We start from the raw sequence: 106629 nt of genomic DNA on the forward strand, positions 1-106629 counted from the left end.
GTTTAAGAAGAAATGTGCATGGATTAGAAATATTTTAATGTGTTCAAATGAAAAGAATAAATTGTACAGATGCTTTAAATCTGTAATTAAAAGCAGAAATGAGTTGTAAAGGAGGGTTTACACCCAGAATGCTAGCCTGCCCTTACTCTTTGTAGATGAGGACTGAACTGTTGCAGACATGGAGCGTTATCTGCCAGAAGTTACTGTTTGATGGGCATGCTTGGAGGTGATAGCAAAGGTAGTGGTTGCAACCTGAAGAAATACAACACAATGCCAGAAAAGGTTCAATGACCTCACAAGGGTAGCCAAGGTAAGACAAGGCTCTGCTACAATACACAACCTCTACGAGCAGGGCAAGCAACTCGGAGATGGGACATGTTTTTATTTTTATGAAAACATTTTTACTTATTTAATAAAAACTTCAGGAAACCTCATCCCGCTCGTGGATGAGGTTTCCTAAAAAAACACGAAGGCCGCTTGGGTTTTTCGCCTGCCCGTCAACCTTAAGGTTGGACGGGCAGAGTTACTAATTACAAGAATTGCTTTCTTAATGGCCTTAATAGGCCGTTCACATTTCAGCGGGTGCGCAGCCGAATCCAGTGCACGCCCGCCGAATGAAATATCGCGGGAGTGCGCGATGACATCAGGATGCATGCTCGACGTCATCGCGCGTCGTTTGACGCTTTGGCATGTCAGGCCCACGCCTACACGCCGACTGAAAAATTCTGCCCTATGAAACACAAAAAGTTAGCGTGCAGGCGCAGTTAGTAATTAAGGCGGCAAATGGAATTTTGGCCTGTATTGCTCGGGGGTTGGAGTTTAAAAATAAGGAGTCTTGTTACAACTGTACAGGGTGTTGGTGAGGCCCTAGCTGGGCTTTTGGTCCCCGTATTTAAGAAAGGATATACTGACCTTGGAGGCAGTTCAAAAAAGATTCACTAGGCTGATTCCTGGGATGAAGGGGTTGACTCATCAGGAGCTAAACAGGTTAGGCCTTTATTCATTAGAGTTTAGAAGAATGAAGGGTGATCTTATTAAAATGCACAAGATTCTGAGGGGGCTTGACAGGGTAGATGTTGAGAAGATGTTTCCATTAGCAGGGGAATCTCGAACTAGAGGGCATAGTTACAGAATAAGGGCAGACACATTTAAACTGAGATGCAAAGGAATTTCTTCTCTCAGAGGGTAGTGAATGTCTGTAATTCTTTGCCCAAGAAAATTGTGGAGGCTAGATCACTGAAAGTATTTAAAGAGGAGGTAGATAGATTTTTGAAATAACAGGGAGTTAGGGGCTATGAGGAGCTCATACGAAAGAGGAGTTGGGGCCTGGGGCAGATCAGCCATGATCTTACTGAATGGCGGGGCAGGCTTGAGAGGCAGAATGGCCTACTCCCGCTCCTATTTCTTATGTTCTTATGTACCACTCTTAAAGCTTTACTTACCCATCATAACTTTTTCTCTAAGTTCTGAAGAAGTGTCATATTTAAGTCAAAACATTAACTCTGTTTCCCGCTCCACAGATACTGCCAGACCTGCTGAGTATTTCCAGCACTTTCTGTATTTATTTCAGAATCCCAGCATCTGCAGCATTTTAGCTTTTATTTAAGTGCCTGAGTGTCAATCTCACTTCAGCACATGACAATCATTTCAAATAAACAATCATCGGCTTTACAAAAAACTATTTTTTCTGTCTGTCACAAGATCTTCTGTCAGACTTTGCTAATGAGGTAGTAGATTCATTGGTGTTAATTTTCCAAAATTCCCTCGATTCTGGAAGAGTTCCATCAGACTGGAAAGTAGCAAATATAACCCTTCTATTCAAGAAGGGAGGGAGGCAGAAAATAGGAAACTATAGGCCAGTTAGCTTGATGTCTGTCGTGGGGAAGATGTTAGAATTGATCATTAAGGAGGTTATAGCTGAGCATTACAGAAACTCAAGGTAATAGGGAAGAGTCAGCATGGTTTTGTGAAAGGGAAATCATGTTTAACCAATTTGTTGGAGGTCTTTGAAGGAGTAACATGTACTGTGAATAAAGGGGAGCCTGTAAACGTGCTGTACTTGGGCTTCCAGAAGGAATTTGATAAGGTGCCACATCAAAGTTTATTGTGGAAAATAAAAGCTCATGGCATAGATAGTAAAGTATTAGCATGGATAGAAGATTGGCTAGTTGGCAGAAAACAGAGAGTATGCATAAATTGGTCTTTTTCTGATTTGCAGGATGTGACCAGTGGAGTCCTGCAGAGGTTCATGCTGGTGCCTCAACTTTTTACAATTTATATCAATGACTTTGATGAGGGGAGTGGAGGCATAATAGCTAAATTTGCAAAATAACTCAAAAATAGGGAAGAAAGTCTGTTTTCAAAAGGACATAAGGAGGTTGCAGACAGATTTAGATAGGTTGAGTGAGTGGGCAAAAATCTGGCAGATGGAGTATAATATGGGAAAATGCAAAGTTGTTCACTTTGGCAAGTAGAATAAAAAAGCAGAGTTTTACTTAAATGAACAACAGCTGCAGAATTCTGAGCTGCAGAGGGATCTAGGTGTTCTAGTACATGAGTCACAAAAAGTTTGTATGCAGGTACAGCAAGTAAGTAAGAAGGCTAATTGAATGCTATCCTTTATTACAAGAGGAATTGAACATAAAAGTAAGGATGTTATGCTTCAGTTATACAGAGCATTGGGGAGACCACATCTCGAATACTGTGTGCAGTTTTGGTCTCGTTATTTAAGGATGTAAATGCATTGGAGGCAGTTCAGAGGAGGTTTACTAGATTGATACCTGGAATGGGCAGGTTGTTTTATGAGGAAATGTTAGACAGACTGGGCATCTTGCTTGAAGTATATAAGATTCTGGACAGTATTGACAAGGTGGACATGGAAAAGATGTTTCCTCTTGTGGGTGAATCCAGGACTAGGGGGCATTGTTTTAAAATTAAGGGTTGCCCTTTTAGGGCAGAGATGAGGAGAATTTTTTTCTCTTAGAGGGTTGTGTGACTTTGGAACTCTCTGCCTCAGAAGGTGGTGGAGGTGGGGTCATTGAATATTTTTAAGGCGGAGGTAGACAGATTCTTGTTAGACAAGTGAATCAAAGGTTATCAGGGGTAGATGGGAATGTGGAATTCAAAACAAAAACAGATCAGCCATGATCTTAATGGATGGTGGAACAGTCTCGAGGGGCCGAATGGCCTATTTCTGCTCCTATTCTGTATGTTCGTATGTCCTTCAAGAACACTTCTTTTCAAAGGACAAGTCAATTTGGCCTTGCATAGCATCCATATAATCTCCTTGACATCTACAGATCTTGATAACATCTCTTAATACCCTTTAAGAATGCATTTTACTCTGTTTACTAATGCAAATCTGCCACACGATAGGTGGCAATTCAAAGGCAAAATTGAGCCAATATGTCTCAACATCTCATCAGTAAGAATCAGATGCTTTTTTTTCACATTATCAGTGATTAAGTGTTAAAGTTAAGTTTCATGTTATTAATAGGAATCAATTCTTCTCTGAAAATAGATGCATCATGCACATTCATGTTTTGTACCATTATAAAATTCAACAGTGTTGCATTTTACTACAACTACAACACTGGCATGCTTGGCCTAAATAGCCAAGTGGTTATGGTACTGGGTTTGTAACCCCAAGACTCAAGAGTTCAAATCTCACAATGGCAAACTATGAAACAATATAACTTCATCTGAAACAGATGGAAACAGGTTTACTCAAAAAGAGTATCAAGAGTTCAAATCTCACCATGGCAAACTATGAAACTTCATCTGAAACAGATGGAAACGGGTTTGTACTCGAAAGAGTTACAACACTAGCATCTACCCGGCAATGTGGAAAATTGCCCAGGTATGTCCTACACACAAAAAACAGGACAAATCCAACCTGGCCAATTACTGCACCATCAATCTACTCCTGATCATCAGCAAAGTGATGGAAGCAGCTGAATATTATTGAAGTGGAGAAAGATTGCAGAAAGCTGCAGCACAGAGGGATTTGGGGGTCCTTGTGCATTAATCACAAAATCTAGCATACAAGTTCAGCAGGTAATAGGGAAGGCAAATGGAATGTTGACCTTTATTTCAAAAGGAATGGAGTATAAAAATAGGGAAGTCTTGCTAAAACTATACAAGGCATAGTTAGACCACACCTAGAATACTGTGAACAGTTTTGGTCCCCTTATCTAAGGAAAGATATACTGGCATTGGAGGCAGTCCAGAGAAGGCTTCACTAGGTTGATCTTGGGTATGGAGGGATTTTATTATGAGGAGAGGTTGAGTAGGTTGGGCCTGTACTCATTGGAGTTTAGAAGAATAAGAGGTGACCTTATTGAAACATATGGGGCAGGGTCTTTCGGTCAGCGAGTGGGGGCAGGGCCCGCTCATCGACATATAAAATGATGCGGGATGATGTCGGCTGTAACTCCCGACATCTCCCTGAGTCATTTCCATTTTCAGGTCAGCAGGGGTGCAGCTGAGTCAGCTGTGCGTCTGCCAACCTGTCAACAGCCTATTGAGACCATTGAAAAAATAATTAAAGTCATTAATGGACCTTGTTGGCGGGCAGGCTGGGAGCCCTGGCAGGCTTCAGAAAAAGCATGAAACCTCATCCATGGGCGGGATGAGGTTTCATGAGGGTATTTAAATTTTTAATAAAGGTTTCAATATGAGGGGATACATCATGGAAATTTTTCTATCATTTGTATTACAAATTTTAATTCAGAGTCGATCTCCCTGAGGCAGCACTTAGCCTCAGGGAGATCTGTGCACTCTTTTGTGCACATGTGTGAAAGAGCGCACTCCCAGCTGAGGGAATACCCCCCGCCTGCACAGGGAGCACATAGCGCTTCCTGGAGGATGTCATATTTGGCGGGCCCCTGTAAACTGGCAGCACGCCCCCGATCAGGGGTGCGCCCGCTCGTGCCCGCTCCTGCACTTTCGCCCCAACGCAGGGAAAATTTTTCCCATAAAATTCTTAGGGGGCTTGATAGGGTAGATGCTGAGAGGTTGTTTCCCCTTGCGGGAGAGTCTAGGATCAGAGGACATAATCTAAAAGGGGTTGCCCATTTAAGACAGAGATGAGGAGGAATTTCTTCTCTCAGAGGGTAATGAGTCTGTGGAATTCTTTACCACAGAGGGCTGTAGAGGCTGGGTCGTTAAGTACATTGAAGCCTGAGATAGACAGATTTTTAATCCGACATTTAATTTTGAATCAAGGGTTATGGGGAAAAGGCGGGAAAGTGGAGTTGAGGATTATCAGATCAGCCATGATCTCATTGAATGGTAGTCCAGATGCGATGGGCCAAATGACCTACTTCTGCTCTGACATCTTATGGTCTTATGGTATACAGTGCTATGAAACGGCATTTTAACCTGCTCACTGATGTCCGGTTTGGGTTCTGCCAGAGCATCTCAGCTCCTGACATTACAGCCTTGGTTCAAACATGGACAAAAGAACTGAACTCAAGAGGTGAGGTATAAGTGACTACCCCTGACCTCAAGGCACCATTTGACTGAGTGTGGCATCAAGGAGCCCTTGCAAAACTGAAGTCAATAGGAATCGGAGGGAAACTCTCCATTGGTTGGAGTCATACCTAGCACAGAGAAAGCTGGTTGTGGTTGTTGGAGGTCAATCATCTCAGTCCCGGGACATCATTGCAGGAGTTCCTTAGGATAGTGTCCTAGGCCCGGCCATCTTCAGGTGCTTTATCAATGACCTTCCTTCTGTCATAAGGTCAGAAGTGGGGATGTTTGCTGATGATTTCACGATGTTCAGCATCATTCACGACTCCTCAAAACCTGAAGCTCTCCGTGTCCATGTGCAGAAAAACCTGGGCAACATTCAGGCTTGGGCTGATAAGTAGCAATGAACATTCGTACCATACATGTGTCAGGCAATGACCATCTCCAATAAGAGTTTCTAACTATCGCTCCTTGATATTCAATGGCATTACCATTGCTGAATCCCCTGCTATCAATATCCTGGGGGTTACCATTGACCAGGAACTGAACTGGACCAGCCATATAACTATGGTGGCTACAAGAGCAAGTCAAAGGCTAGAAATTCTACAGTGAGTAACTCACCTCCTGACTCCCCAAAGTCTGTCCACCATCTACAAGGCGCAAGTCAGGAGTGTGATGGAATACTCTCCACTTGCCTGGATGAGTGCAGATCCAATAACACTCAAGAAGCTTCACTTTATCCAGGACAAAGCAGCCGGCTTGATTGGCACCTCATCCACCACCTTCCAAATCCACAAGCTCTTCCACTTCGAAGAACAAGGGCAGCAGATACATGGGAACACCACCATCTGCAGCTTCCCCTCCAAGCCACTCACTATCCCGACTTGGAAATATGTCGCCGTTCCTTCACTGTCGCTGGGTAAAAATCCTGGAACTCCCTCCCTAACAGCACTGTGGGTGTACCTACACCACATGGACTGCAGCAGTTCAAGAAGGTGGCTCATCCCCATCTCCTCAATGATAATTAGGGATGGGCAATAAATGCTGGCCTAGCCAACAATGCCCACATCCTGTGAAAGAATTTTTAAAAAGCAATTCCACAAAAGTTCTTCTACATTTACACCATTTCTCCATTTTTTCCCAGGATCTTCCACTAAAATTACAACAAATGATCAGAAGAACATTCATGGAAATTAAACTAGAGTGGCCATTAATAACCTACACAGAGTTAATGTTGACCTAATAGGGGTCTTTAAAACTATGAAAGGTTTTGAGAAAGTGGGTACAGAGAAAATGCTTCCTCTTGTGGGAAGAGCATAACTGGAGTCCGTCATTATACGATAGTCACCAAGAAATCCAATTGCAATTCAGAGGAAACTTCTTCACCCAAAGAGCGGTAGAATGTAGAACTCACTACCACAGGGAGTGGGTGAAGCAAATAGAATAAGTGCTCGCCCTACTCACACAGCACCCCCCCCCCCCCCCCCCGCCCCCCAACCACCCGCCTGCACAGGCAGCGCTGAGCGATGCCCCTCAAGTTTCATGCTGGGCCAGCCTTAATTGGCTCGCCAACATGAAATTGGCTCTGGCCTCGATCACAGGCGGTGGCCAGCTTCCTGACCGCCCCCGCTGAGCCCACCCGACAAGGGCAAAATTCTGCCCTTGGAAGACTGCCTGAGAAATGGTAAAATGCATGGAAAGACAGAACTGTTTTCAAGAGGTTACCTTTAATTCAGTGAAAAATTCCCATTATCTATATCCGTTACTGTAATATGAGGAGGAATGTATTTATTTGCGATCGAGGTGGGAGGTAGAACCTATTTAATTTCCCAGGATCTGGAGCGTGATTGTGGCCTGGATTTTGGGGTCAGTGATGAAGGATGGACATTTGCCACTGACCTTGAAGAAAGCTGCCCATAAAGATCTAGCAATCTCTGTGGCATGATTCTCCCCTTTCCCAAAGGCAGGTTAAATCTGGCACCAAGTCAAGGGGACATGTGCAGCAGCAATGATATAAGCAAGCAAGCAGCCAATCACATTGATGTACTCACACAGACAGCAAACCAGGAAGCTTAAATCGCTTAATATTCCTCACTTTAAATTTATATATTTCAAATAGCAAATTAAAGGATTAAGATTGGATTAAGATAGAAGCTAAAATAAAGATAAAGGGAATACTAAAAAAAAAGTTTTTGAAAATAGGTAGGACTTTTTATCATTAGGGACAAGTTCCACATTCCACAAATTTAACATTTTTCAGAGCAAGTAATGGTATTTAGCAGTAATTCTGAAGTTAGTATGCCATTAAAACCCCAGTTAGCCCTTATTCAACAAGGTATAACTTTTTAAAGGGTTTTTACAGCAAGACTAACAGCATTAGAATGGAAATTTTTGTTAATTCAATTAATTTTCATTTAATGCAGTCCGGAGGTGCCTCAACAGCACACCCTCTGGAGAAATTTAGAATCACCCACAGTAACTTCTGGATTTCTGGGTTATTCTGCATATGGCCAAACTCCCAAATTTGTGGTCCGTTTCAGTGGAGTAATGATTGGATTGTTGATAGCTTTCCCATCACAAACACCTCAAAATCTGGGCCAGTGATTTTTAACTACTAACTGAATCCGTCCCTTTAAGCCATTGCTCATTCTTCCCTGTGGGGGAAGAGGTCTAAATAGGTCCTGAGGTAAATTACAAGGATGGTCTTGCATTGCAGTGGATAGTGTCCCTACCTCTGACCCAAAGGCTCTGAGTTCAAATCCCACTCTAGTTCTGATTTGCAAACATAAAATCCCGCAACCACCCGACATTTAAAAAAAAAAATAATTAATGGGTAATTTAGTTTGTTAACATGCCAATTGACCCGAAAATTACCCTGCCCTTGCCATAATGCAGTTAACGTGGGCAGGCAGGCAGGAGTGGAGAGTCTGCTTTTTCAGCATCTGAAGTGAAAAAGCAGAAAGGAAGGGTGGGGGTTACATTCTTTGGGTAGTGATCATCGGGGGCAGAAGTCCCACTCCCTACTTGTTTAGGCCACCCGCAGGGTTTTATCGCTGCAGTGGGAGGGTTTGGTGGAGGGGTGGGGGGAGGAGTGCTTTTAGTAAAGATGACCAACTTTTGTAACAGGGCGGGGGAGGGTGAGCAATACGCACATCCCTCCCCACCACCACTTCCACCACCCATGAAATTCAGCCCCTAGGCTTGATGGCCACAGAAGCTACATTCATAACGTGACCAAAACAGATTGATTATCAGCCTGTAGTAAATCTTTCCCATTTGTCTATGGCAGGCAGTAAGAGTGGGAGGGTCTCCTGGTGAGCCATGCTTGATGTGGAGTGGTTACCCCTCAAGCTGGTGACAGGCTGGCAACCTGTCCCAAGAAGAAACAGTTACAGAAAGAGACATAAGCATGTGCTTTGACTGCCTCATGAACCATTAGATGTGGGAAGCTTCTAAGTCTAAATCACAAGCTTATTATTAGAAGATTTGCCTGACGAACATGTCTTCTAATTGCTATGCCAACAATGAATAGAAAAGAGCAGGCAATAACTGGCCTTTCTTCTTTCTTTGTATATACAGTTTTTAATATTTTCCAGTTGTGATCTATTTGATATTTTACACAAAATGCAATGGATAGGGATGGCCACTCTCAGCACTCGTGGATCGATCTAACATGGTTAAAAAGTGCAACAGCTCCACCTTTAGAGATTGTACAGTAACTTAAAAACATTCAACACTCTTCAATTCGGAAGTGTTCCAAAGACACATTGCAGTCTCAGTTATAGGCAGTGTCAGCACAGAAGTATACTCACTCAGATTGCACAACTACTGCAAAGCTGAAATAATGTTGGCTGTGGCACAGAATCAATTAAAGCAGCAGGGTGCGGAATTCAGTTGAACAGTAGCCACCAGCATTTGGTTGCTGCCTCAGTCTCATGAATATATGAAGCACTACTCTTTCCCACCAGTCAATTATATATGGAATTTGGAATGTGCAGCTCATCAAAAATATTCACATGAAGCTTACTCCTTTGGGGAAATCCCATTGTACTGTCTGAAGTACCTGTTACACCTGTCGGTGCTTCTGTGATGGGAGTTTTTGATGTTAAGGGTTTCATAACTTGCCTGATACAGGTTAATATATGTTTTTTTCTCAATTTGTTTTACTATTATCAAAATATTTTTGATGGGCTTAGCTTTAGCTGCTTAAATATTCATATATTAATTAGGGAAAAATTAGCCTTGAGGCATCAACACAGTAGTGAGGACTCGAAACGTCAACTCTTTTCTTCTCCGCCGATGCTGCCAGACCTGCTGAGTTTTTCCAGGTAATTCTGTTTTTGTTTTGGATTTCCAGCATCCACAGTTTTTTTGTTTTTATCACAGTAGTGAGTGCTTCAGAACTGTTTTTATTGGAACAGAAGTAGACCATTAGCCCTTGAAGCCTGTTCCACCATTCAAGTAGGTCATGGCTCCTCTGAATCTTACCTCCATCTTCCCACTTTGGTTCTGTAACCTCCATCTAATGAATATCTATCAACCTTAGCTTTGAAAGTTTCAATTGAACTCACCAATTGAGAGTGTGAAAACTATTTCCTGGCATCACCCTGAAATGGCTTAGATCTAATTTTAAGGTTATGTCCCCTTGTTCTGACTCCACGTAGTCTAGGGGAAGAGGAGGGATGGCCACAGTGGGGAAAAAGATGCCATCGTGCCCTGTTCCCATTCCTCATCCAAACCAGGGGAGGGGGGGGGGGGGGCTAGCAAGATGCCAATGGCGAAGCCCTCCCCTTCTCTTGGTTATTTCTACAAAGTGGAGTAGCACTCTCTTTAGGGGGTGTCCTTGGAGAATTTCCAGAATAAATATTGCCTGAACGTTGTTGAAGTTTTGACAAAGTGTCTCCGAAAGTTTCAGGGACCATGTTTGCAGTTCCAGCAGCAATGTCCAAGAAATAATGAGTATCCCTGTGGGTAGTGCTTGAAATTACCATTAACACTTTTTACACCCAAACAGTTGGTTGCCCTGAAGAGAAGCACTCGCCACCAAAATGTTGCGCAGCCTCTTTATCGAGTGCAAGCAGGCAACTTAAGTGGCAATCAGCTGTTTAATAAGCCTTCAGGAGACCAATTCTAGCACAAACTACAACTCCTTTACCAGGATATTCTCTTGTGTTAAACATGGGCTAACGTTTCTTCCTAAGACATCACCTTGGTCACCTCAGGGGCTCTTTAGCCTGTCTGGAGAGCTGGACCCCAGGCTGCTGGAAGACCACCTCCAGGCACCTGAACTATTTTAGCCACTTGCAAGAAAATCCCTGGCCAGAATTTTGCATTCTGAGGTTGGGCATGTGCCCGACCCGAACGTATGTAAAATAGCATTGAGAAGACAGCAGGTTTGCATCCCGACGTCATCACGCACGCATTGAATATTGAGGTCGGCTGGTGCGGGTGGCAGTTGGAGTAGTGCCCACTGACAATTATAGGGCCAATTAAGGCCATTAAAAATACAATTGTCAGTGATTTTATGTTGCCCGTGCAATTATTAACTCATTGCACGGGCAAAATGGGTGGGCAGAATTCACATTTATATCCTTACCTCATCCACAGGTGGGGTAAAGTCCACCCCCCCACCCCCCCCCCCCCCCACCCCCCCCGACCCGCCCAGAGCAGCAGCATTTGCTCTGTCATTACCAGTCCTTTGCTGTGTGAGTACAGAGTTGTCCCAGAGTTTCTTGGCAGTTTTTTGGCATCTCGTCTGATTGTCAAATCTGCCTTTCAGCATCTCATGTCCTCATCTAGGTCCCCCTGAGTATTGCAGCACAGTGCTTCTTCATTTTTAAGATACTGGTCCTCTGCATCCCTTCCAATGGGGATAGTGTATTTTGCCGGTGGAACCTCCTCTGAAGAGGAAGAGAGGGGCAGGAGGGAGAGGAGGTCAGGTGGGCACAAACAGTGACCCAGGATCAGACCTTTAAGAGAGGCATGGGCTTAGTTGGTGCAGGGCCAGCATGGAGGCCAAGGCAGGAGGGCACACCGAATATGTCACTACCCAGCATCCAGAGTGTCCAGGCAATGCTCCAGCCACCTCCAGAGGTCCAAGGTCCAGTGCTGCAGGAGCTCCGCTCCTCCAGGGGCACAGTGAGAGCGATATGTCACATGATAGGTCCAGAAATCTCCTCCAACTGCAAGGGCGGACACCCCATGCCAGTGGCCTTGAAGGTATCAGTGGCCTTCAACTTCTATGCCTCTGGTTCCTTTCAGGGCTCAGTGGGGGATCTGTGCAACGTTTCTCAATCAGCTGCACACAGTTGTGTCAAGCTCCTGACTGATGCTATCTTTAGACACATCCGCACATTCATCCATTTCTGGACAGACGAGGTGAGCCAGGCAGAGATAGCACAAGGCTTCGCTGAGATTGCTGGGTTCCTTCCGTGTCCAAGGGATAATAGACTGCACTCACATGGCCATCGAGGTGCCAACAGGTGAGCCTGGAGCTTTCATAAACAGAAAGGGGTTTCACTCAATGAATGTTCAGCTCATCTGTGACCACAGGGCACAGATTCTCCAAGTTTCTGCCCGTTACCCTGGGAGGTCACATGATGCTTATATCTTGTGGCACTCACAGGTGCCAAGGCTGTTTGTGGCTCCTACACAAGAGGATGGATGGCTCCTGGGTGACAAGAACCATCCCTTGAAGAGGTGGCTGATGGCCCCACTCTGTCACGCAAGAACTGAGGCCGAGGAAAGATACAACAGGAGTCATGCCTCCACAAGTGCAGTAATGAAGAGGACTATAGGGCTGCTGAAGATGCGCTTCAGATGCTTGGACCGATCAGGGGGATCATTGCAGTATCCTCCAGAGTGTGCCTCCCTCATAGTTGCCACATGCTGCGCTCTGCAGAGCCTGGCTCTGGCAAGCGGGCACCAACTGGAGGCTGAGGAAAATGAGGCAGCTCCATAGGCCACAGAGAATGACATAAGTGATGGCTCAGAGGAAGAGCCCGGTGAGGCGCAGGGTGAGGTGCTCGAGGCAGAGGACAGTTACCCTCATGGAGGCAGGGACACCAGGGATGCTTTGATTCAGCGAACCTTCTGCTAGGTATCCAAGGCATCAATGCTTCTTGAAGCCAATGGCACTATCTCCTTTGCTAGCAAGCAATAAATTAGAATGCAATACAACGTCAGCACCACACAACACCATATTCTTCCAAGCCGGTGCTGCATCTGGCACCTATTCAAACCATCCAAACAACTCAGCCCATTTAAGTAAAATAAATGTTTATAGTTCTTAGAATGAGCAAACAAAAAAAAAACAAAGCGTCCATCCCTAACGCAAGCATTAAAAAAAAGCAAAAAATGCCACCCAAGACACGCCATTGCTGTGCTCAAGGTGCCTTCAACTTACATCTGTGGGTGCTGTGTCTTGGTGCCCCCACCCCTCGCTGACAGCAGTGTTAGAGGCAGCCTGCTGACTCTGCTGTCCTGGTGGCCCTGATGGCCTCGTTGGTCATCCTCTGGCCGCCGGAGCCTGAGTTGGCTCCGCCTGGGAGGGTGCATCCGGCCCCATAGCTGGGCACACCTCAGTCATCACAGCATCATCAGATGCAGCGGACACTGGCAAAGGGGCGGAGAAGCTGGTGCTCTTGTCCAGAGCGCCCTGAGAGAAGCTCATAGAAATGACAGGCAGCTCGTCTGCTAATGTGAGGTGCACTTGCACCTCCCTGTTCACCGTTGATGGACAGGGACCTAGCAGTCTGCTCCTGAACTGCTCTCCATGAAAGTCGACACTCTCTCAATGGAGTAGGCTGTGCGCTCAGTGTTAAGGGTCAACGCAGAAGTTATGCTCCACATGGACTCCTCCATGGCCTGCAGACCCACATAGATCTCTGCCAGTTCTCCCCATGCATCCCGCTGGACACTCTACCACCTGATGGACGACTCCAGAAGTTCATCATCTGTCTCGGACGCAGCATGGTCCTGGTCTCCAGCTGTGCTCCCACTGTTGGCTCCCTAGGACCTCTCTGTCTCTACCAGCTCCTCAAGCGAGTGAGATGTGCCCTCACCGCTGTGCATTACCCAGAGAGCCGAATACCTAATGCCCACCGACATGTGAGTATCTGGGCTGGTGCCAGGTTCAGAGAGACAGTGTGATGCTGGTGCAGGTTGCTGTTGTCCCTGGAGTGCAATGAGAGGTCTTCAGGGTCACCAGCATTTCCTGCAGATGGCGCATCTGTGGGAGAAAAGCAAAAGATCAGTACATTCAATCATCATAGTCACTATGCATGCTAGGCGAGCTGAGGAGACACTGGTGACCTGCTGTATGGTGCCATCTGCATTAGAGCTTCAATGAGCTCTCTGGCTACGACAGTTCAGTTTCTGATGAGAGGAGCCCATTATGTTTCCAGTACCCACCGCTCACGCATCTGTCACCTGCACTCTTACCTTCATCCAAGACCCCCGCCTCACCACAACCAGACAAGCAAGCTGTCCGGGGCATCCATATTCCAGTGCGTCACACTCGTGTTTAGTGAGGAAGCACAGATTTGGCACTCTTCCACTCATTCTGCGCCGCTCCGTGGCATTATGACTCCTCTTCTCCTGAAAGGGAAAAATAGCCTCATTATTGCTCCATCTCCCTGAAGGTCCTTTCCTGGTTCCCACCCACCCTCTCACCCAGGCATTAGGCGGGCTGTGTCACTGTGGCACACCTCACCCTGAAATGCACTGAGGCCAGTCGTGCTGAGATCCCAGCCTTGGCAGGGCAGGCCTCTGTGCCAGCTGGCATACACACTCTTAAACCCCTAAACATTCCAAGAAACAGGCACCCGACTAAAGTTCTCTGCAGAGGTCCAAGCCATTTCTGCACATCCCCTTGCTGACTGCAGCAGATCATTGAACCTTTTGCGACACCGAAGCCATGTGCGGCGCACCACATCGTGCCCACTGACCTGGGTGGCGACCTCTGTCCAAGCCTTCTTGGTCAGGTGGGGCAGCCTTCTCTTGCAGTCCCTGGCATTAAAATGTCCTACCTGGCACTGGCCTCCTCCAGCAGCACTCCCAGGCACTCATCTGAGAAATGGGGTGGTGGGCGGGTGCAGTGTGCAGAGTGCCTGCCCAAGTTGCCCTCCCACCTTCCATGACCACCAGGTGCGGAGGTCATGACTATACACCAGGACACTTCTTGAACAGCTTCCAGACAGCTCCCTCAGCCTCCCCAACAATGCCTGGCAGCCTTCACAGGGCTGCCTCTTCCGTTTTTGAACACCCGGTGCCCGACACATTCCCATCCCCGGGGACAGAGAATGCGTGTGGCGTTCGCGTTTCATGCTGTGCGGGCCTTAAGTGGCCACCCAGCGTAAGGTCACATTCACAGCGCAATCTCGGCTGGGAGCAGGTTTTATATCCGCTTCCAACCGCGCTGACCTCGGGCACATCCTGAGGGTAAAATTCTGGTTCCTATCATGCCTTCTTTCATTGACTGCACTAAGCCTTTAGTTGGCTTCAATAGGTTTCTAACTGGCTATTCATTGGATGCCAGCAAATAGCCCTGCTGCACCCCTTCCCCCATCCCGCCTCTGCAAAAATAGCACAAGTGCAGAATGGATTCTGAGGGAACGAGCATGTCCACCGGTGGGGCTATATTTAGCACCTGCCTGCCTCCAATCTCAGCCCTGAGGGGAGCTGCAAATCCAGCCCACTGCTGGGCACCACACTTTAGGAAGGATATGAAAGGCTTTGTAGGGGGTATAGAAGAAATTTACTAGAATGGTTCCAAGAATGAGGAATTAAAATTATACATGCAGACTGGAGAGGCTGGGTTTTTCTCCTTCGAGCAGAGAAGGGGAAGAGATGGTTTAATAGAGGTTCTAAAATCATGAAGAGAAAATGGAAGGCAATACTGTTTCCAACATGGCTGTAGGGAAGATAGCCAAAGGATCAGGTGCTTGGCAAACATGAAGGAAAATGTTTTGTTAAACAATGATTAGATAGGATTTGGAATGCACTGCCTGATAGATTGGTGGAAAGGGATTCAATGGTAGCATTCAAAAGGAAATTCGATAAATACGTGAAGGAGAAATAATTACAGGGATATCGGAAAAAGATTAGAGGTGTGGGACCAGCTGGATTGCTCTTCAAAAGAGTTGCCGCCAACTCAATGGATTAAATAGCCTCCAGCTATGCTGTACTATTCTTTGATTCTATTCCACATTTCATTAGAAGGACAGCTTATGTCATATAGTGATCAGGGCTAATTCACCCTCTTTTTACTTCCTTCTCCCTCTCTCAGGCACCCCTGTTCCCTTCTCCTTCACTTTCTTTAATCCTCTCCTCCCCTTATTCTCCTCTCCCTTCCCTCTTCCTTTCTTCTTACTCTGTCTCATTTCTCCCTCCTTTTTTCACTCCTCACCTCCCTTCCTCTCTCCTTGGCCCTCATCCATCCCCCTCCCTTATCTCATTCGTCCCTCGGCCATCTCTCTCCATTCCTTTCTTTCTCCTAACCGCTCCAGCTTCGCTTTGTTTAGACTTATCACACATCTCTATGGCACTGCAGCTCCTTCCACTGGACTGTCACCCAACTCGTAACATTCTACAGTTTTCCTCCATTTTCTTTAACTGCTCCCCACACTGCCCTTAAGCCTCTAACTGTCTTCTAAGCTCTTGTAATGGCTTTGCTTTCCCTTCCTGCTATATCTCACTCCCAGAACCTGTCCCTTTCTCTGCTTCTTCCTCTTGTCCTCCAACCCTGCCCAACTTTCCCTCTCTCTGCCACCATGCCAGTAACCCTACACTACCATTTCTGCACCCTGTGCTCTCTAATCTGTCCTGCAATCTTTGGCTGTGCTCTTTCCCCACTGGGTTCAATTGTCTCCTGCCCTCCAAGTCTACTTGGCTTAAGAAGGCTAATTAGTCAGTAGAGATTAATCGGCATTGTATCAAACTTGATACATGAGGCAAGCTTTCCAGAAAGAAACACATTATAAATACCTGTAATGCCTATTACTCCTGCAGGTGATGCTGACATTGGCCTTTTTAAAGATGTCACCTTGTGTGGTACCCAATAACTGTAATATAGTGACAGCACTGTACAATCTGGTCACTGAGCTTCCACAAATGGCTCAAAATGCCTCCCAGTAATGATTCCAGCTACAAAATAAGAATTTAAACAATTATTATTTCACAATGACATGATTACTTTTATCCAACGAATTGTCTTTTATGTTGTGTAATGCTTTCATTAATGTTTTTAACGCGAATGACTCAGTCGCTCCCAAATGTCTGGGCTTTGAGATGATACTCTTTGCCTCATGCTGTGACTCTAAGCTGGATTTTGTATGGTTTGCTCCAAGTTCCTATGCTTCCTTGGAGTTGCCAGTGTCATTCAGTCACCTGTGATGGTGGGAGATTTTTCTTTATTTCCAGCGCTTTCTTCATTTCAATTTTGGAAAAACAAGTGGGCAAATTTTAAAGCTTTCGCTCAGATATATTAATATTGAGGGTTTTTTTTAAACAAATAAGATCAGAAGGTGGGGGAGAGAGAGCATGGGGAAGAAAGGAATGGAGTATTAAAGATGAGGCGAGTGAGACTGGAGCAAGAGAAAGGGAGGGATATGGCCATGGATTGGTTGATCAAAGAGGAAGAGGTGAAAATAGTAATAGGAATAAGGGGGTAGTATGAAGGCTGATAGGTAGTGGGAGGGTAAAGGGATAGAGAAATTGATAAGACTAAGAAGATTGGAGGAAGTGCAAGTGAGGCTGAGGGATGGAAAGGGAACTACTGAGGAGTACATTTTTGCCACAGCCCCTCCCAAATGCAGCTTGTACCAGCTTCTCCCACAAAAAAGGAAAGAAGAAAAAGATAGAGTAAGAAATAGAAATGGACAGAGAAGCTAAAAGGAGATTTAATGGGAGGGAGGCAGCAAAGAGAGACAAGCAGATAAGACGAAGCAACTTGACAATACCTTATTCTCCAACTTAAAAGGACATGGACTAGTTTATTATTAGATTCAAAACTCTGGTCTCCTCTGAAATACTGACCTGAACATTTCTTGATTTGTTTTATGACAACATCATTAATTTGAAATGTAGCATGCTGTGTTTTTGTGGAATAGCCTTATGAAACATTCATTAGTTTGTGATGTATTGCCTTTACTGTATCAGAGCAAACCATACGGTTGTTTGTAGCTGTTGTAAGCATTTTCTACAGTAACACCAGGGAATAAACCGTGGATATGGTTGCTCAGAGCACTTCCTATTCCTGCAAATATGTAGTCATTATTTCTAGTGCAAAAGAATTCATCCAATTCAGCAGTAAATTATGTCCTTCACTGATATTCCACTTATATTATGCATTGGCCTATAAATCCCAGAAAGTTATCAAAGGCACAAAAAATAGAAAATGCTGGAGAAACTCAGCAGGTCTAACAGCATCTGTGGGAGAGAGAAACCGAGTTAACATTTCGAGTCCTTATGACTCTTCTTCAGAGTTACTCAAAGTTATCAAAGGCTTTTCCATAATGAAACCAAAACTCTGCATCCATCAGAAGGCACACGGCAACACCCAAGTGAAATAGTTGCATACCCTGTTTCTTGGAACAAAGCACCACATGGTAAACAAGGCAATTTTTCACATTATGGCCCAGCATTGACACCCAATTGCCCAGCATTGACACCCAGTTGCCCCCCAATGCTCTAAACCTACCCTGCAACATAAAAAGGGTGAATTCAAAGCATTTGGAGTCAGCACATCTTTTTACTTGAGATATCTTGCAACACACATAGATTTGAAAGAAAATGCTAGCAATAAAGCCGAGAGTCACAATTGCTTCATTCTGATGGAAAATTATTCTCTTGTTCTATTTTAGAATCAGCTCCTAGAATAATTTCCTTCAAGTCACATAGGATACATTATGTTTGCAATTTTTATTTCATTTCTCCCTTCATAATAGCAGATCTCAAATGTGTTGATTTGCAGAAGGTAAATTTATTTACAACTAAATAATGTTAAAAGAAATGTAAAATCCGATCATCTGGGTGTAATTAACTGTCCTAACTCCCAGACGTCATGAATACTCAAGAGAAAGCATCTGAACCAATAATCTGAGAAAAATATCTTTCTCTTATTATTAATCAAATTTGGCTTCATTTTATCAATATGAATCACTGCCTCAGATTCTGTTGATGCTTCCTTTGAAAGTAGTTTTACCAATTCACAATGGACACAAATCAATATCATGGACTATTACAGATTTGCCACTGATTGAGTCTAATGAAGTGACCTTACCTTCAATAAGTATGTGGATAGAAAAAGTGATAAAGATCTATTTACTCTGATATCAAGAGCTGTTTTGCTATAATTCACTCCAACTACCAACTACAATGACATTAAACTGGCCTAAATCCACTTCCTGCTCTTGATGGCTGAGCAGAGTATACCTGATGTAAGGCTTGAGAACAGCAATCAAGGCTGACACTCCACTGCAATATTGAGGGAGTACTGGATTGTTGGAGGTGCCTTTTTTCAGGTAAGATGTTGAACTGTGATTCTGTCTGCCCACTCAGGTGGATGTTTAAGTTCCCATGGCACTATTATGACGAAGAGCAGGGCAGTTACCCTGGTGTCCAGACTTATATTTATCACCAAAAAGCATAAAAACAAATTATTTGGTCATTATCACATTGCTGTTTGTGGAAGCTTCCTGTGTGCAAATTGGCTGCTGTATTTCCTAAATCATCACAGTGACTACACTTAAAAAGTACTGGTCAGTCACTTCTGGGAGCCAAAATCTTGAAATCAAAATCATGGTTCAGAGATTAACTATATAAGTGCACAAACCATCAACTTTTATCTCTGTATTCCAACTCTGTGTTCTTCCCAAAAGCATCTTGATTTTAAATTGAAGTTAGAAATGATTTTCTTCAGTTAACCTTCTTTAGCCAAGATCAATATATGATAAACATATTGTTAACATTTGTTAACTTGTGTATAGCATGATTTACTGACTACTGCAATACTGATTCAGACGTTCCAGAGCTGATCAATCTGCCAGTCCCTGAGCAGATCTAAACAATAACAAATCACTAGCCTAATTATTAAGCACTGTGAATATAAATCCCCTTTAATAAATTTTAGTTACCAGTCACTTACTTACAGGCAAGTTTTAAGCTGGGTGAACAACAGCAACTCAGCAAGGTTACTTCAAAAATAACTCCCTCCCCTGCAACCTCTATCACTGAGAAGAACAAGAGGTGCAATGTTATGGGAACACCATCATTTCTAAGTTCCCTCCAAGTAACATCCTGAATCAGACTTGGATATATATCGCAGTTCTCTCATTATCATGGAATATAAAAGCATAAGGGACGACTTGAGTCTTTAGGATTTTCAAAGGAATTGGTCAGGTAGATAGAGAGAAACCTTTGCACTGGCGGGGAAGTCTGGGACAAGTGAACATCAGCTTAAAATCAGAACAAGGCCACTCAAGAGAGAAGTTTGGGAACACTTCTTCATTCAAAGGGTGTTAGAAATGTGCAACTCTCTCCCAGAGAAGAAACAGTAGATGCAAGCTCAATTAATTATTTTAAACACAAGGTCAATAGATTTCTGGCAGTCACAAAATGATGTGGAGCCAAGTTAGGTGGATGGTGTTAATATGCAGGTCAACCATGATCTCATTGAATAGCAGAGCAGCCTTGAGGAGCTGAATGGCTTGTCCTATGATACTATCACTGGATTAACAGCCTCAAATTCGCTACATAACACTATTATAGGAGCACCATCACCACAAAGATTACAGGTTCAAAAGGCCCACTAATACCATCTGGGGACACTAGCAATGGGTTATATGTAGGGCTTGCTACTGTTGATCAAATCCCGAGAACAAAAAAGAAAAAATTGAAAATTTCATGGCGCTGGTACTTTAGGTAAACTGCTGTACTTCAACCCTCGTCACTTATGCTTAATAATCAGTAAGAAATTGTAGGAGAAATATCTCAACTCTTAACCAAAGTTTATGTGCTCATTCCCAGGTCAAACCAACTTCCTTCAGTCTTCAGGTGGGTGTCGAAATGGACTCTCAAATGAAGACAAGTGAAGGATGAATGGCATCATCCAACTCCTCTTTGTGAAATCAAGTCTTCTGCTGGGATGCTGGGGAGTTCTGTAGAACAAATTTTGCCATCAACTGCCATTGGTGTGCTCGTAACTACTTCACCGGATTGACAAATCTGAAAAGTAATCAGCTAAGTATATTGAACAAAATGATTGCTTACCCTTACAGATTGCTGAGAAACAAGGGAACCAGTCATTACATTAATGGTCAGATTTTCTTTCTGAAAACGATTGGTCCTACATATCTGGCTGTATGCTTATGACAGATATCAAAAGACTCTAGAAGTAGTCAACGTTTGTTGGCATATTTTTTTTTTAATTGGCTTCTGTTTTGGATGATCCCTCTGATCTGTGACACTAGGCATGGTTCTTCGTTATTGGACAGACTGTAGTCATGATCTGGTACTTGCTTAACACTTGCTTATTAGTACTACATCTAAACAGGTTACAGAGTGGGCATGTAGTTCCTAGGTATGATTCCAATCTCACTCTCGAGAGAGTCTGACATGTGACTGACTGATGTCAGTGGTACATCATCATCTACCTCATACATTAGCATTTCCATTCCATTAATTCTTTATTCTACAGTTTCCAGCAGTTCCTTTTTATCAACTAATCTAGTCAGTTTCAGAAATGAATGATGCATCTATGAACAGAGCCACTGACAATAGTTATCACAAATGCATAGAATACAATACTGACTTTTGGAAGAGATGAATGGATTGTAAAGTAAAATAAATAGTACAACTAGACAAAATCCAGGTAAAAATAAATGTGTGGGGAATGTTTTCTGCGATTTAAAAAAAAAAATTGCTCTCACATTGATCAGGACAGAAAATGTAGCTCTGACACTTGGCATTCAAAGATTTTATTAGCTTCCATTAACTGTTTTTACATCTCAAAGCTCAAATTTGAAATGGATTAATGGCTGTCACAATAGCTGGATAACATGAGAGAGGTAAAAATTTAACAATTAGCTGGCTCAAGAATAAAGTTAGAGGAACTTTTGGATCAGCAGATGTAAGGGGAGACGAGATTATTCTATCAACTCTGGGTACCTGCTAGTGCTGGTTGAATTTTGAGGAAGTTGCAACATGAAAACTGGATTTTATACAGGAGATAGAGTTTCTTTTAATTCGACCACAGGATGTATAATCGCTAGCCAAAGTCAGCATTTATTGCCCATCCCTAATTGATCTTGATAGTTAGTTAGTGGTGATGAGCCACCGCCTTTAATACCACTGAGTGGCTTGCTAGGCTATTTCTGAGGGCAGTTAAAAATTAACCACATTGCTTTGAGTCTGGAGTCGCATGTGGGCCACATTAGGTAAGGGCAGCAGATTTCCTTCCCTAAAGGACATTAGTGAATCAGACCTTAGCGCAGCACAGTGTGGTAGAATAGATTCATATCCAGGGTTACGCACATCAGTTTCAGATCTCATTTGCAAAGGTGGGAGAAAGTTATAGCAGGACCTTAGTCAATCTCATCTCTAGCCTACAATTACAATGTCAATGGATACGCAGAAGCGAAAATAAAGTATAATAAAAGCAAAATACTGCAGATGCTGGAAACCTGAAATAAAAAGAGAAAATGATGGAAAAACTCAGCAGGTCTGGCAGCATCTGTGGAGAGAGAAACAGGGTTGAGAGGCAGAATTTTGCCCTCATCAGGCGGGCTCTGGAGGGGCAGGCGGGGGTGGTCAGGAAGCCGACCGCCACTCTTGATTGGAGCCGGAACGCGATTTCACGCTGGCGGGCCAATTAAGGCCCACCCAGCGTGAATCGCATGCTGGAGCTGCCTCAGGCAGATGAACAGTTTTCAAGATAAAAAATAAAGAATTTTAAGGTGCAAAAAAAGTCCCCTCTTGATGGATCGTGGATAAGCACCTGTCCATGGATGAGGTTTCACAAGAAATGCAAAGGCCGCCTGGCCTTTTCGCCTGCCCGCCAACCGTAAGGTTGGACGGGCAGTGAAAAATTTTGATCAGTTGGATTGTTAAAGGCCTTAATGGGCCTTTTCATTGTTGGCGGGTGCGCTGCCAACTCCCGCGGGCACCCGCCGACCAGAATATCGCGTGAGTGCACAATGACGTTGGGACGCTCGCCTGACATCAGCATGCGTCATTTTACGCTCGAGCGGGTTGGGTGCACGTCCCACCCGCTCAGCGAAAACTCCTGGCCAATATTTCAGGTCAAGGACCTTTTTATCAGAACTGTTTTTTTATGTGTGAATTTTGCTCGCAAGATGAGCTGTGTTAACATTGGGGAATGGGATAACAATTAAAGGCAGATCTAACTGCCTTAGCTCCACTGGTTAAAATCAGTTCCCCACAACTATATTGAAATGAAAGCCATCTATTCCTACTACCACAGAACTTTGAATAGAATCTGTGCTAACAGACAAATGATATTGATAATAATTCCCGTGTAACTGTACGATAAGTCAGACTTCATTTGGACGAACTACGCACTTTGAATTAAGCAACATAAATAGTACAGAAAGGTAGGAATTAAAGTGCAAAAAAAAATTGAATTATCAGCCAACAACTTTGACTTAAGAAAATAAGAGCAAAATACTGAGGATACTGAAGATCTGAAATAAAAGCTAAAAGTGCTAGAAAAACTCAGCAGATCCGGCAGCATCTGTGGAAAGAGAAAAAGAGAGTTAATGTTTTAAGTCCAAAATGACTCCTCTTTGGAACTTCAGTTATTGGTGCCCAGAAGAGAGCTCTTTTTCTTCTGGGCTCCACAAAGCCAAAGATAAAATAACCAGGCTTCCTCAGCTCTTTCGCTTGTAGAATCAGATGCAGTATTGTTTGCAAACATTCCAGCCAGATCCAACCTAAAATAGCAATTGCAATTTAAAAAGACACATTTAAAAGGGCTTATCACCCAAGGCAGGCAGGTGTTTCAGGCACCCAGCATTAGATCCCTCTTGTTAGCATTATTAAGGCACTAAGACTACCAAACCCATTTTGAGGCTGGGATGAAAGAAGTGCAAGTTGTGTCTACTGTTTGACAAATTTTATTGAACCACGTCTCAGATGAAAGCCCCTTGTGGGAGCAAAGCCCAACAAGCAGCAGTGCGATATATGGCCAGATTATCTGTTTTAGTGATGTTGGTTAAAGGATGAATGTTGGCCACAGCATTGGGCAGAACTCCCCTGCGCCTCTTCAAACATTGTGATCTTTTGCATCCACCTGAAAGAGAAGATAGTCGCATATGACCAGTGCGTAAAGAACACATCCGTCAAACATAATCTTCGGAATCTTCTGGTGCTGAGGTTAAGTCCCAATAGAAATGTACGTGTTGAAACCCCCACCATGTCAAGCTTGCCATATTGATCTTTTTTCTCCAACTGTTAGTCCTCTGAAGCTCTTATTCAATTATTCCCCACCACAGCAGATGTTTTCGATATGAAGACTTGTGGCACTTCCATGACTGCAAATTATCAGGCAGTCCACCAAATTTTAAAAAGGTGAACGATATAAATCATTACTTTACAGAAACCAATAGGTGGTCACCTATCTTTGTGCCGAAACAGAGCAACTTGAAAACTGATTTCTTTGTAAGGACACGAGATAACACAAACCAAGAAAAGGCCATTCATCTCATCAGGGTCCATTGATTAAATGGAGACCTGGGGCATTGCCTCTGCAAGGAAAGAGACATCAAAGGCCATCCTGTTGGTTACCCTTGGAACATCCTGTCTCCTCAACTGGGGAAGATAAGTAGCATGAACACACTTTTTGAGGAAAAGTGAAAGAAGGGAAAATAGTCAACCCCAGGACCTCTTTTTTTTTAAAGTTAATGTCATTACCCCTTCCCTATACACACCCAAGTCATAACAGTTTATTTTTTAATTCCCTAAGCAAATCTTGTCTTCAGCTTCTTGAATATCAACACATCTGGCTACAGCTTGAGGCTAAAAGCAGAATTCTATTCACATAAACAATAAATGACATTGGTGGAAAAACGCCGGATGTCACAATCTGAATTGTTCCATTATTTTAATAGAATTGACCATTTTTGTGTTCAATGCATTTTTTTTTTGCATTTTGCTAGCATCATTTCACATTGCTTTTCAATAATAATTTAATGGAACATTCTGGAGGAGTTTGAAAAGCTGGTACAATACCAGTCATTTAGGTGTACAGACAGGTTTGTGAGGCTGGCTATTTCAAAGTTGGGTGTGACACTTGGCAGCTAGTACATCCTGTACTGTGGTCCTGCTTTGTTCACTTGCTGCACCACATTTATTCCTTCAGATGTGAATGTTAGGGTGAAAGCAATCAGGCTTGCATCTTCTAAGTAATGCTTTAATGTTACATTACTCATCCTTTTATAATTCTGTACTTTCCTTCTTTTAAGAACTTTTGAAATTCAATTAAATATGTGGGCCTACAATTGAAATTAGATCGAGCTGCTCCTGTCTTGCAGATATAAAATAGGCAGCTAAGGGTCCAATATGTCAGGGTGAGGAGGGGAGGCATGTATTCATTGAACCGCAACAGCAATGATTTCCAACGCAGATTCTGTCATATTCCTTTTCTAAGGAACTCACAAGGAGTAGGAGTGTTTTAACTCCTTGTTGGTTCGTGTTTAAAGGAATGTGCTCCGGAGCAGGTTCTGCACCTGCTTATAAACCTTAAAGAAAAAATCTCCATAAAAACAAATGTAATTTCCGGGCAATCAGGCCGAGTTCCTGAGTTCCCTGTCCCTTTTAAGCCCATTGAGGCACACAGTAACATCTAGTTTTCGATGCAAGTGCGAACGCTGGAAGTTGCGGTGCGATTGCAGCTCTCAATAGCGCCTCTGAGCACAAGCTCCCACCTGCATTCCTGCGAAATAAAACATAGAGACTTCTGGCCTCTAACTGCTCTCTCTCTCTCCCAGATTCTGGCAGACTTCCTGTATCTCTGAGTTTTGGGCTTCCCCTCTCAAAGCCCATCTCCAAGGTAACATGAATCACATGGGCCTGGTATCCAGGTAGAAATGCTAAATAGCTATCCTTGCAACCCCAAGTGCTTTTTATCTTGTAAGTAAATAGATAGTTTGAAGCATAGTTGTTTACAGCCCAACATCCTCAACACCTCCCTGAGACTTTGGAGACTAGCAGTCTAACCACTGCAAATGCAGATGCTGTCATTGTCTCCTAATGTGAACACCTTACACTTTCTTTCCAGCAAACAACCCAGGCCTTCCGTTAATCTTTAACAATCGCATCACGCAGGCCCGTTGTCAGGCAGACTTCAGAACGGGTCACATAACCCTCTTCATTTCACCATAAATTAAAGATATAGTCCCAAGATATAACAATGTTATAAAGCCTCATATTTGTAACAAAAATAGTATTGTACTCAAGTTGTTACCATAGCTAACTAAAATACATTGAAATAAAAAGATTAGAACACAGAATTCAAACAATTTTATATGTTGCTTTTCCCAAATCTATAATATATAACTAAAACTTTAGAAATGTCACATTTATAGCAGATACCAAATTAATTATAATGTGAAACACTACATCAGTGTTGCAGAGTTTTTGCATAATGTTCTTTATTCTTGCAGAACCTCCAACTCGCTTTTATCCTACAAACTACTTTGTTATATTGGTTGGGACATTTTGTGAACTTGTATGGATTAAATGTGCTTTTGTTTGGATCCATCAATCAGGAAATGTCTGGTCTCCATCAGTGGGAACCATGAATGGTGTTACTGGGATTAAGCGCAATTTGGACTTTTTCCCTTCTGAGGCAAAGGCCTATAAGTCGCAGCCCTCTACAGTATTGAACTAAAAAGCCACTTTGGGCAAATATTTTATAAACTACCAATTTTTGAGTCTCTCAGCTTTTCTCGAATAGAAGTTTTATTAGTTTTAACATAATGCTGCATAAATCCAGTTTAGCTGTATTTTTCAGTGAACCTTAACTCTCTATTAGAACACATGAACTATAAATCTTCTTTACATAGTCATATTTTACCCGTGCTTTACGTTACTCTGCCCTGCCACATTGCAAAACAGGAGTATTCGATAATATCCAGTGCTCTCTTCATTTAACAGGGTTTTTAAGCTTTTGCTTCTTCTAAAATTTCCATGGCCTTCTTTCCTGTAAGTAAAAGTGCCACACCATATAAAGATTATTACCTTCAGGATTAAAAGGGAAATTATTGTCACATCAAGCCATTTGTTTCTTTAATTCGACCGGTGTTTTTTTCATTGCGCCTGATTTTAACAGTGTGCAAGTGGATGGTTTCAGATGGGTTAAAATCTCATTGCATTAACTTCTGTCAAGGGCCACACTTCCAAACAAGATCTTAACTCTCAGGAGTTACATCATGGCTATTTTGATTCATAAGTACCATAGGGTGAACTCTTTGTTTCAAATGTGTCGGCACGGATACTCACAACGTGGTGGCCATTCACTTTCCCCAGGACGGGAACAGCACGGACTGATAGTCCAAGGAAAGCTTCAGGTTCTATAGTTTGAGCCAAATGGATGCTGAAAAATTACCATTTGCTAATAGCCTTCCATTGTTCTCTTTCAATGCACAACAACGGGGCAGAGATCAACATGAATGACAGCCATGGCACATCCTGCAGCTGAGTGTACCAGTTGGAGGTCTAGAGATATATAGAACAACAGGTCTCCCATGAGTTATAGTTTCTGAGGAGAGAGGCTGCACATTACGTCAATTGTATCATGAGATCATGGGGCAGAATTAATGCCCTCCCTTTGGCGGGTTTGGTGGCAGGGGGGGCATTTAATCATGCAGGAGGCCCACCTCTGTCCTGATTAAGTCCATGGTGCCAATGGACCCCACCACTAATTTGAAGCCCTTAAGTGATGCGCACTTAAGGGCCTCATCCCACAATCATAGATGTTCACCCAGTGGCAGGAAGCCCTGGCATTTTGTGGGCTTCTGTGGGGGGAGAAGGGAGGGAGGGAGGGGGATCCCTCATTGTTAGGCACTGATTGAGGGACTTGACATCAGGAAGCCGGGGAAAGGGGGGTGGGATCATCGAGATCCACCTCCTCTAGCTGCCGACCACCCACCCCTGCCCCCCTCCAACGTGACCGCCCCCTCCAATCATCACTCACCATGGCGACCCTAGGCCTCGGGTGGGTGCATTACTGACAGCAGCCATCGCCTCTCCGGTGGTGCCACTGTGCAACGCACAGCTGCTGACCTCTGATTCTTCCTGGCTTTGCTCTTCCACAAGCTGCAACTTATCAACCTGGATTTTGTGTTAAGAATAATGGTGAAGCCATGAGTGCTCCTGTTATTTTGGAGTAAATTGGACAGCAACTTCTGGCGACAACCCACGCATAGTTCAATGTAGAAATCTGCCCCTCCAGAATGCTCCCGTGAAGCACGTTGGGAGTGTTATTTCATTGAAGGTGTGATGTAAATCCAAGTTGCTGTGGCTGAAGGAGGGGCCTGAGGTTCATTCAGGAGGGGGGTGATTGATGGGGAAAGGGGGGTGATTGATGGGGGGAGGGGGGTGATTGATGTTGGGGGGGGGTACAATTGAAGGGGAATATTGCCAGCCGGTGGGCGGGGGGGTTCAATCAGGTGGATTGTGGTCAATCAGGAAGAGGGAGGGTCAATCGGTGGGGAGGGGTGAGTTGGGGACTATATCAAACACGAGTCAGTGAACAGAAAGTTTTAGCCAGTAATGCTGTTATAATTGTCCATACGAAACATAACATAACTTCTCATTTAGGACAAGGCTACACCAATATTTCGTATTCATTCAATAGCAACAGTACATCTAGAATGGCAATGTTACTTGCAAATTATCCTTGACAATGAAATGGCAAACAGCACTAATGGTTCTATAAGCTTCATTTTACAGCAGCACTCTGACCTCTAGTGGATAGTGTGTCCTTTTGCAAAAAAAACTCGAATTATAAAGTGGAAAACAGTTGATGTTTCGAGTCCGTATGAACCTTCATCAGAACTAAGGAAATAGAGAAAATGAAGGGTGCGATGAAGGGTCATACCGATTCAAAACATCAGCTATGTTCCTCTTCGCAGATGCTGTCAGACCTGCTCAGTTTTTCCAGGTATTTTTGTTTTTGTTCTAGATTTCCAGCATCCGCAGTATCTTGCTTTTATTGAATTATAAAGAGCTCATTTCAATATTTATTGTTCTAATATAAACAAATTTCAATTGTTTTACTTTACCTAGTCTCCAGGATATAACAGCAACATTCTTATATTTTATATGTATTATGTATATAATTTTAGAAAAGTTTTAAAGTTTGAAAGGTTTTCTTAAACTGACAGGACTGAAACCATGGGCCCGGATCTCCCAAGCAGTGGCAATGATGAGTGGATTATTGCTACGCTCAAAAATTCCTCCGATTCAGCGCTGCTGTGCATTTCTTCCGGGCTCTTCCATTCCAGACTTTCACAGAAATGCACAGTCTCTCGGGGAACCCATTTGGAAAGGAGGAGATAAAAGCAAAATACTGTGGATGCTTGAAATCTGAAATAAAGTAGAAAGGAGTAGAGTTGGGGAAGGCAGGACACGTCCCCTTTTTTTTAAACAGTACTAGCTGCTGCAGGGTAAGTTTTTAAGGGTCCAGTCTTTGAATGTTAGTGAATGGATGAGCGGATGAATGGGTGTGAGTGGGTAGGCGTGTAGGGTGAGTGGGTGGGTGAGGGGGGTAGGTCAGCAGGTGGATGAATGGCTAGTCGGGTCGTGGAGAAAATCAGGTCAGGTCAGGTAGTTAGTCAGGTCAGGAGGGTAGTCGGATAGTCAGTCAGGTGGTTTGGAGGGTTACTCAGGTTGGGGGGGGTAGTCAGGTCTGGTCAGAGAAGGGGTGGTAGTTGGGTGGTCAGGTGGTCAGGGTGGGTGGTCAAGTCAGGAGCTGGTGGTTGGGGGCATTGGGGGGGTGGGGGGGTGGTGATGGGGTGGCGTGTAGCCAGATCTGGTTGAAGGACTGTTGGGTCTGGGTGGGTGGGTGGGGGGGAATTTGGTTGGTCGGTTGTAGTCAGGTGTGATCAGGAGGTAGTCAGGTGGCCTGGGATAGTTGGATCAGGTTGGGGCTTAATCTGGTTGTTAAGGGGGTAGCCAGATGGTCAGGGGGTGTTGTCAGATATTCGGGGAAGGGGGGTTGGTCAGGAGATAGTCAGATGGTAGTCAGGTCAGGTTGGGGGTTAGTTGGGTAGTCAGGAGGCTATCGATTGGTCTGGGGGGAGTTAGGTCGGGTTGGGAGTTGTTGGGTTGGAGTTGTGAGGTCAGGGCGTGATTGGCAGGGGTCAGTTGTGTAAATACTCAGGTGTTAGACTAGCTTTTAATCTGTCTAACATTTCTTGGGTAACTATTAAGAACCACAGAACTGTCTGAAGTCTCCTACTCTCTAACCCAGAATCGAAGAGATAAGATCATAGGAACAGGAGTAGGCCATTCAGCCCATTGATCCTGCACCACAATTCAATTAGGTCACAGCTGATCATCTACCTCAATGCCACTTTCCTGTACAATCTCCGCATCTCTTGATGTCATTGGTCCCCAGAAACCTATTGATTTCTGTCTTGAACATGCTCAATGATTGAGCTTCCACAGCAATTGGAAATGTAAACTTCTAGGGCAATTCTCACCTAGGTAGGTACATCAGGACTTCCACAAGGTCCCAGCGTGCATCTTCAATCATATGTCCAGTCTCTGACGATCCGAAGACCGGAAGGTTTGGCCATTGTCTTTGGTCCACGCCAAAAACTCCATGGCTGAGCCACGGGGTCCATCCCTTTCCATGGCCTCTGTCTGAAGCCTTCCTAATAAAGCCCGACTGAGCTTCCGACCCTATGTCTTCTCCATCAGCAAGGCTGCCACTTCCACTTTGTCAGCTTGTGCTACCAGCATAAAAAAATTCTGTTTATGCAGCATTGGCCTGGAGTCTCCAGGAGTTGAAAATTAATCTCCAGGCTGTCAGCAGTCAAATAATTGTTATTTCAATTTCTTGGTTCAGTTCAAACAGTTGGAAAAATATTGGAGATGGGGCAAAATTGGCTAACTCAACAATTTGGGTAATGGACAATCTATGGTCTTGGACTGGGAGGGCGGGAATGATAGGCCTTTTGGGCGACCAATGGTGGGAGAGTGTGAAGGGGAGGGCGAGGATGATTGATGTATTTACCGACCAATGGTGGCAGAGTGTGTGAGGGGAGTGTCATGATGATGGACGTTGCTTGGGCCAATGGTGAGAGTGAATGAGTGGAGAAATGGACATGTTGGGCGACCAATGGTGGGAGAGCATGTGAGGCGAGGGCGGGACATGATGTTCCATCACATCACAAACACTCCAGCAATAACCCTCATCTTCTGACTAGGCACTTTACAGCCTTCTGGACTGAATATTGAATTCAACAACTTTAGATCTTGAACTCCCTCCTCCATCCCCACCCCCTTTCTGTTTCTTCCCCCTTCCTTTTGTTTTTTCCAATAATTTATATAGATTTTGCTTTTCCAACCTATTTCCATTATTTTTAAATCTTTTATGCTCCCCCCACCCCCACTAGAGCTATACCTTGAGTGCCCTACCATCCATTCTTAATTAGCACATTTGTTTAGATAATATCACCACCTTCAACACCTGTGTTCTTTTGTCTGTGACATATTTTGATTATCTGCTCCTATCACTGCTTGCTTGGCCCTACAACCACACCCCACCCCCCACTTCTCTCCCCCCCCCCCACCCCCCCAACCCAGCTTATATTTCACCTCTCTCCTTATATTCGCTCAGTTCTGTTGAAGGGTCATGAGGACTCGAAACGTCAACTCTTTTCTTCTCCGCCGATGCTGCCAGGCCTGAGTTTTTCCAGGTAATTCTGTTTTTGTTTTGGATTTCCAGCATCCGCAGTTTTTTGTTTTTATCTATTTGTTTTTATCCAGCAATACGTGCTGCCCCCAGCGGCAGTGACAACGCTGGCCCCGCCCGCAACAGGGACGCGCGCTCACGCTGGCTTCCACGGAACCGTTACAGAGGCAAACCCCCACACCCACCCCGGGCAAGCCCTGCGCCTGCGCGCAGTGCCGCTCTCGCCCTACCCCCCCACCCCCCCCCCCCCAAACCCTCACCGGTGCGCGCAGGTGCTGGGAGCGCGAGGCGCAGCCGTTTGGTGGGGGCGGAGCCTGAGTGCGCGTGCGCCGAGTCAGGGCCCGGAGCCGGCCGATGGCGATCTAGAGCCCGCTGCCTGGGGGCTTCGGAAACAAAACACCCGCCCGCCCCCCTCCTCCCCCAACCCGGATCCACATATCCCTCCCTCCCTTCAAACCTCATCGCGCATAATCCCCAACCCCTCTCCCTCCATCTCTCCCTGTTACAGGCCGAGTCCCGGAGAGCAGGTCAGTTCGCGGGGAAGGAAAGTCGTTTGTTTCCGAGCCGGGGGGGAGGAGGAGGCGGAACCGCTTTAAGGCCGGAGCTTAGCCCCCAGTCTCTCTCCCCTCCCCACAGCCCCTGGATCCGGCTGGGCTGGAGGGAGAGACTGAACAGCCCGGCCCGGTGTTGGGGGTGGAGGGGAGACTGACAGCCGCTGGGGGAGTGGGAGGTGGAGAGGAGCCGGCTGTGTCCATTCGTGGACCAGGTTTTTAATTGGTTTAAGAGGCAAAGCTCCATGGAATAGGCAGCAAAATGCCAGCAACACCCGCAGCAGCGAATACATTTTTCTTTTGTTAATGGAGACAGCACCTTGGTGATGTTCAGTCAGCAGAGGTGTAGTAAGGAATGTCCCCCAGTCCAGGTGCAACTAAGGATCCACCTGTGTCAGTATGACCAACCCTTACATCTGGGGTGTGGAGGTGTTGGTCACTGTGAAAGGGTGAGTGTGGGTGGGGGAGGGGAGCGAGTATCTTGAGACTAGGGTGATCACCCAACCCGGATTTTCCGGCATCGCCGCAGAGTCCAAGGCTTCTGTCCCGCGTCCTGGGTCAGTCCTGCCCGGGATGCGTTCTGTCCCGGATTTCTGCTTCAACGCGTTTCTGCGCACACGTCGAGCCCCGAACGTTCTTTCCCCTGTTCCGTTTGTGTGTTGGAGCCAGCACTTCTGCTGTGTCTCTGCGCGCACCTCGGGCCAGGCAGATTGTTTTGACAATCAAGTGGACGTATCAGACTCTGTAGACACAGGTTTGAGTTTGGCACGTATGGCAGAACCCCATTCCAACCCCCCTTCAGTCTTACAGCTCCAGCATCACCTCTTCCACCCCACCCCCCTACAGCTTTGCCACTGACCCCCCACCGTACAGGCTCGCCACTGTGCCCAAATGTCCCTTAAATTTTATACTGGGAGTTGGTCACCCTATTTGATGCCATAATCGCCAGCAGGTGGGGGAGGTTAAAGTCGACTAAACCTTACAACTTATCTTGTTGAGTCGTGACATTATCATCTCCCTGCTGACCAGCTTACTTGTGTGCAGTCCTGCTGCAATCACTCAAACCTGCCCTGGCGACTCCAAGGATAAGTCCCACATAGACTCCCCTAGAGATATGGGACAAAATCCCTTAAGGAACATGGGGCAAGCAGTCAAAATAAGGGACAAACCTTATATGGGCCAGTTGGTGAGGCTGGACTGCATCTTTTAGAGAAATGGAGCTGGGCTAAACCTTTCAGCTGGCATCAACCCATGACTGTCACCATCTAGAAGGACAAGAGTAGCAGATAGATGGGTACACCAGCATATGTAAGTTCTCCTCCAAGCCATTCAACATCCTGACTTGAAAATATATCGCCGTTCCTTCACTATCGCTGGGTCAAAATCCTGGAACTCCCTCCCTACCTGCACAGTGGGTGTACTTACACCACAGAAACTGCAGTGGTTCAAGAAGGCAGCTCACCACCACTACCTCAAGGGCAATTAGGGATGGCAATAAATGCTGGCCCAGCCAGCGATGCCCACATCCCATAAATGCATTAAAAAAATAAATTCCCATCATGCGATTAAGAGAAAATACTTGAGATTAAAAGTCATAAGATGTTGGAATGTCAGCACCTAGCCTGGGAAGGACAGGTCAGTAAAGCCTGGGGTTAGTCACTCTGTTATAATAGCACTGTCGAAAGTGATCTCTTGATTTTTGTTAAAAATCATTCTTTTGGGTGTTGCTAGTAGGCTTGTACTTACTGTCTATTCCTTGTTCCCCTGTGTGTTTCCCCCTTAAAACCACTTGCATTATGCATTGTAGTGGGTTGATACAACTGTGGTATCTGTGGAGAGAGAAGTAATGTTAACGTTTTGGGATGTGACCTTTCATCTGAATGGACCTGAAACATGAACACACTTTCTCACTCCATAGATGTTGCCTGACCCGCTAAGTATTTTTAGCATTTTCGGTTTGTTATTGCTTTTGTAGTTGCAGTTGATATCAGTGAGTACCTTGCTAGAGCACAACACTGTTAAGCGTCACCATGTTCGTGTGGATTACATATAGGCCAGACCAAGTAGTGACAGAAGGTTTCTTTTCCTAATGGATAATTAGTGAACCGTTTGTTTTTTCTTTAAATGACAATCTGGCAGTCTTTTTTAACTGAATTTGTTAACTGAATTCAAATTCTCAAATTGTCATGATGGGATCTGAAGAGGCCTCTGATATCTGGTTCAATAACAAGTATTGCACTACTATACCTCTGTCACAGAAACTGACTGACTTACATATGAATTAGGAGCAGGAGTAGGCCATTTGGCCTCTCGAGCCTGTTCTGCCATTCAGTAAGATCATGGCTGATCTGGTTGTGGCCTCAACTCCACGTTCCTCCTACCTAACCTTTGATTCCCTTGTTAGTCGAGAATCTATCTACCTCTGCCTTAAAAATACTCATTGATCCTGCCTCCACCGCTTTCTGGGGAAGAGAATTCCAAAGATTAACAACCCTCTGAGAGAAAAAAATTCTTGTCATCTCTGTCTTAAATGGGTGACTTTATTTTTACACTGCCCCCTAGTTCTAGTTACTAGTGGATTTTGCTGTATATTTCCATGAATTTCTGTTTTTATTAAAAATAACTGTTAGTAGGAAGACAAAATTGCCATGCATCCCTAGCAGCAGTTTTTTCAGAAATTTGTGTAGGTGATGAGGGATTTACTGCTCTTTAGTTTTGCAAGTTTTTCATTCTTATGTCCATGTTCATAAGCTGAAGCTTGTTCCTTTGCAGAGACCAAAGTTACTTTAAATATTGGAGTGTTAGTTCTAAAAACCCAGGTGCATTTTTGCTGTATTGTTTTGACTGCCATCACTCAGCTCCCAGTAGCACCTGTGAGCTCAATAAACAGAAAGATGCAAACTAGATCCAAATAATAATGGTAATTAATTTGTAAAATCTTGCCTATAAAATCAAAACTCTTTACCAATGGTTAGTTTATAAAATTCTGATTTCATTTTTAGCATTAAATGTTCTTATTTATATTGATTAATTCAAATTATTGGATAAATCAATTTTGAGCACAGATCACTGAATATAGGAAGTATGTTAATTATTTTGACATTTTGCTTTTCTACCTGTTAAACCGATTCCATCCACAGTAAAAGTACATTCAGACTTAAAAACACAGTATTGTTTTATCTTTTAACATTTTTTTAATCTGATGAATGAGTCAACCAGGTTTTTGTTTTATTAACTTATTCTTACTAAAAAGGAACTAAAGTGCAGGACAGAGGAAAAGAGATGAGGTAAATTAGAAGTGATATTTAAGTTTAACCAAACTGAAATTTTAGAAGTACAAACAAAAATGAAAACTGCAAATCTGAAAATAAATTAAAAATGTTGGAGAAACATTTCAGTTAGCTCCTTTAAAGAGAAAAGAGATTATAATGTTCAAAGTGTGTATCAGCACAGGCTGAAAACATCTGGACCTCTTTACAGATGCTGACTGACCTTTTTCACGCACTTTCTCCTTTTTTGTAGTTTTAAAAACTTCTAAATCACAAAAGGAAAGACTGAAGAAGGGAGACAGGTTTCAGAGTTGTGAAACCAAGGAATGAATGCATTACGGTAGAAGAGTGCGCAATAAGCATTGTAGGGATACACAGTGTAGGGATAAAGAGGAGCATATGGAACAACACATTTACAACCTAGAAGGAAACTTCCAAGGAATCTAATCATAGTGGTTTCAGTGAAATAGGAAAATAACTTGTAGAGAAGAGAAAAGTAATGTTGGAGGCTAGAGATAAAGAGGGAGTCATCTTTCAGGCAGAAGCTTTTTCTCATTTCTGTCCTGTAGTGTGTGACGTAATAGGATCTCCCCAAGAATTTAGGAATTGAATAGGCTGAATTTAGTTATTGATGTAAAACCAAGGAAATTTGAGTTCCATTTGAAGTCTGAGGCAAGAGTTGCTGATAAGAGAAGAAAAAGTAAGGTTATAGCTATTAAATGTAGCAATGGATAGAGTGACATCAGAAGGTACCTTTTTGAAAAACCTGGAAAGATATTTTTGACCAGGGTCAAAGGGCATTGATCTTTTAAGGGTAGAATAGATAAACATTTGAAGTTGATAAAGCCACAGATTTATGGGGGATGACTAGGAAGTGGGGGTTACTTTCAGATTGCTCTAGCATAAATCCAGCACAGGCACAAAGGGCCAAATGACAGCCTGCTCCATTGTAAATCTCTGTAGTTCTATGCAGTGCTTCAGCTATTACACTGCAGTAGAAGAGTAGGTTGTGTGCAGTTAGGACTTGTAATATGAAGTAAGCTGATGATTAGCAAAATAATTTATAAGGTCAGATGCTAAATTTAGGAGGCCATTTGTATGGAGAAGAAACAGAATGGAAGAGGAGAGGCCTGGGAAATTTCTGAGTTAATGGAAAATTAATCTTGGAACATGCTACCAGTTACAGGACAGATGGACAGTAACGATCAGCAAAGTTATATTCACGATACATTGCCAGTTTTTGACACTACATTTTTAAACATTGTAAAAGGCAAAGACAAGACCTGCAGCTGGATCATGCCAAAATTTGAAGTCGTAAAAGGCAGTGATTGACAAGTATTGAAGACACTTCTAGGGCAGAAAATAAAAATCAAGCTGTTTCAAACTTTTTTTTAAAACTTGTCGGTTTTCATTGACATTGATACTGAGAACAAATGAATTAATGATTTTAGAATTTTTTAAAGCACAGAAAAAGAACCATTCAGAGATGGCATTGGCACCTCTGAAAGAACGCCTCAGTTACTGTGTTTTCATCTTTTTTTAGGCTACAGTTAAGTCCCTGTTGGCTTAATCTCCCTCCTTTCACCACACCCCATGCACATTTCTGTTGTTAGTGTGCCTTATTTTTTGAGTTACTGTCTGGAATTTCAGCGAGTCACCACTGGCTCTTTAACTGAGATAAATTGGTACACTTACCTTGACTTGGTGCCAACAATGTCAATTTGGCACTGAAACTTGTATGCATTGGCACCGAATACTTGGAAGGCAATTATACCATCAAAGTGCTGAAAATTATCAATAGAAAACTGATGGGGAGAGATCGTTTTTTGATTAAATTAGTGATGGGTTTTAGAAGTTTTTTTTTTAAGTTAGATATAATTTTGTCTCAATACTAAAAGGGTGGAGTGAGAGAAAACAGATTGGTCTTGTCTGTTGAGAGTCATTGCTTAAAAATTATAACCTGGGAGTTCTTTGCTTTATGCACTGTTTTCAATTATGTTGATACTTTTGTGAAATACTGTGGCCCACTGAGTATTAACAAGATTATGTGTATTTTGTCTCGGAGAGTGTTTTGATTTACTCCCTGATTGCTTCTGATTTAATCTGTTTGTTTGAAAAAGTGGGGTAAGTTTCTTCCAAAGGAACTGTTACCCCCTTTGGCAGCAACTTTGAGCATATATTGATGTGATAAAACTATAATATTTTCCTTTCATTATAATTTACAGCTGGCAATAACTATCCATAATTAAATTGTGCTTAATTAGAAATAAACTTCTTAGCAAGTTGCTTCAATTCACAATGAAGGTGACCAAAATAACTTGCAAAGAGAAGTTCCTTTCATTTTAAACAAATTCTAACTTTTAAAATGAAAATCAAAAGTGGCATATGTGTGGTACTAGATTGATACTTGTGTGCTCTCTAACCACTGATTTGTTATCTCAGTACTGCTGAATGATGCAATATCCAGCACTCGCCACAAATTGCTCACTGTTTTCAGTATACATAAGTAACAAAAGCAAACTTCAGAGATTTGTTGTTTGACTGATATGGAATTGGAGGGAAATCTGTTTCCCTACATGGCTACATCCCACTTGCATAAACTCAGAGAACATGGGAGCAAGTTGGCCCTGGCTTATGTTCTTTCTTTCATGGCCCCTTTTCAAAGAGGATGCTAAAAGATTGTTCAGAATTGCAGTGTTTGACCAAGACCCATTTTGCCAGCTCGGGTGAATGTAAATGATTCTGTGGCACTTTTTGAAGAGGAGTGGGGAGTTCTTGTCATGTCCTGAAAGTAGGCCATAGGAGGCGTGCAGCTCAGGGGCGCAATGTTTGTGTTCTCACTGGAGGACAATGTACTCCCAATTAAAAATAAAGAAATAATTTAATTGGTTGTAACTGCTTGCCTCTTCATGATGGAGCTTTGGTAAAATATACTAGTGTTCAACAAAATATGTGACTTAAAGGCAGGAATTTAGAAAATAAAAAAATGTTTAATTTTATGAATTTTAACCTGTAAAAGGTTGCTGAATCAAATTGAATTGAAGGTGGCACACAGTGATACAAGACTCCACTGCTATGCCCTTAGGAGAATCTTACCAGTTGCTGTAAGGAGGATAAACTTCAGCTTTATTAGAGGAGAAGATTCAAATAACTCATTTATACCTGGTAAGTTGATTTCCAGTGCATACATTGTACACTTATTAATCCAAGCAATTTAGACATATCATTTTATCTAAATTACTTATCATTTTATAGAATGTTAATCTGAAGTTTTAATGTTTATTGTAAACTTACATAAGAAATTTTTTATTCATAGGTTATTATTCAGATCAGAAAGGTTCACCAATCCTTTGATCAACATAAGTTCAGTATTTCAGCTTTCATATCTTCACAGATTGATTTCACATTACAATCTGGTGAGAAAACTTGCCTGTGCAAAGAAGAAAAGGGGCCAACGGCAAATCTAAAGTGCAAAACAATTAACATCTTTAGAGGAGTTAACATTCAGTACATTGGGAGGAAGACCTCTCCAAGGCAAGAATTTCTACAAATGAGGATGACGTATCAACCATGGGGGTCAGTGTTAAAGTCGATCCAACAATGCTGATCCATAACCAGATCCTGGAGCGTATTGAGACTCGGATGTCGTTACATAGGTAGCATTCTGAATGCTACTTTATGCAGCTGATTGAAACCAAATTCCAGTGCATCGCAAAGATGATCCAGTACCCAAACCATACAGATTTACTTTGCAGTCAGTCTGTTGACTCTGCATGTGTATGACCAACCATGACCTTCAGTGCCATGCAAGGTGATGACCAAACTTGTCAAACAAATAGCCAAGAGCACCACTATAAGTGATAATATCATTTTAATCTTGAGGCAGAGCCTGTGGACAGTCAGGCCATACAGAGAAAAAATTTATATTGTAACAAAAGAAGTCGTGTGTGATTTACTATTGCCAATTTAGCCAGTTATTAGCACACTTAAATTAAAAACGTTTATTGGATTCAAGCCCAATTACAGATCTGAGTGGGTAATTAGGCTGACGTTTTAGTGCTTTGCTGAGGAAGTACTGCAAACCTAGTCTACTGTGCCTGCTGAGCTGGATGTAAAAGTTCCCATGCCATATTGCCCCGATTGACTTCCTCCCTCAAACCAATAGATCAAAAATAGATTACTTTTTCATTCTTTTACCATCCAGAGGGCCTTGCTTAATGCAAGTTGGCTGCTGTATTTTCCTCAAAAAAAAGTCAATTGGTTGTAAAGCATTTTGGGATGCCCTGACAACATAAGAATTCCATTTCCTTCCTCCTTTCATGTAACCATGTGAGTTGTTTTGAATTTTACATTTGCTGAGTTATAAATAATTGTTTCATTAACTTTTGATGATTTTGCAGAATAAACCACTAAAGTTTATCATTCCAATGCTTCTCCAGTTTGTTTTTTCCTCAAATGTAGATAGTTAATTAAAATACATGAGGAATGCCTCTCTCTTCCAAACACACTTTCCTACCAACCACCTCTGTACATATTGTACTGCAACATAGTCTCTTGTCTTCTAGGTCCATGTTTTAAACCTTTTGCAACTTAGACATGAAAGAAGAAATATAAAACAAAATAAATTATTAATTTTGTAATTTATATCATTCGACTAGAAATACTATTAAACATTTATGGTGACGGTTTTACGTTAGTGCTGTATTTAAGTAAACAATTGACTCATTTGTGTTAGTGCTCGTGTGCTGAAGGAAAATGCTAATTTATGGAAGGGACATAGCATATAATGTATTGATCATCTCCCATTGGCATCCGTCAAGAGAATATAAACATTGCAATTATTGATCTCCCCTTCCCAACTCCAGCAATCCTTCACTCAGTTGTCCTCGTCCCCCAATCTCCAGATTGCCTCCAGTGTTCTCTCTAACTTTTCTCAGCTCATTTCAACACAGACTTGATTTCTCCAGCCTGATACCCCGGCCTCCCCGACAGCAGCAAAATAAAATTAGAACCACCTTGAAAGTTCTCCTAGAATAAACTGCAATCGCACTGGTATTTCTAGGTTTCACACCTGCATCACCTGATAAGCACCTGATGCAGACTTCACACACTCCAGCCCATTTGTTTGCCTCTAAAAACATCAGCTGAGTGTTTTCGGCTACTATTATTAGTGCCTATCACTTTGTGTGTCTTGGTTCATGAGCTTTCTGGAAATCATATATCTGCTGCAACTTTAATCAGAACAGTGTCACTTTTGCTTGCATTTACTCTCAAACCTATGCGTAACACAGACAAACTCTCACTGGTTTAAAAAAAGTCAGCCTAAATTTTACCTAACAGTAATGCTTTGAAATTTGTCCTCAAGCTTTCCTTAAATTATTTTTCAAAAATAATCAAATTGTTTCTGTTAGAAACTGCAAGAACATTGAATTACTTACTAGGCTATAATTTAGCCTAGTAAGTGCACCTGGGGACATAGAGCACACAGTACGTGTTCAGTCTACATAATCTACTTTCAGCTTGATAGTGTCAGCACTTAAAAATATCAAACCTGAGCTTAGCCTTCAATACCTAACATCCAACAGTAGTGGACAGTTTACCAAATAATACACTAATGGTGAGTTGGCTGGCTTGTAAAGTCCTTAATGAATACAAATGTATATGAATAAAATTGATCCGATAAAACGCTCAAGTTCATAATTTGCAACTTCCAGCTTTCCATATGATGAGAAATTTAAACCTCATATGCTTCAGAAAACATTTTATTTTGCAGATATGGGAAAGGCCAGGGGTCAGGCTGAAAAATTCAAGTCTCTGTGGAAGTGGGCTAAGAGTAGTTGGAGGGAAAACTGGAGGAAATCTGAAGTTTGGGGGACAAGGAAAACTTGAGGGGAGGATTGCTGGAGTTGGGAAGGGGAGATCAATAATTGTAATGTTTATATTCTCTGTCAGCATCTGTGGGGAGAGGAACAATTAAAGTTACAGGTCATTGATCTTTTGCTAGAAAGGCAGTATCTTTCCTCGGTCTTTATGATTGTTAAAATAAATATGTTGAATTTTGAATTCTTCCTCATTTAGGCAGTGTCTACCTGTGGAACTCAACACAAAAATCCAATTGTTAATAAATGCTATTGGTGTGTGCATTTGCCTGAAATAATTTTTTTTTTCAAAATTCAGCTTGTTTGGAAAGCTTTTGGGAACATTAAGAAACTCAATTCCACACACACGGCATCATCTCGTGCTGATACTTATTATTTGCAGGCAAATTCTGCAAAGAGCATGTACTCAGCATGCACAGACGTGTTTGAAATTTTGTTCAGCTGCAGTGAGCTTAAAAAATATCCAGCGCTGTTAGAGACTGAGACCTTGAAGTAAAAGCTTTAATGAAGGTAATAAAAGGCACATGATCAGTGGGTGATTGCAATTGTTATTATGAAATATATTTTTATTTAGTTTAAAACTTTATTCTAGACATTATACATTTCTGTTACTGAAATAAGATGGAGAATTATTTTGTTTTGAAAAATGTGAGATTTCTATTGGTTCATCAAAATATGGCAAAATGTTTATACAGGGATTGGGTACATATGTCAGCCATGGCTCACTTGATAGCACTCTCACCTCTGAGTCACAAGATTGTGGCTTCAAGTCCTGCTCCAGAGAGCACAGAAATCTAGGCTGGCACTCCAGTGCAGTATTGAAGGAGTACTGCATCATCAGAGGTGCATTCTTTTGGATGAGGCATTAAATCGATGCCCCATCTGTCCCATGTGGATATAAAAGATCACATGGTGCTTTTTCAAAGAGGAGTAGGAATGTTATCCTTGGTGTCCTGACCATTCCTCAATCAACATCACAAAAAACATTATCTGGTCATTAACCCACTTGTTGTTTGTGGGAATTAACTGCTATATTTCCTAAATTACAACAGTGACTACACTTCAAAAGAATTCCATTGGATAAAGTGCTCCAGGATGTCCAGTGCTTGTGAAATGCGTAATATAAATGCAAGTCTTTTATGAGAAGCATTCCCATCATTTATGTTTACATAATGATTTTCAGTGTTGAATGTTGATCTTAAATGACATGTCTCAAAAATGTGATCCAAGAATTTGGATTTGTGGACAGGGATTGTATGTTGTATGCTCGAAAGTGCATGAAATGGACCAAATATTCAGAAAGGGAAAATGACATAGAGACAAAATGAAACGTCACAGAGAATTTAGGAGACATACTAAAGTGAATAGATGTAAGTAGAGGTACCATTGCATGTCTTTCAATTTATGTGCAGAGGCACATAAAAATTGCCATTTTGTGTCATTAGTCAAACAATTCTATTGATTTGAAACGTTCATGGTTGAAGTTTTAACATTGGAATAGTTATGCTGGCGTCTTGGTTCCAGAAAAAATGTACCTTCATTAGGTCTTTAATCTGTTCAAAATTAAGACTTTTGAAGTTCATTATTGAAGAACCACTGCAATAATTTGGAAAGTCTTCTGTTTACTGGAAGATATCGAAGTAAATGTTGATCACAGGAGGCTTTAACTTACATTGCCATATTTGCATAATCTTAATGAAAAATATAAAGCGCAATGCTCTTTTTATACCTTTTCCCACAATTGTACATTCATTTTTTAACTAGAACTTTACTGTTAAACTGATTTTTAATATAAATGCTCTTGACTCATATCCTGAACACCTGCAAAATCACTAGGCATTAATTTCTGTAATCCCTGTGGGACACATTCAATATTATACACATATTTTTGAGCATTAAGTTCAATGTTGGGATGAATTTTAGACACAGCCCCCAGTGCCTGATTGCCCCAGAAGTGCAGTAGCTGTCAAATTAAGTGTGTAAGCTGCGTGCCTGAAACAGTAATATGCACCTTGCAATGTAAATCAAGGTCTTAACACCTTTTGTAGGACCCACTCGAAATTGGTCAAGTCGGCGAAGCTTCCAGCCACATGCTCTGCTTATATAATAAAATAAAAACAAAATATTGTGGATGCTGGAAATCTGAAATAGCAGAAAATGCTGGAAAAACTCCATGTTTGGCAGCATCTGTGGAGAGAGAAACAGAGTTATGAGGAAGAGTCATTCAGACACAAAACATTAACTTGTTTCCCTCCCCACAGCTGTTGCCGGACCTGTTGAGTTTTTCCAGGATTTTCTGTCTTTATTTCAGATGTCCTGTTCAGTAGTCTCAGACCTTAAGCAGCTAATAAGCAGAAGCTGCTCCTCCTCACTCCACAAAAATACTGCAGGCCACTGGTAGTCATTCAAAAAAGTAAGAAACCTTTTCAATAGTTTAATATCTGTGGAGACATGAGCAGGAATTTGTCTACCCCTGTGGATGTGCACATAAACCTCTCATCTTGTATATGCCTGTCTGTATATACTCATGTACTCTCTCTAATATTTACACTACTTGCAACTTTTTCCCAAAACTACTTCACCTTACAACCTCTCAGAAGCTTCAAAGAAGACCTCTCAACAATTGTGTGTCATCCCTGGCTCCGTGATAGTGCTTGCATCTTCTGAATCAGAAGGCTGAGGGTTCAGGTCCCGCTCCAATCTTGAGAACAAAATCTAGGCAGATACTTCAGTGTCGTGCTGAGGAACGCCTGCACTGAGAGATCTGGTGTCTTTCAGATGAGACCATTTTGCCTCTCAGGTGGATGTAAAAGATCCCATGACAATATTTTGAGATCGAGCAGGACACTCCGCCAACATCTCTCATTGTTTGGCCATGACATTAATGTGGGACCTTATTTTGCATGAATTAGCTTTTATATTTCCTGCATTTCATTGGCTGTGAAGCATTTTGGGATGTCTGGAGGTTGTGAAGTGGTCAATGGACATACAAGTCTTTATGCCTGCAGTTTTTTTTATCTCATTAAGCCAAAGTTCCTCCCTTTTAGCAGATCCTTGTAAGATCACCTAAAACATTCCTTTTATGTGAAGAATGGCATTTTGTGCTATGTAGGTCTTTTATATTTTAAAGAAATACACACTGATCTTATGAGCTTGTAGGTAGTGATGATCTTGTGCCACTTGTCAAACGCTGCAAGTCTGTGCTCGAAGGTGAAAAAGAAACTTGGCCATTGGATCTTGCATCTACCTGGTTCTCACAACAATGGATTATAAATATGACATAAATATCATGACAAAAAGTCATAACTTTTTGTGCATGTTTTAATCAGATGATTTCATCATTCATGGGAAGCAAGAGTGGCTGCCGTGTCTTCTGGGTGGAAGAAAAGCCTGCAGTGTACACCTCTGATTGACATCAGATTGCAATCCGGTACTTACATTCCAGAGTTGCAATTTTTCAATTCTATCATTACCCTTATCCTGGTGAGCACTTTCATGCCTCCAAAATTTTGTCCCTCTTTTTTTTCTGAAATACAACAAAAATCTAAAGCTCCTTGTGCATCAACCAAGTGATTGTTCTTCATGTGAGTATGGACAGCGAGTACCAGCCCAACTTGATAAGCATATACGCCTAGTTTGCAGAATCAATGATTGGATAGTGATTAGGTTCTGGGACCCTAGCTGTTTCATTTTTCTTTTCTAACATAAGAAAATTAAGGCTAATTGAACATGGTAGCCTTGCCTCCCTTGAATGATGAAAATAACATTAAAACATGCACAGGAAGTATCACTGTGCTATGATATTTATAATTGATTGTTAATCACTGCCCTATTTGAGATCATCTAATTCAACATAGACATTTCCAGATTGGGATCTCTAAATTCAAGGGAATTCACAAAAGGATCTTATGGATTCCGAAAGAAATTCTTGTCTTGGACCTGTTACTTTATTGCTTTGCATTTTTTTTATGAAGTAAAAAGTTATCTTTTGGTCCCATAGGGAGTAATGATGGGATGATCATAGGGCCTGTCACTTGAACTCTATAGTGAAGTTCATATTGACTGGTTATAGAACATTATGAATGGAAACTGGGAGCAAGGCACCAGATAGTTTATCATCTAAGCAATCTATGAAGATCACGAGGAAAGAAGGGAGAAAATTTGTCAGATTTTTTTCTCAGATCTAAATTCACTAAGAACGCTAAGTTCTGGATTTGGAAGTGGAATTATTGTCCCTTGAATAAAGAATTGACTCAAAAATGATTGTTATTTACCCCTTTGTTTAACAGTAAGTCATTGATAGAATGTGAGAGTAACATTTTAAAATGTCCTGTGTTTTATTTCATTTATATATTTTCCTGTTCCTATTCCAAAAGGATGGATCCATACAGAGTTACCATGGAATCAAAGGCTGCTGCTTCAAACCTCCTGAGTGCACTGCATTCTTTCTATCAATTTGGCCATCTATGTGATGTGACTGTCCATACAGAGCACCTTGGGGTTCAAGAAGAGTTTGCCGCTCACAGAGCGGTGCTGGCTGCATCTAGCAATTACTTCAGAGAAATATTCCTCAGGGAGGAGCTGTCTGAGAAAAAGGAAACTACAGTCACCTTGCAAGATATTTACACTGAGGATTTTACATCCTTTTTGGAGTTTGTATACACAGCAAAAATAGAGATTGAACCTCAGAAAGTATATCGAATACAGGATGTTGCTGAAAGATTAGAATGTAAGGATCTTGTGGAAGCCTGTGAGCATCTAAAGATTGAGCTATCAAGGCAAAGCCCAGATGTGAAGGGGCAAGTTTGCCAAGAGTATCAGCTTGCTAGTAGATCTGAAAGTGCTTGGAATACAATGGACTCAGAGCATCTGGATAGCCAGGAGATGGAGAGTTCATCCAGGATTATAGCTGCACCAATGAAAAACAGACTTTGGGACAAAATATTAAAAAAGAAAACCTTTGAAACCGGACAGCCACAGGTAGAACACTGCACACAACGGGGAAATGTAAAAGAAGTCACTGAGTCAATCACTGTCATTGATCCTAGCACAGGAATGGTTAAATCGACTACCTATACCACAGAAGAGGTGAATGAGGAAGATGTTGAAGTTGCTGGTGATCTTAGTCAAAAAGGTGATTGTAAAACTGATCCAATAACCCGTGCAGATTCCCCAGAAACACGAATTGTGATCAAGAAATTGCACTGTCTGGAAGATGAGGATGGAATGCATGATGAGCCTGAAGGCTCAGAGAGTAATGAGCTGAAAAAAATGACTAGGAGCGCATCCAAGCGCATGCCTCAGAGTTATACATGTGACAAATGTCACCAGATTTTTCAATTCTTGAAACCATATCAAACTCACATGAGTGCTGAGCATGGTATTACCATTGTGGTAAAGTACAGCTGCAGTATGTGTTCTCATCTTTTTTGCAATCATCAGAACCTAAGGCAGCACAGACTGACTGTTCACAATAATGAGCGCCCCTTTGCATGTGCATTGTGCGACAAGCGATTTAAACGCCAAAAGGACATCAATGACCATGTTAGGAGAGTACATGAGAAGAGAAGGACTCCACAGACATGTCCTTATTGTGACAAAATTATTAGTTCAAAATGTGGACTGACAGTTCACATCAGAACACATACAGGGGAAAAGCCATATAAATGCCAGTTTTGTCCAGCAAGCTTTGCTCAGAGATCTGCCTACAACACTCATGTAAGGTATTACTAATTTCTGTATATATTACTCTTCGACTTTCAAAACTGTTTTTTGTTTTTTTAACTTATACATTTACTGGATTTTTTTTTGAAGGAAGCTGAAATCAAGACTAGTATTAAATAGTATTCCTAATAGTACCAGAAAAAATATATAGCGTGAATTAAACAGAGAATGCTGGAAATACTCAGCAGGTCAAGCAGTATCTGTGAAACGAGAAGCAGAGTTAATGTTTCAAGTCGAGGACCTTTTGTCAAATCCGTACTGAGTATTTCCAGCATTTTCTGCTTTTGTTCCAGATTTCCAAGACCCAGTATACGTTACTGTTGTAGGAATATATAGCAGCTAATAATAAACCAATATCTCCATGTCCGTGCTTTAAAATTCAAAATTCTCCTGAAACCTGTACAATTGACAATCTGTATAGCTATCATTCCAGTGGGATCCATCAGTTAGTGTTTGATTGATAGTAGGGTTTAAAATTGCACTGATATCATCTTAAACCTAGCACATTTGCCAACACATTCTAGACGGTGAGAGTGTGCCCATCTCATGAATGTTCTTCACCTTTGAGGAAATGTAGCCATATGATTCTTTATCTCGGGAAACAAATTACCTCATCATCGTTGAGGCTGCTCTTGCACACATTTTATTATGATAGCAGAAAGGAAAGCTCATTACAATAATTTATAAGAAAGCAGCTAGAATATCTATTACTATACCAAGAAAAGAGCTCTCTTGCCACAATTATGTTCAGATTTCAATTGAGTTTCCAGAGTTGTCTGTTAAATCTTCATTCTAGTGCCAATAAACAAAGCAATGTTGTTTGACCCTTTGAATACTGATTAGGGGATTGAAATGAGTGCACTGACTAAGTAAACAATGCAAAGTGTTTCACGTTTTTAGTGGCACGAGTGTCAAAACACATTGGACCAGATCCTGCGAGGCGGGGCATCTTGCAACATGCAGATTTGTCAGACTTTCTCCCACACCCCTCAGTTCAAAGTTTTTGCACCGTAGCTTGCTGGTAATGCTACAGTGAGGTCAGTGGGGCATCTGGGATCTTGGTTATTTGTGAGACCAATGGATTGTCTCCTTAACCAAGAGATTTAAGGATTGAGAGAGAATGAGGAACAACAGAGAAGGAGGGTCAATTAGAATCAAATCAGGTACAGAAAAATAAATAAAGGGGAGGAAAGATTGGATTTAGAGAGAGCTAGAAAAAAGAGACAGAATGGAAAAGTAAGTTTAAAAAAAATAACATTTTTAAAATCTCAAGCAAGGAATGAAATTGAGCACTTTATGTTTCTTCCTGGGCCAGAGAAGTTCAATGAATTTGCATTAATGATTGTCATGCCATTATAAAGGTACTTATGTTCTTAATTACCTAATTTAGCTTTCTGTGCTGAGTTAATGGACAAATAATATGTAAATCCAGGAAGTTCTTAAAAAAACAGCAAGGCTGAGGTTAAGATGCTGTTTGTGCAAATTAAATGACAGAGCAGTGTGGACCAGAAAGTTCTAGAGAAATGCAACTCTGTGTCTCTTAATCCCATGGGTTTGCTATCTGATTTGCACATTAATAATACTGTGGATTGTTAACACAGCATTATTTTTAGCAACACTCAGCCCATTGTGTGAAAGTGTGTTACGCTTACCTTGGGTTTTGGAAGAGCAACACTACACCTTCCACTATTCAACGGCTGCCTACATCTGTACACATTAATGTAGCTCAGCTCTCCTTTAGCATAATTTCCAAAATAGAGACCTGGCAGTTCTCTGAATGTGACCCCTCCAATTGTTCCACAGGAGTATGAAGGCATATTTTGCTTCTACTGTTTAAAAAAAATCAGACTGGGAAGAGGCAGTAAGCTGCTAAGGTGCATCATAGTTATCAGTAACATGATATGATTTTACATCATGATCTAAACATGCTGAATCAGTTAAGCATGTTTAGAAGGCAAAGATGGAGGCTGTAATGGTGGCTTCGTATATGGAGCCACAAAAATTGAAGTCTTCCACTACTGTCAATTGAGCGAAGGCAGTTAGATTTACTTTGCATGGTGCTGTTGACGGAACTGGACCTGTGTTACGAACGGGTGGCATTATAATAGTGTAAAAATACCTTAAAACCTGTCGTCAGCAAGCATTGAAGATGTCCTGTCATTTATCTATCAGATCTGATACTGCCACTTTAGGAATATTGCCTTACCAAGGGCTAATAGTAACATGGTCATGTTTTGGACAGGGTGGGACCATGTCTATTGAGCCTATTCTTTGTTTCCATGCTGTAACTTTAGAATCAATAATGCTTAATTCAGTTAACTAATAGGAATGTTTAGCTAAACACTAACATTTTTTGCTTACTTGACTGCCTGTGAGCATCATACCAAGCTTTAATAATCATCCATTTTAATTTCCAGCACTCTTTCTTCTGTTATCTCAAAATACTTATCCAATTAATACGTACCTCACAAGTTACCTCTTTTACCTAATCTTGAGTGCACACTTATCTGTTTGAACTCCATCTGCTGTCACTCTACCTATTGATTTAACCTATACAGAAACTTTTTAAAGTTCTGCTCATTGATTAGTACCCAACCTGATCTCATCCACAGACAGTCATTTTGGGCAATAATCTGTCCTCGATGCTGTAACGATGTTCTAGATTGAAAAACCTCAAACTGATCCTAGATTATGAAGTTACTGAACGTAGATTGCTTCATTGATTGCAGAATAGATGCCTTAGGCAAAGTAGTTCACAGACTTAATCCAGTGAAGAAGAAAAAGAATCAGTCATTTTTTGTTGTTTTCAAGTTAAGTAATAGGGCTTAATTTAAGTATCCAAAGTGGTGTATTAATAAACAGTGAAGCCAGACTGAGAAATTGAAATCAAGTAAAATGCCACCGGTAGAAGCAAGCATTTGTTCCTGCTAACTGTATGTCACAAAAAGGAGAGGTAACATGTGTAAATCATACTCTGATATTTTGTAACCAGCTAGATGAAGGTGAAAATCATTATCACTGATCTATTGTATTTTACTTTTGCTCTGGAAAATTTAGGTCCCTAGCAGTTCTCCAGTTGAGTTACTCGGCACGATGCTGAACTCTTCTTCCGCTGTCTTCGTCTCCGTGCTCACTTCTTTGGGCAGGAGTCCTCTCCCCGTTCAACAGATCCTTTTACCCACCTCCAATATTCTCCCTCCACCTGGACCCCTCCCTCTGGATCCTTACCTTCTCTTGATCTTTTCATTGAGAACTGTCGGTGTGACATTAGTCGTCTCAATTTCTCTGCTTCTCTCACCCATTCTAATCTGTCTCTCTCTGAACTTACTGCACTCCGTTCTCTCAGGTCCAACCCCAATATTGTCATCAAACCCGCTGACAAGGGTGGTGCTGTTGTTGTCTGGCGCACTGATCTCTACCTCGCGGAGGCTGAGCGTCAACTCACACACTTCCTCCTACCTCTCCCTGGACCATGACCCCACCACTGGACATCAAGCCATTGTTTCCAGGACTGTCACTGACCTCATCTCCTCTGGAGATCTTCCTCCCACAGCTTCCAACCTAATAGTCGCCCAACCTCGGACAGCCCGCTTCTATCTCCTACCCAAAATCCACAAACTGAACTGTCCTGGTAGACCGATCGTGTCAGCTTGCTCCTGCCCCATGGAACTCATTTCTCGTTATCTTGACTCCCTCTTCTCTCTCCCCTTGTCCAGTCCCTTCCCACCTACATCCGTGATTCCTCTGACACCTTACGTCACATCAACAATTTCCAGTTCCCTGGCCCAAACCGCTTCCTCTTCACCGTGGACGTCCAATCCCTCTACACCTCCATCCCCCACCAGGATGGTCTGAGGGCCCTTAGCTTCTTCTTCGAACGGAGGCCCAAACAATCCCCATCCACCATACTCTCCTCCGTCTGGCTGAACTTGTTCTCACACTGAAAAATTTCTCCTTCAACTCCAAATAAAAGGTGTGGCTATGTGTACCCGCATGGGCCCCAGCTATGCCTGTCTCTTTATGGGGTATGTGGAACATTCCTTGTTCCAAACCTACTCCGGCCCCCTTCCAGAACTCTTTCTCCAGTACATCGATGATTACTTCGGTGCTGCTTATGCTCTCGTCGGGACCTGGAAAAATTTATTAATTTTGCTTCCAATCTCCACCCCTCCATCATTTTCACATGGTCCATCTCTGATACCTCCCTCCCCTTCCTTGACCTCTCTGTCTCAATCTCTGGTGATAGACTGTCCACCAATATCCATTACAAGCCTACCGACTCCCACAGCTACCTCGACTACAGCTCCTCACACCCCGCTTCTTGTACGGACTCCATTCCATTCTCTCAGTTCCTTCGCCTCCGTCGCATCTGTTCTGATGATGCTACCTTCAAAAACAGTTCCTCTGACATGTCCTCATTCTTTCTTAACCGAGGTTTTCCACCCACGGTCGTTGACAGGGCCCTCAACCGTGTCCGGCCCATCTCCCGCGCATCTGCCCTCACGCCTTCTCCTCCCTCCCAAACATGATAGGGTCCCCCTTGTCCTCACTTATCACCCCACCAGCCTCCGCATTCAAAGGATCATCCTCCGCCATTTCCGCCAACTCCAGCATGATGCCACCACCAAACACACCTTCCCTTCACCTCCCCTGGCGGCATTCCGTAGGGATCATTCCCTGCAGGACACCGTGGTCCACTCCTCCATCACCCCCTACTCCTCAACCCCCATCTATGGCACCTCCCCATGCCCACGCAAAAGTTGCAACACCTGCCCCTTCACTTCCTCTCTCCTCATCGTCCAAGGGCCCAAATACTCCTTTCAAGTGAAGCAGCATCTCACTTGCATTTCCCCCAACTTAGTCTACTGCATTCGTTGCTCCCAATGCGGTCTCCTCTACATTGGAGAGACCAAACGTAAACTGGGCAACCGCTTTGCAGAACACCTGTGGTCTGTCAGCAAGAATGACCCAAACCTCCCTGTTGCTTGCCATTTTAACACTCCACCCTGCTCTCTTGCCCACATGTCTGTCCTTGGCCTGCTGCATTGTTCCAGTGAAGCCCAACGCAAACTGGAGGAACAGCACCTCATCTTCTGACTAGGTACTTTACAGCCTTCCAGACTGAATATTGAATTCAACAACTTTAGATCTTGAACTCCCTCCTCCATCCCCACCCCCTTTCTGTTTCTTCCCCCTTCCTTTTTCTTTCCAATAATTTATATAGATTTTTCTTTTCCCACCTATTTCCATTATTTTTAAATCTTTTATGTCCTGCTAGCCTTTCCACCCCACCCCCACTAGAGCTGTACCTTGAGTGCCCTACCATTCATTCTTAATTAGCACATTCGTTTAGATAATATCGCCACCATCAATACCTCTGTGTTCTTTTGTCTGTGACGTCTTTTGATTATCTGCTCCTATCACTGCTTGCTTGTCCCTACAACCACCACCCCCCCCACCCCACCACCCCCCAAAACCTTAAACCAGCTTATATTTCACCCCTTTCCTAAGATTCACTCAGTTCTGTTGAAGGGTCATGAGGACTCGAAACATCAACTCTTTTCTTCTCCGCCGATGCTGCCAGACCTGCTGAGTTTTTCCAGGTAATTCTGTTTTTGTTTTGAGTTACTTAAGGTTGGTCTGGGATCTGCAGCACGGTTATAATGCCTATCTGACATAGGAACTGGCCAGTCTAAAGTTACTGATGTGCTGTTTCCTGTGAAGAAATGGACAAAATGCACAGTGAGATCAAATACTGTTATTGGAGATTTTATCTTGTTTGATTAAAGCCTTTAATCCTCCTTGTTATCTGAACCTTCTCTTCAGATTATCCCAAATGCAGAAATTTATCAGGAAATAAAAACAAAACGTCCTGGAAAAACTCAGATGGCCTGGCAGCATCTGTGGAAAGAGAAAACAGAGTTAATGTTTTGAGCCGAGTATGACTTCTTCAGAAAAAAGAATCAGGAAATAACTAGGTTTCTACAAAAAATTGTCCTTCACACCTCTTAAGGCAGGAGGTTGTCCCAAGGTTACCTGTCATTCCCCATTCAATGTTAATCAGTCACATGCATTACAGTGTCAGGTTTCAATATCTGACTTGACATATATATGTCAAGTTTTATTTATTTTTTAAAATTCAGACATTGTAGACTCTTGTTTTCTGAAATAAAATAATGACCTAATCAAGGTTTATATTGCCAGTAATCTATAAAAATGTTAAGTTTTGTCTAACTTTATAAATTTGAGAAGCTGGTAATATACATAAACAGGTTATTCATCAGGCATATTATCTTATCAATAGAGTCTGTCCGCAACACTTTACATAAAAGCTGATAAATAATCATTTTAAAATATAGAAATACACAAATAAAAATTAATTTTAGAAAATTGTAAACAAACAACCTGTAAACAAATTTGCCTAACTTAACATGTAAAGCTATTAACAAGTATTATGCTGACCATATCAGGAAATTGAGGCTTTTTTTTCTATAAAAAAACCCTTTTTTAAAATTCATTCACAGTATGTGGGCTTCACTGGCTGGGCCAATATTTATTGCCCAACCCTAGTTGCCCTTGAGAAGGTGGTGGTGAGCTGCCTTCTTGAACCGCTGCAGTCCATGTGGTGTAGGTACACCTACTGTGCTGTTAAGAAGGGAGTTCCAGGATTTTGACCCTGCTCAAGTGTTAGCTATACAACCAGAGTACTTGCTGAAAAATAATAAAAGAAAGGTTCACCATAGGATGCGGTTTCTATCAGTAAAGGATCATTATTTGGAGAAAAGCAAAATATCCTTCAGGTATCCAGGCCAATATTCGCCATATAATTGGACTTGGCTGTATTCCGCAGGGACTTTAATATCGGTAGCAATGATAGGATAGCAGGATGATGGTCTGTTTATCAAAATATATGTTCATTATTTATCCCATAATGAGAATTACATTTTATTTTGGGATGATTAATCACAGCTGCATTGGACACCTAAATCAATGACTGATATAGATGGATACCAGAGGAGACTGAGTGCTTTCAGAATGTGCTGCAGAATAATTGCTAAGGAAACAGTTTCCAGCAGAGAGTTTGTCTCATTAAAACTCTGTGGCCATATGTCTGATCCATGAGCCCTTTGCAGCCAAGACAAAGCAAGGTTACTTAGCTCAAGTTCAATATTGAAACCTCCAAGGTTCCAACTTTTTTTGAGATCTTTCTGTAACAGGTGAGGGGGTTGAAAAAGAGATAAGGAAGGAATATAGCTTTACGTTGGATCGAAGAGGAAAGGAGGTTAAGTAAGGATATCGCAGTAGGAAAAGTTAAGTGTAAATCAACAATCTGCCATAATTTAAACTGTGAAAGTGTTTTATTAAAATAAGATGTTCATAAATCTCCTTTAAAATCTAACATCTAGCAGAAACAGTGAGCTCTAAAAGCCTTCAGTTATAAAATTACTTTTGGAAATTCTGATATTACAGATGAAACAACATTTAATATTGATTAAAGTGTTAGATTTATTTGACACTAGATTTATTCAGGACATTGTAACTTTACAGAGAAATTGCAGTATAGTGACTTCATAAACTAGTACAGCTTACATTTACAGTTCCATTTATGGGAACAACCAAAGATTGAACACTTCTGAAATCTGACTTCCATTTGCTACTTTAACCTAAGTTATGAATTCTAAATTGGAAAAGGCATCAACTAGTTATTACCTAGAAACAATTTATTCATGCTGTAGCATTTTGAGGAGGTGACCAGGTGTGTAGATGAGGGTAGTGCAGTTGATGTAGTTTATATGGATTTCAGCAAAGCCTTTGACAAGGTCCCACATGGGAGACTTATAAAGAAGGCAAAGGTACATGGGATACAGAGTAATTTGATAAGGTGGATTCAAAATTGGCTTAGTCGTAGGAGGCAGAGGGTGATGACAGAAGGATGCTTTAGTGACTGGAAGTCAGTGTTCAGTGGCGTACCACAAGGATCTGTGCTCGGTCCCCTATTATTTGTCATATATATAAACGACATAGATGATTATGTGGGGGGTAGGATTAGTAAGTTCTCGGATGACACAGAGATTGGCCGGGTAGTTAACAGTGAGGTTGAGTGTCTTGGGCTACAGGAAGATATAGACAGGATGGTCAAATGGGCAGATAAGTGGCAGATAGAATTTAACCCTGAAATGTGTGAGGTGATACACTTTGGAAGAAGTAATTTGACAAGGAAGTATTCAATGAATGGCATGACACTAGGAAGTTCTGAGGAACGAAGGGACCTTGGCGTGTGTGTTCATAGATCTCTGAAGGCGCAGGGGCATGTTAGTGGGATAGTGAAAAAGGCATATGGGACACTTGCCTTTATCAATCGAGGCATAGATTACAAAAGTAGGGAGGTCATGTTGGAGTTGTGTCGAACCTTGGTGAGGCCACAGCTGGAATACTGTGTGTAGTTCTGGTCGCCACATTATAGGAAGGATGTGATTGCACTGGAGGGGGTGCAGAGGAGATCCACCAGGATGTTGCCTGGGATGAAACATTTAAGTTATGAAGAGAGGTTGGATAGACTTGGGTTGTTTTCGTTGGAGCGGAGAAGACTGAGGGGTGACCTGATCGAGGTGTGCAAGATTATGAGGGGCATGGACAGGGTGGATAGGGAGCAGCTGTTCCCCTTAGTTGAAGGGTCAGTCACAAGGGGGCATAAGTTCAAGGTGAGGGGCAGGAAGTTTAGGGGGGATATGAGGAAAAACTTATTTACCCAGAGGGTAGTGACGGTCTGGAATGCACTGCCAGGGAGGGTGATGGAGGTGGGTAGCCTCACATCCTTTAAAAAGTACCTGGATGAGCACTTGGCACGTCATAACATTCAAGGCTATGGGCGAAGTGCCTGTAAATGGGATTAGGTAGGTAGGTCAGGTGTTTCTCACATGTCGGTGCAGACTCAATGGGCTGAAGGACCTCTTCTGCACTGTGATTCTGTGATTGTTTTTATCAGCCCTATCTTCCGAATAACGACATATTCTTTCCCCTGGCTGTTTTAAAAATAAACTACTTTATATTTCTTATCTATTTTCTTATCCCATAGTTTCCAGTTGCCACAGAACATCTTGGGATTAATAGGACAGTTTAGCAACCAACTTCTAGGCCTCCTCCAATGCCATTCTGCAGCTGAAGGTGTATGAGAATTACCATGGGATGACCAGTTCTCATAATTTCCATCCCCCTTGTAACTAAGTGTTAACTTGGCACAGTTGGTAACAATTTTGACCCATGTTAGGATGTTGTGGATTCAGTACTTGAACACATGACCTATGGGTTGACATGTCAGTGCAGTAATGTGTTGTTGGAGGTGCCATCTTTTCGGATGATGTTTTAAACTGAGGCCCTAGCTGCCTGCTGAAGTGATAGCTATACAATCAGAGTACTTGCTGAAAAATAACAAAATAAAGAAACAGCATAGTATGGTGAGCCTGACAGTAAAGGATCGTTCATGTTTTGAGGCCAATATTCACCTTTCAAACAGCACCACCATGAAAATGTTAACTGATCATTCATTAATTTGCTTTCCATGTGAAAAATTGTCTGTCACATCTCCCACATAACTGCGACAGTACTACAAAAGAAATATTAGTCATAAGGCACTTTGGGATGTCTCAATGATATGATAAGGCACTGCATTATCACATTTTTTTCAGTCTTCTTTCCTACTCTGTCAAAGTGCCTGTCTTCATTTGTGTTTTGAGCTTGAGGTCGCTACATGGGGAGTACGTCCAAATTCTACCGTTCTCTGATGTAGTGCCAACACATGACTTATCTTATCTCCTCCCTGTAATATCTGGTGACTGCTTATCAGAAACAATTTCATATCTTGTGCCCAACAAAAAAAATGCCTGCGCACTTTTTATTTAAATAACCCAGACTTTCGTATTGCAAGCATTTAAGACAATGCACTAGAAATAAAAACAAAAGTTGTTTTCTTAGTAATTGCAGACTGCAAACATCCTTTCTCCTAAGCTGTCTCTTTATCCATTTTCTGATTCAAGTATATCTGCGACAAGATCAGTTAATCCCCTGAGCTAATTTTATTGAATATTTTGAAACTGAAATTAAACTGGAAAACGCAGTTTTGAAATTATTTGAGTTTTATTACACAGCATATTATTGTTTCAGCAAATATACCATCGTAAAGCGACACTGCCAAGGAAATTGTTTCACACTAAATGTATTAAGTATGAATTACCAAAGATATGCCAACTCTGTGTATCATTGTCCTTGGAAACAATGGCCTGGATTTTGCAGTCAGTGGTAAAGGAATAGTGCTCGCCGTTCACTTCACTGACAGCTGTCCACAAGGTTTCTGTAGGCTTTGCAGTGCAGACTTACTCAGATCTGGCCTCTGATCCGTCCTGGTGTCCTCTGCAGGGGATCAATGGAGTGTGTGAGCAGAAAAAGACACAATGTGGCTCTTCAACCAATCAGATTGAAGAATCCTCACTGAGACACAGTCAAAATCAAGAAGTATAAAGCAGCAAATATAAATTAGATTTAAATCTTGCATAAGGAGTGAAATAAAAATTGAGAAATACAATGGGATTAAGAGAGAGAGATAAAAAGAGACACACAAAAAGGTAATAAAAATATTCTTCAACACTATCTTCTGAAGGAATGAAACTCCACACCCACGATTAATTTTTCAGGGTTAAAGACATTGTTCATCAGTAATCATTACTTATTACACCGTTAAAAACTCACTCTGAATGCATTGCCCTAATTTCTTTCAGCCATCTTTGTGGGGAACTAGAAGGCAGGTACCTTAAATTCACACAGTTGAGTCTATCAGCCAGTACTGCAACATCGCACCCTGTGGAGGAGCAGAGTACCTATGACTGCAGCTTCCAGATTTGCATGTTTAACTGCAGATGCACGGATGCCAGAATTTGCTGTCCATTTTGCCCCGTTATAACGGTGAGCATTGGTAGCTTCAACATTATTTTTATCGCCAAACCTGGCCCATTGAATCTAGGAGCTCAAATAATTGAAATATATTTTGAAGAAAATCACTTTTACAGACAAAAAATATGTATTCCAACAAATGTTGTTAGGCTTTACTGAGGTTTTTCCACAATAGGATTCTGTTTCTTTCTTTGATTATTTTTCAGCAAATGCTGTGATTGTACAAATATAACTTCATAGAATGATTTCAGCATAGGAGTCCAGTTGACCCACTGAGCCTGTGCCACTGCAAGAGCAATTTAACTAGACCCAATCCCCACTCCCTCCATATCCCTATAGCTTTGCAATTTTTTCCCTTTTGGATGCTTATCCAATTGCCCTTTGAAAGCCATAATTTAATCTACCTCCACTATCTTTTTAGACAGTGCTTTCCAGATCGTAACCCCACACTGCGTAAAAAAAAAAATTTCCTCATGTCACTTTTGGTTCTTTTGCCAATTACTTGAAATCTCTCTCCTATGATTCTCAACTCTGCCCTTAATGGGAACAGTTTCTCTCAACGTAGTCTGTCTTGACCCCTCATAATTTTGAACACGTCCATCAAATCTCGTCTCAGTCTGCTCTTCGAGGACAACAACCCAAACTTCTTTTGCACCATCTCTAAAATCTTCATGTTGTTTATTATTAAAATTATTATTCCAATGATATGTTTACTTTAATACATAGGAAAATATAGTATTTAAAATCTATGCTCCCTGTGTAAGAAAATTCTTAGTGAATCAAGAATAGTAGTTATGTGATATAAGGCATTATATCACATAAAATATTAGACATTATCTTAAATAATTTATATTTACTTTAACATTTTAAGTATAAGAAACACCCTGTAACCTTAGCAGGCAGTGGAAAATATCTCTCATTTTTTTCTGACTCATTTCCCACCCCACCCCCACTTCCACCTCTATACTCTCTCCAAATTCTTTTCATCCATGACATCTGCCTTTTCTTGCCTCAGTCCTATTCCCACTAAATTGCTAACTATCCAATGTCCTTTCTTGACCCAACAATTATGGTTCCCTTCCCTGAAGCCCTTCAAAACCACCATCATGACCCTCCATTTCAGCCAATCTACTCTTGAGCCCTTTATTCTCCCTAACTACTGCACCATCTCCAATCTTCCTTTCCTCTCCAAATTCTTTGAACATTTCACCTCCCAGATCTGTGTCCATTTCACTCTAATTTTCTATTCACATCCCTCCAAAAAGGTTTCTACCCAACACACAGCAATGAAGCAACCCTAACTGAAGTTACAAAAAACCTTCTCTATGTTGCATTATCCTTTCTTAAACTGTCTGCAATCTTTAACACAGCCACTCATACCATATAACATTTTCTTTTTAGACCAGCTTGGTTAGAGTACCCTCAATTGTTTCCACTCATATCTATCAAAGCATAGCCAGAGTATCTTGGCCAAAGACCCTTCATGCGATACCTCAGGAATTCCTTAAGAATCCATCCTTGATCCCCTCCTCTTCCACTACTACACATTGTCCTTTGGTGATATCATCCACAGACAGGAGATCAGCTTCCACATGTGTGCTGATGACATTTAGCTCTCTCTCTTCACCTCTTTTTAGCCTTTCTGTATCTCTCCATCATCTGACTACTCACCTGACATCTAGTCCTTAATCACAGAATTGGTACGGTGCAGAAGGAAGCCATTTGGCCTATGTCGGCTCTCCAGATGAGCAACTCACTTAGTTCCGTTCTCCAGCCTTCTACCCATAACCTTTCCTTCCACATCTTCCTTTTCAGATAACAGTCTAATTCCCTTTTGAATGCTTCAATTGAACCTGCCTCCACCACACTCTCAGAGCATTCCAGACCCTATTTGCTGTATGAAAAAGTTTTTCCTCATATCACTATTGCTTCTTTTACTCATTATCCCTATTAATAAAACCTAGGATACTTCATGTTTTATTAACTGCTCTCTCAATCTATCCTGCCACCTTTAGTGACTTATGCACATATACACGCAAGTCCCTCTGCTCCTGCACTCCCTTTAGAGTTGTAGCCCCTACTTTATACTGTCTCTCCATGCTCTTTCCACCAAAATGAATCATTTCACATTTCATCGCATTGAACTTCATCTGCCACCTGTCCACCCATTCCATCAACTTGTCTATTTCCTTTTGAAGTTCTACGTGATCCCCCTCACAGTTCACAATGTTTCCAAGTATCATCCGCAAACTTTGAGATTGTGCCCTGTACACCAAGTTCTAGGTTATTAATTTTTATCAGGAAAAGCAAGGGAACCAATACTGACCCCTGAAGAACTCCACTGCAAATCTTCCTCCAGCCTGAAAAACATCCATTAATGACTACCCTCTGTTTCCTGCCATTCAACCGATTCCATATCCATGTTACCACTGTCCCTTTTATTCCATGAGCCGAAACTTTGCCCACAAGTCTGTTCTGTGACACTGTATCAAAAGCCATTTGAAAGTCCATGTACACCACATAACAGCATTGTCCTTATCAACTCTCTCTGATACCTCTTCAAAAAAACTCCAAGTTAGTTAAACATGATTTTCCCTGAAGAAATCCATGCTGGCTTTCCTTAGTTAACCCACATTTGTTCATGTGACAATTAACTTTATCCCAAATTATTGTTTCTAGATGTTTCCCCACCACCAAAGTTAAACTGACTGGCCTGTAGTTGCTTTGCTTATCCTTACATCCTTTTTTGAATAAGAGTTTAATATTTGCAAAGCTCCAGTCCTCTGGCACCACTCATGAGCATAAGGGAGACTGAAAAATTATAGCCAGTGCCTCTGCAGTTTCCACCCTCATTTCTCACAGTAGCCTTGGGTGTATCTCATCCGGTCCAATGCCTTATCAACTTGAAGGACAGGTAACCTATCCAATACCTCCCCTTTTTCAATTTTAAACCCTTCTAGTGTCTGAAATATCTTTCTTTTACCATGGTCTGAGTAACATCTTCCTTAGTAAAGACCATGGCCCACCATTTCCTCCAAATAAGCACTGGGAAAAGCAAACTTGTCATGTTTCACCATTGCCACAAACTCCGTACCCTTGCCACTGACTATCTTCTCCCTGGCCACTATATCAGTATGAACAAGGCAATAGGCAAACTGGTCACAATATTCAAACTTGATATCGGACTCCATATCTAACTCTAACCTTCTGTAGTGTGGCAACTGTCTTCCCCCACCCCAGAACTTTCTGTTCCTCTGATTACAGCTGCTTGCGCATTTCCTGCTTGGCCCAACCATTAACAGTTGTGCCTTCATCTTGGTTTTGCTACATTAACAGCAGCACCTGATTGTTTCCAAAGTTGTCATAAATTATGAACTTTAGAGGATGATTTCAATATTGTTTATCTAAAAGTATATGCGATGAGAAACCAAATTCCTGAATCAATTTCTGGTCATTTGTTATCTTTCATTTGTTCACTAGGTTAGATTATTCAGACTTGAAGCTGAGCCGTGATTTCTGTATGTTGCAAGGAATTAGTTTGATGTGAACAGGAGAAAACAATTCATAAGATAATTTATGTAGTGAAGCCATTGTACTTTTTGAACATTGAAAACTGCGTTTAAAATTAAATGAGGTCTTTTTCTTTACAGAAAGATACATGAATCTGGTCAAGAGAAGAAGCTACCATTTGTTTACTGGAAGGTAGTGCCACAAGTTGATACATCAGATAACGTGGCTGGTTTTGTCATGGACATCAGTAGTAACAGGGACAGATGGGATAGATCGGAAGATAATGACCTGGTCATGGATGTTAGTAATAACAAGGAAACATGTCATGAAAAAGAGCAACAGAGCACATTCAACGCAGAAATTGGATGTAATAATAGCAATGAAATGGAAGAAAGAAGTGAAGGTACCAGGAATGCACAAAGTAATCCGCTAAATAACAAAGAAGCTCATGTGAAGAATGAAGACGATACTGGAGAGGATGAAACTGAAGACTTGGAAAATGATGATGATGATGATGATGACGACAACGATGGTGACACAGAGTGTGAGGCAGAGGCTGATGAAGAAAATAGCACAGACGATGAAGATAATGGTAAAGACGAAGACTATCCAAATGAGCGTGATCCTGAACCAAATGATTCTGACGAGGACTTTGATGTAAAGAAAGGCAGCAAGAGGGGAAGATCACGAAAATCAAATCACATCATTAAATGTGACAAATGTGATGATGAATTTGATTCCAGAAAGGATTATGTGGTTCACTGCAAGGATGTTCACCAGTCATTACCAGGGAAAGTCTATCACTGTGAGATATGTGGGAAGGCTTTTGCAACCCACAACAGTTGGAAAGAGCATTGTGCTTGTGTTCACAGTGATGAAAGGCACTTTGCTTGCACTCTATGCAATGCAACCTTTAAGAGAAAAAGAGATGTACGGACTCACTATGCTCGGAAGCATGAAGGGCGTATTAAACGTCCGCTGTGCTCTGTTTGTGGGAAAATTCTGAGCTCACGAACAGCACTGGTATTCCACATGCGGACACACACTGGAGAGAAGCCTTATGAATGCTCCATTTGCCATTCTCGATTTGCCCAACCATCACAGCTGAAAATTCACACAAGGTCACGTCCTTATATTTAGTTTCCATTTATCCACCTTTTTTTTTCTACCTTACAGACGTCCATCTGTACAAGACATCCCTTTCTGAGAAAAAGGGCAAGCAGGCTTTCCTCTCTACAGAGTTTCTCCTAGTAGTGTGGACAAGCAAGCTTTTACTTCATTAAGTCTGCTGTGCTGGTTAGATGGGTAGGTGAGCAGACAGGTGGCTATCTTCTCCACATTTGCACCAACATGAGTTAGAATTAGAGAACTTGCTACAGCAATGTTGCCTATTTGACTGTTTTTGCTATTCAACAACCTGTGCAAGAACTAAGAAAGCTCATCACAATCGTTGGCTGGTGCTGTCATGTCTCGGACAATTCTGGGACTTGTGGAGCAAGTGGCTTAATCTCTACAATATTAGACTTATCCCTAAATGTTTTTCAGAATGTTTTTATAAACTTTTAAAGTGACAGATTAACTGTTGCATAATAATAGTTTTAATTTAAAAACATATATGTTAACTAATTATATTAATATTGCCAGATGATGTGGTGATGAATGTATTTATCTACATAGTGTCTGTAACATAATTTATTTTTTGAACTTTCATGAAATTAATTACTTTGATTCACAAATAGTTTTAAAACTTCATATTGTTTTATACAAATTTCAGGTCACACACTGGAGAGAGACCCTATATTTGTGAGGACTGCGGAGCCTGTTTCACTGATAAGGCTAAATTAAATGGTCATAAGAGAACACACACAGGTACAAAAATGTTCTGGGTATCTGCTAAAATTATTGGTAGAATAATCATGGCCAGGAAGGCAGAGAATTTCCTGATGTCACACCAGGAGTGATGAAATAAAACATTTTAAACTTTGTCGATATTGTCCATTACAGAAATACTGAGAACTAAGGCCTTCCAGTCTCTCCAGATAGACACTGCTAGCACAAAACTTTTGTAATTGTAATTTGTAATAATTTTTGTAATTTTGTAATTACAATATTGTAATTCATTGTTGCTGTTGGACTGGCGATCTGACAATCCCATATTTTATTTTCCAGGTGCATGTTCTCTACAATAATATCAATTTATAGAATAGTTATCTTTCATCTCCAGCACATATGCTGTGGAAGATGTATTATGTATCTAAATTTAGTTGTGGTATTTGTAAATAGTATTAAACTAAAACTGAACTATTTGTTGTAGACTCTAGGAATTTGGATTGCCCAGTTCCTAGAAGCTGTTACTTTTCTGGAAACTGTACTGAATACCTGTTCAATAATGCTATTATTTGAAACTTTGAGAATTTTGTTAAGGTTTATGAAGTGACCACAATTGCTGCCTTAATGAAGTATGTATCACATTTGTCAATTATAGGTATCTGAAACAGTACAATTTTTAGGTTACAGCTCTAGCTCAACCCTGTACAATACTGGGTATACAATGATTGTTGTGGCAGCATCAATCTAGAACAGTGGCCTTTTCTCATAAACTGGACTCATACAGCCAAGAAGAAAAATTACTCAACAGATTGGGAGGCAGCATCTGTCCCATACTTATTTCCAAACAATGATCTTTTTTTTAAGAAGAACCACTTGTAGAATCATCATTTATAAAATCCCCACCTATATTCCAGAACCGTGCAGGAATAGTTATATTTTCTGCTTTGCACAACTGTTCAAAATTTCTAAAGTGTGCACTTCAAAACTACTGTATACAAATAAACTGCATTTTACTTCTTAGAAATAATACTTGAAGAACTTGTCAAAGTTCCTTTGTTCATGCTGCTCAAATGGCTTAGCTGATTAACTCAGTGAGTCATACAGACTGGAGGGAAGCCAGGCCTGATTCTCTGAGCGACCAGAGTTTGCTGATTTTAGCACTTCTGGCAAGGGACAAAAGGAGCCCAATTCCCACTTGTAATTGCTATCTTGTGATCCCTGGCGGAAGTCCAATTATGTGAATATTGGGTGAGGGAACAAGATGGACTCAGCAACACTATCCTTAGGCATGTGCATTAAGAATTGTCACTTATTTAAGGTGCTGTTTTGGGGTTGGAGCAGGCTGTGGAGCAACCAATGTTTTGGTAATTTACCCAGCAAAGAGTCAACTTCAGGAGAGGAGTTGGGGAGAAGTTTGGCATAAAAACATAGATGAAACTTGAGATCTTTTGTTTTATGAATGTATTTCTGGTCAATGAAACTTTGATTATACCTAACCATATACTTTATTGGGTCCTTTGCATCTTTATTTAAGAGGTTAATTTGACCAGTAACGAACAAAATTAATGATTTATCTTGCAGGGGAGCGCCTTTTCGGGTGTGATGTATGTGGGAAACATTTTGCCACCAATGAGTATTTGAAGTGTCACAAGCGATGTCACATGGGTGCCAAACCTTATAAGTGTGATGTATGTGGGAAAACCTTTGGGTTGAGAGCCTCCTTGGCCCAGCACAGCAATATACATGCAGGTGTGTAGCAATTCTATTAAAGGGCATTAATCTCTATTTGAAATCTCTACATAGGTTATAATAGGGTTTACGTTCTGATGTAGAAAACAGTTTTACTCAAAACTGATTCAAGGTATCAAATAGACATTACTTACATTTACTTCTCTCTAAAGAGGTAAAACACTGTTACAGAGCCAACTAAAATGGTCATGTTAGAAAAGAGACTGTTTGAACTATTGATAGATGTTCACGGTGGTACTTCTACAAAATATAGATAGTGTAATTGCCAATATTTGTCAACACCTCTGATATTGAGCAGTGATGTTTAAGGTTGAAAAGTCTATGACATTATTTATATTGTTGATGTTAAGTTAAGCACTATGATCATACTGCCCAAGTTAAGCAATGTTGTGGCATAAAATACAGGTAAATAGCTGGCTCTTGTAGCATTCATTTATTAAGAACCAAACTAGTTATATCTTGAGTAGAGCGTATCCTGCTAAATCTCAGTGGCTGAACCATAGAAACCAGGAAGGTTCCATAATTAATCCCTAGTCTCTATGAACTAGCTAATCTCAGCAGGGACAGAATCATTAAATGATACAGCACAGAAGAAGGCTGTTTTGTCCTACTGTGTCTGTGCCAATCATTCAATTACTCCTATACTCTTGCCCTTTCCCCATAACCCTCCAGCATTTATCCAATTGCTCAATTTTCTTCTGCAAGTTATTATTGAATCTGCTTTCACCACCCTTTCAGGCAGTGCATTCCACATGATAACATGTTGCAAAAACAATTCTCAACATCTTGCCTCTGATTCTTTTGCCAATTACCTTAATTCTGTGCCTTCTGGTTGTTGACCCTGTGGCCACTGGAAGAAGTTTCTCCTTACTCCATCAAAACCCTTCATGATTTTGTACACATCTATTAAATCTATCCTTAACCATCTCTCTCCATTTTTGAGCTCTGACCCCAATAGGAATCAGCAACTGTTCCTATCAATATTGATGTTTATTTGACATATAATTTTAAGCTTTATGGTTATTTTTAACTATGTTAGACATATGACTGAGAACAACCAATTGATACTATCAAATATCAAAATACCATACATTTTGCTTCCTGAGGAGCGCAAAGTGATTCTATCAAATTATTTGAAACTATTCCACGTCTGTTGAATTAATTGGATACTGAGACATAGAAGTTTTTATTAAGCTTTGCAACTAGTTGATATAAATTTTCATTATGATAGCATCAGTTGCAGAATCATAGAATTTTTACGGTGCAGAAGGAGGTCGTTTGGCCCATCATGTCTACACCGGCTCGCTGAATGAACTCACCTAGTTCCATTCTCCTGCTATCTCCCAATAACCCTGCACATCATTCCTTTTCAGATGACAGTCTAATTCCCATTTGAATACTTCAGTTGAACCTGCCTCCACCACACTCTCAGGCAGAGCATTCCAGACCCTAACCACTCGCTGTGTGAAGAAGTCTTTCCTCACACCACTGTTTCTTAGTCCTGTTTAGATCTTTTGTCTTGGGGAATGAGAGACTTCCTAAATAACAATCTTCCTTCAACTCAACGAAGTGCTTGATTAACAGCAACCAGATACTGAAGCCCCTAATAGGAGAATTTTTGCAAAAACGGTAAAATGTAAAAATGACCTTAACTGGTCAGTGATTTGTAATAAACTCTAATAAAGTAACAGTGGTGTAAATAGATGTAAACAATAAGTTTTGAAAATATGGAACAGACAATTTTAAGATGTTCATTAACAAATTTTCCATGTGCACCAAGTGAGTATATTGATCAAGTTCAAAATTTGTGCCCAAAGTATACATAGTTTAAAAAAAACCACTACAGGATGACCTGATACAGAGTTTAGGGCCTGAATTACATTCCCTGGCTCCAAAGGACGAGATTGACTTACATTTATGATCATAAAATCAAATGTTCTTGCATAGTTCATATGAATGAACAAGGCATTGTTTTATTGCCCCTCTGTATCTTGTGGTAGTCTTCCTTGAATCTTGTAATTTTCCACAGAAACACGTCCATATTTTTGTGAACAGTGTGGAAAGGCTTTTACTCAACAGGGAGCACTTCGACGTCACCAACGAATTCACACAGGGGAGAAGCCTTATAAATGCAAGGCCTGTGAGCGAACTTTCACAGATATGTCCACTTTGAGAAGACACGTGTCTGTAAGTGCTCCCTGACTTTGCATTTTGAGATAATACATACTTTTTTCTTATTGAAAATATATCCTGGAAGTCAGATATTGTCAATGATTATCACCATTTAAAGCCTCTCATCCCCACAAACAAGAATATATTCTTCAAGTGTATAATTATATTAGGTAGGATACGTCTGTACCATGTGGTGAATTGATACTTCTCTCCTACATCTTTTATTTTGTTCTTTCACGGGGTGTGGACATCGCTGGTTAGGCCAAAATTTATTGCCCATCCCTAATTGCCCTTGAGAAGATAGTGGTGAGTGACTTTCTTGAACCACTGCAAGTACACACACAGTCCTGTTAGAAAAGGAGTTCCAGACTTTTGACCCAGTGACAGTGATGTAGTTCCAAATCAGGTCCTAGATCGATGCTGGGTGATCCGTCTGGTTTCATTCCTTATTGACTTTTTCTGTAGTGGTTTGATCCAACTGAATGGCTTTGCTAGGCAATTTCAAAGGGCATTTACAAGTCAACCACATTGCTGTGGGTTTGGAGTCACATGCAAGCAGACCAGGTTAGGACAGCAGATTTCCTTCCCTAATGGGCATAAGCAAACCAGGTTGGTTTTACGACAATCGGCAATGCTTTCTTGGCCACCATTACTGAGATTAGCTTTTAATTCCATATTTATTAATTGAATTGAACCCCTGTAATTAGAACATTAGCCTGGGCCTCTGGATTACTAGTCCAGTGATATTACCACTGTGCAACAGCCTCCACCTAATTATTACAAGTTGGACATTTGTGTAATTACTTAATTGATCAAATGTTGTCTTTTTTTAATTTTTTAGGGCGGCAGCACACTCCTATATGAACATCCAACTTTACCACATGGTGGGAGTTGGTTCTTTGAGGACGCCACAACATTTCCCCAGCTATTGACTTGTTCATCTGCCCCCTAACCTCCACTTTTGATGTTCTAGTCCTCAAGAAAACCATTGTTCTTTCTCACCTTGCCATTTCCATTTGTATGGTGCTCATCACTATTTCCTTAAGCCCAAGGGATGCAGACTTGAAAGGATATGGAGAACAGTTGGTTTTGCCATCCACCATCAGATGTGGCTGGACCACAGAAAGCACTATCAGATCCTGCTCTCATCTGCTAAAACTGCCTGCTATTCCAGTATCTTCCTAGAATATGAAGATAACCCCCACTTCTTTTCTCTACTACAAACCATCTTAAACCCTTTCCCTCATTCCTTTCTCCCCCATCCTCACCTCCAGTAAGTGCAAAGAGCTCATGGACTTGTTTGCTGCTAAGGTTGAGAACATCCGATCAACTGCTTCTGCCATTTCCCCACTTTCACTACCCCACAGGTAAACCTTCCTCTAAAGTTCCCCGTTGCCCTAGCCTTGAACTTGCATATTTTTCTCTTTCTCTCCTATCCCTCTTCATACTCCCTCTAAGCTCATCTTGTCCATGAGACACACCTCCCGCTCCCTTGACTATATTCCCACTAAACTGCTGGCCACCCAACTTCCCCTCCTGGTCCCCATGTTAGCCAATATTGTAAATGATTCTCTCTTCAGGTGTTGTCCCTCGCTCCTTTAAATCTTCTGTCATCACCCCTCTCTTCAAAAGCCAATCCTTGGCTCCAGCCTACTTGAAAACTCCCTTTTGTCTCCAAAGTCATTGCACATGTCACATGCTGCAAATTCCATATTTGAACCATTCAGTGAGGTTTCAGCCTCTACCATCATATCAAAACAGCTCTTACCAAAGCACAAATGACACCCTATGTGACTATGACAAAGGTAAACTATACTTCCTCATCCTTTCAACTTATCTGCAGCCTTTGGCACAGGTGAACACACCATCCTCTTCCAACCCCTCTCCACCAACTGGGAGTGACTGCAATCATTTGGTTATATTTTTTATCTACCCATTTTAGCCAGTGTATCACTTGCAATTGCTTCTCTTCCCACTCCTGCACCATTGCTTCTAGTGTCCCTCAAGGATCCATCCTTGGCATGTTCCTATTTCTCATCTACATGCTGCCCCTCGGCAACACACTGACACTCAGCCTTACCTCCTCACTACCTCTATCAACTTCTCTGCTGTTGCTAAATTATTACACTGCTTATCAAACGTCCAGTACTGGATGAGCAGAATTTTTTTTCCATTATATATTAGGAAGACTGAAACCATTGTTTTCAGACCTCACTCTAAACTCTATTCCCTAGCTACTCTCTCCCTGGCGACATTCTAAAAGTAAAGCAGTTTGTTTGCAATATTGGTATTATATTTGATCTCGGAGATGAGCTTCCAAGCACATAATCATGTCGTCACTAAGACTGCCTGTTTCCACCTACGTAGCATCACCCGACTTTATCCCTGTCTCAGCTCATCTGCTGCTGAAACACTCATTCGTGCCTTTGTACATCGGGACATGATTATCCAACTCATTCCTGGTTAGCCTTCCACATTCTACCCTCTTTATACTAGAGGTTATCCAAAACTCTGCTGCCCAAGTTCCATTCAACAGTCCCCATTGTATTCAATATCTTACACTGGTCCCCAGTCAAGCCACATCTTGATTTTAAAATTCTAATCCTTGTTTTTAAATCTCTCTGTGGCCTTGCCCCTCCCTATCTCTGTAATCTCCTCCAATCCCACAACCCTTCAAGATACCTGCACTCGTAATTCTGCCCTCTTGAACATTCCCATTTTTATTACTCCAACACTGGTGGCCGTGCCTTTACTTGCCTAGACCCTCAGCTCTGGAATTACCTCTCTATACCTCTCTGCCTCTCTACCTTGATTTCTTCCTTTATACATTCCTTAGAACCCACCTCTTTGACCAAAATTTTGGTAACCTGACCTAATAGGGTTCTGGAAAGGGGATACATAGGCTTACAAAGCAAAAGGAAATGGCAGCCTTGCAGGGCATCTATTTAGATAATGGTGCCAGAGTGTGACAGGAAGTGACAGAGTGTACAAACATAAAAAAAACTGCAGCAAATAGGGTCAACTGGGGAAAAAATGGTAAAAAGGCTAAATTAATGGCTTCTTACTTAAATGCATGTAGTATTCGGAACAAAATAAATGAATTAATGGCACAAATAGAGGTTAATGGGTATGATGATATAGCCATTACGGATACGTGGTTACAAGGAAATCAAAGCTGGGAATGAAATAGTCAGGGCTATGTGACTACAAAAGGACAGCCAGGAAGGAAAGGGTGGTGGGGTAGCTTTGTTAGTACGAGATGGAATAATTATGATAGCAAGAAAGGATCTTGGATTGGAAAATGTAGAATCCATATGGGTGGAGGTAAGAAATAACAAGGGTAAGAAGAAACTGGATGGGAGAAGCCTATAGCCCCCGAACAGTAGCTATACTGTAGGACAGAGAATAAATCAGGAGATAATGAGGGCATGTAAAAAAGGCAGTATTTTAATCATGGGTGACTTTAATCTTAATGTAGATTGGGAAAATCAAATTGGCAGAGGTAGCCACGAGCAAGAGCCTTAAGAGTGTACTCGGGACAGTTTCCTAGAACAATATGTTCAGGGATCATGTGTAATGAGGCAGGTTTAATAAATGATCTCAGTAAAAGATACCCTAGGAAACAATGACTATAATATGGATAGAATTTAGCATTCAGTTTGAGAATGAGAAACTTGGGTCAGAAACAACTTAAATAAGAGTAATGACAAAGAAATGAGAGCACAGTTGGCTGGAGTGGACTGGGATAGGATTTTAGCAGAAAAAACGGTTGATGAACAATGGCAGACATTTAAGAAAATAGTTTATGACTCACAATAAAGATATATCCCAGTGAGGAAGAAGGATTCAAGGAAGGGGTTAAACCAACCATGGTTAACCAAGGACGTTAAGGATAGTATAAAATTAAAAGAAAATATATACAATGTGGAAAAGGTTAATGGTAAGCCAGAGGACTGGGAAAGTTTTAAAAATCAACAAAAGATTACCAAAAAAATAATAACGAGGGAGAAAATATACTTTGAGGGTAAACTAGCAAGTAATATAAAAACGGGCACTAAGAGCTTCTTTAAATAGAAGGAAGGAAGAGAAAGGCCAAAATGAACATAGGCCCCTTAGAATGAGGCTGGGGAAATAATAATGGGGAACCAGGAAATGGCAGAGGAGTTGAATAAATACTTTGCTTCAGTCTTCATGGTAGAAGACACTAATAGCGTTCAAACACTATGTAATCAAGGGGCAAAAGAGGGGGAGGAAATAAATACAATAACTACCACTAGAAAAAAATTACTAGGGAAACTAATGGATCTAAAGGCCGATAAGTCCCATGGGATATTAAAGGTTAGTGGATACACTGGTAGTAATCTTCTAAGAATCCTTAGATTCTGGATAAGTCCCAGAGGATTGGAAAACTGCCAATGTAACAACCTTATTTCAAAAAGGGAAATGAAAAACAGGTAACTATGGGCCAGTTAGCTTAACATCTATCATTGGGAAAATGTTGGTCTATTATAAAGAATGTAATAGCAGAGCATTTAGAATTACATAAACTAATCAAGCAGAGTCATCATGGCTTGATGAATGGGAAATCATACCTGACAAAATTATTAGAATTCTTTGAGGAGGTAACAAGCAGGATAGATAAAGGGGAACCAGTAGATATAATAAGGTACCGCACTTAAGGCTAGTTAATAAGTGCCCATGGTGTTGGGGGTTGTATATTAGCATGGATAAGAGGATTGGCTAACTAATAGAAGACAGTGAGTTGGGATAAGGGAGAGATTTTCAGGATGGCAACCTGTAACTAGTGGAGTGCCACAGTGCTGGGGCCTCAGTAATTTACAATATATATTAATGATTTAGATGAGGGAAGTGAATGCACTATCGTCAAATTTGTGGATGATACAAAATTAGGTAAGAAGCCAAGTGGTGAGGATGACACAAGGAGTCGACAGGGATATAGACAGGTTAAGTGAGTGGGCAAAAAAGTGGCAGATGGAATATAATGTGGGAAAATGTGGCAGGAAGAATAGAGGAGCTGAATATTATTTAAATGGAGAAAGACTGCAGAAGGCTGCAGCACAGAGGGAATTTGGGAGTCCTTGTGGCAATCCCAAATCGTTCAAAACGTAATAGGGAAGGCAAATGGAATGTTGGCCTTTATTTCAAGGAGAATGGAGTATAAAAATACAGAACTCTTGCTAAAACTATACAAGGCATAGTTAGACCACACCCAGAATACTGTGAACAGTTTTGGTCCCCTTATCTAAGGAAAAATATACTGGTATTGGAGGCAGTCCAGAGGAGGTTCGCTCGATTGATTCCGGGTATGGAGGGATCTTCTTATGAGGAGAGGTTGAGTAGATTGGGCCTGCACTTATTGGAATTTAGAAGAATGAGAGGCCACCTTACTGAAACATATAAGAGTCTTAAGGGGCTTGACAGGGTAGATGCTGAGAGGTGAGTCCAGGACCAGAGGGCATAATCTCAGAGTAAGGGGTCACCCATTTAAAACAGAGATGAGGAATTTCTTCTCTGAGGGTAGTTAATCTGTGGAATTCATTACCGCAGAGGGCTGTAGAAGCTGGGTCGTTAAGTATGTTCAAGGCAGAGGAGATAGATTTTTTAATCAGTAAGGGAATCAAGGGTTATGGGGAAAAGGCGGGAAAGTGGAGTTGAGGATTATCAGATCAGCCATGATCTCATTGAATATCGGAGCAGACTCGATGGACCGAATGATCTACTTCTGCTCCTACACCTTATGGTCTTATGTTCCTTATGCAGCTGTGTCATATTTTATATTGTAATGCTCCTGTGTCTTGGGACATTATATTAAAATAACTATTTTAGGAGTTGATTTTTAAGTTCTGTGACATGTGGCTCTCCAAAATTTCAGGGCATTTTGTGTGTCAGATATATGGGAAAATAAGAACAACATTTAGGATATTATCTTTAATATTCCTTGTGAGTTCTGATGATGACCGAGACTATGAGCTTCAGAGGTTTTTGATCATAACTCTGTCCCAGGACATATTCAGAATATCTCTGGACACTGTAAACCAGGACTCAATCAATGTGTCCTCCATCCAAAATTCTAAGTTGGAGCAGACGGGAAACAGTATAGGCAATTTACTATGCACCTACTTATACGTGGGTATCCATACTATTGTCTTGAAGGACCAGCTAATGGACAGCCACAAGGGGGGCGGTGGGGAAATGTACCCTGCTGCATCTCCAAGGTGGTCCCTGGCTCCAACTATCAAAAAAATTGAGAGGGGTGGTAGAAATCCCAGGATCAGTTTCTTTCACAAAAGGATAATGAATTCCCTAAATCAGTCCTGTCCTCTCTTGGCATCCACGCATGCGCACATTCATCTGGTGTCACTGAATAACTTTCAGGAGAGGTAACCCTAAATGACTTTTCCTTTCGTACCTAATGCAGTCAAAAAATCCTTTCACTTTACATGGCATACTCTCATTGGGATTTGCTCTGCACCTCATCCAACTGGCCAGTATTCATGTGTGGACCTAGTAGGTAAGTGCTGGTTGGCTATTCCTCCTTGGGGGCATCAGGTCAGCTGAATCTTGTTCATACTTGAAGCACTCTGCAGCTAACAGCAATCAGGAGCAGGAACCCTGCTGACATTTTTTTCCTCACCCAGGGAGGATGATTGTGCAGTCAAACTGTGCTATACCTCTTGTTCAGTTAATTCAATGCAGACCAGGAGTTGAACTTGGGACCTTCTTATCTAGCTTTTTCTGTCACCAGACAACACTTTACTCATTTGGCCATCAAGAGAGCTAATACAATCCACTTGATGTTTATGGAATCCTTTCTTATCATGTACATATACAATGCATGTTGTCTCGTTCCTACTCAAAAACCTCTCGTTTAAAAAAAGTTGCAGTTTAATGAATTGGTGCTAAAACATTCACTGGTAATTCATTTAACAGGTGTAAATTCAATTTTTTTGTTCACATTATGTTTGCTTTTAGGTCCATGACCGAAATGCCCATTGGCGCTCCTACTTGATTGATCTTACCTCAAAGAAAGATCATAATTGGTCAAAAATTGAAACTTTAGCAGATGCGTGCTTGTCTGATGACCCTGTACCAGTTAGCTGGATGAATATTCGGAATGAACGACCAGCAGAAGGAATGCAACCAAGTCATTGACCAATGTTACTAAAACAGGTGGACACAACACACAGTATGTATTGTCTTCAAATTTACAATGAAAAATAGGGTATATTTTTATTTCTAATTAACTGTTTGTGTAAGAAGCTAGCAATAGTTTAATCATATACATCACAAACATACACTCAGTTCGTCAAATATAGTGATCTGCCACATTGTCATTTTTAGATCTTTCATTGTGCATCAGGCTTCTGTAGTCAGTCCATTAATACAAATCTGAAATATCTAAGTCAATTGTATTAATTTGATATTAGTGAGGCATAATAGGTAATCAGTGTCAGACTAATCTGCTTATTTCCTACAGTGAAAATAATTTTTTTGTACTTTGCTGTTGGAGATCAGCATATCACCGTGGCATTGTCTAGTATTACTGTTTTCCTCAAAACCATTGTTTTTTTCTATATATTAAAACAATTATCAGTAAGCAATGGCGGGTGAAGGAATTTTGCTTCATTGGTACAATGAATAAAAGTGCACCTGCAGGTTAAATCTATGCAGCTGAATTGTTTTAATAAATCACTTCAGTAAGATTCTAAAATATAACTCTATATTTGTTTGACATCTTAGAAATAACCTGATCTTACCTTAAAATGTATTTCTATTTCTTGTAATACTAGAGAAGTATAATTAGTAACATGTTTTCTGTGAAGCTGGCTGTTTGCATCTCTGCTTGTATCCCTAGATTAATTTTAAATCTCTTTTAAAGTATTTAAATACGATAGTATAACTCCTTAAACGTTAAATAATCCTGAACCCAGGAAGTTTAGAAGAATTTGGTTAATGACATAAATTGCCATGGAAACTTTTTCAGTACTGCCATATTATGTTTAGAATTGAACATGCAGTGTAATATTGTGGAAGATGAATGGTTTGTAAGTAGAGAAGCAAAAAGCCATAAAGAAGCATTGTTATTTGATCAGAATAGGCCTTCACAAGGTGTCCAATTTTGGTACTTGATGCAGATCTACTGTTGATCATTTTTCAACATTGTGATAGATATCTAAAAAATGAATGTTTTTTCCCTCCATTGATCAAATCTAGGTAGCATTGTATATGTTGGAACATACTACACCTTTATCCTGCTAGGACTAATTGTAATTTTCTAGTGTGCAATGAGAACTCAATATTAGACATATGTTTGCTCAGCACCTAAAGGGTCTACAATATCTTGTTTGCCAATAAAACCACGTCACTGCACTGTAATGTCTTGTATTAAGGATTACAACTATATGATGTCATGTTACTGACCTTTTGTGTATTGTGCTCCATTTATTTTCTTGTATGGTCATGTGGAGTGAGCATCTGCTGTGGTACAAAGCTTGTTACTTTTAAGAGACATTAATTGTAATTTAAGGATGCATTCATTAATCCTAGTCTTTCAAATATACCATAATGGTATATTTTAATGCATTTGACTTTGAATTGTTAATAGAGTTGTCACATCGGAAATTTTAGTGCAATAATTATTGCAAAACATATGATTGTTTATCTATTGCAGCAGCAGTATGAAATCAAGAAGCATTAAAATATGTTTTATTTCAAACAAACCTTTAAAAATCATTGCGTTTTTCATTTTTGTATTTTATAAAAGCAACAGTATGTGAAAATTAGATTTTTTAATACATATTTTCACAATTTATTTCCAGAGATTCTCATCGTATTAATAGCAGTAATGTTTTAGAATTGATGAAAAATTCTGCATTTTTGCAAATTAAGAAAAAACTATGGCCTGGATTTCACAGTAAAGATAACAGTGAAGCTGTCAGCTTCCAACTGAAACAAGGCCTAACAAAAGCAAAAGAGGGAAAGGTCTCCATTTCCAACCCGCTCCCTCAAAAATGTACATCAGCAAGACTTACACCACATCTGCAGAGTACGCTGTTACCCATCCCCTCAGGCATGGACAAAAGGTAGTATATTGGGCAGCTAGCCTGGCTCCAACTCTCCATTGTCACCAAGATCCAATGGACAGGGAAGGGATAACCAGTAGCCATCGTGATTAGGCTGGGAAAAGAGAGTAGCAGTTATGGCAGCATTATAGCAGAAGGTTTACTGTCAGATTTTCCTATGTTTTTTGCCACTTTTTACTGGTTGACCAGTTCTCAGACAGAAGAAGATTTGGACATTACTCCTTTCACTTCTTGTCCAACAAAAGGACACAGATACATGATCAGTGCAGCAATCGAGGTGATCTTCTAGGAGAGATATCAATCATATTGAGATAGAGCCAGTCAGATTCAAAGAACTAGCATAACAGGCAGAATGACAATTTGTTTCCTTTGTCACATGTAATGATGCAGTATTATGTTAAAGTGCATTGAGGTTGCTACAACTTTTTTCTCTTAGTGCACTCAATAAACCGGTTGGTTGATTTGTATTCTTTAGAAGATAGATGGTAAAAATGTGAGAACATGTATGAGATTAGAACATCCTCCTCGATTAAAATGAGAAAACACTATCATGTAACTAATTATTGGGCAGGAAAGCTGGGCTCCTGATCATAAACATTTTTTGGAAACATTAATGATGATGTGTGTCATGCATATTCACAATTGGGCCTAAGGCTGTCACTTTAGAACTTGAAAAGTGCCCAGTCTATTTCGCATTACCCTGGAAGCTTAAGGTATCTCAAAAATTTGAGCAAGAGGTAAAGCTAGCCGTTTCATGCTGCTACTATGCGATAGCATCACGAGTAATATTTTTGACTTCCAGGATGCTGCTATAAAAACGTTTTGCCTACCACACAAATGAGTGTTGAACTTCTGTGCCGGTGTGATGTTAGGTACATAGGCTGTATGTCCCAATGACTGCCTGATCCTATGAAACAGTAAACTGCTTGTAAAACTCAGAACATAATGTCTAATGTTAGATGTGATTCCATGATTGCACAGCACTTGCTGAACAATACCGTGTGCGCTAAGAATTACACTAACAACCAATTTCAGATTATCAGCCCGGCTGACATGACTCACTTACGTTCGCTAGAAGCCACGTATATACATACTTAAGGGATCTGTCCCCTGCAAGCAAAAGAAACATGTCCACTCATTGCACCTATTTTGAATTAAACTAAAGTGTGGGGATAAAAGTTCCCTGAGTCATTCTCCATGGCAGAGTCGACTTGCCACCAAGCAGCACCCTTTTCTCGTGCAGGAGGTAAGAGTTTTGTGGGGGCACTGTTAGTGTCTTTTTATCTTGAGATGCTACCAGACCTGCTGAGTTTTTCCAGGTAATTCTGTTTTTGTTTTGAACGTTGTTTCAATCTCTCTCAAGTAGTCCTCTTCCCCGGTTCAGCCCCTGTCTGCGTTGGGAGAGTCGGAACGGGAGGTGAGCAAACGCGCATGCGTGTCATCGCGGTGACCGGGGCGGGGTTCGATTCTGGGCGCCTGCGCGCTGTGACTCACCCGGTCCCGCCCACTCACCACTGGCGCGCGCAGGTGTCGGGAGCGCGAGGCGCGGCTCTTGGTGTCTGAGTGCGCGTGCGCCGAGTCAGGGCCCGGAGCCGCCCGATGGCGACCTAGAGCCCGCTGCCCGGGGGTCCGGAAACAAACCCCCTCTCCCACCCCCGACTCCCCCCAACACGTCCCCTCCCTCCCTTCAACCCTCATCGCGCATATACCCCCAACCCCTCTCTCTCCATCTCTCCCTGTTACAGGCCGAGTCCCGGAGAGCAGGTCAGTTCGCGGGGAAGGAAAGTCGTTTGTTTTCGAGCCGCGGGGGAGGAGGAGGAGGGACCGCGTTAAGGCCGGGGCTCAGCCCCCAGTCTCTCCCCATAGCCCCTGGATCCGGCTGGGCTGGAGGGAGAGACTGAGCAGCCCGGGGTTGGCGGGGTGGAGGGGAGACTAACAGCCGCTGGGGGAGTGGGAGGTACAGTGGGACTTTGTCTGCTGGACAGGTGGAGGGAGCAGCCCTGGTGATGGGGTTGGGTGCAAAGAAGGGCCAGAGCCTCTTTTGCAGAACTGCATCTCAAGGGCCTGCAATCTGGAGAATTGGGGGTGACCCACCCGCCTGGCTGTTTGGATACCAATGCATCTCAATTCTGCATGTAAATAGGCACAGAGCAGGGAAAGAGCCTCAGGTCCATCTAGTGTTTTTTTTTCCCAGCACTTTCTGTTTCTATATCAGATCTCCAGCATCCACAGTATTATGCTTTTATTACTCCGGTGCCCCCCCGCCCCCCCCCCCCATCCCATCCCATCCCATCCCATTAATTGAGAGACCAGGCTTCCTGGCTCATCCGAAAGTGGCAGGTGAAAATTAGTCTTTGACCCCCCCCCCTCCATTTTCCTGCCTTATGTCCACATCCCTTTATTCCCTTATAGTCCAAAAATCTATCGGTCTTATCCTTGAATGGACTATTCGACTGATCATCCATAGCCCTCTGGGGTAGAGAATCCAAAGATTCACAACTAAGTGAAGAAATTTCTCACCTCAGTCGGAAATGGCTGTCCTCTTATCCTGAGACTATGCCACCTAGTTCTAGACTCTCCAGCCAGGGGAAACAGCCTCTCAACCTTAATGCTGCCAGACCCTCTCAGAATCTTGTATATTTCAATGAGATCACCTCTCGCTTTCTTAAGCTCCAAAGAATATAGGCCCATTCTGCTCAATTTCTCCTTAAAGGACAGCTGTTGTAAGTGACCCTTGGAATTTGATTAAAGCATGGCATTTATAGTCCTTGGTATATTTTCAATGAATTGCAACACAGTGATTCATTTTTCATTGCTGTACTTTGTGGCATAATTGTAGAGTTTACCCAGAGAAAACAGTAAGCAAGTTAGAATTTTTTTTAGGGAATGGGGTAATAGTTTCACCAAATTTGCCATTATCACTTTGTGTTCATAACAGAGCTGTTTCTCAAAATCTTTAGTAAGTAACTAGGCAGTTCATGTATTGCAAGACCATTCTCCACACCCACCAGTTTTCTTTTGATTTATCATTTTCACATTTTCATCTGATCTTTTTGCAAGGTGTTTCTTTTAACTTAGCCATGGTTTTATGTTTACCATCTTAGGAACCTCCACTTCCAAAATATTGAGATACCAGGGCTGTCAAAAGCCTTCCACAGTACAATTATTTTGGTAAGTTTACTTCTTCTGAAAACAGGCAATTATATTTGTGCAACTAATGCCTTGTTTCCTCAATCAATAATTCTCAATACAGGAGTGTCTGGACCAGACCAAACTGAACAATGTACCTCTGCTTCTGTAACAAGACATTGTTGAATGCTGCTGTTAAAGCATTGTGCAAATTGAGGCCATAATAACTTTCTAGCTGTATCGAGGACAACTTGATTTCTACCCATTCCAGGTTACTGAGGCAATAACTTATGGAATAGGACACTGCTCCTTCCACAGATGCCTCATGATCTAGCCTGCAGTGGAATCTTTTCCACTCACAATGGAAACATTTTTTTGAGCTCTAGTTACTTATCTTCCTGATTAAGCACTGGAATTCTAAAGAGACAAAGTCTTGTGTGAAACATTGCAAGCCTGTTAGACCAGTCTCCTCTTGTCTAAAGTAAATCATCTCTCTAGGAAAAATTAAATTCAGTTTGAACTTGTTTCCATTCCAGTGTCTGGGGAATTGCTGTTCATTGCATGCAAGACCAAAATTTGGAACTCTTCATCAAATTCTATCATTCATATCTGGGCCCCCTCCATTTGGAGAATAATCGATGTTCCATTGTATTCCCAAGTGATATGTTCTGTATAAATACTCCCAGTTCTCCACAGGTAATCGGGCAAAACTTCAGAATTGTTCATTTATTCCCACATCTGTACTATTAAGCAAAGCTCTGCTGTCCTCAATCAATAACACTCACACGAGAAACACAACAACCATCATGGTTTTGGAATATTTATTTCAGTGTACATGTATCTCAAAGTCATCTAGTTTGATATTTCACTTCATAATGTACTACAAAAAATGCTTTTGTAGCAGCTACCAATGAAGTTCTTTAAGGGTAAAAATGTATCTCATGAAGTTATACTGCTAATTCATTAATCATCATTGTTATATTGCAGATGTAGAATTTTTCTGGACTGTTTTACAGCTTGTTTCTGGTGGAGGTGCTCTAAAATTCTAGAAGTTTTAGAAGATGGTAATAAATTACCTTAGATTTAAATCAGTATATTCTAAAGCCATCAAGTTTTCATCACTAAGAATTTATGATGCATCCAGCAATAAAGTTGCAAAAGAAAGCACCAGCACAGCTTTCCTGATGAAAATACCATCATTTTTTTATAACACAACACTTGTTGAGCTGGAAGAGGAATTTTCATACAAGCTACTTAGAAGTTCCTTGGAGCTTTTGCTTATTTTGATTTATTAACTGCTGAATATGAAAATGATGATCAAGTGACTGTGTTAAAGCCACCACCAGGATAATATTTATAACATGCATAGGAACAGATTGTTTGGTCCTCGTGATGTATGCAAATATTAATATTTATAACATGCATAGGAACAGATTGTTTGGTCCTCGTGATGTATGCAGATATTTATACTCCACGTGACATCTTTCCAGCCTTCCCCCATATCTCCTTTTCCCTTCTCTCATATGCACCAAGCCTTCCCTTAAATGCAGCAATGCTTTCTGCTTCATTCATTCCCACATAGCAGCGAGTTCAACATTCTCGCCGCTCTCTCTTGTCACACGTAGAAGTGCTGAACTAATATTGCTGCTAATTCCTGGTAAGTGCCAGCTTTCTATTGGGTACCATTCCAATTCAGTCAGGCAGCCACATTAACCAAGCACATCCACAGTCACAAAAACGTGAGTCTGCATTGGCTGCCAATCAAGCCTCAATTATAGATTACTGTTTACAGCAAGAATTTGAATTGGAAAATCGACACTGTGGAAGATTGTTGAGGCCTTACCTCAGCAGCAATGTTGTTTTATCAGTCATAAGCAATTTATGTTGCATAAAAATTCATATTAGTTTGAGCAACATTCTCTAGGTTCCTTGATTGGAATAATGCACCTTTTTTGTAATACGCAATGTATTTCTCAACTAGTGGTATTCAGACATCAACTTTTGCAAAGGTTCACCATTCTTTATACGGCACTTTATGAACTCTTATGCGAGATTGGGCACTTAAATGTATCGAATAAGCAGCAATTTATTGTTGAATTAATTTCACATGGGACAGGGTGGGTAAATTGAATGAGATGTTGTTCATTGAATCATAATTCTAGCAACTGGCTGAGATCTTGATTACAAACTGCCTCCCAGTCCACTCGCCTACAGAGTGGAGAGAAAACAAAATTGTCTTCATATAAATGGGGTGCATACCCTCCCTGCAAAACCTGTATAGCTTCCTTAATGTCAGTACTTAAATGACACAAATGTTCTTAAGATCAGATTTGGATGAATGTGGCTTTTACTCATTGTTCTTATGTTAGCAATCACAATGTTTTTATTAAGGTTGAAACCATCACCAGAATTTGATCTACACTTGATTTGCATTTATACTTCAAATGCAGAATGGCGACCATCTTGATATTCAAGACAAAATTGACACTGGCATACTAAACCTCACAAGTAAGTGTACCTCATTTTGTTTTTTGCTCTTCAAAGAAACTGAATAGTATTATTGGGCTTTAAGCCTACAATCTCAAATGTAATGCCAATTGTATCGACAACAACAAATTGTGTTTACCTAATGCCTTTAACGTAGAAAAATATCCCAAGGCCCTACATAGAAGTTTAATCAGAATGGATGCCGAACCTAAGAAGGAGCTATTAGGAGGGCTAACAAAACCTTAGTAAAAGCCGTAGATTTTAAGTTGGATCTTAAAGGGGGAAAATCAAGTGCAAAGTTTTAGGTTGTTGAAGGCATGCTACTGATGGAGGGAAAGTTGCAAAAGAGGCCAAAGTTAGAATAACAGAGTTTTGGAGGCATAGGCATTGGTTAGAGGGAGGGCCACCTGGAGGAAGTTACGTACATGGGACAGAGTCAGGCCATGAAGGGATTGAAACACGGATGAAAATTAAAAATTGAAGTTATTTGAAGACTGGAACCAATGTAGGTCAGTAAGGACAAGGGTAATGGTTAAGTATTATTTATTGTCGGATAAGATTACAAGTAGAAGAGATTTGAATGAGCTGAAACTTATGCAGGATGGGTGGTCAGGAACAGTGTTGGAATAGTCAAATCTGACATGGATAAATGTTTAATAGCATTTTGACTGATGTGGGCCAAGTTATGGAGCAGGAAGCAGGCACTCTTTGTTACGGAATAGATATGGGGTCACAAGCTAACATTGGTGTTGAATCAGAGATGAATATTGCAAGCAATCTGGTTCAACCTGAGACAGTGGCTGGGGAGGATGATCAAATAAGTAGTCAAGAGTATGGTGTCTGAGGGAGGGATTGATTATGATTGCTTCAGTATTCCCAGTGTTTAACTGGAGGAAATTGTAGCTCACCTGAGGCTGAATGTCGGACAAAGCAATCTAACAAAGGAGAGGCAACAGTGTGGTCAAATCAGGTGGTGGAGAAATGCATGTAAAAACTGATTCCACATTCAAAATTGAATGTCACTGTTTGCTGATTTTTATAGGATAATATTGTGCTTCACCGTATTGGTGTCTGATAGCTTTTGAACTCCTTGATTGAATTTCTACCTTGTAACTATTATCTTACATTTTCCATGGGAATGAATAATTTAAGTCATAGGAGCAACATTATAATGTGCACCCAAGATATTAGTGTAGTCTATTGTTAATCAATCTAGTTTTTAAATTAATCTCCTCTTGTTGGACAGATAGATTATCACGTCCATCAGTAATGCACTTCGTTGCTTGAATGTCCAAAAGTTTTGGCTGGGAAGGGAAAATGTATAGATTTATTTTTTATTTGGATGTATTCAGAACTGACAGTAAGGGTATCCTGATCTATTACAGTTAGAAAAGATATGATATGTCACAAATGAATTAATTCCTACTTAGGTTTTGTGTTTTTGTTGCTGTTCACTGGTAGCAAGCTAATTTTATGTAAGAAGGCTGGATTAAGAGATGTTTTCATTATGTCATAACCAATTAATGCATTGATCTAAATATAAAGGTAGTATGTCAGATCAGATTTTTTTCTAAAAACTTGGCTGCTAAATGAAATTTTAAAAATCTGAAGAAAATGTTTGAATTATTATTGTGCACTTTTTTAGGATACTTAAATGTTCATAGTATGGCCTTATACTAAACTTTGTGCACTGTGAGATAAGTCGTATATAACATCTACAAAAATGAAAAGTTTTCACACTGTACGCAAGTTAATTTTTTAAACCAAAAAAAAGTATTTATTGATCCATTTTTCACAATATCGATCATATGCCATCCAAGTTCGGAATTTAGAATGCAAGCCATGAATATAATTTGTTGAGTTTCACTGTGTAAATTTTTTTATGTTGCAGGGGTTGACAAAATAGAGGAAGATGGTCAGCAATCAAGTTGTACTGGAGTCAAGGACAGCCCCTAAAAACTTGTTGGAAGAGATGCACAAACTCCGGATCTTATGCTACTTCTGTGATGTGACAGTGCAGATAGAGCACCAGGGCAGCAAAGAGGAATTTGTTGCTCACAAAGCTGTGTTGGCAGCAGCCAGCAGTTACTTTAAGGAGCTATTCCTTAATGAAATGGTGAACACTAAGATTACTATTGTTACTTTGCAAGACATTTACACAGCAGACTTTGCCTCTTTCCTGGATTTTGTATATACTGCAAAAGTGGAGGTTGAGGCCGAGAGGGTACAAAGATTACAGGAGATTGCTGAGAAATTGAAGTGCAGGGAACTGGCAGAAGTCTGCAGTCAAGTAAAAACACAGATACTTGAGTCAGCTTTGATGGACTTGGGCAATTTGGCTGATTCCCAGGGAGTAGAGGAAATTAAAGGCAATAAACAGGACAGTGATTCTGTCTCTGTTTCTTCTCAGAACACATCAGCAATTCCTTCGGAACACAATCGTCAAGTATCCACTGCCCGAGATGTTTCAGATGAAGGAAAATCTCATAAGCAAGGTTGTAAGCCATTGCTAGCAACCAGTAGAACCAAAGGATGGGAAAAGTCAGAAAAGGAGAAAAAAATGGGGAAATCTTTCAGTGTAAAAGCGAAACGAGCCAGTGGAAGGCTGGCAGGACGGAAGGTCTTTTTGGAAATCCCCAAAAAGAAATATACACGTAAGCTTCGCGAGCAAGAGAAGGTTGATCAAAAGTTGGAAGAGGAATCTGGAAAACTGACCTGTGTAGATGATAACAACCAAGAGATTGAAGACCAAGTTAAAAAGGAAACAATGACAGAAATTGTTGAAGAGCCAGATGATGAAGATGAGATGATGGAGGGGGATGATGATGAGGATGAGGAAGAAGCCGAGAGTGATGATAGTGATTTTGATTTGGATGAAGATACAAAAAAGACACCTGATGAGATTGAGAAGAAGAGAAGAGGTGGAAACTTCAAGTGTGACAAATGTGAAAAAGATTTTCAGTATGAGAAAAGCTACTTGAAACACATAGAGCAGAATCATGGTGTTACACCCGAAATCATTTACCGCTGTGAGACTTGCAACCAGACATTTGCTAATCGGTGCAACTTAAAAAGCCACCAAAGGCATGTCCATGTTGAAGAACGTCGCTTCCCATGCTCGCTTTGTGGTAAAAAATTTAAAAGGAAAAAAGACGTGAAACGGCATAACCTTCAGGTTCATGAGGGTGGTGGAGAGCGCCATTTATGCTTGCAATGTGGTAAAGGACTCAGTTCCAAAACTGCCTTGAGACTCCACGAAAGGACACACACTGGAGATAAACCTTATGAGTGCACTGAATGTCATGCAAAGTTTTCTCAGCCGTCTGCACTGAAGGTGCACTTGAGGTACAAATTTACAGCATAACTTTATAGTATGCACTTTTATCAACTCAGTTATGTTATTTTATTACCAGGATTTGCAATAGTGTGGAAGTTGTCCTATCAGCCTTCCTCTTGTTACAGCAGTTTAATTTAACTTTCCAGTAGTTACAAAACTAAAATATTACCTTGAAGGAGTAATAAATAGCATAACAGCTAAAAGAACAGAATTCTTGATCATGCAATTTGCACAGAAAACTATGCTTTCTGTTCTTTTAAATGCATATGTTTCTTTGAATTCTCATCTCAAGCTGTATCTCAGACCAAAAAAAGTGATTAGCTCACCAAAATAAAATGGAAGGGGCACATGATGCGATAACCTCAAGCCCATGGTTCCACTTAGCCAATTCCCTGAGGGAATTGATGAGGTTTTTGCGATGTGCATCCAATTTTTCCGCAGGGAAGAACTAGAAATTGAAAGGCGAGTAGATCCTGGTTACTTTTTGAAACCTAGCACCTGGTTAGAAACCAACAATTATGGCAACCCAACGTTCCCACTCTTCTCTCTTGGCTGTATGAAATCTGTTTGTTGCACTGCATGCTCCCTTTAAGATTGCCATGCACCCATGCACATGTATGTCTTAAATGGACCATTGTTTGTGCACAGCCTGTTTGCCCCCACATGACGCATTCCCAGTTGCTTTGTGGCCACCCACCCACGCAACGTCAGTGGTGACTTGCATTTATATAATGTTTCTCCCAGACGATAATGTCAAAAGCAAAGGACCGAGTTCCAAAGGCATACTATGCAGGAAAAGATGGAAAATTAGAGGGGGGAGATATCCTAAAGCATATCGTAGACTTTGAGCTTAAGGAGACTTTTGATGGTGGAGAGTAAAGTAGCAAGACAAAGTTGTTTCAGTAGTGAATTTCAGCAGATAGTGGTGTAGGAGCATGCTGCTCTCTTATCTGTCCGTTTCTGTTTCGGTAATTCATTTGGGGAAGAAATGAAGGAAAGACTTGTTTCACGTCTGTTTTGTCATTTTTTTTTGGAAGAATGTTGTGAAAGTGTCATCATAAATAACATCTGATTTATCATTTTCTAATAAAAGGAGAAAACAGCTGTGGATCCCATTTGAAAATTGAGGTTTTGTCAGAAAGAGTTATGAATGCACCACTTAATTTCAGTATGTAATAGAAAAGTAAACAGCTAACTGACACTGGGTGTTTGAAGTTGTAACTATTAGTGCTTGCTGCACTGGAAAAGCTTTTCCTGCTTGAGAATTCAATATAGTTCTTTTAGAATCTAATGTGCAGTATTTGTAATTTGATATATTAAATAATGGTATATCAAGACTCTTTCTCTCTCTTGCCTGCACTCTCAAGGGTCCATACAGGTGAAAAACCATTTGCCTGTGATGAATGTGGTGCCAGGTTTACACAGAATCATATGTTGATATATCACAAGAGATCTCATACAGGTAACTTGTTTTACATTTTTTTCTGAACTCTATTTGTATGACTGCTTCAAGCCTTTTAATTGGTACAGCCTGAAACAAGATATACAGTGTAAGTCAAGAGTTGTGATTCAGCCATGTCTTTTAGCTTATCAAGTATTTGAAATTAGCTACACTGATTAAAATAGCTGGTACCCCTGGAATTGTGGCACAGCAAACTGCACATGCAAGAAATGTAGTGAAAATGAATAACAACAAGCATCATAGGCGTGTGCAGAAAAGATACTGACAATATGAGACTTTTGACCTGTCTCTAGAATGGTCTTAATCTGACCAACGATGTTAGTAGGGCATTGAATCAGCACCAGTAACCCACCAGTAGCACATTGGCCTCTGCAAGGGGAAGTCCCCAGACACTAGAGATAAAGTAAATTTCTCAGTCAGGAGTATATCAATATTGGTGGAAATTAACTGAAAATGTAGCCTTGTGAAAGGGCTGTCATACATTGTTGCTTTTTACAATATCAAATCAAACTGTGGAAAAGTTTTGTTCATTGTTTTGACAATCTTGTACAGACGCTGAAAAACTTTAGTTAATGTAAAACTAAATGTCACAAGGAGCAAGCTTTAATTTTTCAACAAAAAATATGGGTAAGCTGGTTCTTAAATTACATTTGCACAGATGTAGCCACTTATTTTCTCATTAATTTTCTTCTCTGCTCTCCTTTCTTGCTGAGCTATGATTCCATAGTCATTGGGCCCTCATATGTATTAACAATCATTATTCATGTGGATGTCTTAATAGTCAGTGCCCACAAGCTATTTTACTTCAGGAGTGCATTGGAGATAAGCCTAACCTTATCTAATGTATACACATTCTCAATTCCACTAGAAGGTCACTGGATAGCAGTCAGGAATACAACTGTGGCCAGTTTTCCACACCTTACCTCATTCTGCTGCTGTGCTGACAGATCAAGAAAGCCATTGCTGCCTAGAGATTGAAGTTGGGACTTTCCTCATCTTGTATAGCTTAGTTGCTCACCTGATAAATTTGTTGAGCCCCAGAGGCAGCCCTGAAGGGACCTTTTCAATATTTTTTAAAGAGTTTGCAAAAGAAACAAGGGTGTTTGTGTGTAAATAACAAACTATTGAAAATAATTGTAACTGCTACTTTCTGGGTAGCTCCAGTATGTGAAGAAATTTAGGAACTGCTAGTTTTCCACTAAAGTTTGAGTGTTTGTGCATGCTTAAATACCTGGAGAAACTCTAGAGCCAGGATTTTCTGGGGAATTAATTTGATCTGTTGATGGGATTAATGTGCTAGTTGATCAATGTTGGCACTGAGTTCAAAGTTTTAGTGACTGTGAATTATACTTTATTTTCCCCACATGTCAATGCCCAGTGTTTAGTGGCATGGTATGCATAGTTTGTACATCTAATGACTTGGAAATGGTTGCAGAAGGACCAAGATTAAACTGGTTATTAAAGTGTTTGATTGTGACCACTTCATTGAAGAGGTCATAAAATTATACGTGAATGAATCGAATTGGCTTGCGCCAGTGACGTGCCAAAAAGGAAATATACAGACAGTAATATACTCCAGCCCATGGAATACATCAACACATTGGCAAAATATTAAAAGATGTCAAGCATTATGTGGGCCCTTCATTGCTTGGAATGCAGAATCACTCGTGTTTCCATGTTATTCTGCAAAAAGATAATGTAGGTTTTACAGAAAAGTCTTGCAATTAACTTCCATGATTGAAATTTTGTTATTGTATTCTTACGGCTAAATTTCTAAAATTTGTTTGTAACTGAAATGCTTTTTTTATTCGCTCTAGGTTTTTCCTGCCCTCCTGAAGGCTTTTTTTTTGGCTGGGGTACAGTTTAGTGGTGAGAGCATGGCTAAAGAGATTTACTATAGAGGGCATTAGAATTGTTATAGCACAGCTGATGGTAAATGCTGAGCTGCTCAAATCCCAAAGGGAAACTTGAAACAACTGCCGCAGCTGTTTTGCAATTTGTATATATTTCAAGATTCAGTAGTAATAAGACCACTGAGGCTTATAGATTTCTTCCAAAATCAAACCTTTATTAATTTTAAAAAAATGATTTTAAGCACATACACAGGTTTGCAAATTACTACTATGATAACTCCTAGCTCCCCTAATTAATCTCACTTCCAGTTACACCTCTGTTAAGGCAACAATAAAACGCAGATTTAAACAGACCCAGGCAAAGCACACACCCTGGACAGTTGAATTCAAAGTGAGTTTTCTCAGCTTTGATACCTTGTAGACAACAGCTTGTGGCTTAGATGCTGGAGGCTTTTCATACTTGTTAAATCTTAGAATTCCTTCTTTCCAACACACAACCTCATCTCCTTTGTACAGATTTCCTCTTTGGATGCAAATTCCCATTGTTTCACTATGTCTTTGGACTTTACCTCTAATAATAAAAATCTATCATAGTACCAATTTTACCAATAATCTTTGGAAAAAATGAACACACTGTTTCTTAACTTCTCCTGGCTAGGTGAAATATTTCACCTCCCCTCTTGAATTCAAGCTAGTCTGGTTTATTTAAAAATGCAGATGTTCCCTTTACATCTCACATTCTAAAACTTCACCCACGTTTACCTTCTTAACATTTCAAACCTAGCTTATCTTATACATCAAAGCCTTCAGACCAGCTGCCTTTAATTCAATTAAGCCCCACACACACAGACCCCACTATTACTCCACAATAAATTCCAATAACATTATGAAAATGATTATATCTTCCTGACAGAGTCAAGTCTGATTCTATCCTCAGCTGACATTTGTACACATGTACTTTGCAGCAGGGATTCTTGAACAGCTAGGAACCTTGGCTAATTTTTCATGATCAGGGACCCTGGGGTAATTCTGTTGCTCCAGCTATTGCCTGGCTAATATCAACAACTCGGAGCTCACATGTTTTCTGATCTATTCTGTTTCATGCAATGTAATTGTATAAATCAGTTTGACCCAGTTGATAAGCTCACCAAAAGGTTGACAGTTCAAGACTCACTCCAGGGCTAGTGCACGCAATTTAATCATTGCAGTTTTGAAGAACTGTGCTGTGCATTGTACTGTCTATATAGGTGAACATTGAAGCTCCATGATTCAGCTTGAAACGCAGAGTTTTTCCACATTTACCTGCAAAGCACGAATCATTATAATGAAATTCTTTAAATGTGCCATACTTTGGGATAATCCTAAGAGATGTACTGAGGTACGACATGAAAGCAAGTTTGTTCATTGAATTTAAGAAAACAAACCGATGCAAGTCCCAGCCAACCATTTGGAGAAGAAATATAGATGGATGTAGCTGCTACATATCTGAAAAGAAAGCAGCTGATTGTAGGATCCAGACATGTGAAAACATGAAATGATGGAACAGCACAGCTGGTTGAAGGGCATTCAAATAAAAGGATAGATGAGTGTTTTGGATTCACTTCTTGCCTCAGAAACATTAGCATGCTCTTCTAGGAGCTGATGAACCTGCTGTGCATTTTAAAAGTTTCTAGTTTTTATTTCACCTCAGTCATATATGATTTCATTTTACTGCCAGTGGTATATGTAGGATTCTGAAAAGGATCGTGAGATGACCATTGTTGATTATCTCATTATTTGCATGTATTTCAAATAGCTGCATCAGTCAAACTTCAGGAACTACTTGTGAGCATCTAAGAAACAGGGTATAATGTATAAATGCTTCCATAATATGGTACATGGTGATCTGAGTAAAAATTAGCTAAGATGTCACTGAAATTTTCTTAATAGACTTAAATTAGCATTCTGATTATTTGTTTGACTTCTTTCAATTGCCAATGGTTTCAGTATATATTAGACTTTGTATATTTTGTATTTTCCTGCTTAAAATTTTAATGTACTGAACATTGGATTGCAGTTAAAGAACTATTTAATCAATAGCATGTTAAAGTAAAACCAATGTGATGTCCAGTCCTAATTTTTAATAGCGCTCATGCTATGGCATGAACTAGTAGGAGATTGGTTCCTGCCTTTAATTTTCCCAAAGCAAGCTTCTCTGCTTGGGATTGCCCTATTGGAAAGGAGTGTTTAGCAAAGGTCCATTAATACCCCAGAAGAAAAACGTTACTGTGGCCTTCTTTGGGGCTCTCTGATTAGTCAGAAATGTATTGTTATTAGAACCCATTAGTTGAGAAAATTTAGTGCCATCATGAAATTGGGAAAAGGTCCATAAATATTGTAGAATATAGTAATAATGCAAAAAATATTTTCTTTACAAGATCTGATATTTTAAAAATCCACAGGATAAACCTCAAATTGCAACCTTGACCAGGCAATTCTTGTTAGACTTCATTATTTACTTAAAGCCTCTTGAAGCATTTAACAAAGCTTATAATTAATTGCAACAGCTTTTTCACCTGATTGGCCTGTCACCTGGCATTTTCAATTCTGGAATTTCTTCATTTCTTTAGTGCTTGATCCACTTTAGTGACAACCTTATTGACAATCACTCTAGCTGATCCACAGACTGGATTGCAGTTACGCTGTTGGTAAAATTAATACTTCGGTAAATTAACTATTCTTCCTTCTGCCTCTGAAGGTCTTGTTAACTATCCTTTAATCTCCTGCATATTTGCTCTGTTTGTTTAACACAAATGTGTCTTAAAATCCCATTTTCACCAATCTTGATAGCCTCTGATAGAATCTCCTGTTTACTGCTTCTGTTTTCAGCCTGGTAATGAGAAGGACAAAAATAGGCTCTGGTTATTGGGAAATACAGTAGGAGCATTATTGAAAAGTGACTAACTCGGATTTAAGTTTACTGCCTTTTTCCCTCTTTTATTGGCCATGTTTTCACTACAATATCTGTCCAAGGTTCGTGCTTTATTTTTGTAAATTCCCCAACCAAATGGGGACAACCTCCATTTAAAAAATTAAATTTAAATCATAACTTCAACTGAATTGCAGCAAACTTTTAAGTTTGGTTTTTCCAAGTGTTATGATCCCAGCTGAGGTTACCCCTGGACAAGTCTGATCCCAGAGTGGAACAGCTTGATAGATCCTAACTTTTATTTGTTTGTGTAGATGTGTGGTGAGTAGCTACTGAACAAAGTCATAGCAGTCAGCTGATGAACTTTTTACAAAACAATAAAACATTTATTCAACAAGATTAACTATGTTACAATACTCCGCCCACAATTAAATCTTTAAAGATATATACACGTTTGTAAGGATAACAAGTCATAAAAGCTATCTCATACTTTAATGTTCACAGTAAGTACACAGTCCATGTACATCTATGGCACCCATTGGTCAGACACACCACACTCTGAAACCAAGTAACAGAAGTCACCTCAACCAGATACTATGGATCTCTCCTCAACTCCCCCCAGAAGCTTGTCACACCATGAGCCAAATAGCCTCACTGAATTCTGTCCTTCACACAAGGGTTTACAATCTCCATTCTTCAAAACCTCGCCTTAGAATCTTCTCCCAAACTGGCGTTTTTCCTCAGATACCTTCCACAAGGGTTTACCTCTGCTTCTGGTGTTCCTCTTCCCTGGGTTGCCACGTGCGTTCAAGCTGTCTTCCATGCACCAACTTAGCTTTAACAGTACACCACTGCTTCGCATGCCCATAGCAAAGAATTACAGACCTCCTCATCTCTTTGAACCTCCTTGCTTCTTGCAAGCTGTTCTCACTTAAATCTGCTTTCTGCAGCTTTTGTCTCTTTAAATCTGAAGCTTGGAGCTTTTCTCTCTGCCCCTCACTCTTAACTTCACTTAACAGGACCTTTTCCCAGGTCACTGATATGAAGATGAACTGGAGTTGAAAAGAGAATAAAGCCCTGTAAACCACAGGAATAGAAAATATGGCAGAAAGGAGTCAACAAAAGTAGCACAGGAATGGTTTTGGAGGAAACTGGATAGCCATAAATATAGCTTTAATAGAGTCATTATTAAAGTGTGGAGCATTGAAGGCCACCATTTGGCCCATTTTGCCTGTCCAGCTCATTGAAAGAACTATCCAATTCATTGCTAAGTTTCAAAGATCATAACACGCAACAGTGAAATTACTTTGCTGAAATTCATGCTGGTGATCACCAGTCAGACTAGGGCTTTAAAGGCAATGGATAATTTGAAAGTTAACAGCAATTTCCATAGCTTTAGAATGTAGCCCTGTATCAGAAGGTGCTAGTTGGAAGAACAAGAGTGATAACCTTTCTTGAGGTTAGGGTGAACATAAGCAAATGTTTGAGAAATGAAGATAGGCTGGAAATAGTGGTGTTGCAGAGATGGCTTAAGATAGGAGACACTTAGAGGCACACAACATTGGGATGATGAACAAAACCATCACCAATATACAGATTTGTAAGGATAACAAGTCATAAAAGCTATCTCATACTTTAATGTTCACAGTAAGTACACAGTCCATGTACATCTATGGCACCCATTGGTCAGACACACCACACTCTGAAACCAAGTAACAGAAGTCACCTCAACCAGCTACTATGGATCTCTCCTCAACTCCCCCCAGACGCTTGTCACACCATGAGCCAAATAGCCTCACTGAATTCTGTCCTTCACACAAGGGTTTATAATCTCCACTTTTCAAAACCTCGCCTTAGAATCTTCTCCCAAACTGGCGTTTTTCCTCAGATACCTTCCACAAGGGTTTACCTCCAGGGTTTTGAACTCTGCTTCTGGTGTTCCTCTTCCCTGGGTCGCCATTGCCTCACCTCTTGCACTTGTGTCTTCATCAAGGATTAATTTCCAAAATTCTCAAATACAAGCCTCCTCTTCTCCATCTATCACAGATTCAATTCATCCAAAATTCTATAACCCATGTCCTCTGTGCACTGGATGACTTGCACTAAATATTCCTGTCACTCCTAAACTCCACTGGCTTTGTTCCCCCACAGATTTCACTCTCCTCGTTTTTAATCTTGCTTATCAGCATGGTGTCTCACTGAGCGACCTCGAACAGTCTCCAGCATACCCTTTACTCATTCAGTTTTTATGTACTGTTTGTCCGTTCAGCCATTAGTAGTTAATCCTCCAGTCACTACACCCCACCCTCTGGAGCTCTTTTTCTTAAACAATTTAACTATGCCACTTTTAAACCTCTTAAGCCTATCATTTCAACCATGCTCCCAGTTCCTGCTAGCGTCTTTTTCCTTATTGTTGAATTTCTGTGGATGTTGCTCTTCATGAAGGGTGCTATAGAAGTGCATAATGTTAAAATAACTGCTCTTATGGACTTTTACATGGCATGCAATGTAATATTTATAACTGGAATGTGACCATAACAATCCATTTCATTTCCTTTTGTATGATTTTGTGACCCCTTTTATGGAGTGGCTGAATTCAAGCTCTGAAAGTTGAGGTTTTTTTTGTGCATCAGCTTCCAAACTGCAGCAAAAACAAACCATCCATACCACTGGAACATTGGATGTTTGAAAACCACACATGGGCAGAAACATAATCTTGAGTTGGGATCACTGAACCCTCAAACCCGGAATTTACAGTAACCAAATATACAGCATACGCCAGGCCTAGTCTGTTTCCTAAGAGCATTTTGATTGATTGTATTGCTCATCTTTATCTGGAGTTTCTCAGTGCTCATGTTTTACCTTATTTTGACATTTGGATCTAATGGAAGAAAAGCTTTCTGCAAATTTGTAGAAGTTAAGCAATATTTGCATTGTCCATTCCAAAAGCAGCTTTGATAGAATAGGAAAAAAGAATAAACTGAACATTTTGTTCACAACAGTCTTAACATTGCAAACGTCAGCTCTATGTAGACATATCTTTCGTATGCTCAGCTATCAATTCATTTAACTGCTCTTTAGACTGGAACTCGTGATCACATTTTGTTCTCCCATTCTTGGTTCCAATGATCCACGTGTGTAGAACAGCTACAACAGTTTATACCGTCACTGATTAAGTAAACCTTTCTTTCTCTTTCAGATGCTGACTGATCTACTTATATTTCCAGCATTTTCTGTTTTTGTTTTCGAATTCCAGCAATTATAATTTTTCTTTGAGGAAAAATATGAAAGGGAGGAACTGTTGCCACAGTTATAAAAGCCCAGATTTAGACTACACCTGGTATACTGTGCGCAGTTCCAGACAGTGCACCTAAGGGTATATTTGCTTTTGAAGGAGTCCAGTGAAGAGACACCAGAATATTATCAATACGCCATAGATTATGAGGAGAGTTTACATAAACGTATTCCCTGTAATATAGAAGGTTAAGGGGTAATTTGATTAAAGTATTTAGGATTTTGAAAGGAATCAATAGGGAAGAAAGCAACTTTTTCCGCTGGTGGGGTGGTCTAGGACAAAGGGACATAACCTTAAAGTCGGAGCCAGGTCATTCGGAGAGAATTAAGAAAAACTTGTTCATGTAAAGGGTGATGGAAGTGTGGAATTTTCTCTTTCAAAAAACAGTAGATGCCAGCTCAATTAGCAATCTTAAATTTGAGATCAGTACATTTTTGCTAGCCAAAGGCTTTAAGGAATATGGAACCAGGGCAGGTGGGTGAAGTTAGGATACAGATCAGCCATGGCCTCATTGAATGGTGGAACGTGCTCACGGGGCTGAATGACCTTCTCTCATTGCTATGTAATAGCCACCACAGGTTCTGATCACTGACATTCAAATTTTCAAGATTATGCAGTTGTATTAGTTTGATTGTTTTATCTTACAGGTGAAAGACCCTTTATGTGTGAAACATGTGGCAAGAGTTTTGCTTCAAAAGAGTATCTGAAACATCATAATAGAATCCATACTGGATCAAAGCCATTTGTCTGTGAGATCTGCTACCGAGCTTTCGCACAAAGAAATTCTCTTCACCAACACCTTAGAGTTCACACAGGTGTGATATGATTTGTTCAAACTTTCATTCCTTATGAAATCCGAGTAGATCAAAAACCATGACTCGTAAATTTAGCAGTCATCTGATGCAGCTGTATTAAAATGCATGACATTACAAATCATAGACTCAAAGCTTTACCAAGTTTGGGAGAAGGAAATGGCTAACTTTATTAAGGGGCATGCATCGTTTTTGGTCTTCACGTGATTTTGTTATAGGTATTAAACATCTTCATAATTTACTAAATTGAAGTTTGAATTAATTTCCCAGGCTCCAAAGTATGTATCAAGAGCCTTTGCTTTTATAATTTCTGTTGGAAAGTGTGTATGTCAGCTTATAACAGATCTCTTTCAGCTGTAATATTCTTTTATGCCACCAACTGGACTCCAGACATGGAAAGTAGCCATTTGGATGAGTTAGCAAAGGGCTCTTGGTGTGAGTGGTCAACACCCTAAGAAAGGAGAAAAAAAATGTTATAGGTGACCATCATGTGAGTGCATTGGCCATGGAAGGAGTGTTCATGTCACATCCTGTCAAGCTGAATCAGCTTGCGATTCCTTCCACTCCTTGACACTACTTTCTAAAGGAAGAGTGTAAAGATAATAAACAGCAGCACCTAGGTGCATAATTTGACATTTTTATTTGCGTATTATAATGTATATTGCTAAAGGCCCCTGAATGAAATGTTTGAAGCTTCGAAATGCTGAGGCAAGTAATGTTGTGTTTTAGCCTCCAGTAATTTGTCTTTGTCAGGTGAGAGGCCCTACTGCTGTGACCAATGTGGCAAAAAGTTCACGCAACTGAATGCTCTACAACGCCACTATCGTATACATTCAGGAGAGAAACCTTTTATGTGCAGTGCATGTGGGAGGACCTTTACTGATAAATCTACACTCAGAAGACATGCTTCAGTAAGTATCTGAATGATTCCATCTAACAAACCTGTTTCCTCTGAAATACCTTGTTTGGTTTCTGCCTCAGTTGGAGTATTGTGTCAGAATCTGGGCATCATATTTCAGAAAGGATGTGAAGTCTTTAAAGAAGATGCAGATAAGATTTGTGAGAATGATTGCGGGAATGAGGGACTTTAGTTATGTGGATAGATTGGAGAAACTGGTATTCTCTTTAGAGAAGAGAAAGTTGAGAGGAGATTTGATAAAGGTCTTCAAGATATGTTAAAGGGTCTGGACTGAGTAGATAGAGAGAAACTGTCCCCATTGGTGGAAGGGTGGCAAAGTAGAGGACACCAATTTAAGAACAAGAGGCAACATGAGGAAAAATGTTTTACATAGCGGGCGGTAAGGATCTGGAAAGCACTGCCTGAGAGTGTTGTGGAGGCACATTCAACCTTGGCTTTCAAAGGGAATTGTATAATTATCTGAAGAAAAAAAATGCAGGGCTATTGAGGAAAAGGCAGGGTAGTGGAACTAGTTGAATTGCTCTTGCAGAAAGCTGAGATAGACATGAGAGGCCAAATGGCCTCTTCCTGTGGTGTAACCATTCCATGATTCTAAAAAAAACTATAATTTTCAGACAAATTGTTTCCTTTTTCCAGAGTAACCTGGTTTCCAAGTGACTGTGAAACAATGTGGATTCTAGCTTCCCTGCAGTTGGGTGCTCTCATGTCCTAAAGGAATTGCAATCATATCTGCTATCTCATCACCTTATTTTTTTTGCCCAAAAAGAGCTGTCTTAACACAGTCAGACTGCAAACATTGGCAAATACATAAACCTAACAGATTGACTTCATCACAAATGCACCAGTTTACAAATATGTATCTCAAAATTTCTTGTAATAATCTCACTTGATGTTTCACATCCTGTTTCTGTGTGCATTTCCTATGAACTTTTCCACTATAAGTTTGTATATCCATGTTTATAATGGAAATTGTCTATGTAAGCTTATCTGTTGCTCCATTTCCCAGGATACTGCCTTTCTCTTTATCCTTTACAGCAGATTGTATCTGCCCCTTTCAGTGCTACTATTTTAATATCCACGTGTGTGAAGTTTGCCTTTCCCACACATGGTTTTTCCACCATCCAACCTAGGGCTCCTCATCATACATATATATGCAGATTCAATTGTATTTACCTTTTTAGCACCCCCCCCCCCCCCACCACCACCACCACCACCCCCACCCCCTTCCACCCCGAGATTCAATGCCATAGGTAATCAACTAGTATTAATTATTTGCATTGCGGAAATTGTCTGGAAACTAAGGAGAAAATGTGAGGAAATAAGGAATGAATATAGGAGAAGTACATTCATACATAGTAAGAAGCAAGAATTGTATTCATTTGTTTTTATGAATGGTCATTTATTTCTCGTGTAAAATTAAATCCTCATGGAACTTATGCTTTAGATATTATTCAAAAACCTTTAGTTGTAGACATTACTGTTTGCTATAACAACCTTTCCTAGCATTACAATGGTGCCACAGTTTCTGTTCAGTAGAGAAATGTATCCCAATTTGTTCAGTCCCTCCTAATAGTTAGAGCCACTGGTATCACTTGTTATTCTGCAGAACTTTTCTGAACTTAATTATGAACAAACAAATTAGGAACAGGAGTAGCCCATTCAGCCTTTTGAGTCTGCTCTGCAATTCAGTAAGATCATGGCTGATCTGATTGTGGCCTCAACTCCATGTTCTGCCATTTATGCTGTTCCTGGTCTATTTTCTCTTTCAATCTATAATAGTCATGAAAGTGACATACAGCATTGCAAAATGAAGACATTCAGCAAGCTTCCAGCTCAGTTGCATTGCGCTTTGTACATCATGAAATATTTTAAACCTGTGTGCATTTGAGTTGTGCTGTTCTAAACAATTAAAATCACCTTTTAACGACCGTCACCATTTTTTTTTACATTGTTAATAGGTTCATAACAAGAATGCACCATGGCAATCCTTCCTCGTCATTTTGGATGAGGGCTCTAAAAAGGGCCATATTCAAAGAACAGACCTCCACCCATTTGTTGATTGCGAGCAAGTTGCTCCTTCAGAAGCACAAGAAGAATCAGCATCTTGTCCAGAAATAATCAGTGACCAAAATACAGTAATGCTCCATGGAAACATCTCTTTACATGAACAGCATACATCTGGTACTTCAGATTGGAGGTCAGCTGGTTTGCCTTCCATCACTATGGTAACTCAAGCAGCCTCCATGACAGCCACTTTTAATGACCTTGCTGTACTCCATGCACCAGCAGATTCAGTGCAGCCTCATTTGCATACCTTGGCTAATGTTGAACAGCTAGGTGCTGCAAGTACACAAGCTTTAGTGCTTGACAGCAATGCATTGGAAAAAAATGGGACCCCTAGCACAAGCATTGTGACTACAATTTCTGTACCTGCATGCCTAGCCATGACTAGTCACATCAGTAACATGTTAACACATGCAGCTGGGGTTGGGCAAATGCAGAGTGGAACACCTGTCACCATATCAACAGGTTCTTCACAGCTAACTGTTATGCAGACTGATAATCTGCCAACATTGCAGAGTACAGTAAATGGAGTGACCAGTATGCAGAATATTCAAATGTAAACTAGTATTAATCAGCTGTATTGTTTCCACTATCCCCTAGACTTATGAAATAACTTTAATTGATCTAAATCTAGATTTTGGCAGGGAAAAAGGAATAAATTTTAAGTTACATTTTGTCGTCCTTTGGTTATCTGTGAAATATTTGCAATTTTTACTCACTGGGCTGCAGCCGAATAATCTGGAGCATCAAGAGCACTGATTTATTCCCATAACTCCTTTTGAACCTCATAGAGCTGCAATTTAGTTTCTTTTTGCGCTTCCAATTTTTTCCGATACCTTTTGTGCTGAGCTTTCCGTGAAATGTATTTTCTTAAAGCAAGTAAGTTTTAGTAACCAGTTAAGCTTTGACTGTTGGATGTTGAAGCATCAGAAGATCTTTTAATCTAATATGATTTGACCTGTTCTCTAGAACAAATCCCGTGATGCTAAGTGTTTAGTTGTTCTGTTGTTACACGGGATAATTAATCATTTTTAAATATGACATTCATTGTGGCATATTATATGGCACATAATTCTTTGATAACCTGAACTGCATATTTAAGTTTTTGTCAAAAAAATCTGTTGGTTGACAATGGGCAAATTTCTTAGTTTTTTGGGACACCCGTAGCATTTCAGGCTCATAGCCTTACAATGTGGGTAACAGTATTTACACCCCAGTATCCCCCATGGTAATGCACGTGCCTTTTAATATTGTGTAGGTAGATGAGTAGCTTGAAGGAAACATTGCTATTTGAGTTCACGTAATTTTTTTTGGAAGTCATAAAACCAAACACAAATGTATGAATCGAACATCTTAAGACTCGTTTTAAGATCACAAATTTCCACCAAAGTCTTGAAGCTATTGCGAATCTTCAGTCAGAATGATAATTAAACCTGTAAAACGTATAAAGTGGTAATCTAGAGTGTATTAGGCATATAAAGAATATTTGTAGTAGGAGAAATTTGCTTCACTATATCACAATGTGATATTAGGGTTTCGTGGACATCTTATAAACCTGTATTTAACTTTGATATAATTTTTGATTTTTGCAAATCTCACAAATGCGATTGTAGAGGATGTCTTGTCAAGTCAGAATGACATGGAGTTCTCCTTGTATCTGTGTGCGCTAACTTATTATCTCAACAGCTTCAAAAATGCTTTTTGGAAGTTTATCAATTTTTCTGATTGACTTTTTATTTGTCAGATTGTGAGCACTCTTTTGGAAATGAATGTGATGGGGCCTCTGACAGAGTTTGTAAACACCAATATGTCCTATCAATAACGGGCAAACTCGTCATCAATTTGTCCTGACTTCCTTCAACCTTATTTCATTTCCACTTACCAACTCAGCATCTGGTCTTTTTGGAGGAAAAAAAACTTTAGAAATTTATCAATCTAATTCAATATCTTGATAAACACTCTGTGTCCTTTAATCTATTTACCTATTTCATTTAAAAGTTTTGAATGAGTGCACCATACTTTGGAAGTAGAAAGGTAGTCATTGCTTTCTTTTTTTCCCTTTGATCCAATGTTGGATAGTTGCAGAGATCTTTCAATTTGCCCACTTCCCTCACCAAACAGCAGATAAAGTCTGCTTGACCTCAGGCTGTGCTTGCTTACAATGAGCTAGGGCTCATTGCATTGTGCATTACATGGCATAAGCTCAGGTTATTTTAAAACTGTAGAATATGACCCACCATGAGCAATGCTGTGGGAGGCCCACTGGCAAGGTGTTTTATCCTCCACTTCCCTCGGGGGTGGGGGGGGGGGGAGCAATTTTACATCAGCTTCTCTCCACCACCAGAATTGGCATATTTAAGCAAGTTTGAAAAGCCCCAGTCAAAGCCGGTGCCACCCCTCCAACCACCAAAGGTGTGTGTCATAAGGGTCTGGTGACCTATCTATTCAGAGCTCTGAGTTTTTTCAGAACCAACTCTCTTTCTATATTTATCTCCAACAGTTGTCCCATATCGTCTGGTTATACCTAAATTTTCACTTCTACTACAATTCATTAAAAAAAACACTAATCTTTGAACCTCAATCCTCCACAGTTAAACATGCTTCATCCTTGAGTGCTTATTCTCCCTCTTTATCTATTCTTACTTTTGATATGCTTATGAAAGCCTTTATTCTTTTCCTTCTCTATCACCTGCAAGTCAATTTTTAATATGCCCTTTTAAGCTTTCTAATCTCCCCTTTCACCTCAAGATTAATTTTATCATATGTGCCCTTTTAAGCTTCATTTTAGTTTTAATTTCAGTATTTATCCATGGAGCTCCATTTTTTTTAATGCTTTCCCATAAAAATATATTTAGTTTGCTTTCTACCCATTTTGCTGTTTAGATTTCCTGCTGCTGGTCCATCGGCATGCTTGCTAAAATTTCTGACCGGTGAATTTAAACTACATCCTTGCCAAATTTTACTTATCCAGGAAATTGTACAGCTAGAAATATGATTTTATTGCTGTCGCAAATGAAGCTACACCTCTGTCATAGCTTCGGTATTGCATCCCTCATTGTTCCTTTTTTATTCACTAACGAAATGTGGGCATCTCTGGCAAGGCCAGCATTTAGTGTCCATCCCTAAATTCCCTTGAGAAGGTGGTGGTGAGCCAACGCCTTGAACAGCTGCCGTCTGCGTATTAAAGGTGCACACTGCTTTTAGGAATGGAGTTCCAAGATTTTAACCCAGCAACAGTGAAGGAACAGCACCATGCTTCAAGCCTGGATGGTGTGTGATTTGGAAGAGAAATTTGCAGGTGGCGGTGTCCCCATATACCTGCTGCTCTTGTTTTCCCATGTCGCAGGTTTGATGTGTGCAGTCGAAGAAGCCTTGGCGAGTTGTTGTAGTGCAACCATTAGATGGTTTCTAACTCTTCACTTTTTTGTTTTGAATATTTTGTACTTTCTTACATATACCACTCATTCTGCCAATGTTAGTTTTGAACATTGACTTATATTCTGTTCACCAATTTTCTAATTTAAGGTTTTATTATCCTTTGCCCCTTCTGCACCAGTTTTTATATTTCTACACCTTGTAGTCCCTTGCTTTCCTTCTTTGGTGCAGGATCCATTTTAGATGTTCTGTTTATCCTTCTAGATATTAGATGGCCTAATCTACCATTGTTAAGTTTTTAGTCAATGTTTCATTTTGAAGCAGGGATTGGTAATGTTACCTTGTTCCACCTCAGTCATTAAGATTGATTATGAAACAAAATAATTGCAGTAGTTTGAGTCCTTGGCCTAGATTACCCCTCTCCCATCTTGAGGATAATGTAGTGGAAAGTGCCTTCCATAGAAAACATATGTGAAAAAAAACAAGGGTATCACTTTCATATGCAAATAAAATGAATTTCTGCTCTGCAGGAATTAAATAGTTTCAATCTAAGTCTCAGTCATATACCCCATTTTCGCTGCGGAACAGATTTCCACTGGGTCACGAGCAGGTTGAGCAACAATTGATAATTGTGCAGAGTGACACTTTCAAATTGGTAATGCTGGGGAAAGCTCTGTACAGGACACAAATGACAAAAATGGTCTGGTGAACTGCACAAGCGCATTCAGGCTGCCTGTGCCCACATCCAAGGTAGTGGACACAAACCTAATTACTCGTGGCATCTTTTTTTCAAAATCACCAGCATCTGCAAACACCAGATGAAACCTCCCCTGATGCTTCCAATGCTACTGATGTTGCTTAACTCATTGGTTTCCTCTAACAAAAATGTAGCCTGGGGCAAATATGTATAGAAAATGGGATGAATTTGTATATTTTTTAGCGTAACTTAAGCATACAGAAGGCTTTTCATCTTTTAAGCCTCCTCATGACTTTTGAACTGCGTTTTTGAATTTGAGAACAGTATCTTAATTCTTTGTAAATTTTTATCTTTCTCCTGTTTTAAGTTGGCTTGATGAAGTGTTCAGATTTTGCAACTTTTCTGTGATCAAATATATTAATAGCAGTTTGAAATATGAACTGAATTTTTAAATAAAGCAGTCGCAATGTCTATTAAAGTAGAATTTAAAAGCTCCACATGCAATAAATTCATTAGTGTTTGCTTGGTAATTTTTGTTACAAGTACACGTGATCCAAGAAGCGATGACTTGTTTCTTCAGAATCATTTGGAAAGTTCTGATGAGCAAAGCTTCCAGTAGCTTTTGATGCTATGAAACAGACCTGGCCATATATTTCCCAAAATGCCAGCCTTTTGTACTCTCTTGTCGTGTGACATCCCTGCCTACCTCTCTTTCCTTTCTCTCTCTCTCGCTCTCTCTCTTTTTCTCCCTCTCTCTCTCCTTTTCTCTCTCACTTTCCTCCCCTCTCTCTCTTCCCCTCTCTCTCCCTCTCTCCGCCCTCTCTCTATACTTCCCAACTCTTCACCCTTTCCACAAAAAGACTTCAAATGCAATTTGGCATAGCTGTACTGCTCTGTTATTCTATTCCCGTATGTCTTCTGCATAACAAATCTTGCTGAAAACAGATGCTAGGAAGGAATTTATTAACTGAAAAGTAAAAGCTGCATACCTAAATAAAGAAATATGGTTTTATGCACAAAGCATCAATTAAATTCAGGCTATATTACAGATGACTTTGCCCTACAGTTTATTCGTTAGGGTTTTTAGATATTTAAAAGCTCAATAGTCAAACTTTCAACATGAATGGTTCTCCCAAAAACGTCCTATTTATTTTACTTTCATACCTCAAATATGTTATATTGTGCGCATTTTCATCATGTGAAATCACTTGAATGAAGCAAGGTTGAACGTTGTCATTATTTCTAATGATTTGTTCGCATTGATAGTCTAATGCTTCAAACAAAAATGTTATTTATCTTAGAAAACATCAAGTACTATGTTTATTTTCTTATTTTCCTATGAAAGTGCTTATATAGGTAGTAAATATATAAATGTACAACAGGCCTCTTTTTTATGTTGTGTTTTCCTTTATCTTTTCTTCATGCACTTGTACTTGAACAGCCTGTAAAAGCTTTATGATTCAAGTAGTTCATTTCAATTAATGGGTCTTATAAAATCGTAAACATGGCACAAATAAAAATTAGTAACAGGGTAGGCTAATCAGATCCTTGAACATGTTCCACCATTCAGTTAGGTCATGGCTGGTGTGCACCAGAACTCCATATCCCTTATTTAACAAAAACCTATCCATCTTTGTCTTGAAGGCTCCAGTTGCCCTGTCATCCACAGCCTTTGGGGTGGGCTAGGGATTTTAGGGGCACAGATAGGATTTCAGATTTCTATTGTCCGTTGTGTGCAAAACTGCTTTCTGATTTTGTTCCTAAATGGCCTAACTTTTGTGTTCTCACCAATTTGAAAATGTACTTGAATTATCTTCTTTGGGTCCAAAGTGGAGAACCTCGCAATAGCCCAAGTCAAACTCCATTTTCCACAGTTTTGCTCTTTCCCTCTGCAACTTACTGTTTCCATTTGCACTTCTTACTGTTTTCTAAAAATTTGGATATACAACTCTTCCTTAATCCAAGTCATTAATAAATAAGGTGAAAAGTTGAATCCACATAACAGACACCTGGGGAACACTTCTTTTATGACACCCTGCCAATCAGAGTGCATACCCCTTACCCCCACCTCTGAACTATTCCTGCCTACCAAGTTCTAACCCAAGTCAAAGGCTAACTCCAACCTGTACACTCATTTTTGCTGCTAATATTTTGTTAATTTTCAGTCATGTTTAAGAAAGAACAGTGCATTTTTAGAGTAATTGTATGATGTCCTCCAGATATTTCGAGGTACTTTTCAACTAACGAATTACTTTGGAAATGCATCACTGTTTTTAGAAAAATGTAGTAATCACATCAGCATGGTCTCCCAAACAACAACTGGTGGTTAGGCAAGCAATGTCGATCTGGGCAGCTGGAGAACTGAGAATAGTGCCATGGGATCCTTGGTGGCCACCTGTAGAAGTAGGCAAAACCATCATTCAATATCTAATCCAAATAGCGACACTCCAATGCAGTATTGCAAGGGTGCTACATTGTTGGAAGTGTCAGACTAGACTATGTAGTCAGGTCCTAAAATGGCCTTGAGCCCACAACCTCTGACTCAGAGGTAAGATTTAGCTCAACTAATACATCAAATATATAAAGTATGTTTTAAATTATTTCTGTGCAGCTGGTAAGCCTCGCTAATAATGCACCTCATTTTTAGTGCATAGAATATGGATAATGGCAACATATAGTTTTAAACTGTACCTGCAGTATTCGTTCCTGCTACCCCTCAAGTGTAAAGTTCACAGCTTAGCAATGCTCCATGATGGCCGAGGTGTGAAGCGGCAGAGAGGGGGGAAATTACAGAATAAGTCACTTAGTTTAGTATTAGCAGAGGTCTAGAAGTAGGCAACTATCTTTCATAGTTAACAGTGGTATTGCTTGTGTGGATTTAATTTCCTTATCTTCCAAATTAATGCATTTGTGTTAAATTGCAGTCTGTGCTTTTTTAACATGGTCACTAATTCATTGTGATTTCTGAAAAAAGACATTTTGTCTTGCACTGATCAGGACACTTGCAAGAATACCAATATAAGGGGAAGAAAACTGTTTATACTGTAAGTGAAGAAAGTGCTGATTGGTTGACAATTGGACTCTGGTAGAGGTGTTGCCATGGAGAATGCATCAGTGATTGTGATTGACAGTTAACTGCAAAGCATCGTTTGAAATTTAAAGCAGGCGGCTTAATTGTTAAAATAGTGCAAGGAATTTAATATAAACTTCTCCTTTGAAATGGTAGATTAAAATAATGTACTTAGTGTTTTCTCCTATATGGACAGATGGGCTTTTCAGTGCTTCCAGTCATTTTTAGCTGTGTAAATAACATTGTTCTTCTATTTTTAATTGTCAGACTTGGTCATTTTTCGTTGGTAGAGCAGTCATGTCGCTGAAATCACAGATCAGTATCTCATTCTCAAATTTCTATTATTCATGGCAAGCAACTTTGCTATGGTGTACAATCAGTTGAAGTTTACTTAATCCTCAAACTATAAGCAACCGGTGATACTGTGGATCTATGGAAAAACAAAGGAGCTTAGGAACTGCAAGCAAGTATGACTGAAGATGGTTTGTATGAGGCTTTTGAAATCAGGGCAGGGAATGGTGAGGTGAATGATTTAGTGGGAATTCTTCAGAAAGAATGCACTGATGCCTGAGTGGAGGGAGCAGGGAACAGTAATCAAACTGATGTTAAAGAAGCAGAGGTGATGGAGCCGTGGATCCTTGAGAGCACCAGCTGTGACATTCCAATGAGCTGTAATCTGTTGCAATGTGCCCACCGATCTGTGGGAATTGCTTGCTCGAGACCTCCTAAACTGGAGAAGAAACATCTGCGAAGGTGCTAACCATTTCAAACATCTGCGACCAAGTGAAAACAGCAGAAGGAGTGGACCAAAATCCTAGCATCCTATCCACCTGCTTCATCAAACACTACCTGCCCCACCTGTGACAGAGCATGTGGATCCAGCATTTTAGTCACCTGAGGACCCACAACCCCAGGTGGATGAACGTCATCCTCGGTCCCGAGGGACTGCCTATGAAGAATCAGAGAGCCGAGAAGCCAGCTTGGGGAGCGTTTGAGCTGTTAAGCCCAACAAGTAATAAAAGCATGGGTTATAGTTTTGATGGTAGCTTGAGCGCAAGAAAACTATTATACTAGA

General features: G+C 40.7%; 2 protein-coding genes and 1 long non-coding RNA gene across 16 annotated transcripts; 2 read left to right on the plus strand and 1 right to left on the minus strand.

The window, feature by feature from the left end:
• Positions 1-23600: 23600 nt before the first annotated feature.
• Positions 23601-31544, minus strand: LOC121289865. Of its 3 annotated transcripts, XR_005945665.1 has the most exons (5): positions 31318-31544; positions 27686-27822; positions 26992-27207; positions 26567-26692; positions 23601-23782 (listed from the first exon to the last, which is right to left on the minus strand). It is a non-coding gene; the product is annotated as an uncharacterized LOC121289865 (long non-coding RNA). The 3 variants fall into 3 exon arrangements; XR_005945664.1 differs by lacking the exon at positions 23601-23782 and having other exon boundaries at positions 24642-26692; XR_005945663.1 differs by lacking the exons at positions 26567-26692; positions 26992-27207 and having other exon boundaries at positions 31318-31541.
• A 193-nt stretch (positions 31545-31737) lies between these two features.
• LOC121292500 (GDNF-inducible zinc finger protein 1-like) lies at positions 31738-75783 on the plus strand. 11 transcript variants are annotated; one of them, XM_041214607.1, is made up of 9 exons: positions 31738-31941; positions 38254-38399; positions 41412-41623; positions 45490-46836; positions 61432-62412; positions 63066-63160; positions 64703-64870; positions 66900-67057; positions 74036-75783. In XM_041214607.1, exons 4-9 carry the CDS (start codon positions 45491-45493, stop codon positions 74213-74215), a joined length of 2928 nt encoding a protein of 975 aa, XP_041070541.1. In that variant the 5' UTR covers positions 31738-31941; positions 38254-38399; positions 41412-41623; position 45490; the 3' UTR covers positions 74216-75783. The 11 variants fall into 11 exon arrangements, with proteins under 11 accessions (XP_041070541.1, XP_041070482.1, XP_041070493.1 ...); XM_041214548.1 differs by lacking the exon at positions 41412-41623 and adding an exon at positions 42363-42483; XM_041214559.1 differs by lacking the exon at positions 41412-41623 and adding an exon at positions 42363-42483 and having other exon boundaries at positions 38320-38399.
• Positions 75784-77751: 1968 nt separating this feature from the next.
• Positions 77752-103867, plus strand: gzf1 (GDNF-inducible zinc finger protein 1). Of its 2 annotated transcripts, none has more exons than XM_041214658.1 (8): positions 77752-77910; positions 79251-79317; positions 81667-81783; positions 83654-85107; positions 86467-86561; positions 95265-95432; positions 96183-96340; positions 98307-103867. In XM_041214658.1, the coding sequence occupies exons 4-8, from the start codon at positions 83675-83677 to the stop codon at positions 98970-98972; spliced, it is 2520 nt and encodes an 839-aa protein (XP_041070592.1). In that variant the 5' UTR covers positions 77752-77910; positions 79251-79317; positions 81667-81783; positions 83654-83674; the 3' UTR covers positions 98973-103867. The 2 variants fall into 2 exon arrangements, with proteins under 2 accessions (XP_041070592.1, XP_041070601.1); XM_041214667.1 differs by lacking the exon at positions 77752-77910 and adding an exon at positions 78596-78869.
• The last annotated feature ends 2762 nt before the right edge of the window (positions 103868-106629 follow it).

Source organism: Carcharodon carcharias, chromosome 2, assembly GCF_017639515.1.
Source record: "Carcharodon carcharias isolate sCarCar2 chromosome 2, sCarCar2.pri, whole genome shotgun sequence".
Lineage (NCBI taxonomy): Eukaryota > Metazoa > Chordata > Chondrichthyes > Lamniformes > Lamnidae > Carcharodon > Carcharodon carcharias.

Coding starts and splice junctions, on each gene's coding strand:
- LOC121292500 (XM_041214539.1), top strand. CDS start 39,008: ATGTGTATGACCAACCATGACCTTCAGTGCCATGCAAG. Junction 64,871..66,899: donor GCACAGCAATATACATGCAG/GTGTGTAGCAAT, acceptor AATTTTCCACAG/AAACACGTCCATATTTTTGT. Junction 67,058..74,035: donor CTTTGAGAAGACACGTGTCT/GTAAGTGCTCCC, acceptor GTTTGCTTTTAG/GTCCATGACCGAAATGCCCA.
- gzf1 (XM_041214658.1), top strand. CDS start 83,675: ATGGTCAGCAATCAAGTTGTACTGGAGTCAAGGACAGCCCCTAAAAAC. Junction 85,108..86,466: donor GCACTGAAGGTGCACTTGAG/GTACAAATTTAC, acceptor TGCACTCTCAAG/GGTCCATACAGGTGAAAAAC. Junction 96,341..98,306: donor CACTCAGAAGACATGCTTCA/GTAAGTATCTGA, acceptor CATTGTTAATAG/GTTCATAACAAGAATGCACC.